The sequence below is a fragment of the Mesoplodon bidens genome (assembly GCF_964165515.1).
Source record: "Mesoplodon bidens genome assembly, contig: HAP1_SCAFFOLD_175, whole genome shotgun sequence".
NCBI lineage: Eukaryota > Metazoa > Chordata > Mammalia > Artiodactyla > Ziphiidae > Mesoplodon > Mesoplodon bidens.
This window is the reverse complement of record NW_027671412.1, coordinates 870,063-1,014,241: the sequence shown is the minus strand read 5'-3', so window position 1 is coordinate 1,014,241 and position 144,179 is coordinate 870,063.

The following is a 144,179-nucleotide window of genomic DNA, read 5'->3' as shown; positions in this document are numbered from 1 at the left end:
AAGGAGCATTTTGATGACTGTGGTTATGGAACATTGTGATGTCAGGGGTCATCGAACATTTTGATGATAAGTGCATGTAGCATTGTGATGACAGGAGTCATGGAATATTGTGATGAGAGGGGTGAAGGAATATTGTGATGAATACTGATGTAACATTGTGATATCAGTGGTGAGAGAGAATTTTGAGGAGAAGTGCATGGAGCATTTTAATCACAAGGTTTATGGAGCACTGTGATGACAAAATTGTGGAGCACTCTGATGACAAGTGCATGTTGTATTGTGGTGACATGTGTCATGGAGCATTGTGCTGACAAGCGCATGGAGCATTGTGATGACAACGGTCATGGAGCATTGTGCTGAGAAAGGCATAGAGCATTGTGATGACAATGGTCAAAGAGCATTGTGATGAAATATCATGGAGCATTGTGGTTAAAAAGGTCACAGAGACTGTTGATGACGAGGGCATGGACCATTGTGATGACAAAGGTCATGAAGCATTGTGATAACTGGAGTCACGGAGCATTGTGATGACAGGGGTAATGGAGCATTGTGATAAAAAGGGCATGGAGCATTGTGAAGACAAAGGCATGGAACATTGGTCTAATAAGTTTAATGTATTATTGCAATGACAGTTGAATTGGTGCATTCTGATGAAAAGGGCATGGAGCATTTTGATGACCAGGTCATGCAGTATTGTGAAGACAGGTGTCAGGGAGCATTGTGATGACATATGTAATGGCCCATTGTGATGACAATGGCATGGAGCATTGTGATGCCAAGTGTCATGGAGGATTCTGATGACAAAGGTAATGGAGCACTGTGATGACAATGCCTTGGAGGATTGTGATGACAAGGGTAAGGGAGCATTGTGCTGGCAAGTGCATGGAGCATTGTGATGACAAACTTGTGGAGTATTTTGATGAAAAGTGCATAGAGAATTGTAATGACAAGGTCATGTAGCATTTGGCTGACAAAGGCATGGAGCATTGTGATGACAGGTGTCACGGAGCACTGTGAATACAGGGGTCATGGAGCATTGGGATGACAAGTGCATGAATCATTGTGATGACAAGTGTCATAGAGCATTGGGATGAAAATGTTCATGGAGTATTGTGATGACAAGGGACATGGAGCGTTGTGATGACAGGGGTCATGGAGCATTGTAATGACAGGAGTCATGGAGCATTGTGATGAGAAGCTCATGGAGAATTTGGCTGAAAATGTTCATGGTGTATTGTGATAACAGGTGTCATGGAGCATTGTGATGACAAGGTACTGGAGCATGGTGATGAGAAGACCATGGAGCCTTTTGATGATATGTCTCATGGAACATTTTGATGAAAAGGGGCATGGAGCATTGTGATTACAGGGGTTGTGGAGCACTGTGATGACAAGGGCATGGAGCATTGGGATGAGAATGCCATGGAGCCTTGTCATCACAGGGTTCAAGGAGCATACTGACGACAAGTGTCAGGGAGCATTGTGATGACAAGGGTATTGAGCATTGTGGTGACAAAAGTCATGGAGCATTGTGATGAGAAGACCATGGATAATTGTGATGACGAGCGTCATGGGGCATTGTGATGATAAGTGTTATGGAAAATTTTGATCACAAGGATTTGGAGCATTGTGATGACAGAGGTCATGGAGCATTATGATTTCATTGTGATGACAATAGCATGAAGCATTATGATGGTGGGCATGGTGCATTGTGATGACAGGGTTCATGGAGCACTGAGATGAAAAGGGGCATGTATCATTGTGATTACAGGGGTCTTGGAGCATTGTGATGACAGGTGTAATGGAGCATTGTGATGGCAAGCTTTATGGAGCATTGTGATGACATGGGTCATGGAGCACTGCGCTGACAAGCCTATGGAACATTGTGATGACAAAGGTCATGGAGCATTGAGTTGACAAAGGGACGGAGCATTGTGATTACAAGTGTCACGCAGCATTGCGATGAAAAGTTCATGGAGCATTGTGGTGACAAAGTTCACAGAGCCTTGTGATGATGAGGGCATGGATCATTGTGATGACAGAGGTCATAAAGCCTTGAGATGACTGGAGTCATGGAGGATTGTGAGAACTGAGGTCATGGAGCATTGTGATGACAAGGGCATGGAGCTCTGTGATGACAGGGACATGGAGCATTTGTCTGACATGTTTCCTGGATAATTGTGTTGACAGTGGGTATGGCACATTGTGATGACAAGGTCATGGAGTATTGTGAAGACAGGTGTCAGGGATCATTGTGATGACATATTTCATGTTCCATTGTGATGACAATTTCATGGAGCATTGTGATGCCAAGTGTTTGGAGGATTGTGATGACAAATGTAATGGAACATTGTGATGACAAGGGCTTGGAGCATTGTGATGACAAGGGTCAAGGAGCATTGTGATGACAACGGCCATTGAGAATTTTGATGAAAAGTTCGAGAAGCATTCTGATGACACAGGCATGGAACTTGCTATGACAGGGGTCATGGGGCATTGCGATGACATGTGCATGGAGAATTGTGATGACAAATGCATGTAGCATTGTGATGAGGACTATCATGGAGCATTGTGATGACAAGGACGTCGAGAATTGTGATGAAAAGGGATAGGGAGCATTGTGATGACCAGGCCATGGACATTGTGATGGCAAGACAGTGGAGCATTGTGATGAGAAGACCATGGATAATTGTGATGACGAGCGTCATGGAGCACTGTAATGAAAAGGGCTATGGAGCATTGTGATGTCAGGGGACATGGAGCATTTTGATGAAAAGGATCATGGAGCATTTTGATGACAGGGGTTATGGAACATTGTGATGTCATAGGTCATCGAACATTGTGATGATCAGTGCATGTAGCATTGCGATGACAGGAGTCATGGAACATTGTGATGACAGTGGTGAGGGAGTATTGTAATGAATAGTGATGTAACATTGTCATATCAGTGGTGAGAGAGCATATTGATGAGAAGTGCATGCAGCATTGTGATGACAAGGTTAATGGAGCATTGTGATGACAAGATAGTGGAGCACTGTGATGACAAGCGCATGGTGCATTGTGATGACATGTCATGGAGCATTGTGCTGGCAAGCGCATGGGACATTGTGATGACAATGGTCATGGAGCATTGTGCTGAGAAAGACATAAAGTATTGTGATGACAAGTGTCAAAGAGCATTGTGATGAAAAGTTCATGGAGCATTGTGGTTAAAAAGGTCACAGAGACTGTTGATTACGAGGGCATCGACCATTTTGATGACAAAGGTCATGAAGCATTGGGATGACTGGACTCACGGAACATTGTGATGACATCGGTCATGAAGCATTGTGATAACAATTGCATGGAGCCTTGTGATGACAAGGGCATGGAGCATTAGTCTAATAAGTTTCATAGATTATTGCAATGATAGTTGGAATGGCGCATTGTGATGACAAGGGCATGGAACATTGTGAAGACCAGGTCATGAAGTATTGTGAAGACTGATGTCAGGGAGAATTGTGATGACATATGTAATGGCCCACTGTGATGACAATGGCATGGAGCATTGTGATGCCAAGTGTCATGGAGGATTCTGATGACAAAGGTAATGGAGCATTGTGATGACAATGGCTTGGAGCATTGTGATGAAAAGGGTCAGGGAGCATTGTGCTGACAAGTGCATGGAGAATTGGGATGACAAAGGTCATGGAGCATTGTGATGACAAGCTTGTGGAGTATTTGATTACAATGGCATGGAGCATTGTGATGAAAAATGCATGGGACATTGTGATTAAAAATGCATGGAGCCTTTTCGTGACAAGGTTCAAGGAGCATTCTTACGACAAGTGTCAGGGAGCATTGTGATGACAAAGGTCATGGAGCATTGTGATGAAAAGGGCATGGAGTATTGTGATGAGAGGCATCATGGAGCCTTGTGATGACAAGGGCATGGAGCATTAGTCTAATAAGTTTCATAGATTATTGCAATGATAGTTGGAATGGTGCATTGAGATGACTAGGGCATGGAGCATTGTGAAGACCAGGTCATGCAGTATTGTGAAGACTGATGTCAGGGAGCATTGTGATGACATATGTAATGGCCCATTGTGATGACAATGGCATGGAGCATTGTGATGCCAAGTGTCATGGAGGATTCTGATGACAAAGGTAATGGAGCATTGTGATGACAATGGCTTGGAGCATTGTGATGAAAAGGGTCAGGGAGCATTGTGCTGGCAAGTGCATGGAGAATTGGGATGACAAAGGTCATGGAGCATTGTGATGACAAGCTTGTGGAGTATTTTGATTACAATGGCATGGAGCATTGTGATGAATAATGCATGGGACATTGTGATTAAAAATGCATGGAGCCTTTTCGTGACAGGGTTCAAGGAGCATTCTTACGACAAGTGTCAGGGAGCATTGTGATGACAAAGGTCATGGAGCATTGTGATGAAAATGGCATGGAGTATTGTGATCAGAGGCATCATGGAGCGTTTTGATGACAAGTGTTATGGAACACTGTGACCAAAAGTGTTTGAGCATATTGATGACAGAGGTCATGGATCATTTAGATTTCAAGGAGCATGGAGCATTGTGATGACAAGGGCATGAAACAATGTGATCCCAAGATTCATGGAGGATTGTGATGACAATGGTAATGGAGTATTGTGATGACAAGTGCATAGAGCATTGTAATGACAAGATCATATAACATTTTGCTGACAAAGGCATGGAGCATTGTGATGACAGGTGTCATGGAGCACTGTGATGACAAGCGTCATGGAACATTATGAATACAGGGGTCATGGAACATTGGGATGACAAGGGCATGGATCATTGTGATGACAAATGTCATGGAGCATTGGGATGAAAATGTTCATGGAGAATTGTGATGACAAGGGACATGGAGCGTTGTGATGACAGGGGTCATGGAGCATTGTAATGACAGGGCTCATGGAGCATTGTGATGAGAAGTTCATGGAGCATTGGGCTGAAAATGTTCATGGATTATTGTTATGACAGGGTTCATGAAGCATTGTGATGACAAGGTACTGGAGCACTGTGATGAGAAGACCACGGAGCCTTTTTTTGATATGTCTCATTGAACATTGTGATGAAAAGGGGCATGGAGCATTGTGATTACAGGGGTTGTGGAGCACTGTGATGACAAGGGCATTGAGCATTGGGATGAGAATGCCATGTAGCCTTGTCATCACAGGGTTCAAGAAGCATACTGACGACAAGTGTCAGGGAGCATTGTGATGACAAGGGTATTGAGCATTGTGGTGACAAATGTCATGGAGCATTGTGATGAGAAGACCATGGATAATTGTGATGACGAGCGTCATGGGGCGTTGTAATGATAAGTGTTATGGAAAATTTTGATCACAAGGATTTAGAGCATTGTGATGACAGAGGTCATGGAGCATTATGATTTCATTGTGATGACAATAGCATGAAACATTATTATGGTGGGCATGGTGAATAGTGATGACAGGGTTCATGGAGCATTGAGATGAAAAGGGGCATGGAGCATTGTGATTACAGGAGTCTTGGAGCATTGTGATGACAGGTGTAATGGAGCATTGTGATTGCAAGGGCATGGAGCACTCTGATGAGAAGGCCATGGAGCATTCAGATGACATGCGTCATGGAGCTTTGTGACGACAGGGGCATGGAGCAGTGTGATGAGAGTGATTATGGAGCATTGTGATGACAGTGACATGGAGAATTGTGATGCCAAGGGTCATGTTTTTTTGTGATGACAAAGTCATGGAGCATTTTGATGACACAGGCGTTGTGCATTGTGATGAGAAGGGCAGGGAGCATTGTGATGACAGGGTCATGGAGCAATTGGATGAAAATGGTAATGGAACATTTTGATGACAGGGGTTATGGAACATTGTGATGTCAGGGGTCATGGAACATTTTCATGACAGGGGTTATGGACCATTGTGATGACAGGAGAGTGGGGGTATTGTGATGAAAATGAGGGAACATTATGATATCAGTGGTGAGAGAGCATTTTGATAAGACGTGCAAAGAGCATTGTGATGACAAGGTTTCTGGAGCATTGTGATTACATGGGTCATGGAGCACTGCGCTGACAAGCGCATGGAACATTGTGATGACAAGGGTCATGGAGCATTGAGTTGACAAAGGGACGGAGCATTGTGATAACAGTTGTCACGGAGCATTGTGATGAAAAGTTCATGGAGCATTGTGGTGACAAAGTTCACAGAGCCTTGTGATGTTGAGGGCATGGATCATTGTGATGACACAGGTCATGAAGCCTTGTGATGACTGGAGTCACGGTGCATGGTGAGAACTGGGTTCATGGAGCATTGTGATGACAAGGGCATGGAGCATTGTAATGACAGATGCATGGAGTATTTTGAAGACAGGTGTCAGGGAGCATTGTGAGGACATATTTCATGTTTCATTGTGATGAAAATGGCATGGAGTATTGTGATGCCAAGTGTTTTGGAGGATTGTGATGACAAAGCTAATGGAGCATTGTGATGACAAGGGCTTGGAGCATTGTGATGACAAGGGTCATGGAGCATTGTGATGACAACGGCCATTGAGTATTTTGATGAAAAGGTCGTGAAGCATTGTGATGACACAGGCATGGAGCTTGCTATGACAGGGGTCATGGGGAACTGCGATGAATTGTGTATGGAGAATTGTAATGACAAAAGCATGTAACATTGTGATGAGGACTGTCATGGAGCACTGTGATGACTAGGACGTGGAGAATTGTGATGACAAGGGACATGGAGCCTTGTGATGGCAAGACCGTGGAGCATTGTGATGAGAAGACCATGGATAATTGTGATGACGAGTGTCATGGAGCACTGTAATGACAAGGGCTAAGCAGCATTGTGATGTCAGGGGACATGGAGAATTTTGATGAAAAGGATCATGGAGCATTTTGATGACAGGTGTTATGGAACATTGTGATGTCATAGGTCATCGAACATCGTGATGATAAGTGCATGTAGCATTGTGATGACAGGAGTCATGGAACATTGTGATGACAGGGGTGATGGAGTATTGTGATGAATAGTGATGTAACATTGTGATATCAGTGTTGAGAGAGCATATTGATGAGAAGTGCATGCAGCATTGTGATGACAAGGTTAATGTAGCATTGTGATGACAAGATTTTGGAGCACTGTGATGGCAAGCGCATGGTGCATTGTGATGACGTGTCATGGAGCATTGTGCTTACAAGCGCATGGAGCATTGTGATAACAACGGTCATGGAGCATTGTGCTGAGAAAGGCATAGAGTATTGTGATGGCAAGGGTCAAAGAGCATTGTGATGAAAATTTCACGGAGCATTGATGTTAAAAAGATCACAGAGACTGTTGATGATTAGGGCATGGACCATTGTGTTGACAAAGGTCATGAAGAAATGTGATGACTGGAGTCAATGAGCATTGTGATGACATGGGTCATGGAGCATTGTGATAAAAAGGGCATGGAGCATTGTGATGACAAGGGCATGGAGCATTGGTCTAATAAGTTTCATGGATTATTGAAATGACAGTTGGAATGGCGCATTGTGATGACAAGGTCATGGAGCATTGTGAAGACCAGGTCATGCTGTATTGTGAAAACAGGTGTCAGGGAGCATTGTGATGACATATATAATGGCCCATTATGATGACAATGGCATGGAACATTGTGATGCCAAGTGTCATGGAAGATTCTCATGACAAAGGTAATGGAGCATTGTGATGACAATGGCTTGGAGCATTGTGATGACAAGGGTCAGGGAGCATTATGCTGGCAAGTGCATGGAGAATTGTGAAGCCACGGGTCATGGAGCATTTGTATGACAAGCTTGAGGAGTATTTTGATGACAATGGCATGGATTATTGTGATGAAAATAACATTGGGCATTGTGATGAAAATGGCATGGAGGCTTTTCGTGACAGGTTTCAAGGAGCATTCTGACGACAAGAGTGAGGGAGCATTGTGATGACAAGTGTATTGAGAATTTTCATGACAAAGGTCATGGAACATTGGGATGAAAAGAGCATGGAGTATAGTAATGACAGGCATCATGGAGCGTTGTGATGACAAGTGTTATGGAACATTGTGATCACAAGGTTTTGGAACATTGCTATGACAGAGGTCATGGATCATTTTGATTTCAAGGAGCAAGGAGCATTGTGATGCCAAAGAATGAAGCAATGCGATCCCAAGGTTCATGGAGGATTGTGATGACAATGGTAATAGAGTATTGTGATGACAAGCTCATAGAGCATTGTAATGACAAGGTCATGTAGCATTTGGCTGACAAAGACATGGAGCATTGTGATGACAGGTGTCATGGAGCACTGTCATGACAAGTGTCACAGAGCATAGTGAATACAGAGTTTACGGAGCATTGGGATGACTAGGGCATGGATCATTTTGATGACAATGTTCATGGAGTTTGGGCTGAATATATTCACGGAGTATTGTGATGACAGGGGTCTTGGAGCATTGTGATGACTAGGTAATGGGGCATTGTAATGACAAGAGTCCCGAATCATTGTGTTGTCACGTGTCATGGAGTGTTGTGATGACAGTGGTCATGGAGCATTGTGATGATATTGGTCATGGAGCATTGCGATGAGAAAGTCATGGAGCATTGGGCTGAAAATGTTCATGGAGTACTGTGATGACAGGGGTCATGGAGCATTGTGATGACAAGGGCATGGAGCTTTGTGATGACAGGGACATGGATAATTGTGATGACAAGGGTCATGGAGCATTCTGATGACAAGTTTGTTGAGTATTGTGCTGACAAATCATGTAACACTGTGATGAGAAGTGTCATGGAACACAGTGATACCAAGAACTTGGAGAATTGTGATGACCAGGGAATGGAGCATTGTGATGGCAAGACCGTGGAGCACTGTGATGAGAAGACCATGGATAATTGTGATGAAGAGAGTCATGGAGCACTGTAATGACAAGGGCTATGGAGCATTGTGATGTCAGGGGACATGGAAAATTTTGATGACAAGGGTCATAGAGCATTGTGATAAGAAGGTCATGGAGCATTGGGCTGAAAATATTCATGGAGTATTGTGATGACAGGGGTCATGGAACATTGTGATGACAACGAAATGTAGCACTGTGAATAGAAGACCACGGAGACTTGTGATGACAAGTCTCCTGTAGCATTCTGATTAAAAGGGGCATGGAACATTGTGATTACAGGAGTCTTGGAGCATTGCTATGACAAGGGCATGGAGCATTGTGAGGAGAAGGCCATGGAGCATTCTGATGACATGCGTCATGGAGCTTTGTGATGACAAGTGCATGGAGCACTGTGATTACAGGGATCTTGAAGAATTGTGATGAAAAGGGCATGGAGCCTTGTCATGACAGGGTTCAAGGAGCATACTGATGACAAGTGTCAGGGAGCATTGTGATGATAAGTGTATTGAGCATTGTGATGGCAAGGGTTATGGAGCATAGTGATGAGAAGACCATGGATAATTGTGATGATGAGCGTCACGGGGTGTTGTGATGATAAGTGTTATGGAACATTGTGATCAAAAGTGTTTGAATCATTGTGATGACAGAGGTCATGGAGCATTTTGACTTCATTGTGATGACAATAGCCTGAAGCATTATGATGATGGGCATGGTGCATTGTGATGACAGGGTTCATGGAGCATTGAGATGAAAAGGGACATGGAGGATTGTGATTACAAGTGTCTTGGAGCATTGTGATGACAAGGGCAAGGAGCATTGTGATGACAAGAGCATGGAACATTCTGATGACATGCGTCATGGATCTTTGTGATTACAAGGGCATGGAGAATTTTGATTACACGGGTCTTGGAGCATTGTGATGACAAGTGTCATGGAGCCTTGTGAATGACAAAGCCTTGGAACACTGTGATGGCAGGGGTCATGGAGCATTTTTATGACAAGGTTAATGGAGCATTGTGATGAGAAGGACATGGAGCATTGGTCTGAAATATTTCATGGATTATTGTGATGAGAGTGGGCATGGAGCATTTTGATGAGAAGGGAACGGAACACTGTGATACATGAGTCAAGGAGGATTGTAATGACAAGGTCATGGAGCACTGTGATGAGAAGGGCATCGAGCATTGTGATGACAAGTGTCATGGAGCTTTGTGATGACAATGACATGGAACATTTTATGCCAAGGGTCATGGAGCTCTGTGATGACAAAGGTCATGGAGCATTTTGATGACAAGGGTGTGGTGCATTGTGATGAGAAGGCCAGGGAGTATTTTGGTGACAATGTTATGCAGGAATTTGATGAAAATTGTAACTGAACATTTTGATGACACGGGTTATATAACATTGTGATGTCAGGTATCATGGAGCTTTGGGAAGAAAAGGATCATGGAGCATTTTTTTGACAGGTGTTATGGAACATTGTGACATCAGGGGTCATGGAATATTGTGATTATAAGGGGATGTAGAAATGTGATGACAGGGGTCATTGAATATTGTGATTACAGGGGTGAGGGAGTATTGTGACGACTAGTGATGGAACATTGTGATATCTCTGGTGAGAGAGCATGTTGATGAGAAATGCATGGAGCATTGCGATTACAAGGTTTATGGAGCATTGCAATGAAAAGTTTGTGGACCGTTGTGAGGAAAAGTGCGTGGCACTTTGTGATGACAAGGGTCATGGAATATTTTTCTGCCAAAGGCATGGAGCACGGTGATGACAGTGGTCGTGGGGCATTGTGATGAAAAGTTCATGGAGCATTGTGGTTACAAAGGTCACAGAGCCTTGTGATGATGCGGGCATGGACCATTGTGATGACAAACGTTATGTAGCATTGTGATGAATGGAGTCACGGAGCACTGTGATGACAGGGGTCATGGAGCATTGTGATGACTAGGACATGGAGCATTGTGATGACAGGGTCATGAAACTTTGGTCTGACAAGTTTCATAGATTATTGTGATGACAGTGGGCATGGTGCATTGTGATGACAAGGGCATGGAGCATTGTGATGAGAAGTTCATGGAGTATTGTGAAGACAGGTGTCATTGAGCACTGTGATGACATATGTCATGGTCCATTACAATCACAATGGCAGGGAGCATTGTGATGCCAAATGTAATGGAGGATTGTAATGACAAATATAATGGAGCATTGTGATGACTAGGGCTTTGAGCATTATGAAGAGAATGGCCATTGAGAATTTTCATGACAAGGGCAAGATGCATTGTGATGACAAGGTCCTGGAGCATTGTGATGAGAAAATCATGGATCCTTGTGATGACAAGTCTCATGGAGCATACTGATGAAGAGGGTCATGGAGCATTGTGATTACAGGGGTCTTGGAGCATTGTGATGAGAAGGGTCATGGAGCCTTGTTATGACAAGGCCATGGAACATCGTGATGGCACGGGTCAAGGAGCATTGTAATGACAGGTGTAATGGAGCATTATGATGGCATGGGCATGGATCATTGTGATGAGAAGGCCATGGAGCATTCTGATGACATGCGTCATGGAGTTTGTGATGACAAGTGCATGGAGCATTGTGATTACAGGGTCTTGGAGCATTGGGATGAAAAAGTAATGGATCATTTTGATGAAAACGGTATGGAGCCTTGTCATGACTGGGTTCAAGGAGCATACAGACAACAAGTGTCAGGGAGCATTTTGATGACAAGTGTATTGAGCATTGTGATGACAAAGGTCATGGAGCATTGTGATGAGAAGACATTGGATAATTGTGATGACGAGCGTCATGGGGCATTGTGAGGACAAGATTTATGGAATATTGGGATCACAAGGGTTTGGAGCGTTGTTATGACAGAGGTCATGAGGAATTTTGATTTCATTGTGATGACAATAGCATGAAGCATTTTGATGATTGGCATGGTGCAATCTGATGAGAGTGTTCATGGATCCTTGGGATGAAAAGGAGCAGGGAGCATTGTGATTACAGGGTTCTTGGAGCCTTGTGATTACAAGTCCATGGAACATCGTGAAGGCAGGGGTCATGGAGCATTGTGAGGAGAAGGGATGGAGCATTCTGATGACATGCGTCATGGAGCTTTCTGATGACACGGGCATGGAGCAATGTGATGCGAGCTTTCATGGAGCATTTTGATGACAATGACATGGAGCACTGTGATGCCAAGAGTCATGGATCTTTGTGTTGACAAACGTCATTGAGCATTTTGATGACAAGGGTTTTGTGCAATGTGATGAGAAGGGCAGGGAGCATTGTGATGACAGGGTCAAGGAGCAATATGATGAAAAGGGTCATGGAACATTTTGATGACAGGGGTTATGGAACATTGAGATGTCAGGTGTCATGGATCAATTTGATGAAAAGGGTCATGGAGCATTTTGATGACAGGGGTTATGGAACATTGTGATGTCAGGGGTCATCGAACATTGTGATAATAATTGCATGTGGCATTGTGATGACAGGAGTCATGGAACATTGAGATGACAGGGGTGAGGAAGTATTGTGATGAACAGTGATGTAACATTGTGATATCATTGTTCAGAGAGCATTTTTATGAGACGTGCATGGAACTTTGTGATGACAAGTTTTATGGAGCATTGTGATGACAAGATTGTTGAGCACTTTGTTGACAAGCAGATGGCACATTGTGATGACATGTGTCATGGAGCATTTTGCTGACAAGCGCATGGAGCACTGTGATGAAAAGGGTCATGGAACACTGTGCTGAGAAACGCATAGAGCATTGTGATGACAAGGGTCAAAGAGCATTGTGATGAAAAGTTCATGGAGCATTGTGGTTAAAAAGTCAGAGACTGTTGATGACAAGGGCATGGACAATTGTGATGACAAAGACATGAAGCATTGTGATGACAGGAGTCAAGGAGCATTGTGATGACAGGGGTCATGAAGCATTGTGATGAAAAGGGCATGGAGCATTGTGATGACCAGGTCATGCAGTATTGTGAAGACAGGTGTTAGAGAGCATTGTGATGACATATGTAATGGCCCATTGTGATGACAATGGCATGGAGCATTGTGATGACAAGGGTCAGGGAGCATTGTGCTGACAAGTGCATGGAGAATTGTGATGAAAACGATCATGGAGCATTCTGATGACAAGCTTGTGGAGTATTTTGATGACAATGGCATGGAGCACTGTGATGAAAATGGCAGGTGGCATTGTGATGAAAAAGGCATTTAGACTTTTCATGACAGGCTTCATGGAGCATTCTTACGACAACTGTCAGGGAGCATTGTGATGACAATTGTATAGGGAATTGTGATGACAAATGTCATGGAGCATTGTGATGCAAAGGGCATGGAGTATTGGTATGACAGGCATCATGGAACGTTGTGATGAAAAGTGTTATGGAACATTGTGATCAGAAGGGTTTGGAGCATTGTGATGACAGAGGTCATGGATCATTTTGATTTCAAGGAGCATGGAGCATTGTGATGACAAGGGCATGAAGCAATGTGATCCCAAATTTCATGGAGGATTGTGATGAAAATGGTAATGGAGTATTGTGATGACAAGCGAATAGAGCATTGTAATGACATGGTCATGTAGCATTTTTTTTGACAAAGGCATGGAGCATCGTGATGACAGGTGTCATGGAGCACTGTGATAACAAGCGTCACGGAGCATTGTGAATACTGGGGTCATGGAGTATTGGGATGACAAGGGCATGGATCATTGTGATGATAAGTGTCATGGAGCATTGGGCTGAAAATATTCATGGAGTATTGTGATGACAGGGGTCATGGAGCATTGTGATGACAGGGTTCATGGAGCATTGAGATGAAAATGGGAATGGAGAATTGTGATTACAGGGGTCTGGGAGCATTGTGATAACAAGGTCATGGAGCATTGTGATGAGAAGGCCATGGAACATTCAGATGACATGTGTCATGGAGTTTGTGATGATAAGGGCATGGAGCATTGTGATTACATGGGTCTTGGAGCATTGTGATGACAAGTTTCTTGGAGCCTTGTGATGACAAGGCCGTGGAACATTGTGATTGCAGGTGTCATTGAGCATTGTTATGACAGGTGTAATGGAGCATTGTGATGAGAAGGGCATGGAGCATTGAGATTACAAGGTTTATGGAGCATTGCAATGAACAATTTGTGGACCGTTGTGATGAAAAGCGTGTGGCACATTGTGATGACAAGGATCATGGATCATTTTTCTGACAAAGGCATGGAGCATTGTGATGACAAGGGTCACGGAGCACTGTGATGAAAAATTCATGGAACATTGTGGTTACAAAGGTAAAAGAGCCTTGTGATGACGTGGGCATGGACGATTGTGATGCCAAACGTTATGAAGCATTTTGATGACTGGAGTCACGGAGCATTGTGATGACAGGGGACATGGAGCATTTTGATGACAAGGAAATGGAGCATGGTGATGACAAGGTACTGGAGAATTGTGATGAGAAGACCTTGGAGACTTGAAATGACCAGTCTCATGGAGAATTCTGATGAAAAGGGGCATGGAGCATTGTGATTACAGGGGTCTTGGAGCATTGTGATGACAAGGTCATGGAGCATTGTGAGGAGAAGGCCATGGAGCATTCTGATGACATGTATCTTGGAGCTTTGTGATGAAAAGTGCATGGAGCATTTTGATTACAGGGGTCTTGGAGCATTGTGATGAAAAGGGCATGGAGCATTGTGATGAAAAATGCATGGAGCCTTGTCATAACAGGGTTCAATGAGCATACAGACAACAAGCGTCAAGGAGCATTTTGATGACAAGTGTATTGAGCATTGTGATGACAAAGGTCATGAAGCACTGTGATGAGAAGACCATGGATAATTGTGATGACGAGCGTCATGGGGCATTGTGAGGACAAGTGTTAGGGAATACTGTGATCACAAGTGTTTGGAGCATTGCTATGAGAGAGGTCATGGAGCATTTTGATTTCATTGTGATGAAAAAAGCATGAAGCATTATGATGATGGGCATGGTTCATTGTGATGACAGGGTTCATGGATCATTGAGATGAAAAGGGGCATGGAGCATTGTGATAACAGGGGTCTTGGAACATTGTGATGAGAAGGGTCATGGAGCCTTGTGATGAAAAATCCATGGAACATCGTGATGGCAGGTGTCATGGAGCATTGTGATGAGAAGGCCATTGGACATTCTGATGACATGCGTCACGGAGCGTTTTGATGAGAAGGGCATGGAGCAATGTGATGAGAGCGTTCCTGGAGCATTGTGATGACAACGACATGGAGCACTGTGATGCCAAGCGTCATGGATCTTTGTGATGACAAATGTCATGGAACATTTTGATGACAAGGGCGTTGTGCATTGTGATGAGAAGGGCAGGGAGCATTGTGATGAGAGGGTCATGGAGCAATTTGATGGAAAGTGTCATGGAACATTTTGATGACAGGGGTGATGGAAGATTGTGATGTCAGGGGTCATGGAGCATTTTGATGACAGGTGTTATGGAACATTGTGATTTCAGCGGTCACGAACATTGTGATGATAATCGCATGTAGCATTGTGATGACAGGAGTCATGGAACATTGTGATGACATGGGTGAGGGAGTATTGTGATGAAAAGTGATGTAACATTGTGATATCAGTGGTGAGAGAGCATTTTGATGAGAAGTGCATGGAGCATTGAGATGACAAGGTTTATGGAGCATTGTGATGACAAGTTTGTGGAGCACTGTGAAGACAAGCACATGGCACATTGTGATGACATGTGTCATGGAGCATTGTGATGAGAAGACCATAGATAATTGTGATGACGGGCGTCATGGGGCATTGTGATGACACGTGTTATGGAATATTGTGATCAAAAGGGTTTGGATCATGGTTATGCCCGAGGTCATGGAGCATTTTGATTTCATTGTGATGACAATAGCATGAAGCATTATGATGATGGGCATGGTGCACTGTGATGAGAGGGTCCTTGGATTATTGAGATGAAAAGGGACATGGATTATTGTGATTATAGAGGTCTTGGAGCATTGTGATGAGAAGGGTCATGGAGCCTTGTGATGACAAGACCATGGAACATCGTGATGTCAGGGGTCATGAAGCATTGTGATGACAGGGATAATGGAGCATTGTGATGGCAAGGGCAAGGAGCATTGTGATGAGAAGGCCATGGAGCATTCTGATGACATGCGTCATGGAGCTTTGTGACGACAAGGGCATTGAGCAATGTGATGAGAGCGTTTATGGAGCATTGTGATGACAATGACATGGAGCATTGTGATGTCAAGGGTCATGGATCTTTGTTATGACAAAATCATGGAGCATTTTGATGACAAGGGCATTGTGCATTGTGATGAGAAGGCCAGGGAGCATTGTGATGACAAGTGCATGAACCAATGTGATCCCAAGATTCATGGAGGATTGTGATGACAAAGGTAATGCAGTGTTGTGATGACAATCACATAGAGCATTGTAAAGACAATGTCATTTAGCATTTTGCTGACAAAGGCATGGACCATTGTGATGACAGGTGTCATGGACCATTGTGATGACTAGGGAATGGAGCATTGTGATGACAAGAGTCATGGATCATTGTGCTGTCAGGTGTCATGGAGTGTTTTCATAACAGTGATCATGGAGCATTGTGATGATATTGGTCATGGAGCATTGTTATGAGAAGGTAATGGAAGACTGGGCTGAAAATGTTCATGTAGTATTGTGATGATAGGGGTCATGGAGCTTTGTGATGACAAGGAAATGGAGCATTTTGATGACAATGTCCTGGAGCATTGTGATGAGAAGACCGTGGACACTTGTGATGACCAGTCTCCTGGAGAATTCTGATGAAAAGGTGCATGGAGCATTGTGATTACAGGGGTCCTGGAGCATTGTGATAACAAGGGCATGGAGCATTGTGATTAGAAAGCCATGGAGCATTCTGATGACATGCATCATGGAGCTTTGTGATGACAAGGGCATGGAGCATTTTGATTACAGGGATCTTGGAGCATTCTCATGAAAACTTCATGGATCACTGTGATGAAAAAGGCATGGAGCCTTGTTATGACAGGGTTCAAGGAGCATACTGATGACAACGGTCAGGGAGCATTGTGATGACAAGTGTATTGAGCATTGTGATGACAAAAGTCATGGAACATTGTGATGAGAAGGCCATGGATAATTGTGATGATGAGCGTCATGTGGTGTTGGGATGATAAGTGTTATGGAACATTGTGATCACAAGGTTTTTGAGCACTGTGATGACAGAGGTCATGGAGCATTTTGATGTCATTGTGATGACAATAGCCTGAAGCATTATGATGATGGGCATGGTGCACTGTGATGACAGGGTTCATGGTGCATTGAGATGAAAAGAGGCATGGAGCATTCTGATGAGAAGGCCAAGGAACATTCTGATTACATGCGTCATGGAGCTTTGTGATGACAAACTCATGGAGCATTGTGATTAAAGGGGTCTTGGAGCATTGTGATGACAGGTGTCATGGAGCAATGTGATGAGAAGTGCATGGAGCATTGGTCTGAAATATTTCATTTATTATTGTGATGAGAGAGGGCATGGAGCATTGTGATGACAGGGGCACTGAACACTGTGATACATGGGTCATGGAGGATTGTAATGACAAGGGCAAGGAGCATTGTGATTAGAAGGGCATCGAGCATTGTGATGAAAAGTGTCATAGAGCTTTGTGATGACAAGGGCATGGAGCAATGTGATGAGAGGGTTCATGGAGCATTGTGATGACAATGACATGGAGCATTGTGATGCAAAGTGTCATGGAGCTTTGTGATGACAAAAGTCATGGAGCATTTTGATGACAAGCGTGTGGTGCATTGTGATGAGTAGGGCAGGTAGCATTTTGATGACAGGGTCATGCAGCAATTTGATGAAAAGTGTAATGGAATATTTTGATGAATGGGGTTATAGAACATTGTGATATCAGGGGTCATGGAGCTTTGGGATGAATATGGTCATGGAGCATTTGGATGACAGGTGTTATGGAATATTGTGATGTCAAGGGTCATGGAACATTGTGATGATAAAGTAACGTAGCACTGTGATGACAGGAGTCATGGCACATTGTGTTTACAGGTGTGAGGGTGTATTGTGATGACTAGTGATGGAACATTGTGATATCTCTGGTGAGAGAGCAATTTGATGAGAAGTGCATGGAGCATTGTGATTACAAGGTTTATGGAGCATTGCAATGACAAGGTTGTGGAACGTTTTGATGAAAATCGTGTGACATATTGTGATGACAAGGGTCATGGAGCATTGTGATGAAAATTTCATGGAGCATTTTGGTTACAAATGTCAGAGAGCCTTGTGATGACGCGGGTATGGACATTTTTGATGACAAACGTTATGAATCATTGTGATGACTGGAGTCACGGAGCATAGTGATGACAGGGGTCATGGAGCATTGTGATGACAAGGGCATGGAGCATTTTGATGACAGGGGCATGGAACATTGGTCTGACAAGTTTCATAGATTATTGTGATGACAGTGGGAATGGTGCATTGTGCTGACAAGCGCATGGCGCATGTGATGAGAAGGTCATGGAGTAATGTGAAGACACTTGTCAGGGACCATTGTGATGATATATGTCATGGTCCATTGCGATGACAATGACATGGAGCATTGTGATGCCAAATGTAATGGAGGATTGTGATGACAAATATAATGGAGCATTGTGATGACTAGGGCTTGGAGCATTATGATGACAAGGGCCATTGAGAAGTTTGATGACAATGTCGTGAAGCATTGTGATGACAATGTCCTGGAGCACTGTGATGAGAAAACCATGAAGCCTTGTGATGACAAGTCTCATGGAGCATACTGATGAAAAGGAACTTGCAACATTGTGATTACAGGGGCCTTGGAACCTTGTGATGACAAGGGCATGGAGCATTGTGAAGAGAAGGCCAATGAGCATTCTGATGACATGTGTCATTGACCATTCTGATGACAAGGGCATGGAGCATTGTGATTACAGTGTTCTTGGAGCATTGTGATGAAAAGGGCATGGGTCATTGTGATGAAAATGGCATGGAGCCTTGTCATGACAGGGTTCAAGGAGCATACAGACAACAAGTTTCAGGGAGCATTTTGATGACAAGTGTATTGAGCATTGTGATGACAAAGGTCATGGGGAACTGTGATGAGAAGACCACGGATAATAGTGTTGACGAACGTCATTGGGCATTGTGATGACAAGTGTTATGGAATATTGTGATCACAATGGTTTGGAGCAATGTTATGACAGAGGTCATGGAGCATTTTGATTTCATTTTGATGACAATAGCATGAAGCATTATGATGATGGGCATGGTGTATTCTGATGAGAGGGTTCATGGATCATTGAGATGAAAAGGGGTATGAAGCATTGTGATTACAGGGTTCTTGGAGCATTGTGATGAGAAGGGTCATGGAGTCTTGTGATGACAAGGCCATGGAACATCGTGATGGCAGGGTTCATGGAGCATTTTTATGACAGGGATAAGGGAGAATTGTAATGGCAACTGCATGGAGCACTGTGATGAAATGTCCATGGAGTATTCTGATGGCATGAGTCATGGAGCTTTGTGATGACAAGGGCATGGAGCAATATGATGAGAGCGTTCATGGTGCGCTGTGATGACAATGACATGGAGCATTGTGATGCTAAGGGTCATGGATCTTTGTGATGACAATGTTCATGGACTATTTTCATAACAAGGGCATTGTACATTGTGATGAGAAGGGCAGGGAACATTGTAATGACAGGGTCATGGAGAAATTTGATGAAAAGGGTCATGGAATATTTTTTAACATCTTTTTTTAATTTTTTTTGCTTTATAACAAATTAAATCAGTTATACATATACATATGTTCCCATATCCCCTCCCTTTTGCATCTGCCTCTCACCCTCCCTATCCCACCCCTCCAGGCGGTCCCAAAGCACCGAGCTGATCTCCCTGTGCTATGTGGCTGCTTCCCACTAGCTATCTACCTTACGTTTGGTAGTGTACATGCCGCTGTTTCACTTTGTCACAGCTTACCCTTCACCCTCCCCATATCCTCAAGTCCATTCTCTAGTAGGTCTGTGTCTTTATTCCTGTCTTACCCCTATGTTCTTCATGACATTTTTTTTCTTAAATTCCATATATATGTGTCAGCATACAGTATTTGTCTTTCTCTTTCTGACTTACTTCACTCTGTATGACAGACTCTAGGTCCATCCACCTCATTACAAATAGGTCAATTTCATTTCTTTTTATGGCTGAGTAATATTCCATTGTATATATGTGCCACATCTTCTTTACCCATTCATCCGATGATGGACACTTAGGTTGTTTCTATCTCCGGGCTATTGTAAATAGGGCTGTTATGAACATTTTGGTACATGTCTCTTTTTGAATTATGGTTTTCTCAGGGTATATGCCCAGTAGTGGGATTGCTGGGTCATATGGTAGTTCTATTTGTAGTTTTTTAAGGAACCTCCATACCGTTCTCCATAGTGGCTGTACCAATTCACATTCCCACCAGCAGTACAACAGTGTTCCCTTTTTTCCACACCCTCTTCAGGATTTATTGTTTCTAGATTTTTTGATGATGGCCATTCTGACTGGTGTGAGATGATATCTCATTGTAGTTTTGATTTGCATTTTTCTGATGAGTAAAGATGTTGAGCATCCTTTCATGTGTTTGTTGGCAGTCTGTATATCTTCTGTGGAGAAATGTCTATTTAGGTCTTCTGCCCATTTTTGGATTGGGTTGTTTGTTTTTTTGTTATTGAGCTGCCCGAGCTGCTTATAAATTTTGGAGATTAATCCTTTGTCAGTTGCTTCATTTGCAAATATGTTCTCCCATTCTGAGGGTTGTATTTTCGTCTTGATTATGTTTTCCTTTGCTGTGCAAAAGCTTTTAAGTTTCATTAGGTCCCTTGTGTTTATTTTTGTCTTTATTTCCATTTCTCTAGGAGGTGGGTCAAAAAGGATCTTGCTGTGATTTATGTCATAGAGTGTTCTGCCTATGTTTTCCTCTAAGAGTTTGATAGTTTCTGGCCTTACATTTAGGTCTTTAATCCATTTTGAGCTTATTTTTGTGTATGGTGTTAGGGAGTGATCTAATCTCATATTTTTACATGTCCCTATCCAGTTTTCCCAGCACCACTTATTGAAGAGACTGTCTTTTCTCCACTGTACATTCCTGCCTCCTTTATCAAAGATAAGGTGAACATATGTCCACGGGTTTATCTCTGGGCTTTCTATCCTGTTCCATTGATCTATCTTTCTGTTTTTGTGCCAGTACCATACTGTCTTGATTACTGTAGCTTTGTAGTATAGTCTGAACTCAGGGAGCCTGATTCCTCCAGCTCCATTTTTCGTTCTCAAGATTGCTTTGGCTATTCGGGGTCTTTTGTGTTTCCATACAAATTGTGAATTTTTTTGCTCTAGTTATGTGAAAAATGGCAGTGGTAGTTTGATAGGGATTGCACTGAATCTGTCGATTGCTTTGGGTAGTAGAGTCATTTTCACAATGTTGATTCTTCCAATCCAAGAGCATGGTACATCTCTCCATCTATTTGTATCATCTTTAATTTCTTTCATCAGTGTCTTATAATTTTCTGCATATAGGTCTTTTGTCTCCTTAGGTAGGTTTATTCCTAGATATTTTATTCTTTTTGTTGCAATGGTAAATGGGAGTGCTTACTTGATTTCACTTTCAGATTTTTCATCATTAGTATATAGGAATGCCAGAGATTTCTGTGCATTAATTTTGTATCCGGCAACTTTACCAAATTCATTGATTAGCTCTAGTAGTTTTCTGGTAGCATCTTTAGGATTCTCTATGTATAGTATCATGCCATCTTCAAACAGTGACAGCTTTACTTCTTCTTTTCCGATTTGGATTCCTTTTATTTCCTTTTCTTCTCTGATTGCTGAGGCTAAAGCTTCCAAAACTATGTTGAATAAGAGTGGTGAGAGTGGGCAACCTTGTCTTGTTCCTGATCTTAGTGGAAATGGTTTCACTTTTTCACCATTGAAGACGATGCTGGCTGTGGGTTTGTCATATATGGCCTTTATTATGTTGAGGAAAGTTCCCTCTATGCCTACTTTCTGCAGGGTTTTTATCATAAATGGGTGTTGAATTTTGTCGAAAGCTTTCTCTGCATCTATTGAGATGATCATATGGTTTTTCTGCTTCAATTTGTTAATATGGTGTATCACGTCGATTGATTTGCTTATATTGAAGAATCCTTGCATTCCTGGAGTAAACCCCACTTGATCATGGTGTATGATCCTTGTAATGTGCTGTTGGATTCTGTTTGCTAGGATTTTGTTGAGGATTTTTGCATCTATGTTCATCAGTGATATTGGCCTGTAGTTTTCTTTCTTTGTGACATCCTTGCCTGGTTTAGGTATCAAGGTGATGGTGGTCTCGTAGAATGAGTTTGGGAGTGTTCCTCCCTCTGCTATATTTTGGAAGAGTTTGAGAAGGATAGGTGTTAGCTCTTCTCTTAATGCTTGATGGAATTCGCCTGAGAAGCCATCTGGTCCTGGGCTTTTGTTTGTTGGAAGATTTTTTATCACAGTTTCAATTTCAGTGCTTGTGATTGGTCTGTTCATATTTTCTATTTCTTCCTGATTCAGTCTTGGCAGGTTGTGCATTTCTAAGATTTTTTCCATTTCTTCCAGGTTGTCCATTTTTTTGGCATAGAGTTGCTTGTAGTAATCTCTCATGATCTTTTGTATTTCTGCAGTGTCAGTTGTTACTTCTCCTTTTTCATTTCTAATTCTATTGATTTGAGTCTTCTCCCTTTTTTTCTTGATGAGTCTGGCTAATGGTTTATCAATTTTGTTTATCTTCTCAAAGAACCAGCTTTTAGTTTTATTGATCTTTACTATCGTTTCCTTCATTTCTTTTTCATTTATTTCTGATCTGATTTTTTATTATTTCTTTCCTTCTGCTAACTTTGGGATGTTTTTGTTCTTCTTTCTCTAATTGCTTTAAGTGCAAGGTTAGGTTGTTTATTCGAGATGTTTCCTGTTTCTTAAGGTGGGATTGTATTGCTATAAACTTCCCTCTTAGAACTGCTTTTGCTGCATCCCATAGGTTTTGGGTCGTCGTGTCTCCATTGTCATTTGTTTCTAGATATTTTTTAATTCCCTCTTTGATTTCTTCAGGGATCACTTCGTTATTAAGTAGTGTATTGTTTAGCCTCCATGTGTTTGTATTTTTACAGCTCTTTTCCTGTAATTGATACCAAGTCTCATAGCATTGTGGTCGGAAAAGATACTTGATACAGTTTCAATTTTCTTAAATTTACCAAGGCTTGATTTGTGACCCAAGTTATGATCTATCCTGGAGAATATTCCATGAGCACTTGAGAAAAATGTGTATTCTGTTGTTTTTGGATGGAATATCCTATAAATATCAATTAAGTCCATCTTGTTTAATGTGTCATTTAAAGCTGGTGTTTCCTCATTTATTTTCATTTTGGATGATCTGTCCATTGGTGAAAGTGGGGTGTTAAAGTCCCATACTATGGTTCTGTTACTGTCAATTTCTCCTTTTATGGCTGTTAGTATTTACCTTATGTATTGAGCTGCTCCTATGTTGGGTGCATAAATATTTACAATTGTTATATCTTCTTCTTGGATTGATCCCTTGATCATTATGTAGTGTCCTTCTTTGTCTCTTCTAGTAGTCTTTATTTTAAAGTCTATTTTGTCTGATATGAGAATTGCTACTCCAGCTTTCTTTTGGTTTCCATTTGCATGGAATATCTTTTTCCATCCCTTTACTTTCAGTCTGTATGTGTCTCTAGGTCTGAAGTGGGTCTCTTGTAGACAGCATATATATGGGTCTCGTTTTTGTATCCATTCAGCCAATCTGTGTCTTTTGGTGGGAGCATTTAGTCCATTTACATTTAAGGTAATTATCGATATGTATGTTCCTATTCCCATTTTCTTAATTGTTTTGGGTTCGTTATTGTAGGTCTTTACCTTCTTTTGTGTTTCTTGCCTAGAGAAGTTCCTTTAGCATTTGTTGTAAAGCTGGTTTGGTGGTGCTGAACTCTCTCAGCTTTTGCTTGTCTGTAAACGTTTTAATTTCTCCATCAAATCTGAATGAGATCCTTGCTGGGTAGAGTAATCTTGGTTGCAGGTTTTTCTCTTTCATCACTTTAATTATGTCCTGCCACTCCCTTCTGGCTTGTAGAGTTTCTGCTGAGAGATCAGCTGCTATCCTGATGGGGATTCCCTTGTGTGTTATTTGTTGTTTTTACCTTGCTGCTTTTAATATGATTTCTTTGTGTTTACTTTTTGACAGTTTGATTAATATGTGTCTTGGCATATTTCTCCTTGCATTTATTCTATATGGGACTCTCTGTGCCTCCTGGACTTGATTAACTATTTCCTTTCCCATATTAGGGAAGTTTTCAACTATAATCTCTTCAAATATTTTCTCAGTCCCTTTCTTTTTCTCTTCTTCTTCTGGAACCCCTATAATTCGAATGTTGGTGTGTTTAATGTTGTCCCAGAGGTCTCTGAGACTGTCCTCTGTTTTTTTCATTCTTTTTTCTTTATTTTGCTCTGCAGCAGTTATTTCCACTATTTTATCTTCCACCTCACTTATCCGTTCTTCTGCCTCAGTTATTCTGCTATTGATCCCATCTAGAGTATTTTTTATTTCATTTATTGTATTTTTAATCGAAGCTTGATTCATGTTTAGTTCTTCTAGGTCCTTGTTAACTGTTTCTTGCATTTTGTCTATTCTATTTCCAAGATTTTGGATCTGGGAAATAGAATCTTGGATCATCTTTACCATCATTATTCTGAATTCTTTTTCAGGTAGACTGCCTATTACCTCTTCGTTTGTTAGGTCTGGTGGGTTTTTTATCTTGCTCCTTCTCCTGCTGTGTGTTTTTCTGTCTTCTCATTTTGCTTATGTTACAGTGTTTGGGGTCTCCTTTTTGCAGGCTGCAGGTTCGTAGTTCCCGTTGTTTTTGGTGTCTGTCCCCAGTGGCTAAGGTTGGTTTAGTGGGTGTAGGCTTCCTGGTGGAGGGTACTTGTGCCTGTGTTCTGGTGGATGAGGCTGGATCTTGTCTTTCTGGTGGGCAGGTCCACGTCTGGTTGTGTGTTTCGGGGTGTCTGCGGACTTTTTATGATTTTCGGCCACCTCGCTGCTAATGGGTGGCGTTGTGTTCCTGTCTTGCTAGTTGTTTGGCATAGGGTGTCCAGCACTGTAGCTTGCTGGTCGTTGAGTGAAGCTGGGTGCTGGTGTTGAGATGGAGATCTCTGGAAGATTTTCGCCGTTTGATATTATGTGGATATGGGAGGTCTCTTGTGGACCAGTGTCCTGAAGTTGGCTCTCCCACCTCAGAGGCACAGCACTGACTCCTGGCTCCTCAATTTGCTATGATTTGTTGTCTATTCATGTATTCCACAGATGCAGGGTACATCAAGTTGATTGTGGAGTTTTAATCCGCTGCTTCTGAGGCTGCTGGGAGAGGTTTCCCTTTCTCTTCTTTGTTCTCACAGCTCCTGGCTCTCAGGTTTGGATTTGGCCCCGCCTCTGCGTGTAGGTCGCCGGAGGGCGTCTGTTCTTCGCTCAGACAGGACAGGGTTAAAGGAGCAGCCTCTTCGGGGTCTCTGGCTCACTCAGACCGGGAGGGAAGGAGGGGCACGGAGTGCAGGGCGAGCCTGCAGCGGCAGAGGTCGGCGAGACGTTGCACCAGCCCGAGGTACGCCGTGCGTTCTCCCAGGGAAGCCGCCCCTGGATCCCCGGACCCCGGCAGTGGCGGGCTGCTGAGGCTCCCGGCAGGACGGTGTGGACAGAGACCTGCGCTCACAGACAGGCTTCTTGGCGGCGGCAGCAGCAACCCCAGTGTCCCACGCAGGTCACTGGGCTCCGTGCTTTCCGTCGTGACTCTCGCCTGTCTGTGGAGCCCCTTTAAATAGCGCTCTTAATCCCCTCGCACCGTGCACCAGGAAACCAAGAGGGAAGAAAAAGTCTCTTGCCTCTTCAGCAGCTCCAGAGTTTTCCCGGACTCCCTGCTGGCTAGCTGTGGCACATTAGCACCCTTCAGGCTGAGTTCTCGCCGCCAGCCCCAGTCCTCTCCCTGCGCTCTGACCAAAGCCTGAGCCTCAGCTTCCAGCGCCGCCTGCACTGGCGGGCGAGCAGACAAGACTCTTGGGCTGGTGAGTGCCGCTCGGCACTGATCCTCTGTGCGGGAATGTCTCCACTTTGCCCTACCAAGGTATGTGGGGAGTTTCTTGCCTTTTGGGAGGTCTGGGGTCTTCGGCCAGCATTCAATAGGTGTTCTGTAGGAGTTGTTCCACGTGTAGCTGTATTTCTGGTGTATCCGTGGAGAGGAAGGTGATCTCCACGTCTTACTCTTCCGCCATCTTACCCGGAAGTCGGTCATGGAATATTTTGATGACAGGGTTTATGGAACACTGTGATGTCAGCGGTCATGGAGCATTTTGATGAAAAGGGTCATGGAGCATTTTTATGACAGGGGTTAAGGAACATTGTGATGTCAGGGGTCATCGAACATTGTGATGATAAATGCATGTAGCATTGTGATGACAGGAGTCATGGAACATTGTTTTGACAGGGGTGAGGGAGAATTCTGATGAATAGTGATGTAACATTGTGATATCAGTGGTGAGAGAGAATTTTGATGAGAAATGCATGGAGCATTGTGAAGACAAGGGTTATGGAGCATTGTGATGACAAGATTGTGGAGCACTGTGATGACAGGTGCGTGGCGCATTGTGATGACATGTGTCATGGAGCACTGTGCTGACAAGCGCATGGAGCATTGTGATGAAAAGGGTCATGGAGCATTGTGCAGAGAAAGGCATAGAGCATTGTGATGACAAGGGTCAAAGAGTATTGTGATGAAAAGTTCATGGAGCATTGTGGTTAAAATGGTCACAGAGACTGTTGATGACGAGGGCATGGACCATTTTGTTAACAAAGGTCATGAAGCATTGTGATGAATGGAGTCACGGAGTATTTTGATAACAGGGGTCATGGAGCGTTGTGACAACAAGGGCATAGAGCACTGTGATGACAAGGGCATGGAGCATTGGTCTAATAAGTTTCATTGATTATTGCAATGACAGTTGTATTGGCGCAGTGTGATGACAAGGGCATGGAGCATTGTGATGAACAGGTCATGCAGTATTGTGAAGACAGGTGTCAGAGAGCATTGTGATGACATATGTAATGGCCCATTGTGATGACAATGGCATGGAGCATTGTGATTCCAAGTGTCATGGAGGATTCTGATGACAAAGTTAATGGACCATTGTGATGACAATGGCTTGGAGCATTGTAATGACAAGGGTCAGGGAGCATTGTGCTGACAAGTGCATGGAGAATTGTGATGACAAGGGTCATAGAGCATTCTGATGACAAGCTTGTGGAGCATTGTGATGACAATGGCATGGAGAATTGTGAAGAAAACGGCATGGGGCATTGTGATCGAAAAGGCATGAAGCCTTTTTGTGACAGGGTTCAAGGAGCATTCTGACGACAAGTGTCAGGGAGCATTGTGATGACAAGTGTATTGAGAATTGTGATGACAAAAGTCATTGAGCATTGTAATGAAAAGGCATGGAGTATAGTGATATCAGGCATCATGGAGTGTTGTCATGACAAGTGTTATGGAACATTGTGATCACAAGTGTTTGGAGCATTGTGAGGACAGACGTCATGGATCATTTTGATTTCAAGGAGCATGGAGCATTGGATGACAGGGGTCATGGAGCATTGTGATATCAGGGATCACGGAGCATTTTGATGCAAAGGGTCATGGAGCATTTTGATGACAGGGGTTATGGAACATTGTGATGTCAGTGGTCATCGAACATTGTGATGATAATTGCATGCAGCATTGTGATGACAGGAGTCATGGAACATTGTGGTGATAGGGGTGAGGGAATATTGTGATGAATAGTGATGTAACATTGTGATATCAGTGGTGAGAGAGCATTTTGATGAGAAGTGCATGGAACATTGTGATGACAAGGTTAATGGAGCGTTGTGATGACAAGACTGTGGTGCACTGTGATGACAAGCGCATGGTGCATTGTGAAGACATGTGTCATGGAGCATTGTGCTGAAAAGCGCATGGAACATTGTGATGACAAGGGTCATGGAGCATTGTGCTGAGAAAGGCATAGAGCATTGTGATTAAAAGGGTCAAAGAGCATTGTGATGAAAAGTTCATGGAGCATTGTGTTTTAAAAGGACACAGAGACTGTTGATGAGGAGGGCATGGACCATTGTGATGACAAAGGTCATGAAGCATTGTGAGGACTGGACACACGGAGCATTGTGATGACAGGGGTCATGGAGCATTGTGATAAGAAGGCTATGGAGCATTCTGATGAAATGGGCATGGAGCATTGGTCTAATAAGTTTCATGGATTATTGTGATGACAATTGGAATGGCGCATTGTGATTACAAGGGCATGGAGCATCGTGATGACCAGGTCATGCAGTATTGTGAAGACAGGTGTCAGGGAGCATTGTGATGACATATGTAATGGCCCATTGTGATGACAATGGCATAGAGCATTGTGATGCCAAGTGTCATGGAGGATTCTGAAATCAAAGGTAATGGAGCATTGTTATGACAATGGCTTGGAGCACTGTGATGACAAGGTTCAGGGAGCATTGTGCCCTCAACTGCATGGAGAATTGTGATGACAATGGCATGGCGCATTGTGATGAAAATGGCATCGGGCATTGTGATGGAAAAGGCATGGAGCCTTTACGTGACAGGGTTCAAGGAGCATTCTGACGACAAGTGTCAGGGAGCATTGTGATGACAAGTGTATAGAGAATTGTGATGACAAAGGTCATGGAGCATTGTGATGAAAAGGGCATGGAGTATTGTGATGACAGACATCAGGGTGAGTTGTGATGACAAGTGTTATGGAATATGGTGATCACAAGGGTTTGGAGCACTGCGATGACAGAGGTCATGGATCATTTTGATTTCAAGGAGCATGGAGCATTGTGATGACAAGGGCATGAAGCAATGTGACCCCAAGGTTCATGGAGGATTGTGATGACAATGGTAATGGAGTATTGTGATGGCAAGCACATAGAGCATTGTAATGACAAGGTCATGTAGCATTTTGCTTACAAAGGCATGGAGCGTTGTGATGACAGGTGTCATGGAGCACTGTGATGACAAGTGTCATGGAACATTGTGAATACAGGGGTCATGGAGCATTGCGATGACAAGGGCATGGATCATTGTGATGACAAGGGTCATGGAGCATTGGGCTGAAATGTTCATGGAGTATTGTGATGACAGGGGTCATGAAGTATTGTGATGACTAGGGAATGGAGCATTGTAATGCCAAGAGTCCCGTATCATTGTGTTGTCAGGTGTTAGGACGTGTTGCGATGACAGTGTCCATGGAGCATTGTGATGATATTGGTCATGGAAAATTGTGATGAGTAGGTCATGGATCATTGGGCTGAAAATGTTCATGGAGTATTGTGATGACAGGGGTCATGGAGCATTGTGATGACAAGGGAATGGAGCATGGTGATGACAAGGTCCTGGAGCACTGTGATGAGAAGTCCATGGAGACTTCTGATGACAAGTCTCCTGGAGCATTCTGATGAACAGGGACATGGAGCATTGTGATCACAGGAGTCTTTTAACACTGTGATGACTAGGGCATGGAGCATTGTGATTGGAAGGCCGTGGATCATTCTGATGACATGCATCATGGAATTTCGTGATGACAAGTGCATGGAGCATTGTTATTACAGGGATATTGGAGCATTGTGATGAAAAGGGCATGCACCATTGTGATGAAAAAGGCATGGAGCCTTGTCATGACAGGGTTCAAGGAGCATAATGATGACAAGTGTCAGGGAGCATTGTGATGACAAGTGTATTGATCATTGTGATGACAAAGAACATGGAGCATTGTGATGAGAGGACCATGGATAATTGTTATGATGAGCGTCATGGGGTATTGTGATGATAAGTGTTATGGAACATTGTGATCACAAGGGTTTGGAGCATTATGATGACAGAGGTCATGGAGCATTTTGATTTCATTGTGATGACAATAGCCTGAAGCATTATGATGATGGGCATGGTGCATTGTTATGAGAGGGTTCATGGAGCATTGACATGAAAAAGGGCATGGAGCATTGTGATTACATGGGTCTTGGAGCATTGTGATGACAAGGGCATGGCGTCTTGTGAGGAGTATTCCAAGGAACATTGTAATGACATGTGTCATGGAGCTTTGTGATGACAAGGTCATGGAGCATTGTGATGACAAGGGTCGTGGAGCATTGGGCTGAAAATGTTGATGGAGTATTGTGATGACAGGGTCATGAAACATTGTGATTACAGGGGTGAGGGAGTATTGGGATGACTAGTGATGGAACATTGTGATATCTCTGGTGATAGAGCATTTTGATGAGAAGTGCATGGACCATTGTGATTACTATGTTTATGGAGCATTTCAATGACAAGGATGTGGACCGTTGTGATGAAATGCGCGTGGCACATTGAGATGACAATGGTCATGGAGCATTGTTACGACAGAGACATGGAACTTTGTGATAACAAGGGCATGGAGCATTGTGATGACAAGGACATGGAGCATTGGTCCTATAAGTTTCATGGATTATACTGATGACATTTGGAAAGGCGCATTTTGATGACAAGAGCATGGAGCATTGTGATGACCAGGTCATGCAATATAGTGAAGGCAGTTGTCAGGGAGCATTGCAATGACATATGTAATGGCCCATTGTGATGACAATGGCATGGAACATTGTGATGCCAACTGTCATGGAGGATTCTGATGACAAAGGTAATGGAGCATTGTGATGACAATGGCTTGGAGCATTGTGATGACAAGGGTCCGGGAGCATTTTGCTGACAAGTGCATGGAGAATTGTGATGACAAGGGTCATGGAGCATTCTGATGACAATCTTGTGGTGTGTTTTGATGACAATGGCATGGAGCATTGTGATGAAAATGGCATGGGGCATTGTGATGAAAATGGCATGGGGCATTGTGTTGAAAAAGGCATGGAGAATTTTTGTGATAGGGTTCAAGGAGCATTCTGACGACAAGTGTCAGGGAGCATTGTGATGACAAGTGTATTGATAATTGTGATGACAAAGTTCATGGAGCACTGTGATGACAAGGGCATGGAGTATTGTGATGACAGGCAGCATGGAACATTGTGATGACAAGTGTTATGGAACATTGTGACCACAAGAGTTAGGAGAATTTTGATGACAGAGGTCATGGATCATTTTGATTTCAAGAAGCATGGAGCATTGTGATGACAAGGGCATGAAGCAATGTGATCCCAAGGTTCATGGAGGATTGTGATGAAAATAGTATTGGAGTATTGTGATGACAGGTGCATAGAGCATTGTAATGACAAGGTCATGTCGCATTTTGCTGACAAAAAAATTGAGCATTGTGATGACACGTGTCTTGGAGCACTGTGATGACAAGCGTCACGGAGCATTTTGAATACAGTAGTCACGGAGCATTTGGTTGAAAAGTGCATGGATCATTGTGATGACGAGGATCATGGAGCACTGGGCTGAAAATGTTCATGGAGTGTAGTGATGACAGGGGTCATGGAGCATTGTGATGACTAGGGATTGGAGCATTGTGATGAAAAGAGTCCTGGATCATTGTGTTGTCAGGTGTCATGGAGTGTTGTGATGACAGTGGTTATGGAGCATTGTGATGATATTGGCCATGGAGCATTGAGATGTGTAGGTCGTGGAACACTGGGCTGAAAATTTTCATGGATTATTGTGATGACAGGGGTCATGGAGCATTGTGATGACAAGGGAATGGAGCATGGTGATGACAAGGTCCTGGAGCATTGTGATGAGAAGATCATGGAGACCTGTTATGATAAGTCTCATGGAGCATTCTGATGAAAAGTGAATGGAGCATTGTGATTACTGTGGTCTTGGAGTATTGTGATGACAAGGGCATGGAGCATTGTGATGAGAAGGCCATAGAGCCTTCTGATGACATGCGTCATGGAGCTTTGTGATGACAAGTGCATGTAGCATTGTGATTAGAGGGGTCTTGGAGCATTGTGATGAAAAGGGCATGGATTATTGTGATGAAAAAGGCATGGAGCCATGTCATGACAGGGTTCAAGGAGCATACTGACGACAAGTGTCAGGGAGCATTGTGATTACAAGTGTATTGAGCATTGTGATGAAAAAGTTCATGGAGCATTGTGATGAGAAGACCATGGATAATTGTGATGATGAGCAACATGGGATGTTGTGATGACAAGTGTTATGGAACATTGTGATAACAAGTGTTTGGAGCATTATGATGAAACATGTCATGGAGCATTTTGATTTCATTGTAATGACAACAGCCTTAAACATTATGATGATAGGCATGGTGCATTGTAAGGACAGGGTTCATGGATCATTGAGATGAAAAGGGGCATGGAGCATTGTGATTACAGGTGTCTTGGAGCATTGTGATGACAAGGGCATGGAGCATTGTGATGAGAAGGCCATGGGACATTCTGATGACATGCATCATAGAGCCTTGTGATGACAAGGCCGTGGAACATTTTAATGGCAGGGGTCATGGAGCATTGTTTTGAGAGAGGTAATGGAGCATTGAGATGAGAAGGGCTTTGAGCATTGGTCTGAAATGTTTCATTGTTTATTGTTCGAGAGTGGGCATGGTGCTTTGTGATGACATTGGCATGGAACACTGTGATACATGGGTCATGGAGGATTGTAATGACAAGGGCATGGAGCATTGTGATGACAATGACATCGAGCATTGTGATGACAAGGACATGGAGCACTGTGATGCCAAGGGTCATAGAGCTTTGTGATGACAAATGTCATGGAGCATTTTTATGACAAGGGTGTGGTGCATTGTGATGAGAAGGCCAGGGAGCATTTTGATGACAGGGTCATGCAGCAATTTGATGAAAAGTGTAAAGGAATATTTTGATGACAGGGGTTATAGAACATTGTGATGCCAGGGGTCATGGAATATTGTGATTACAGGGTTGAGGGAGGATTGTGATGATTAGTGATGGAACATTGTGATGTCTCAGGTGAGAGAGCATTTGGATGAGAAGTGCATGGAGCATTTTGATTACAGGGTATATGGAGCATAGTGATGACAAGGTTGTCGATTATTTTGATGAAAAGCACGTGGCACATTGTGATGACAAGGGTCATGGATCATTGTTCTGAAAAAGGCATGGAGCATTGTGGTTACAAAGGTCACAGAGCCTTGTGATGACACCGACATGGACCGTTGTGATGACAAACGTTATGAAGCATTGTGATGACTGGAGTCATGGAGCATTGTGATGACAAGGGTCATGGAGTATTGTGATAACAAGGGCATGGAACATTGGTCTGACAATTTTCATAGATTATTGTGATGACACTGGACATGGTGCATTTTGTTGACAAGGGCATGGATCATTGTGATGAGAAAGTCATGGAGTATTGTGAAGACAAGTGTCAGGGAGGATTGTGATGACATATGTCATGGTCCATTGCGATGACAATGGCAAGGACCATTGTGATGCCAAATGTAATGGAGGATTGTGATGAGAAATATAATGGAGCATTGTGATTACTAGGGCTTGGAGCATTATGATGACAAGAGAAATTGAGAATTTTCATGACAAGGTCGTGAAGCAATGTGATGACAAGTTCCTGGAGCATTGTGATGAGAAATCCATGGGGCCTTGTGATGACAAGTCTCATGGAGCATACTGATGAAAAGGGGTATGGAGCATTCTGATTGCAGGGGTCTTGGAACATTGTGATAAGAAGGGCATGGAGCATTGTGATGACAAATGCAGGGAACATTGGTCTAATAAGTTTCATGGATTATTGCGACGATAATTGGAATGGCACATTGTATTTACAAGGTCATGGAGCATTGTGATGTACCGGTAATGCAGTATTGTGAAGACAGCTGTCAGGGAGCATTGTGATGACATATGTAATGGCCCATTGTGATGACACTGGCATGGAGCATTGTAATGCCAAATGTCATGGAGGACTCTGATGACAAAGGTAATGGAGCATTGTGATGATAATGTCTTGGAGCATTGTGATGACAAGTGTCAGGGAGCATTGTGCTGACAAGTGCATGGAGAATTGTGAGTACAAAGTTCATGGAGCATTCGGATGACAAGCTTGTGGAGTATTTTGATGACAATGGCATGGAGCATTGTGATGAAAAATGCATGGAGCCATTTTGTGACAGTGTTCAAGGAGCATTCTGAAGACAAGTGTCAGGGAGCATTGTGATAACAAGTGTATTGAGAATTCTGATGACAAAGGTCATGGAGCATTGTGATGAAAATGGCATGGAGTATTGTGATGACAGGCATCATGGATTGTTGTGATGACAAGTGTTATGGAACATTGTGATCAAAAGGGTTTGGAGCATTTTGATGACAGAGGTCATGGATCATTTTTATTTCAAGGAGCATGGAATATTGTGATTACAAGGGCATGAAGCATTGTGATCCCAAGGTTCATGGAGGATTGTGAGGACAATGGTAATAGAGTATTTTGATGACAAGCACATAGAGCTTTGTAATGACAAGGTCATATAGCATTTGCTGACAAAGGCATGGAGCATTGTGATCAAAGGTGTCATGGAGCTCTGTGAGGACAAGTGACAAGGAGCAATGTGAATACAGGGGTCATGGAGCATTGGGATGAGAATGGCATGGACCATTGTGATGACAAGTGTCATGGAGAATTGGGCTGAAAATGTTCATGGAGTATTGTGGTGACAGGGGTCATGGAGCATTGTGATGCCTAGGGAATGGAGCATTGTGATGACAAGTGTCTTGGATCATTGTGTTGTCAGGTGTCATGGAGTGTTGTGATGACAGAGGTCATGGAGCATTGTGATGATACTGGTCATGGAGCATTGTGATGAGAATGTCATGGAGCATTGGTCTGAAACTGTTCATGGATTATTGTGATGACAGGTGTCATGGAGCATTGTGATGACAAGGGAATGGAGCATGGTGATGAAAAGGTCCTGGAGCATTGTGATGAGATGACCATGGAGAACTGTGATGACAAGTCTCATGGAGCATTCTGATGAAAAGGGGCATGGAGCATTGTGATTACAGGTGCCTTGGAGCATTGTGATGACAAGGTCCTGGAGCATTGTGATGAGAAGTTCATGGAGACCTGTTATGACAAGTCTCATGGAGCATTCTGATGAAAAGGGAATGGAGCATTGTGATTACTGTGGTCTTGGAGCATTGTGATGACAAGGGCATGGAGCATTGTGATGAGAAGGCCATAGAGCCTTCTGATGACATGCGTCATGGAGCTTTGTGATGACAAGTGCATGTAGCATTGTGATTACAGGGGTCTTGGAGCATTGTGATGAAAAGGGCATGGATCATTGTGATGAAAAAGGCATGGAGCCATGTCATGACAGGTTTCAAGGAGCATACTGACGACAAGTGTCAGGGAGCATTGTGATTACAAGTGTATTGAGCATTGTGATGAAAAAGTTCATGGAGCATTGTGATGAGAAGACCATGGATAATTGTGATGATGAGCAACATGGGGTGTTGTGATGACAAGTGTTATGGAACATTGTGATAACAAGTGTTTGGAGCATTATGATGAAACATGTCATGGAGCATTTTGATTTCATTGTAATGACAACAGCCTTAAACATTATGATGATAGGCATGGTGCACTGTAAGGACAGGGTTCATGGATCATTGAGATGAAAAGGGGCAAGGAGCATTGTGATTACAGGGGTCTTGGAGCATTGTGATGACAAGGGCATGGAGCATTGTGATGAGAAGGCCATGGGACATTCTGATGACATGCATCATAGAGCCTTGTGATGACAAGGCCGTGGAACATTTTAATGGCAGGGGTCATGGAGCATTGTTTTGAGAGAGGTAATGGAGCATTGTGATGAGAAGGGCATTGAGCATTGGTCTGAAATGTTTCATTGTTTATTGTTCGAGAGTGTGCATGGTGCTTTGTGATGACATTGGCACGGAACACTGTGATACATGGGTCATGGAGGATTGTAATGACAAGGGCATGGAGCATTGTGATGACAATGACATCGAGCATTGTGATGACAAGGACATGGAGCACTGTGATGCCAAGGGTCATGAAGCTTTGTGATGACAAATGTCATGGAGCATTTTTAGGACAAGGTTGTGGTGCATTGTGATGAGAAGGCCAGGGAGCATTTTGATGACAGGGTCATGCAGCAATTTGATGAAAAATGTAAAGGAACATTTTGAAGACAGGGGTTATAGAACATTGTGATGCCAGGGGTCATGGAATATTGTGATTACAGGGTTGAGGGAGGATTGTGATGATTAGTGATGGAACATTGTGATGTCTCAGGTGAGAGAGCATTTGGATGAGAAGTGCATGGAGCATTGTGATTACAGGGTATATGGAGCATAGTGATGACAAGGTTGTTGATTATTGTGATGAAAAGCACGTGGCACATTGTGATGACAAGGGTCATGGATCATTGTTCTGAAAAAGGCATGGAGCATTGTGGTTACAAAGGTCACAGAGCCTTGTGATGACGCCGACATGGACCGTTGTGATGACAAACGTTATGAAGCATTGTGATGACTGGAGTCATGGAGCATTGTGATGACAGGAGTCATGGAGTATTGTGATAACAAGGGCATGGAACATTGGTCTGACAATTTTCATAGATTATTGTGATGACACTGGACATGGTGCATTTTGATGACAAGGGCATGGATCATTGTGATGAGAAAGTCATGGTGTATTGTGAAGACAGGTGTCAGGGAGGATTGTGATGACATATGTCATGGTCCATTGCGATGACAATGGCAAGGACCATTGTGATGCCAAATGTAATGGAGGATTGTGATGAGAAATATAATGGAACATTGTGATTACTAGGGCTTGGAGCATTATGATGACAAGAGAAATTGAGAATTTTCATGACAAGGTCGTGAAGCAATGTGATGACAAGTTCCTGGAGCATTGTGATGAGAAAACCATGGGGCCTTGTGATGACAAGTCTCATGGAGCATACTGATGAAAAGGGGTATGGAGCATTCTGATTGCAGGGGTCTTGGAACATTGTGATAAGAAGGGCATGGAGCATTGTGATGACAAATGCAGGGAACATTGGTCTAATAAGTTTCATGGATTATTGCGACGATAATTGGAATGGCACATTGTATTTACAAGGTCATGGAGCATTGTGATGTACCGGTAATGCAGTATTGTGAAGACAGCTGTCAGGGAGCATTGTGATGACATATGTAATGGCCCATTGTGATGACACTGGCATGGAGCATTGTAATGCCAAATGTCATGGAGGACTCTGATGACAAAGGTAATGGAGCATTGTGATGATAATGTCTTGGAGCATTGTGATGACAAGTGTCAGGGAGCATTGTGCTGACAAGTGCATGGAGAATTGTGAGTACAAAGTTCATGGAGCATTCGGATTACAAGCTTGTGGAGTATTTTGATGACAATGGCATGGAGCATTGTGATGAAAATGGCATGAGGCACTGTGATGAAAAATGCATGTAGCCATTTTGTGACAGGGTTCAAGGAGCATTCTGAAGACAAGTGTCAGGGAGCATTGTGATAACAAGTGTATTGAGAATTCTGATGACAAAGGTCATGGAGCATTGTGATGAAAACGGCATGGAGTATTGTGATGACAGGCATCATGGATTGTTGTGATGACAAGTGTTATGGAACATTGTGATCAAAAGGGTTTGGAGCATTGTGATGACAGAGGTCATGGATCAATTTTATTTCAAGGAGCATGGAATATTGTGATTACAAGGGCATGAAGCATTGTGATCCCAAGGTTCATGGAGGATTGTGAGGACAATGGTAATAGAGTATTTTGATGACAAGCACATAGAGCTTTGTAATGACAAGGTCATATAGCATTTGCTGACAAAGGCATGGAGCATTGTGATCAAAGGTGTCATGGAGCTCTGTGAGGACAAGTGACAAGGAGCAATGAGAATACAGGGGTCATGGAGCATTGGGATGAGAATGGCATGGACCATTGTGATGACAAGTGTCATGGAGAATTGGGCTGAAAATGTTCATGGAGTATTGTGATGACAGGGGTCATGGAGCATTGTGATGCCTAGGGAATGGAGCATTGTGATGACAAGGGTCTTGGATCATTGTGTTGTCAGGTGTCATGGAGTGTTGTGATGACAGAGGTCATTGAGCATTGTGATGATATTGGTCATGGAGCATTGTGATGAGAATGTCATGGAGCATTGGGCTGAAACTGTTCATGGATTATTGTGATGACAGGTGTCATGGAGCATTGTGATGACAAGGGAATGGAGCATGGTGATGAAAAGGTCCTGGAGCTTGTGATGAGATGACCATGGCGAACTGTGATGACAAGTCTCATGGAGCATTCTGATGAAAAGGGGCATGGAGCATTGTGATTACAGGTGTCTTGGAGCATTGTGATGACAAGGGCATGGAGCATTGTGAGGAGAAGGCCATGGAGCATTCTGATGACATGCGTCATGGAGCTTTGTGATGACAAGGGCATGGAGCATTGTGATTACAGGAGTCTTGGAGCATTGTGATGAAAAGGGCATGGAGCATTGTGATGAAAAAGGCATGGAGCCTTGTCATGACAGGGTTCAAGGAGCATAATGAGGACAAGTGTCAGCGAGCATTGTGTTGACAAGTTTATTGAGTATTGTGATGACAAAGATCATGGAGCATTGTGATGAGAAGACCATGGATAATTGTGATGATGAACGTCATGCGGTGTTGTGATGATAAGTGTTATGGAACATTGTGATCACAAGGGTTTGGAGCATTATGATGACAGAGGTCATGGAGAATTTTGATTTCATTTTAATGACAATAGCTTGAAGAATTATGATGTTGTTCATGGTGCATTGTGATGACAGGGTTCATGGAGCATTGAGATGCACAAGGGCAAGGACCATTGTGATTACAAGGGTCTTGGAGAATTGTGATGACAAGGGCATGGAGCATTGTGATGAGAAGGCCATGGAACCTTCTGATGGCATGTGTCATGTAGCTTTGTTATGACAAAATCAATTAGCATTTTGATGACAGGTGTCTTGGAGCATTGTGCTGACAAGGGACATTGAGCATTGTGATGACAAGGCCGTGGACCATTGTGATGGCTGGCGTCATGGAGCTTTGTTATGACAGAGGTAATGGATCATTGTGATGAGAAGGTCATTGAGCATTGGTCTGAAATATTTCATGGATTATTGTGATGAGAGTGGGCATGGAGCATTGTGATAACAAGGGCACAGAACACTGTGATACATGCGTAATGGAGGATTGTAACGACAAGGGCATGGAGCAATGTGATGAGAGGTTTCATTGAGCACTGTGATGACAAGGACATGGAACATTGTGAGGAGAAGGCCATGGAGCATTCTGATGACATGCATCATGGAGCTTTGTGATGACAAAGGCATGGAGCATTGTGGTTACAGGGGTCTTGGAGCATTGTGATGAAAAGGGCATGGAGCATTGTGATGAAAAAGGCATGGAGCCTTGTCATGACAGTGTTCAAGGAGCATACTGACGACAAGAGTCAGGGAGCATTGTGATGACAAGTGTATTGAGCATTGTGATGACAAAGATCATGGAGCATGGTGATGAGAAGACCATGGATAATTGTGATGATGATCGTCATGGGGTGTTGTGATGATAAGTGTTATGGAACATTGTGATCACAAGGGTTTGGAGGATTGTGATGACAGAGGTCATGGAGAATTTTTATATCATTCTAATGACAATAGCCTGAAGCATTATGATGATGGGCATGTTGTATTGTGATGACTGGGTTCATGGAGCATTGAGATGGAAAAGGGCATGGAGCATTGTGATTACAGGGGTCTTGGAGCACTGTGATGACAAGCGCATAGAGCATTGTAATGAGAAGGTGATGTAGAATTTTGCTGACAAAGGCCTGGAACATTGTGAAGACAGGTGTCATGGAGCTGTGTGATGACAAGTGTCATGGAGCATTGTGAATACAGGGGTCATGGAGCATTGGGATGACAAGGGCATGATTCATTGTGATGACAAGGGTCATGGAGTATAGGACTGAAAATGTTCATGGAGTATTGTGATGACAGGGGTAATGGAGCATTTTGATGACAGAGGTCATAGAGAATTTTGATTTCATTGTGCTGACAATAGCCGGAAGCATTATGATGATGGGCATGATGCACTGTGATGACAGGGATCATGGAGCATTGAGATGAAAAGGGGCATGGAGCATTGTGATTACAGGGGTCTTGGAGCACTGTGATGACAAGGGCATGGAGCATTTTGATGAGAACGCCATGGAACATTCTGATGACATGTGTCATGGAGCTTTGTGATGACAAAGGCAGCGAGCAATGTGATTACAGGGGTCTTGGAGCATTGTGATGACCAGTGTCAGGGAGCCTTTTAATAACAAGGCTGTGGAACATTGTGAGGGCAGGTGTCATGGAGCATTGTTATGACAGGTGTAATGGAGCATTGTGATGAGAATGTCATGGAGCATTGTGATTATATGGTTTCTGGGGCATTGCGATGACAAATTTGTGGACCGTTGTGATGAAAAGCGCGTGGCACGCGTGTCACATTGTGATGACAAGGGTCACGGAGCATTTTTCTGTCAAACGAATGGAGCATTGTGATGACAAGAGTCACGAAGCATTGTGATGAAAAGTTCATGGAGCATTGTGGTTACAAAGGTAACACAGCCTTGTGATAACGCGGGCATGGACCATTGTGATGACAAATGTTATGAAGCACTGTGATGACTGGATTCACAGAGCATTGTGATGACAGGGGTCATGGAGCTTTGGGATGACAATGGCATGGAGCTTTGTGATGAGAAGTCAATGGATAATTGTGATAAAGAGTGTCATGGGGCATTGGGATGACAAGTGTTACGGAATATTGTGATCACAAGGGTTTGGAGCATTGTTATGACAGAGGTCATGGAGCATTTTGATTTCACTGTGATGACAACAGCATGAAGCATTATGATGATGGGCATGGTGCACAGTAATGACAGGGTTCATGGAACATTGAAATGAAAAGGGGCATGGAGCATTGTGATTACATGGGTCTTGGAGCATTGTGATGAGAAGGGTCATGGAGCCTTGTTATGACAAGGCCATGGAACATCGTGATTTTAGGGGTCATGGAACATTGTTATGAGTGGGGTAATGGAGCATTGGAATGGCAAGGGCATGGAGCATTGTGATGAGAAGGCCATGGAACATTCTGATGACATGTGTCATGGACCTTTGTGATGACAAGGGCATGGAGCAATGTGATTTGAGAGTTCATGGAGCATTGTGATGACAATGACATGGATCATTGTGATGCCAAGTGTCATGGATGTTTGTGATGACAAAGGTCATGGAGCATTTGGATGACAAAGGCGTTGTGCATTGTGTTGAGTAGGGCAGGGAGCACTGTGATGACAGGGTCATGGAGCAATTTGATGAAATGAGTCATTGAACATTTTGTTGACAGTGTTTATGGAACATTGTGATGTCTGGGGTTATCGAACATTGTGATGATAAGTGCATGTAGCATTGTGATGACAGGAGTAATGGATCATTATGATGACAGGGGTGAGGGAGTATTGTGACGAATAGTGATGTAACATTGTGATATCAGTGGTGAGAGAACATTTTGATGAGAAGTTCATGGAGCATTGTGATGACAAGGTTTATGGAGCATTGTGATGACAAGATTGTGGAGCACTGTGATGACAAGCTCATGGTGCATTGTGATGACATATGTCATGGAGCATTGTGCTGACAAGCACATGGAGCATTGTGATGACAAGGGTCATGGAGCATTGTGCTGAGAAAGGCATGGAACATTGTGATGACAAGGGTCATGGAGAATTGTGCTGAGAAATGCATAGAGCATTGTGATGACAAGGGTCAAAGAGCATTGTGATGAAAAGTTCTTGGAGAATTGTGGTTAAAAATGTCACAGAGACTGTTGATGACGAGGGCGTGGACCATTGTGATGGCAAAGGTCATGAAGCATTGTGATGACTGGAGTCACCGAGCATTTTGATGACAGGGGTCATGGAGCCTTGTGATAAAAAGGGAATGCAGCATTGTGATGACAATGGCTTGGAGCATTGTGATGACAAGGCTCAGGGACTATTGTGCTGACAAGTGCTTGGAGAATTGTGATGACAAGGGTCATGGAGCATTCTGATGACAAGCTTGTGGAGTATTTTGATAACAATGGCATGGATCATTGTGAAGAAAACGGCATGGGGCATTGTGATGAATAAGTTTTGGAGCCTTTTCGTGACAGGGTTCAAGGAGCATTCTGATGAAAAGTGTCAGGGAGCATTGTAATGACGTGTATTTTGTATTGTGATGACAAATGTCTTGGAACATTGTGATGAAAAGGGCATAGAGTATTGTGATGACAGGCATCATGGAGCGTTGTGATGAAAAGTGTTCTGGAACATTGTGATCACATGGGTTTGGAGCATTGTGAAGACAGAGGCCATGGATCATTTTGATTTCAAGGAGCATAGAGCATTGTGATGACAAGGGAATGAAGCAATGTGATCCCAAGATTCATAGAGGATTGTGATGACAATGGTAATGGAGTATTGTGATGACAAGCGCATAGAGCATTGTAATGACAAGGTCATGTAGCATTTTGCTGACAAAGCCATGGAGCATTGTGAATACAGGTGTCATGGTGCATTGGGATGACAAGGGCATGGATCATTGTGATGACTAGTGTCAAGGAGCATTGGGCTGAAAATGTTCATGGAGTATTGTGATGACAGGGGTCATGGAGCATTGTGATGACTAGGGAATGGAGCAATGTGATGACAAGAGTTCCGGATCATTGTGTTGTCAGGTGTCATGGAGTGTTTTTATGACAGTGGTCATGGAGCATTGTGACGATATTCGTCATGGAGCATTGTCATGAGAAGGTCATGGAGCATTGGGCTGAAAATTTTCATGGAGTAGTGTGATGACAGGGTTCATGGAGCATTTTGATGTCAACGGAATGGAGCATGTTGAGGACAAGGTCCTGGACCATTGTGATTGATGACCATGAACACTTGTGATGACAAGTCTCATGGAGCATTCTGATGAAAAGGGCCATGGAGAATTGTGATTACAGAGTTTTTGGAACATTGTGATGAAAAGGGGACGTAGCATCGTGATGACAGGTGTCATGGAACATTGTGATTACAGGGGTCAGCGAGTATTATGATGACTAGTGATGGAACATTGTGATATCTCTAGTGAGAGAGTATTTTATTGAGATGTGCATGGAGCATTGTGATTACAAGGTTTATGGAGCATAACAATGAAAAATTTGTGGACTGTTGTGATGAAAAGCGCGTGGCACATTGTGATGACAAGGGACATGGAGCATTGTTCTGACAAAGGCATGGAGCATTGTGATGAAAAGGATCACGGAGCATTGTGATGAAAAGTTCATGAAGCATTGTGGTTACAAAGGTCTCAGAGATTTGTGATGATGCGGGCATGGACCATTGTGATGAAAAACGTTATGAAGCATTGTGATGACTGGAGTCACGGAGCATTGTGATGACAGTGGACATGGAGCATTGTGATGAGAAGGGCATGGAACATTGTGATGACAGGGGCATGGAGCATTACTCTGAAAAGTTTCATAGATTATTGTGATGACAGTTGGCATGGTGCATTGTGATGACAAGTGCATGGAGCATTGTGATGACAAGGGCATGGAGCATTGTGATGAGAAGGTCATGGAGTATTGTGAAGACAGGTGTCAGGGGCATTGTGATGACATATGTCATGGTTCATTCCGATGACAATAGCATGGAGCATTGTGATGCCAAATAAAATGGAGGATTGTCATGACAAATATAATGGAGCATTGTGATGACTAGGGCTTGAAGCATTATGATGACAAGGGCCATTGAGAATTTCCATGACAAGGTCGTGAAGCATTGTGATGACAATGTCCTGGAGCACTGTGATGAGAAATCCATGGAGCCTTGTGATGACAAATCTCATGGAGCATACTGATGAAAAGGGGCATGGAGCACTGTGATTACAGGGGTCTTGGAACATTGTGATGACAAGGGCATGGAGCATTGTGAGGAGAAGGTCAAGGAGCATTCTAATGATATGTGTCATGAGCTTTGTGATGACAAGGGCATGGAGAATTATGATTACAGGGGTCTTAGAGCATTGTGATGAAAAAGGCATGGATCATTGTGATGAAAAAGGCATGGAGCCTTGTCATGACAGGGTTCAAGGAACATACAGACAACAAGTGTCAGGAACATTTTGATGACAAGTGTATTGAGCATTGTGATGACAAAGGTCATGGAGCATTGTGATGAGAAGACTATGGATAACTGTGATGATGATCGTCATGGGGCATTGTGACGGCAAGAGTTACGGTATATTTTGATCACAAGGGTTTGGAACATTGTGAGGACAAGGTTCATGGATCATTTAGATGAAAAGGGGCATGGAGCATTGTGAAAACATGGGTCTTGGAGCATTGTGAATAGAAGGGTCATGGAGCCTTGTGATGACAAGGCCATGGAACATCGTGATGGCAGGGGTCATGGAGCATTCTTATGACAGGTGTAATGGAGCTCTGTGATGGGAAGGCCATGGAACATTCTGATGACATGTGTCATGGAACATTGTGCTGACAAGCGCATGACACATTGTGATGACAAATGTCATGGATCATTGTGCTGAGAAAGGCATAGAGTATTGTGTTGAAAAGGGTCAAAGAGCATTTTGATGAAAATTTCATTGAGTATTGTGGTTAAAAAGGTCACAGAGACTGTGGATGACAAGGGCATGGACCATTGTGATGACAAAGGTCATGAAGCATTTTGATAACTGGAGTCACGGAGCATTGTGGTGACACGGTTCATGGAGCATTGTGAGAACAAGGGCATGGAACATTGTGATGACAAAGGAATGGAGCATTGGTCTAATAAGTTTCATGGATTATTGCGATGACAGTTGGAATGGTGCACTGTGATGACAAGGGCATGGAACACTGTAATGACCAGGTCATGCAGTATTGTGAAGAGAGGAGTCAGGGAGCATTGTGATGACATATGTAATGACCCATTGTGATGAGAATGGCATGGAGCATTGTGATGCCAATTGTCATGGAGGATTCTGATGACAAACGTCATGGAGCATTGTGATGACAATGGCTTGGAGCATTGTGATGACAGTTGTCACGGAGCACTGTGATGACAAGCGTCACGGAGCATTGTGAATACGGGGGTCATGGAGCATTGGGATGACAAAGGCATGGTTCATTGTGATGACAAGTGTCATGGAGCATTGGGCTAAAATGTTCATGGAGTATTGTGATGACAGGGGTCATGGAGCATTGTAATGACAGATTTTCATGGAGCATTTTGATTTCATTGTGATGACAATAGCCTGAAACATTATGATGATGGGCAGGGTGCATTGTGATGGCAGGGTTCATGGAACATTTAGGGGAAAACGGGCATGGAGCATTGTGATTACAGGGGTCTTGAGCATTGTGATGACAAGTGTCATGGAGCCTTGTGAAGACAAGGCCGTGGATCATTGTGATGGCAGGGGTAATGGAGCATTGTTAAGACAGGGGTAATGGAGTATTGTGATGAGAAGGGCATGTAGCATTGGTCTGAAATATTTCATGGATTATTGTGATGAGTGCTGGCATGGAGCACTGTGATGCCAAGGGTCATGGAGATATGTGATGACAAGGGTCAAGGAGCATTTTGAAGTCAAGTGCGTGGTGCTTTGTGATGATAAGGGCAGGGAGCATTTTGATGCCAGGGTCACGGAGCAATATGATGAAATGTGTAATGGAATATTTTGCTGACAGGTGTTATAGATCATTGAGATGTCAGGGGTCCTGGAGCTTTGGGATGAAAAGGGTCATGGAGCATTTTGATGACAGGGGTCAAGAAATTTTGTGATGATAAGGGAATGTAGCATTGTGAAGACAGGGGTCATGGAACATTGTGATTACAGGGGTGAGGGAGTATTGTGATGACTAGTGATGGAACATTGTGATATCAGTGGTGAGAGAGCATTTTGATGAGAAGTGCATGGAGCATTGTGATTACAAGGTTTATGGAGCATTGCGATGACAAGGTTGTGGACCTTTGTTATGAAAACCGTGTGGCACATTGTGATGACAAGGGTCATGGAGCATTGTTTTGACAAAGGCATGGAGCATTGTGCTGACAAGGGTCACGGAGCATTGTGATGCAAAGTTCATGGAGCATTGTGGTTACAAAGTCACAGAGCCTTGTGATGACACGGGCATGGACCATTGTGATGACAAATGTTATGAAGCATTCTGATGACTGGAATCACGGAGCATTGTGATGACAAGGGTCATGGAGCATTGTGATGACCAGGTCATGGAGCATTGTGCTGACAAGCGCATGGAGCATTGTGATGACAAGGGTCATGGAGCATTGTGCTGAGAAAGGCATAGAGCATTGTGATGACAAGGGTCAAAGAGCATTGTGATGAAAAGTTCACGGAGCATTGTGGTTAAAAACGTAACAGAGACTGTTGATGATGACGACATGGACCATTGTGATGACAAAGGTCATGAAACATTGTGGTGATTGGAGTCACGGTGCATTGTGATGACAGGGGTCATGGAGCATTGTGATAACAAGGGCATGGAGCATAGTGATGACAAGGGTATGAAGCATTGGGCTGAAATTGTTAATGGAATATTGTGATGACAGACTTCATGGAGCATTGTGATGACAAGGGAATGGAGAATTGTGATGACAAGGTCCTGGAGCATTGTGATGACAAGACCATGGAGCCTTGTGATGACAAGTCTCATGGAGAATTCTGATGAAAAGGGGCATGGTGCAATGTGATTACAGGGGTCTTGGAACATTCTAATGACAAAGGCATGGAGCATTGTGAGGAGAAGCCCAAGGAGCATTCTGATGACATGTGTCATTGAGCTTAGTGATGAGAAAGGCATGGAGCATTGTGATTACAGGGGTCTTGGAGCATTGTGATTAAAGGGGCATGGATCTTTGTCATGAAAATGGCAAGGAGCCTTGTCATGTCAGGGTTCAAGGAGCATACAGACAACAAGTGTCAGGGAGCATTTTGATGACAAGTGTATTGAGCATTGTGATGAAAAAGGTCATGGAGCATTGTGATGAGAAGACCATGGATAATTGTGATGACGAGCCTCATGGGGCTTTGTGAGGACAAGTGTTATGGAATATTGTGATCACAAGGGTTTGGAGCATTGTTATGACAGAGGTCATGGAGAAATTTGATTTCATTGTGATGACAATAGCATGAAGCATTATGATGATGGGCATGGTGAATTGTGATGACAGGTTCATGGATCATTGAGATGAAAAGGTGCATGGAGCATTGGTATTAGAGGGGTCTTGGAGCCCTGTGATGAAAAGGCCATGGAACATCGTGATGGCCGGGGTCATGGAGCATTTTTATGACAGGTGTAATGGAGCATTGTGATGGCACGGGCATGGAGCATTGTGATGAGAAGGCCATGGATAATTGTGATGACAAGCGTCATGGGGCGTTGTGATGTAAAGTGTTATGGAACATTTTGATTACAAGGATATGGAGCATTGTGATGACAGAGGTCATGGAGCATTTTGCTTTCATTGTGATGATAGTAGAATGAAGCATTCTGATGATGGGCATGGTGCATTTTGATGGCAGGGTTCATGGAACATTGAGATGAAAAGGGGCATGGAGCATTGTGATTACAAGAGTCTTGGAGCATTGTGATGCCAAGGGCATGGAGCATCGTGAATGAGAAGGCCATGGAGCATTCTGATGACATGTGTCATGAAGCTTTTTCATGAGAAGGGCATGGAGCATTGTGATTACAGGGGTCTTGGTGCATTGTGATGACAAGGGTCATGGAGCCTTGTGATGGCAAGGCTGTGGATCATTGTGATGGCGGGGGTCATGGAGCATTGTTATGACAGGGATAATGGAGCATTGTGATGACAAGAGCATGCAGCATTGGTCTGAAATGTTTCATGGATTGTTGTGATGAGAGGGGGCAACGAGCATTGATATGACAAGGGCATGGAACACTGTGATACATGGGTCATGGAGGATTGTAATGACAAGCGCATGGAGCATTGTGAGAAGAATGGCATCGAGCATTGTGATGAAAATTATCATTGAGCCTGTGATGACAAGGGCATGGAACAATGTGATGAGATGGTTCATGGAGCATTGTGATAACAATGTCATGCAGCATTGTGATGCCTAAGGTCATAGAGCTTTGTGATGACAAAGGTCAGGGAGAATTTTGTTGCCAAGGCTGTGGTGCATTCTCTTGTGAAGGAGAGGGAGCATTGTGATGACAGGGTCATGGAGCAATTTGATGAAAAATGTCATGTAACATTTTGATGACAGGGGTTATGGACCATTGTGATGTCAGGGGTCATGGAACATTTTCATGACATGGGTTATGGACCATTGTGATGACAGGGTAGTGAGTGTATTGTGCTGACTAGTGAGGGAACATTTTGATATCAGTGGTGAGAGAGCATTTTGATAAGAAGTGCATGGGGCATTGTGATGACAATGTTTAAGGAGCATTGTGATGACAAGATTGTGGAGCATTGTGATGACAGACGCATGTCACATTGTGATGACATGGGTCATGGGGCATTGAGTTGACAAAGGGACGGAGGATTGTGATGAGAAGTGTCACGGAACATTGTGATGAAAAGTCCATGGAGCATTGTGGTGACAAATTTCACAGAGCCTTGTGATGATGAGGGCATGGACCACTGTGATGACACAGGTTATGAATCCTTGTGATGAGTGGATTCACGGAGCATTGTGATGACTGGGGTCATGGAGCATTGTGATGACAAGGGCAGGGAGCTTTGTGATGACAGGGGCATGGAGCATTGCTCTGACAAGTTTCATGGATAATTGTGTTGACAGTGGGCATGGCATATTGTGATAACAAGGGCATGGAGCATTGTGATTACAAGGTCATGGATTATTGTGAAGACATGTGTCAGGGAGCATAGTGATGACATATTTCATTGTCCATTGTGATGACAATGGCATGGAGCATTGTGATGCCAAGTGTTATGGAGAATTGTGATGACAAAGGTAATGGAGCCTTGTGATGACAAGTGCTTGGAGCATTGTGATGACAAGGTTCATGGAGCATTGTGATGACAAGGGCATGGATCATTTTGATGACAATGGCCATTGAGAATTTTGATGAAAATTTCGTGAAGCATTGTGATGACAAAGGCATGGAGCTTGCTATGACAGGGTAAAGAGGGCATTGCAATGACAAGTGCGTGGAGAATTGTGATGACAAGAGCATGTAACATTCTGATGAGAATTGTCATGGAGCACTGTGATGACAAGGATGTGGAGAATTGTGATGACAAGGGACATGAGCATTGTCATTACCAGGACATGGAGCATTGTGATGGCAAGACCGTGGAGCACTGTGATGACACCATGGATACTTGTGGTGACGAGCATCATGGAGCACTGTAATGACAAGGGACAATGAGCAATGTGATGACAGGTGTCATGGAGCACTGTGATGAGAGGGGTCATGGATCATTGTGATGACAAGGGTCATGCAGCATTTTGATGACAAGGGCGAGGAGCATTGTGATGAGAAGACCATGGATAATTGTGATGACAAGCGTCATGGAGCAGTGTAATGACAAGGTGTATGGAGCATTGTGATGAGAGGGATTATGGAGCATTGTGATGGCAAGGGTCATGGAGCTTTCTGATGACAAGCTTGTGGAGTATTGTGATGACAACGGCATGGAGCATTGTGAAGAAAAGGGCATGGAGCATTGTGATAACAAGGGCATGGAGCATTGTGATGACAAGGGTCATGGAGCATTGTGCTGAGAAAGGCATAGAGCATTGTGATAACAAGGGTCAAAGTGCATTGTGATGAAAAGTTCATGGAGCATTGTGGTTACAAATGTCACAGAGACTGTTCATGATGAGCGCATGTACAATTGTGATGACAAAGGTCATGAAGAATTGTGATGACTGGAACAAGGAGCATTGTCATGACATGGGTCATGGAGCATTGTGATAACAAGGGCATGGAGCATTGTGATGACAAGGGCATGGGACTTTGTTCTAATAAGTTTCATAGATTATTGTGATGACAGTTGGAATGGTGCATTGTGATGACAAGGTAATGGAGCATTGTGATGACCAGGTCATACAGTATTTTGAACAGAGGTGTCAAGGAGCATTGTGATGACATATGTAATGGCCCATTGTGATGACAATGGCATGGAGCATTGTGATTCCACGTGTCATGGAGGATTCTGATGACAAAGGTAATGGAGCATTGTGATGACAATGGCTTGGAACATTGTGATGACAAGGGTCAGGGAGCATTGTGCTGACAAGTGCATGGAGAATTGTGATGACAAGTGTCATGGAGCATTCTGATGACAAGCTTGTGGAGTATTTTGATGACAATGGCATGGAGCATTGTGATGAATAAGGCATGGAGCCATTTTGTGACATGGATAAAGCAGCATTCTGACGACAAGTGTCAGGAAGCATTTTGATTACAAGTGTATTGAGAATTGTGATGACAAAGGTCATGGAGCTTTGTGATAAAAAGGGCATGGAGTATTGTGATGACAGGCATCATGGAGCGTTGTGATGACAAGTGTTATGGAACATTGTGATCACAAGGTTTTGGAGCATTGTGATGACAGAGGTCATGGATCATTTTGATTTCAAGGAGCATGGAGCATTGTGATGACAAGGGCATGAAGCAATGTGATCCCAAGGTTCATGGAGGATTGTGATGACAATGGTAATGGAGTATTGTGATGAGAAGCGCATAGAGCTTTGTAATGACAAGGTCATGTAGCATTTTGCTGACAAAGGCATGGAGCATTGTGATGACAGGTGTCATGGAGCACTGTGATGACAAGCGTCACGGAGCATTGTGAATACAGGGGTCATGGAGCATTGGGATGACAAGGGCATGGAGCATTGTGAGGAGAAGACCAAGGAGCATTCTAATGATATGCGTCATTGAGCTTTGTGATGACAATGGCATGGAGAATTATGATTACAGGGGTCTTAGAGCATTGTGATGAAAAAGGCATGGATCATTGTAAAGAAAAAGGCATGGAACCTTGTCATGACAGGGTTCAAGGAGCGTACAGACAACAAGTGTCAGGGAGCATTTTGATGACAAGTGTATTGAGCATTGTGATGACAAAGGTCATGGAGCATTGTGATGAGAAGACCATGGATAATTGTGATGACGAGCGTCATGGGGAATTGTGATGACAAGAGTTATGGAATATTGTGATCACAAGGGCTTGGAACATTGTGATGACATGGTTCATGGATCATTTAGATTAAAAGGGGCATGGAGCATTGTGATAACATGGGTTTTGGAGCATTGTGAGGAGGAGGGACATGGGGCCTTGTGAAGACAAGGCCATGGAACATCGTAATGGCATGGGTCATGGATCATTCTTATGACAGATGTAATGGAGCACTGTGTTGAGAAGGCCATGGAGTACTCTGATGGCATGTGTCATGGAGCTTTGTGATGAGAAGGACATGGAGTAATGTGATGAGAGTATTCATGGAGCACTGTGATGACAATGACATGGAGCCTTGTGATGCCAAGGGTCATGGTTCTTTGTGATGACAAATGTCATAGAGCATTTTGATGACAAAGGCGTTGTGCATTGTGATGAGAAGGTCAGGGAGCATTGTGATCACAAGGTCATGGAGCAATTTGATGAAAAGTGTCATGGAACATTTTGATGACAGTGGATATAGAACATTGTGATGTCAGGGGTCATGGATCATTTTGATGAAAAGGGTTTTGGAGCATTTTGATGACAGTGGTTATGGAACATTGTGATGTCAGCGGTCATCGAACATTGTGATGATAAGTGCATGTACCATTATGATGACAGGAGTCACGGAACATTGTGACGACAGTGGTGAGGGAGTATTGTGATGAATAGTGATGTAACATTGTGATATGTTTGGTGAGAGAGCATTTTGATGAGAAGTGCGTTGAGAATTGTGATGACAATGTGTATGGAGCATTGTGATGACAAGATTGTGGAGCACTGTGATGACAAGCACATGGCGCATTGTGATGACATGTGTCATGGAGCATTGTGCTGACAAGCGCAGGGAGCATTGTGATGACAAGGGTCATGGAGCATTGTGCTGAGAAAGGCATAGAGCATTGTGATGACAAGAGTCAAAGAACATTGTGATGAAAATTTCATGGAGCATTGTGGTTAAAAACGTCACAGAGACTGTTGATGACGAGGGCATGGACCACTGTGATGACAAAGGTCATGAAGCATTGTGATGACTGGAGTCACGGAGCACTGTGGTGACAGGGGTCATTGAGCATTGTGATAACAAGGGCATGGAGCATTCTGATGACAAGGTCATGGAGCATTGTGATGACAAGTGCATGGAGCATTGTGATGAGAAAGTCATGGAGTATTGTGAAGACAGGTGTAAGGGAGCATTGTGATGACATATGTCATTGTCCATTGTGATGACAATGGCAGGGAGCATTGTGATGCCAAATGTAATGGAGGATTGTCATGCAAATATAATGGAGCATTGTGATGACTAGGGCTTGAAGCATTATGATACAAAGGCCATTGAGAATGTTCAGGACAAGGTCGTGAAGCATTGTGATGACAAGGTCCTGGAGCATTGAGATGAGAAATCCATGGAGCCTTGTGATGACAAATCTCATGGAGCATACTGATGAAAAGGGGAATGGAGCATTGTGATTATAGGGGTCTTGGAACATTGTGATGACAAGGGCATGGAGCATTGTGAGGAGAAGGCCAAGCAGCATTCTAATGATATGCGTCATTGAGCTTTGTGATGACAAGGGCATGGAGAATTATGATTACAGGGGTCTTAGAGCATTGTGATGAAAAAGACATGGATCATTGTGATGAAAAAGGCATGGAGCCTTGTCATGACAGGGTTCAAGGAGCATACAGACAACAAGTGTCAGGGAACATTTTGGTGACAAGTGTATTGAGCATTATGATGAAAAAGTTCATGGAGCATTGTGATGAGAAGACCATGGATAACTGTCATGAGGAGCATCATGGGGCATTGTGATGACAAGTGTTATGGAATATTGTGATCACAAGGGTTTGGAGCACTGTTATGACAGAGGTCATGGAGCATTTTGCTTTCATTGTGATGACAATAGCCTGAAGCATTATGATGATGGGCATGGTGCATTGTGATGACAGGGTTCATGGAGCATTGAGATTAAAAGGGGGATGGATAATTGTGATTACAGGGGTCTTGGAGCATTTTGATGACAAGGGCATCGTGCATTTTGATGAGAAGGCCATGGAACATTCTGATGACATGTGTCATGGAGATATGCGATGACAAGTTCATGGAGCATTGTGATTACAAGGGTCTTGGAGCATTGTAATGAGAAGTGTCATCGAGCCTTGTGATGACAAGGCCATGGAGCATTTTGATGGCAGGGTTCATGGAGCATTGTTATTACAGGTGTAATGGAAAATTGTGATGAAAAGGGCATGGATCATTGTGATTACAAGGTTTATGGAGCCATGTGATTACAAATTTGCGGACCATTGTAATGAAAAGCGTGTGGCACATTGTGATGACAAGGGTCATGGAGCATTTTTCTCACAAAGGCATGGAGCATTTTGCTGAGAAATGCATAGAGCATTGTGATGACAAGGGTCAAAGAGCGTTGTGATGAAAAGTTCATGGAGCATTGTGGTGAAAAATGTCACAGAGACTGTTAATGAGGAGGGCATGGACCATTGTGATGACAAAGGTCATGAAGCATTGTGATGACTGGAGTCAAGGAGCATTGTGATGACAGGGTTCATGGAGCATTGTGATAACAAGGGCATGTAGCATTGTGATGACAATGGCATGGGGCATTGTGACGAGAAAGTCATGGAATATTGTGAAGACAGGTGTCAGGGAGCGTTTTGATGAAAAGAGTCCCGGATCATTTTGTTGTCAGGGTTCATGGAGCGTTGTGATGACAGTGGTCATGGAGCATAGTGATGACAGGGGTCATGGAGCATTGTGATGAGAAGGTCATGGAGCATTGGGATGAAAACGTTCATGAAGTATTGTGATGTCAGGGGTCATGGAGCACTGTGATGACAAGGTACTGGAGCATTGTGATGTGAAGACGATGGAGCCTTTTGATGACAAGTCTCATGGAGCATTCTTATGAAAAGGGGCATGGAACATTGTGATTACAGGGGTCTTGGATCATTGTGATGACAAGGTCATGGAGCATTGTGATTACAGGAGTCTTGGAGCACTGTGATGAACAGGGCATGGATCATTGTGATGAAAAAGGCATGGAGCCTTGTCATGACAGGGTTCAAGGAGCATACTGATGACAAGTGTCAGGGAGCATTGTGATGACAAGGGTATTGAGCATTGTGATGACAGTGGTCATAGAGCATTGTGATGAGAAGTCCATGGATAATTGTGATGACCAGCGTCATGGGGCGTTGTGTTGACAAGTGTTATGGAACATTGTGATCACAAGGGTTTGGAGCATTGTTATGATAGAGGTCATGGAGAATTTTGATTTCATTGTGATGACAATAGCATGAAGCATTATGATGATGGGCATGGTGCATTGTTATGACAGGGTTCATGGAGCATTGAGATGAAAAGGGGCATGGAGCATTTGATTACAGGGGTCGTGGAGCCTTGTGATGACAAGGCCGTGGAACATTGTGATGGCAGGGATCATGGAGCATTGTTATGACAGGGGTAATGGAGCATTGTGATGACAAGGGCACGGAACACAGTGATACATGTGTCAAGGAGGAATGAAATGACACGGTCATGGAGCATTGGTCTGAAAAGTTTCATGGATTATTGTGACGAGAGTGGGCATGGAACATTGTGATGACTAGGGCACGGAACACAGTGATACATGTGTCATGGAGGACTGCAATGACAAGGGCATGGAGCATTGTGATTAGAAGGGCATCGAGCATTGTGATGACAAGCGTCATGGAGCTCTGTGATGACAATGGCATGGAGCAATGTGATTCCAAGGGTCATGGAGCTTTGTGATGACATAGGCCATGGAGCATTTTAATGACAAGGGTGTGGTGCATTGTGATGAGAAGTGCAGGGAGCATTGTGATGACAGGGTCATGGAGCAATTGGATAAAAAGGGTCATGGAACATTTTGATGACAGTGTTTATGGAACATTGTGATATCAGGGGTCATGGAGCATTGTGATAAAAGGGTCATGGATCATTGTGATGACTGGGGTTATGGAACATTGTGATGTCATGTGTATGGAGCATTGTGATGATAAGGGCATGTAGCATTGTTGTGAATAGGGTCATGGTTCATTGTGATGACGGGGTGAGGGAGTATTGTGATGATTAGTGATGGAACATTGTGATATCAGTGGTGAGAGAGCATTTTGATGAGAAGTGCATGGAGCATTCTGATGACAAGGTTTATGGAGCATTGTGATGACAACGATGTGGAGCATCGTGATGACAAGCGCATGGAGCATTGTGATGCCATGGGTCATGGAGTATTGTGCTGACAAAGGCTTGGAGTATTGTGATGACAAGTGTCACCGAGCATTGTGATGAAATATTCATGGAGCATTGTGGTGACAATTGTCACAGAGCCTCGTCATGACGAGGGCATGGACCATTGGGATGACAATGGTCAAGAAGCATTGTGATGACTGGAGTCACGGAGCATTGTGATGACAGGGGTCATAGAGCATTGTGATGAAAGGGCATGGAGCATTGTGAGGAGAAGGTCATGGAGTATTGTGAAGACAGGTGTCAGGAAGCATTGTGATGACATATGTCATCGTCCATTGTGATGACAATGGAATGGAGCATTGTGATGCCAAGTGTCAAGAAGCGTTGTGATGACAAGGGTCGTGGAGCATTGTGATGAGAAGGGCCATTGAGAATTTTGATGACAAGTTCATGAAGCATATTAATGACAAGCACATTGATCTTGCTACAACAGGGGTCATGGAGCATTGCGATGAGAAGTTCATGGAGAATAGTGATGACAAAGGTCATGGAGCATTCTGATGACAAGCTTATGGAGTATTTTGATGACAGTGGCATGTAGCATTGTGAAGAAAACGGCATGGGGCATTCTGATGAAAAAGGCATGGAGCCTTTTCATGACAGGGTTCAAGGAGCATTCTGACGAATAGTTTCAGGGAGCATTGTGATGACAAGTATATTGAGAACTATGATGACAAATGTCATGGAGCACTGTGATGAAAAGGGCATGGATTATTGTGATGACACGCATCATGGAGCGTTGTGATGACAAGTGTTATGGTACATTGTGATCACAAGGGTTTGGAGCATTGTGATGACAGAGGTTTTAGCTCATTTCGATTTCAAGGAGCATGGAGCATTGTGATGACAAAGGCATGAAGCAATGTGATGCCAAGGTTCATGGAGGATTGTGATGGCAATGGTAATGGAGTATTGTGATGACAAGGGCATAGAGCATTGTAAAGACAAGGTCATGTAGCATTTTGCTGACAAAGGCATGGAGCATTGTGATGACATGTGTCATGGAGCACTGTGATGACAAGCGTCACGGAGCATTTTGAATACAGGGGTCATGGAGCATTGGGATGACAAGGGCATGCATCATTGTGATGAGAAGTTTCATGGAGCATTGGTCTGAAAATGTTCATGGAGTATTGTGATGACAGGGGTCATGGAGTATTGTGATGAAAAGGGAAAGGAGCACTGTGATGACAACGTCCTGGAGCACTGTGATATGAAGACCATGGAACCTTGTGATGACTAGTCTCATGGAGCATTCTGATGAAAAGGAGCAGGGATCATTGTGATCACAGTAGTCTTGGAGCATTGTGATGACAAGGGCATGGAATATTATGATGAGAAGGCCATGTAGCATTCTGATGACATGCGTCATGTAGCTTTCTGATGACAAGTGCAAGGAACATTCTGAACACAGGGGTCTTGGAGCATTGTGTTGAAAAGGGCATGGGTCATTGTGATGAAAAAGGCATGGAGCCTTTTTATGAAAGTGTTCAAGGTGCATAGTGATGGCAATAGTCAGGGAGCATTGTGACAACAAGTGTATTGAGCATTGTGATGACAAAAATCATGGTGCATTGTGATGAGAAGACCATGGATAATTGTGATGACCAGCGTCATGGGGCATTGTGATGACAAGTGTTTTGGAACATTGTGATCACAAGGGTTTGGAGCACTGTGATAACAGAGGTCATGGAGCATTTTGATTTCATTGTGATGACAATAGCATGAAGCATTATGATGATGGGCATGGTGCATTGTGATGACAGCGTTCATGGAGCATTGTGATGAAAAGAGGCATGGAGCATTGCTCTGAAAATTTTCATGGATTATTGTGATAAGAGTGGGCATGGCACATTGTGACAACAAGGGCATGGAGCACTGTGATGACAAGGTCATGGATTATTGTGAAGAAAGGTGTCAGGGAACATTGTGATGAAATATGTCATGTTCCAGTTTGATGACAATATCATGGAGCATTGTGATGCCAAGTGTCATGGAGGATTGTTGTAACAAAATAAAGGAGCACTGTGATGACAAGGGCATGGAGCATTGTGATATCAAGGGCCATTGATAATTTTATTGTCCAGGTCGTGAAACATTCTGATGACAAGCACATGGAGCTTCCTTTGTCAGGCGTCATTGAGCATCGCGATGACAAGTGCATGGAGTATTGTGATGACAAGTGCATATAACATTGTGATGTGAAGTGCCATGGAGAATTGTAATGACATGGACGTGGAGAATTGTGAGGACAAGGGACATTAAGCTTTGAGATGACAAGGCATGGAGCATGGTGATGGCAAAACCGTGGAGCATTGTGATGAGAATACCTTGGGTAATTGTGATGTTGAGGATCATGGAGCACTGTAAGCACAAGGGACATGAAGCATTGTGATGACAGGTGTCAGGGAGCATTGTGATAAGAGGGGTTATGTAGCATTGTGATGACAAGGGCATGAAGCATTGTGATGACAAGTGCATGGAGCATTGTGATGATAAGTGCATGAAGCATTGCAATGACAAGTGCATGGATAATTGTGATGACAAGAGCATGTAACATTGTGATGAGAAGTGTCATGTAGCACTGTGATGACAAGGACGTGGAGAATTGTGATGACATGGGACATGGAGCATTGTGATAACCAGGGCATGGAGCATTGTGATGACAGGGGTCATGGAGCATTATTATGACAAGGGCCATGGGGCATTCTGACAAAAGATATCACTTATGAAGGGAATGTAATCATGGCTACATATGAACTGAATTAGGGAAGAGAAGAGATTCTCAGATTTAGAAAAAAACTCTTATGCTTGCTTAAGGGGAAAGAGAGGTGGGGAAATGCAGAAAACAAAAGTTTGATATTAGAACAGGAACCGTTCCATAATCCAAAAACAGAAGAGACAAGCCCTACTCCTTCCTCAGTGAACGGAACTCAACATCCCAATTCCCCACAGAGAAATATATCTGACTAGTAAGAGTTTTAAAACCTATGTATTGATATGTCTCCGTAAGGGAACCAAGCGTGTCTAGAACAACATAAACATGGCAGTGAGAATCAGCTGAAACCCTCTATAAAAATGAATTTCAAAACAAAACATAAAAACAGTAAAATTCTTACACAATTCCTTCAGGGGTTCTGATGAAACCTGGAATGACCCTATCTACAATGACAGCTGGATGTGGCATAAGGCTGATCACTTGAGACTGAGAGGATTGGTGAGATTGGGTGAAAAAATGCAGACCCTTTAAAGCAATAATGCCTGCCACCCATTCCATTGTTCCCAACTCTCCAGGTAGAAAGAAATATCACTACAGTTATAACATGTATGGGAATGTAGAGACTGGAAACACTCTGATGGTGAAAGGTTTCTAAAACTCTACTACTTTTTTCTCTCCTTGTGCTCCAGTTTGACATTCCAAATGCTTTACTATCAATCTCCCAACTTGGAGAGTCAGCCACTATAACTTCCTAATTCGCACAGTGGACAAATTGTGCAGAGGATATAAGGGAAGAGGGAGAACCAATGAGAGAGTAGCTGTAGGTATTTGGACGGCAACATGTCACTCTAATTTCGCGTCACGAAGAGGAATTAACCAAAGTCTCAGCCTGCCCCGCCAGAACAAGTATAGGTTCTGAAGCAAAATTGTGGATTTACGGTCAGCTCACAAAAACGCGAGTTGAAAAATGGAGCTCAGGGCCACAGCAATTCACTAACCTGCAGAGTTACAAAGGACTACTCTCTTCCAAAAATCTGTTGAGGGAAAGCCACGAGGCGGAATTGAAAATGAGGCAGAATGGCATGAAACAGATTTCAAGAGGTACATTGGAATCACCTTTAAACACAGGAAAAGCATCACAACTTTGAAATTATGGAAACAGCCATAAAGAGGGTAAGGGTTTTCACGTGAATATATTCAGGAGAAAACGCATATGCACTTTTTGGCCAAGCAAGAAACCAGGCAATGCAAATCTGCACTACAAAGAAGTAACAGTTCCCACCTGTCAAAAGGGACATCCGCAAAATGTGTAAAAACCAGAAAGGCAAGACAGGCCCTGGAGAACAGGTAACACTGTTATGCTGATGGGCGGGAGGTAAATTGCCAACTGCGTCTCTCAAGGAATGCATTCTGTTCCCTAAAACAGGTAAACAACAGAGCTACAGAGCCAAGGGCACTTCGAGTCAAGGGAATATACCTTGGGAAAACTGAAAATCAATAAGACAGATCCACACCAAAATTCAGGGCTTCACTGATTACAAGAACCTCAACTTGGGTACACTTTAAATATCCCAGGAAAGAAAAACAAAAATGGTTCAAGAAATTGTGGTACTTACGTATGATGGAATATTCCTCAGCCATGAAATTAATGTCATAAGGCCAGTGGCAGCAAAATGAGTGGATTCAGATACGATAATTCTAAGTGAAATAAGTCACACAGAAAAATAAACTTATCATAAGGTATCACTTATGAAGATCCTGTAAACATGGCTACACATGAACTGAGCTAGGAAAGAGAAGAGAGTCTCATATTTATAAAACACCCTTATGCCTGCTTAAGGGGGAAGGAGAGGTGGGGTGTTGCATAAAACCAGAGTTTGATATTAGTACAGGTACCGTTCCAAAAACCAAATATGGAATAGACAAGACGTACACCTTCCTCAGTGAAAGGGACTCAAAACCCCATATTCAGCGCAGAGTAATATATCTTAATAGTAAGAATCTTAAAACCTATGTATTTATATGTCTCCATAAGGAAATCAAGTGTTTCTAGACTGGCATAAACATGGCAGTGAGAATCAGCTCAAACCCAATATAAAAAGGAATTTCAAAAACAAAACAAAAAAACAGTGATATTCTTTACAAATCCTTCCGGGTCTCTGATGAAACCTGGAATGACCCTATCTACAATGACAGCTAGAAATGGCATAAGGCTGGACACTTGGGGCTGAGAGGATTGGTGAGATTGGGTGAAAAATGCAGACCCTTTAAGGCAATAATGCATTGCCCCCATTCCATGGGTCCCAACTCTGCAGGTTGAAGGGAATATTACAACAGCTATAACATGTACGGGAAACCTAGAGAATGGAAACACGGTGAATACGAAAGGTTTCTAAACCTCACCGAATAGTCTGTATCCTGGTGATCTGGTTTGACTTTCCAACTGCTTTACTATAAATCTCCCAACTTGGAGAGACAGACCTTTTAACCTCCTGGTTCTAACAGGTTGCCGAATTGGCAGAGGATGAAAGGGAAGAGGGAGAACCAATGAGAGAGTAGCCATGAGGCATTTGGACGGGCACATGTCACTCTAATTTCCCGGCCGGAAGAAGAATTAACCAAAGTCTCAGCCACCCACCGGACACCAGTGTAGGTGCTGAACCAAAATTTGGACTTATATTCAGCTCACAAATAACATATTGAAAAATGGAGCTCAGGGGCACAGCAATTCGCCAACTAGCAGAGTAGTAAAGGACATATCTCGTCCAAAAATCTGTTGAGGCAAGGCTACAAGGTGGACTTGAAAGGGAGGCAGAATAGCAGGAAACAGATTTCAAGAGGTACGTTGGAATAATGTTGAAAGCACAGGAAGAGGGTCTCATCATTGACAATGATGCTCCTGGCCAAAAACTGCCTATGCGTTTTCTCCTGAATATATTCAGGAGAAGATGCATATGCCCTTTTTGGCCAAGCAAGCAAGCGGGCAATGCAAATCTGCACTACACAGAAATATCACTTCCCACCATTCAAAAGGGACATCCACAAAATGTGTAAAAACCAGAAATGCAAGACAGGCCCTGGAGAACAGGGAGCCTTGTTATGCTGGTGGGCGGGATGTAAATTGCCAAATGCCTCTCTGGAGGAGTGCATTTTGTTCCCTAAAACAATTAAACAACAGAGCCACAGAGCCAAGGGAGCTTCCAGTGTAGGGAATATACCTTGGGAAAACTGAAAATCAATAAGACACAGGCACCACAAAATTTACAGCTGCACCGGTTACAAGAACCTCAACTTGTGTCCACCTTAAATTTCCCAGGAATGATAAAAATCGTTCAAAAATGTGTAGTACTTATGTCCAATGGATTATCCCTCAACCATGAAATCAATGTCATAAGACCAGTAGCAGCAAAATGATTGGATTTAGGTACGATGATTCTAACTGAAATAAATCACACAGAAAAAGAAACATATCATAAGATATCATTTAGGAACATCTTGTAAATATGGGTACACTTAAACTGAGTTAAGGAAGAGAACATAGTCTCACAGTTAGAAAACTCTCTTATGCCTGCTTAAGGGGGAAGGAGAGGTGGGGTGATGCATAAAATCAGAGTTTGATATAAGCACAGGTACCATTCCAAAAACCAACTCTGGAATAGACAAGAGCTAGACCTTCCTCAGTGAAAGGGACTCAAAATCCCATATTTCCCGCAAGGGAATATATCTGACTAGTAAGAATCTTAAAACCTATGCATTGATATGTCTGTGTAAGGGAATCAAGTGTGTCTAGACTGGCATAAACATGGCAGCGAGAATCATTTCAAACCCACTATAAAAAGGAATTTCAAAAACAGAACAAAAAAACAGGGAAATTTTTTACAATTCCTTCAGTGTCTCTGATGAAACCTGGAATGACCCTGTCTACAATGACATCTGGATGTGGCATAAAGCTGGACACTTGGGACTGAGAGTATTGGTGAGATTGGGTGAGCAAATGCAGACCCTTTAAAGCAATAATGCATGGCACCCATTCCATGAGTCCCAACTCTCCAGATTGAAGGGAATATTACTACAGCTATAACATGTAAGGGAAACCTAGAGAATGGACACACTGTGAATACGAAAGGTTTCTAAACATCAACGAATAATCCCTCTCCTTGTGCTCCAGTTTGACTTTCCAACTGCTCTACTATCAATCTCCCAACTTGGAGAGACAGCCCCTTTAACCTACTGTTTCGAATAGGTTGCAAGTTTGGCAGAGGGTGAAAGGGAAGAGGGAGGACCAATGAGAGAGTAGCTGTTAGGCATTTGGACGGGCACATGTCATTCTAATTTCCCGGCAGGAAAAAGAATTAACCAAAGTCTCAACCACGCACCAGGAACAAGTATAGGTCCTGAACCAAAATTTTGGACTTGCGTTCAGCTCACAAAAAACGAGTTGAAAAATGGAGCTCTGGGGCACAGCAATTCACAAACTGGAGGAATAATAAAGGACAACTATCGTCCAAAAATCTGTTGAGGGAAGGCAACTAGGCGGTCTTGAAAGCGAGGCAGAGTAGCAGGAAATAGATTTCAAGAGGTACGTTGGAATCGCCTGTAAAGCACAGGTAGAGGGGCACAGGTTCGAAAATGATGCACTTGGCAAAAAAGAGCGTATGCGTTTTCTCCTGAATATATTCAGGAGAAAAGGCATACGCCCTTTTTGGCCAAGCAAGTAAGCGGGCAATGCAAATCTGCACTATAAAGAAGTATCACTTCCCAAGGGTCAAAAGGGACATCCACAAAATGTGTAAAAACCAGAAAGACAAGACAGGCCCTGGAGAAAAGGGAGCCTTGTTATGCTGATGGGCGGGATGTAAATTGCCAACTGCCTCATTGGAGTCGTGCACTGTGTTCCCTAAAACAAGTAAACAACGGAGCTACAGAGCAAAGGGCATTTCCAGTCTATGGAATATACCATGGGAAAAGTGAAAATCAATAAGACAGAGCCACCCCCAAATTTAGGGCTGCACTGCTTACAAGAATCTCAACTTGGGTACAACTTAAATATCCCAGGAAATATAAAAATGGTTCCAAAAATTGTGCTACTTACGTACGACTGAATATCCCTCAGCCATGAAATCAATGTCATAAGGCCAGTAGCAGCAAAGTGAGTGGTTTCAGGTACGATGTTTCTAAGTGAAATAAGTCACACAGAAAAAGAAACTTATCATAAGATATCACTTATGAAGATCCTGTAAACATGGCTACACATGAAAGGAGTTAGGAAAGAGAACAGAGTCTCACATTTAGAAAACACTGTTTTGCCTGCTTAAGGGGGAAGGAGAGGTGGGGTGAAGCAAAAAACCAGAGTTTGATATAAGCACAGGTACCGTTCCAAAAACCAACTATGGAATAGACAAGACCTACGCCTTCCTCAGTGAAAGCGACTCAATACCCCATATTTCACACAGAGGAATATATCTGACTAGTAATAATCTTAAAACCTATGTATTGATATGTCTCCATAAGGGAATCAAGTGTGTCTAGAGTGGCATAAACATGGCAGCGAAAATCAGCCCAAACCCACTATAAAAAGGAATTTCATAACCAAAACAAAAAACAGGGAAATTCTTTAAAATTTCTTCAGGGTCTCTGACGAAAGCTGGAATGACCCTATATACAATGATAGCCGGATGTGGCATAAGGCTGGACACTTGGGACTGAGTGGAATGGTGAGATAGGGTGAACAAATGCAGAACCTTTAAAGCAATAATGCATGGCACCCATTCCATGGGTCCCAACTCTCCAGGTTGAAGGGAATATTACTTAAGATATAACATGTACGGGAAACCTAGAGAATGGACACACTGTGAATACGAAAGGTTTCTAAAACTCAACGAATAGTCCCTCTCCTGGTGCTCCGCTTTGACTTTCCAACTGCTTTACTATCAATCTCCCAACTTGGAGAGACAGACACTTTTACCTCCTGGTTCCCACAGGTTGCCAATATGGCAGAGGATGGAAGGGAAGAGGGAGAACAAATGAGAGAGTTGTTGTTTGGCATTTGGACGGGCATATGCCACTCTAATTTCCCGGCAGGAAGAATAATTAACCTAAGTGTCAGCCACCCACCGGGAACCAGTATAGGTCCTGAACCAAAATTTTGGATTTGCATTCAGCTCACAAAAAACGAGTTGAAAAGTGGAGCTCAGGGGCACAGCAATTCACAAACTAGCAGAGTAATAAAGGACAACTCTCATCCAAAAATCTGTTGACGGAAGGCAACGAGGCAGACTTGAAAGCGAGGCAGAATAGCACGAAACAGATTTCAAGAGCTACGTAGGAATCCCCCGTAAAGCACTGGAAGAGGGGAACAGCTTCAACAATGATGCACTTGGACAAAAGGGCATATGCATTTTCTCCTGAATATATTCAGGAGAAAACACATATGCCGTTTTTGGCCAAGCAAGCAAGCAGGCAATGCAAATCTGCACTACAAAGAAGTATCTCTTCCCACTGGTCAAAAGGGACACCCACAAAATGTATAAAAACCAGAAAGGCAAGACAGGCCCTGGAGAACAGGGAGGCATGTTATGCTTATGGGCAGGATGTAAATTGCCAACTGCCTCACTGGAGGAGTGCACTGTGTTCCCTAAAACAAGTAAAAAACAGAGCTACAGAGTCAAGGGCACTTCCAGTCTAGGGAATATACCTTGGCAAAACTGTAAATCAATAAGATAGAGCCACCCCCAAATTTAGAGCTGCACTGCTCACAAGAATCTCAACTTGGTTCCACCTTAAATATCCCAGGAAATATAAAAATGATTCAAAAATTTGTGGTATTTACGTACGATGGAATATCCCTAAGCCATGAAATCAATGTCATAAGACCAGTAGCAGCAAAATGAGTGGATTCAGGTACGATGATTCTAAGTGAAATAAGTCACACAGAAAAAGAAACTTATCATAAGATATCACTTATGAAGATCCTGTAAACATGGCTACACATGAAGTGAGTTAGGAAAGAGAACAGAGTCTCACATTTAGAAAACACTGTTACGCCAGGTTAAGGGGGAAAGAGAGGTGGGGAGATGCATAAAAACAGAGTTTGATATAAGCACAGGTACCGTTCCAAAAACCAACTATGGAATAGACAAGACCTACACCTTCCTCAGTGAAAGGTACCCAAAACCCCATATTTCCCGCAGAGGAATATATTTGACTAGTAAGAATATTAAAACCTATGTACTGATATGTCTGTGTAAGGAATCAAGTGTGTCTTCTCTGTCATAAACATGGCAGCGAGAATCAGATCAACCCCACTATAAAAACAAATTTCAAAAACAAAACAAAAAAACGGGGAAATTCTTTACAATTCCTTCAGGGTCTCTGACGAAACCTGGAATGACCCTCTCTACAATGACAGCTGGATAAGGCATAAGGCGGTACACTTGGGACTGAGAGGATTGGTGAGATTAGGTAAGGAAATGCAGACCCTTTAAAGCAATAATGCATGGCACCCATTCCTTGGGTCCCAAATCTCCAGGTTGAAGGGAATATTACTACAGCTATATCATGTACGGGAACCTGAGAGAAAGGAGACACTGTTAATACGAAATGTTTCTAAAACTCAAAGAATAATCCCTCTCCTGGTGCTCTTGTTGGACTTTCCAACTCCTTTACTATCAATCTCCCAAATTAGAGAGACAGCCCCTATAACCTCCTGGTTCGCACAGGTTGCCAATTTGGCAGAGGATGGAAGGGAAAAGGGAGAACCAATGAGAGAGTAGCTGTTGGGCATTTGGACGGGCACATGTCACTCTAATTTCCCGGCAGGGAGAAGAATTAACCAAAGTCTCAGCCACCAACTGGGAACCAGTATACGTCCTGAACCAAAATTTTGGACTTGCGTTCCGCTCACAAAAAATGAGTTGAAAAATGGATCTCAGTGGCACAGCAATTCACAATCTAGCAGAGTAATAAAGGACAACTATCGTCCAAAAATCTGTTGCGGGAAGGCAACGAGGCGGACTTGAAAGCGAGGCAGAATAGCAGGAAACAGATTTCAAGAGGTACATAGGAATCGCCTGTAAAGCACAGGAAGACGGGCACATCTTCGATAGTGATGCACTTGGCCAAAAAGGGCATATGCGTTTTCTCCTGAATATATTCAACCATGCTTTTTCGCCAAGCATGCAATCGGGTAATGCAAATCTGCACTACAAACAAGTATCACTTCCCACCGGTCAAAAGGGAAATCCACAAAATGTGTAAAAACCAGAAAAGCAAGACAGGCCCTGGAGAACAGGGAGCCTTGTTATGCTGATGGGCGGGATGTAAATTGCCAACTGCCTCACTGGAGGAGTGCAGTGTGTTCCCTAAAACAAGTAAACAACAGAGCTACAGAGCCAAGAGCACTTCCAGTCTAGGGAGTATACCTTGGGAAAACTGAAAATCAATAAGACAGAGCCACCCCCAAATTTAGGGCTGCACTGCTTACAAGAACCTCAACTTGGGTCCACCTTAAATACACAGGAAATATAAAAATGGTTCAAGTAATTGTGGTACTTACATACAATGGAATATCCCTCAGCCCTGAAATCAATGTCATAAGATCAGTAGCAGCAAAATGTGTGGATTCAGGTACGATGATTCTTAGTGAAATATGTCACACAGAAAAGGAAACTTATCATAAGATATCACTTATGAAGCTCCTGTAAACATGGCTACACATGAACTGAGTTAGGAAAGAGAACAGAGTCTCACATTTAGAAAACACTCTTATGCCTGCTTAAGGGGGAAGGAGAGGTGGGTTGATGCATAAAACCAGAGTTTGATATAAGCACAGGTACCGTTCCAAAAACCAACTACAGAATAGACAACACCTAGTCCTTCCTCAGTGAAAGGGACTCAAAACCAATATTTCCGGCAGAGGAATATATCTGACTAGTAAGGATCTTAAAACCTATGTACTGATATGTCTGTGTAAGCGAATTAAGTGTGTCTAGACTGGCATAAACATGGCAGCGAGAATCAGCTCAAACACACTATAAAAAGTAATTTCAAAAACAAAACAAAAAAACAGGGAAATTCTTTACCATTCCTTCAGGGTCTCTGATGATACTTGTAATGACCCTATCTACAATGACAGCTGGATGTGGCATAAGGCTGGACACTTGGGACTGAGAGGATTGGTGACATTGACTGAGCAAATGCAGACGCTTTAAAGCAATAATGCATGGCACCCATTCCATGGGTCCCAACTCTCCAGCTTGAAGGGAATATTACTACAGCTATAACATGTATGGGAAACCTAGAGAATGGTCACACTGTGAATACGAAAGGTTTGTAAAGCTCAGTGAATTGTCCCTCACCTGGTGCCCCCTTTTGACTTTCCAACTGCTTTACTATCAATCACCCAACTTGGAGAGACAGCCCCTTTAAACTCCTGGTTATCACAGGTTGCCAATTTGGTAGAGGATGGTAGGGAAGAGAGAGAACCAATGAGAGAGTAGCTGTTAGGCATTTGGACAGGCACATGTCACTCTAATTTCCAGGCAGAAAGAAGAATTAACCAAAGTCTCAGCCACCCACCGGGAACCAGTATAGGTCCTGAACCAAAATTTTGGACTTGCGTTCAGCTCACAAAAACGAGTTGAACAATGGAGCTCAGGGCCACAGCAATTCACAAACTAGCAGAGTAATAAAGGACAACTATCATCCAAAAATCTGTTGAGGGAAGGCAACAAGGCAGACTTGAAAGCGAGGCAGCATAGCAGGAAACAGATTTTAAGATGTAAGTTGGAATCACCTGTAAAGCACCAGAAGAGGGGCACAACTTCAACAATGATGCACTTGGCCAAAAAGGGTGTATGTGTTTTCTCCTGAATATATACAGGAGAAAACACATACGCCCTTTATGGCCAAGCAATCAAGCGGGCAATGCGAATCTGCACTACAAAGAACTATCACTTCCCAGAGTTCAAAAGGGACCTCCACAAAATGTGTAAAAACCAGAAAGGCAAGAGAGGCCCTGGAGAACAGGGAGCCTTGTTATGCTGATGGGCGGGATGTACATTGCCAATGGCCTCTCTGGAGGAGTGTATTGTGTTCCCTAAATCAAGTAAACAACAGAGCTACAGATTCAACGGCGATTCCAGTCTAGGGAATATACCTTGGGAAAACTGAAAATGAATAAGACAGAGGCACCCCAAAATTTAGGGCTGCACTGCTTACAAGAACCTCAACTTTGGTACACCTTAAATATCCCAGGAAATATAAAAATGGTTTTAAAAATTTTGGTACTTAGGTACGATGGAATGTCCCTCAGCCATGATATCAATGTCATAAGACCAGTAGCAGCAAAATAAGTGGTTTCAGATACGATGATTCTAAGTGAAATAAGTCACACAGAAAAAGAAACTTATCATAAGATAACAATTATGAAGATCCTGTAAACATGGCTACACTTAAACTGAGTTAGGAAAGAGAACAGAGTCTCACATTTAGAAAACACTCTTATGCCTGCTTAAGGGGGATGGAAAGGTGGGGTGATGCATAAAACCAGTGTTTGATATAAGCACAGGTACCGTTCCAAAAACCAACAATGGAATAGACAAGGCCTACACCTTCCTCAGTGAAAGGGACTCAAAACCCCATATTTCCCGCAGAGGAATATATGTCACTAGTAAGAATCTTAAAACCTACGTATTGATATGTCTGCGTAAGGGAATCAAGAAAGTCTAGAGTGGCATAAACCTGGCAGCGAGAATCAGCTCAAACTCACTATAAAAAGTAATTTCAAAAACAAAAGAAAAAAAAAACAGGGAAATTCTTTACAATTCCTTCAGGGTCTCTGATGAAACCTGGAATGTCCCTATCTACAATGACAGCTGGATATGGCATAAGGCTGGACACTTGGGACTGAGAGGATTGGTGAGATAGGGTGAGCAAATTTAGACCCTTTAAAGCAATAATTCATGGCACCCATTCCATGTGTCCCAACTCTCCAACTAGAAGGGAATGTTACTACAGCTATAACATGTAAGGGAAACCTAGAGAATGGACACACTGTGAATACGAAAGGTTTCTAAAACTCAACGAATATTCCCTCTCCTGGAGCTCCGGTTTGAATTTCCGACTGCTTTACTATCAATCACCCAAATTGGAGAGACAGCCCCTTTAACCTCATGTTCGCACAGGTTGCCAATTTGGCAGAGGTTGAAAGGGAAGAGGGAGAACCAATGAGTGAGTAGCTGTTAGGCATTTGGACTGGCACATGTCACTCTAATTTCCTGGCAGGAAGAAGAATTAACCAAAGCCTCAGCCACCCACTGGGAACCAGTATAGGTTCTGAAGCAACATTTTGGACTTGCGTTCAGCTGAAAAAAACGAGTTGAAAAATGGAGCTCCGGGGCACAGCAATTCAAAAACTAGCAGAGTAATAACGGACAACTATCGTCCAAAAATCTGTTGAGGGAAGGCAACGAGGCGGAATAGAAAGCAAGGCAGAATAGCAGGAAACAGATTTCAAGATGTAATTTGGAATCGCCTGTAAAGCACAGGAAGAGGGGCACAACTTCGACAATGATGCACTTCGCCAAAAAGGGCGTATGCGTTTTCTCCTGAATATATTCAGGAGAAAACACATACGCCCCTTTTGGACAAGCAAGCAAGCGGTAATGCAAATCTGCACTGCTAAGAAGTATCACTTCCGACCGGTCAAAAGGGACCTCCACAAATGTGTAAAAACCAGAAAGGCAAGACAGGCCCTGGAGAACAGGGAGCCTTGTTATGCTGATGGGCGGGATGTAAATTGCCAACTGCCTCACTGGAGGTGTGCATTGTGTTCCCTAAAACAAGTAAACAACAGAGCTACCGAGCAAAGGGCGCTTCCAGTCTAGGGAATGTACATTGGGAAAACTGAAAATCAGTAAGACAGAACCACCCCAAAATTTAGGGCTGCACTGCTTACAAAAACCTCAACTTGGGTACACCTTAAATATCCCAGGAAATATAAAAATGGTTCAAAAAATTGTGATTCTTAAGTATGATGGAATATCCCTCAGCCATGAAATCAATGTCATAAGACCAGTAGCAGCAAAATGAGTGGATTCAGGTACGATGATTCTAAGAGAAATAAGTCACACAAAAAAAGAAACTTATCATAAGTTATCACTTATGAAGATCATGTAAACATGGCTACACTTGAACTGAGTTAGGAAAGAGAACAGAGTCTCACATTTAGAAAACAATCTTATGCCTGCTTAAGGGTGATGGAGAGGTGGGGTGATGCATACAACCAGAGTTTGATATAAGCACAGGTACCACTTCAAAAACCAACTATGGAATAGACAAGACCTACACCTTCCTCAGTGAAAGGGACTCAAAACCCCATATTTCCCGCACAGGAATATATCTGACTAGTAAGAATCTTAAAACCTATATATTGATATGTCTGCATAAGGGAATCAAGTGTGTCTAGAGTGGCATAAACCTGACATCGAGAATCAGCTCAAACTACTATAAAAAGGAATTTCAAAAAAAAAAAACAGGGAAATTATTTACAATTCCTTCAGGGTCTCTGATGAACCCTGGAATGACCCTATCTACAATGACAGCTGGATGTGGCATAAGGCTGGACACTTGAGACTGAGATGATTGGTGAGATTGGGTTAGCAAATGCAGACCCTTTAAAGCAATAATTCATGGCACCCATTCCATGGGTCCCAACTCTCCAGCTTGAAGGGAATATTACTACAACTATAACATGTACGGGAAACCTAGAGAAAGGACACACTGTGAATACGAATGGTTTCTAAATCTCAATGTATAGTCCCTACCCTGGAGCTCCTGTTTGACTTTCCAACTGCTTTACTACCAATCACCCGACTTGGAGAGACAGCCACTTTAACCTCCTGTTCGTACAGGTTGCCAATTTGGCAGAGGTTGAAAGGGAAGAGGGAGAACCAATGAGAGAGTAGCTGTTAGGCATTTGGACGGGCATATTTCACTCTAATTTCCCAGCAGGAAGAACAATTAACCAAAGTCTCAGCCACCCACTGGGAACCAGTATAGTTTCTGAACCAAAATTTTGGACTTGCGTTCAGCTCAAAAAAACGAGTTGAAAAATGGAGCTCAGGGGCACAGCAATTCACAAACTGGCAGAGTAATAAAGGACAACTATCATCCAAAAATCTGTTGAGGGAAGGCAACGAGGCGGACTTGAAAACGAGGCAGAATAGCAGGAAACAGATTTTAAGACGTAAGTTGGAATCGGCTGTAAAGCACAGGAAGAGGGGCACAACTTCGACAATGATGCACTTGGCCAAAAAGGGCGTATGCGTTTTCTCCTGAATATATTCAGGAGAAAACGCATACGCCCTTTTTGGCCAAGCAATCAAGCAGGCAATGCAAATCTGCACTACAAAGAATTATCACTCCCCACCGGTCAAAAGGGACCTCCACAAAATGTGTAAAAACCAGAAAGGCAAGACAGGCCCTGGAGAACAGGGAGCCTTGTTATGCTGATGGGCGGGATGTAAATTGCCAACTGCCCCTCTGGAGGAGTGCATTGTGTTCCCTAAAACAAGTAAACAAGAGAGCTACAGAGCCAAGGGCACTTCCAGTCTAGTGAATATACCTTGGGAAAACTGAAAATCAATAAGACAGAGCCACCCCAAAATTTAGGGCTGCACTGCTTACAAGAACCTCAACTTGGGTACAACTTAAATATCCCAGGAAATATAAAAATGGTTCAAAAAATTGTGCTACTTAACTACGATGGAATATCCCTCAGCCATGAAATCAATGTCATAAGAACAGTAGCAGCAAAATGAGTGGATTCAGGTACGAAGATTGTAAGTGAAATAAGTCACACAGAAAAAGAAACTTATCATAAGATATAACTTATGAAGATCCTGTAAACATGGCTACACTTGAACTGAGTTAGGGAAGAGAACAGAGTCTCACATTTAGAAAACACTCTTATGCCTGCTTAAGGGTGTTGGAGAGGTGGGGTGATGCATACACCCAGAGTTTGATATAAGCACAGGTACCACTTCAAAAACCAACAATGAAATAGACAAGACCTACACCTTCCTCAGTGAAAGGGACTCAAAACCCCATATTTCCCGCACAGGAATATATCTGACTAGTAAGAATCTTAAAACCTATGTATTGATATGTCTGCGTAAGTGAATCAAGTGTGTCTAGAGTGGCATAAACTTGGCAGCGAGAATCAGCTCAAACCAACTATAAAAAGGAATTTCAAAAACAAAAGAAAAAAACAGGGAAATTCTTTACAATTCCTTCAGGGTCTCTGATGAACCCTGGAATGACCCTATCTACAATGACAGCTGGATGTGGCATAAGGCTGGACACTTGGGTCTGAGAGGATTGGTGAGATTGGGTGAGCAAATACAGACCCTTTAAAACAGTAATTCATGGTACCCATTCCATGGGTCCCAACTCTCCAGCTTGAAGGGAATATTACTACAGCTATAACATGTACGGGAACCCTAGAGAAAGGACACACTGTGAATACGAAAGGTTTCTAAAACTCAACGAATAGTCCCTCTCCTGGAGCTCCGGTTTGACTTTCCAACTGCTTTACTATCAATCACCCGACTTGGAGAGACAGCCCCTTTAAACACCTGTTCGCAAAGGTTGCCAATTTGGCAGAGGTTGAAAGGGAAGAGGGAGAACCAATGAGAGAGTAGCTGTTAGGCATATGGACAGGCACAAGTCACTCTAATTTCCCGGCAGGAAGAACAACTAACCAAAGACTCAGCCACCCACAGGGAACCAGTATAGTTTCTGAACCAAAATTTTGGTCTTGCGTTCAGCTAAAAAAAAACGAGTTGAATAATGGAGCTCAGGGGCACAGCAATTCAAAAACTGGCAGAGTAAAAAAGGACAACTATCATCCAAAAATCTGTTGAGTTAAGGCAACGAGGAGGACTTGAAAGCGAGGCAGAATAGCAGGAAACAGATTTTAAGACGTAAGTTGGAATCGCCTGTAAAGCACAGGAAGAGGGGCACAACTTCGACAATGATGCACTTGGCCAAAAAGGGCGTATGCGATTTCTCCTGAATATATTCAGGAGAAAACGTATATGGCCGTTTTGGCCAAGCAAGCAAGCGGGTAATGCAAATCTGCACTGCAAAGAAGTATCACTTCCGACCGGTCAAAACGGACCTCCAGAAAATGTGTAAAAACCAGAAAGGCAAGACAGGCCCTGGAGAACAGGGAGACTTGTTATGCTGATGGGCGAGATGTATATTGCCAACTGCCTAACTGAAGGTGTGCATTGCGTTCCCTAAAACAAGTAAACAACAGAGCTACAGAGACAAGCGCGCTTCCAGTCTAGGGAATGTACCTTGGGAAAACTGAAATCAATAAGACAGAACCACCCCAAAATTTAGGGATGCACTGCTTACAAAAACCTCAACTTAGGTACACCTTAAATATCACAGGAAATATAAAAATGGTTCAAAAAATTGTGGTTCTGAAGTATGATGGAATATCCCTCAGCCATGTAATCAATGTCATAAGACCAGTAGCAGCAAACTGAGTGGATTCAGGTACGATGATTCTAAGTGAAATAAGTCACACAGAAAAAGAAACTTATCATAAGTTATCACTTATGAAGATCATGTAAACATGGCTACACTTGAACTGAGTTAGGAAAGAGAACAGAGTCTTACATTTAGAAAACACTCTTATGCCTGCTTAAGGGGGATGGAGAGGTGGGGTGATGCATACAACCAGAGTTTGATATAAGCACAGGTACTGCTTCAAAAACCAACTATGGAATAGACAAGACCTAAACTTTCCTCAGTGAAAGGGACTCAGAACCCCATATTTCCCGCAGAGGAATATATCTGACTAGTAAGAATCTTAAAACCTATGTATTGATATGTCTGCGTAAGGGAATCAAGTGTGTCTAGAGTGGCATAAACCTGGCAGCGAGAATCATCTCAAACCCACTATAAAAAGGAATTTCAAAAACAAAACAAAAAAAAAAACAGGGAAATTCTTTACAATTCCTTAAGGGTCTCTGATGAAACCTGGAATGACCCTATCTACAATGACAGCTGGATGTGGCATAAGGCTGGACACTTGGGACTGAGAGTATTCGTGAGATTGGGTGAGCAAATGCAGACCCTTTAAAGCAATAATGCATGGCACCCATTCCATGGTTCCCAACTCTCCAGCTTGAAGGGAATATTACTACAGCTATAACATGTACGGGAAACCTAGAGAAAGGACACACTGTGAATACGAAAGGTTTCTAAAACTCAACGAATAGTCCCTCTCCTGTAGCTCCGGTTTGACTTTCCAACTGCCTTACTATCAATCTCCCAACTTAGGAGAGTTAGCCCCTATAACCTCCTGGTTCGCAAAGTTTGCTAATTGTGCAGAGGATGAAAGGGAAGAGGGAGAACCAATTAGAGAGTAGATGTAAGCATTTGGACGGGCACATGTCACTCTAAATTCCCGTCAGGAAGAAGAATTAACCAAAGCCTCAGCCACCCGTAGGGAACAGTATAGCCACCCCTGGAACCAGTATAGGTCCTGAAGCAAAATTGTGGATTTGCAGTCAGCTCCCAAAAATGGGATTTGAAAATTGGAGCTCAGGGGCACAGCAATTCACAAACCTGCAGAGTTATAAAGAACTACTCTCTTCCAAAAATCTGTTGAGAGAAGGCAATGAAGCAGACTTTAAAATGAGGCAGAATTGCACAAAACATATTGCATGAGGTAAATTGGAATCACTTTTAAAGCACATGAAAAGCATCACAACTTCGACAGTGATGCACTTGGCCAAAAACGGTGTATGGCTTTTCACCTGAATATATTCAGGAGAAAACGCATACACCCTTCATGGCCAATCAAGCAAGCGTGCAATGCAAATCCACACTACAAAGAATTGTCACTACCCAGCGGTCAAAACGGACATCCGAAAATCTGTAAAAACCAGAAAGGCAAGAGAGACATGACAAGGACATGAAGCAATGTGATCCCAAGGGTCATAGAGGATTGTGATGACAAGCTCTTGGAGCATTGTGATGACAAGATTATGTAGCAGTTTGCTGACAAAGGCATGGAGCATTGTGATGACAATGTTCATGGAACACTGTGATGACAAGCGTCACGGAACATTGTGATTAAAGGTGTCATGGAGCAGTGGGATGACAAGGGCATGGAACATTTTGATGACAAGAGTCCCGGATCATTGTGTTGTCCGGGTTCATGGAGCGTTGTGATGACAGTGGTCATGGAGCATTGTGATGAGAAGACCATGGAGCCTTGTGATGACAAGTCTCATGGAGCATTCTGATGAAAAGGGGCATAGAGCATTGTGATTACAGGGGTCGTGGAGCATTGTGATGACACGGGCATGGAGCATGGGATGAGAAGGCCAGGGAGCGTTCTGATGACATGCATCACAGAGCTTTGTGATGACAAGGGCATGGAACATTGGGATTACAGGGAGCTTGGAGCGCTGTGAGGAAAAGGGCATGGAACATTGTGATGAAAAAGGCATGGAGCCTTGTCATAACAGGGTTCATGGAGGATACTGATGACAAGGGTCAGGGAGCACTGTGATAACAAGTGTATTGAGCATTGTGATGACAAGGTTCATGGAGCATTGTGATGAGAAGACCATGGATAACTGAGATGACGAGCGTCATGGGGCATTGTGATGATAAGTGTTATGGAACATTTTGATCACAAGGATTTGAGGCATTGTGATGACAGAGGTCATCGAGCATTTTGATTTCATTTTGATGACAATAGCATGAAGCATTATAATGGTGGGCATGGTGCATTTTGATGCCAGTGTTCATGGAGCATTGAGATGAAAAGGGGCATGGAGCATTGTGATTACAAGGGTCTTGGAGCATTGTTATGACAAGGGCATGGAGCATACTGAATGAGAAGTCCATGGAGCATTCTGTTGACATGCGTCATGAAGCTTTGTGATGACAAGTGCATGGAGCATTGTGATTACAGGGGCCTTGGAGCATTGTGTTGACAAGGGTCTTGGAGAATTGTGATGACAAAGGTCACGGAGCATTTTGATGACAAGGCTGTTGTGCATTCTGTTGTGAAGGGCAGGGAGCACTGTGATGACAGGGTCATGGAGCAATTTGATGAAAAATGTCATGGAACATTTTCATGACAGGGGTTATGGAACATTGTGATATCAGGGGTCATGGAACATTTTCATGACAGGGGTTATGGACCACTGTGATGACAGGGTAGTGGGTGTATTTTGATGACTAGTGAGGGAACATTTTGATATCATTGGTGAGAGAGCATATTGATAAGAAGTGCATGGAGCATTGTGATGATAAGGTTTATGGAGCATTGTGATGACAATGTTGTGGAGCATTGTGATGTCAAGTGCATGGTGCATTGTGATGACATGGGTCAGGGAGCACTGCGCTGACAAGCGCATGGAACATTGTGATGACAAGGGTCATGGAGCATTGAGTTGACAAAGGGACGGAGCATTGTGATGACAAATGTCCAGGAGCATTGTGATGAAACGTTCATGGAGCATTGTGGTGACAAAGTTCACAGAGCCTTGTGATGATGAGGGCATGGATCATTGTGATGACACAGGTCATGAAGCCTTGTGATGACTGGAGTCAAGGAGCATTATGATGACTGGGGTCATGGAGCAATTTGATGACAAGGGCATGGAGCATTGTGATGACAGGGGCATAGAGCACTGGTCTGACAAGTTTCATGGATAATTGTGTTGACATTGGGCAAGGCACATTGTGATAACAAGGGCATGGAGCATTGTGATGACAAGGTCATGGAGTATTGTGAAGACATGTGTCAGGGAGCATGGTGATGACATATTTCATGGTCAATTGTGATGGCAATGGCATGGAGCATTGTGATGCCAAGTGTTATGGAGGATTGTGATGACAAAGGTAATGGAGCATTGTGATGACAAGGGTTTGGAACATTGTGATGATAAGGGTAATGGAGCATTGTGATGAGAAGGGCATGGAGCATTGTGATGACAACGGCCATTGAGAATTTTGATGAAAAGTTCGTGAAGCATTGTGATGACAAAGGCATACAGCTTGCTATGACAGGGTTCATGGGGCATTGCGATGACAAGTGCATGGAGAATTGTGATGACAAGAGCATGTAACAGTGTGATGTGAACTGTCATGGAGCACTTTGATGACAAGGATGTAGAGAACTGTGATGACAATGGACATGGGCATTGTGATTACCAGGACATGGAGCACTGAGATGGCAAGACCATGGAGCACTGTGATGAGAAGACCGTGGATAATTGTGGTGACGAGCATCATGGAACTCTGTAATGACAAGGGACATGGAGAATTGTGATGACATGTGTCATGGAGCATTGTGATGACAGGGGTCATGGAGCATTTTGATGACAAGGGCGTGGAGCATTTTGATTACTATGGCATGGAACATTGTGGTGAAAAGGGCATGGAGCATTGTGATGAAAAAGACATGGAGCCTTTTCATGACAGGGATAAAGGAGCATTCTAACGACAAGGGTCAGGGAGCATTGCAATGACAAGTGTATTGAAAATTGTGATGACAAAGTTCATGGAGCATTGTGACGACAAGGACAAGAAGTATTGTGATGACTGGCTTCAGGGAGCGTTTTGATGACAACTGTTAAGGAACATTGTGATTACAAGTGTTTGGAGCATTGTGAGTACAGAGGTCTTGGATCATTTTGATTTCAAGGAGCATGGAGCATTTTGATGACAAGGGCATGAAGCAATGTGATCCCAAGGTTCATGGAGGATTGTGATGACAATGGTAATGGAGTATTGTGATGACAAGCGCATAGAGCATTGTAATGACATGGTCATGTAGCATTTTGCTGACAAAGGCATGGAGCATTGTGATGACAGGTGTCATGGAGCACTGTGATGACAAGCGTCACAGTTCAGTGTGAATACAGAGGTCATGGAGCATTGGGATGACTAGGGAATTGATCATTTTGATTACAAGGGTCATGGAATTTGGGCTGAATATATTCATGGAGTATTGTGATGACAGGGGTCATGGAGCATTGTGATGACTAGGTAATGGGGCATTGTGATGACAAGAGTCCCGGATCATTGTGTTGTCAGGTGTCATGGAGTGTTGTCATGACAGCGGTCATGGAGCATTGTGATGATATTGGTCATGGAGCATTGCGATGAGAAAGTCATGGAGCATTGGGCTGAAAATATTCATGGAGTATTGTGATGACAGGGGTCATGGAGCATTGTGATGACAAGGGCATGGAGCTTTGTGATGACAGGGGCATGGATAATTGTGATGACAAGGGTCATGGAGCATTCTGATGACAAGCTTGTGTAGTATTTTGCTGAAACAGCATGTAACACTGGGATAAGAAGTGTCATGGAACATAGTGATGGCAAGAACTTGGAGAATTGTGATGACCAGGGCATGGAGCATTGTGTTGGCAAGACCGTGGAGCATTGTGATGAGAAGACCATGGATAATTGTGATGAAGATCGTCATGGAGCACTGTAATGACAAGGGGTATGGAGCATTGTGATGTCACGGGACATGGAGCATTTTGATGAAAAGGGTCATGGAGCATTTTGATGACAGGGCTAATGGTACATTGTGATGTCATAGGTCATCAAACATTGTGATGATAAGTGCATGTAGCATTGTGATGACAGGAGTCATGGAACATTGTGATAACAGGGGTGAGGGAATATTGTGGTGAATAGTGATGTAACATTGTGATATCAGTGGTGAGAGAGCATATTGATGAGAAGTGCATGGAGTATTGTGATGACAAGGTTAACGGAGCATTGTGATGAAATGATTGTGGAGCACTGTGATGACTAGCGCATGGAGCATAGTGATGACAACGGTCATGGAGCATTGTGCTGAGAAAGGCATAGAGTATTGTGATGACAAGGTTCAAAGAGCATTGTGATGAAAATTTCATGGAGCATTGAGGTTAAAAAGTTCACAGAGACTGTTGATGACGAGGGCATGGACCATTGTGATGACAAAAGTCATGAAGCATTGAGATTATTGGAGTCAAGGAGCATTGTGATGACAAGGGCCATGGAGCATTGTTATAACAAGGGCATGGAGCATTGTGATGACAAATGCACGGAGCATTGATCTAATAACTTTCATGGATGATTGCAATGACAGTTGGAATGGTGCATTGTGATGACAAGGGCATGGAGCATTGTGAAGAACAGGTCATGCGGTATTGTGAAGACTGGTGTCAGGGAGCATTTTGATGACATATGGAATGGCCCATTGTGATGACAATGGCATGGAGGATTCTGATGACAAAGGTAATGGAGCATTGTGATGAAAATGGCTTGGAGAATTGTGATGACAAGGGTCAGGGAGCATTGTGATGACAAGTGCATGGAGAATTGTGATGACAAACATCATGGAGCATTCTGATGGCAAGCTTGTGGAGTATATTGATGATAATGGCATAGAGCATTGTGATGAAAACGGCATGGGACATTGTGATGAAAAAGGCTTGGAGCCTTTTCTGGACAGGGTTCAAGGAGCATTCTGACGACAAGTGTCAGGGAGCATTGTGATGACAAGTGTATTGAGAATTGTGATGACAATGGTCATGGAGCGTTGTGATGAAAAGGGCATAGTGTATTGTGATGACAGGCATCATGGAGCATTGTGATGACAAGTGTTATGGAACACTGTGATCACAAGGGTTTGGAGCATTGTGATGAGTGAGGTCATGGATCATTTTGATTTCAAGGAGCAAGGAGCATTGTGATGACAAGGACATGAAACAATGTGATCCCAAGGTTCATGGAGGATTGTGAGGACAATGGTTATGGAGTATTGTGATGACAAGTGCATAGAGCATTGTAATGACAAAGTCATGTAGCATTTTGCTGACAAAGGCATGGAGCATTGTGATGACAGGTGTCAAGGAGCACTCTGATGACAAGGGTCACAGAGCATTGTGAATACAGGGGTCATGGATCATTGGGATGACAAGGGTCATGGAGAATTGGGATGAAAATGTTCATGGAGTATTGTGATGAAAAGGGACATGGAACGTTGTGATGACAGGGATCATGGAGCATTGTAATTAAAGGGGTCATGGAGCATTGTGATGAGAAGGTCATGGAGCATTGGCCTGAAAATTATCATGGAATATTGTGATGACAGGTGTCATGGAGCATTGTGATGACAAGGTATTGGAGCATTGTGATTAGAAGACCATGGAGCCTTGTGATGATATGTCTCATGGAAAATTCTGATGAAAAGGGGCATGGAGCAATGTGATTACAGGGGTGGTGGAGCACTGTGATGACAAGGGCATGGATCATTGGGATGAGAAAGACATGGAGCCTTGTCATCACAGAGTTCAAGTTGCATACTGACGACAAGAGTCAGGGAGCATTGTGATGACAAGGGTATTGAGCATTGTGGTGACAAAAGTCATGGAGCATTGTGATGAGAAGACCATGTATAATACTGATGAAGAGCATCATGGGGCGTTGTGATGATAAGTTTTATGGAACATTTTGATCACAAGGATTTGGAGCATTGTGATGACAAAGGTCATGAAGCGTTTTGATGACAAGCGTGTTGTGCATTGTGATGAGAAGGGCTGGGAGCATTGTGATGACAGGTTCATGGAGCAATTTGATGAAAAGAGTCATGGAACATTTTGATGACAAGGGTTATGGAACTTTGTGATGTCAGGGATCATGGAACATTTTCATGACAGGGGTTATGGACCATTGTGATGACAGGGTAGTGGGTGTATGGTGATGCCTAGTGAGGGAACATTTTGATATCAGTGGTGAGAGAGCATTTTGATAAGACGTGCAAGGAGCATTGTGATGACAAGGTTTATGGAGCATTGTGATGACATGGGTCATGGAGCACTGCGCTGAGAAGGGCATGGAACATTGTGATGACAAGGGTCATGGAGCATTGAGTTGACAAAGGGATGGAGCATTGTGATAACAAGTGTCACGGAGCATTGTGATGAAAAGTTCATGGAGCATTGTGGTGACAAAGTTCACAGAGCCTTGTGATGATGAGGACATGGATCATTATGATGACACAGGTCATGAAGCATTGTGATGACTGGAGTCACGGAGCATTGTGATGACAAGGGCATGGAGCATTGTGATGACAGGGGCATGGAGCATTTGTCTGACAAGTTTCATGGATAATTGTGTTGACAGTGGGCATGGCACATTGTGATGACTAGGTCATGCAGTACTGTGAAGACAGGTGTCAGGGAGCATTGTGATGACCTATTTCATGTTCCAATGTGATGACAATGGCATGGAGCATTGTGATGCCAAGTGTTTTGGAGGATTGTGATGACAAAGGTAATGGAGCATTGTGATGACAAGGGCTTGGAGCATTGTGATGACAAGGGTCATGGAACATTGTGATGACAACGGCCATTGAGAATTTTGATGAAAAGGTCGTGAAGCATTGTGATGACAAAGGCATGGAGCTTGCTATGACAGGGGTCATGGGTCATTGCGATGACATGTGCATGGAGAATTGAGATGGCAAGACCGTGGAGCATTGTGAAGAGAAGAGCATGGATAATTGTAATGACGAGCGTCATCGAGCACTGTAATGACAATGGCTAAGGAGCATTGTGATGTCAGGGGACATGGAGCATTTTGATGAAAAAGGTCATGCAGCATTTTGATGACAGGGGTTATGGAACATTGTGATGTCATAGGTCATCGAACATTGTGATGATAAGTGCATGTAGCATTGTGATGACAGGAGACATGGAACATTGTGATGACAGGGCTGAGGGAGTATTGTGATGAATAGTGATTTAACATTGTGATATCTGTGGTGAGAGATCATATTGATGAGAACTGCATGGAGCATTGTGATGACAATGTTAATGGAGCATTGTGATGACAAGATTGTGGAGCACTGTAATGACAAGCGCATGGTGCATTGTGATGACATGTCATTGAGCATTGTGCTGACAAGCGCATGGAGCATTGTGATAACAACGGTCATGGAGCATTGTGCCGAGAAAGGCATAGAGGATTGTGATGACAAGGGTCAAAGAGCATTGTGATGAAAATTTCATGGAGCATTGAGGTTAAAAAGGACACAGAGACTGTTGATGACGAGGGCATGGACCATTGTGATGACAAAGGTCATGAAGCATTGAGATGACGGGAGTCACGGAGCATTGTGATGACATGGGTCATGTAGCACAGTGATAACAAGGGCATGGAGCACTGTGATGACAAGGGCACGGAGCATTGGTCTAATAAGTTTCATGGATTATTGCAATGACAGTTGGAATGGTGCATTTTGATTACAAGGGCATGGAGCATTGTGAAGACCAGGTCATGCAGTATTGTGAAGACTGGTGTCAGGGAGCATTGTGATGACATATGTAATGGCCCATTGTGATGACAATGGCATGGAGCATTGTGATGCCAAGTGTCATGGAGGATTCTGATGACAAAGGTAATGGAGCATTGTGATGACAATGGCTTGGAGCATTGTGCTGACAAGTGCATGGAGCATTGTGATGACAAAGGTCATGGAGCATTCTGATGACAAGCTTGTGGAGTATTTTGATGACAATGGCATGGAGCATTGTGAAGAAAATGGCGTGGGGCATTGTGATGTAAAAGGCATGGAGCCTTTTCGTGACAGGGTTCAAGGTGCATTCTGATGACAAGTGTCAGGGAGCAATGTGATGACAAGTGTACTGAGAATTGTGATGCCAAAGTTCATGGAGCATTGTTATGAAAAGTGCTTGGAGTATTGTGATGACAGGCATCATGGAGCGTTGTGATGACAAGGGTTATGGAACATTGTGATCACAAGGTTTTGGGGCATTGTGATGGCAGAGGTCATGGATCATTTTGATGTCAAGGAATATGGAGCATTGTGATGACAAGGGCATGAAACAATGTGATCCCAAGGTTCATGGAGGATTGTGATGACAATGGTAAAGGAGTATTGTGATGGCAAGTGCCTAGAGCATTGTAATGACAAGGTCATGTAGCATTTTGCTGACAAAGGCATGGAGCATTGTGATGACAGGTGTCATGGAGCACTGTGATGACAAGCGTCACGGAGCACTGTGAATACAAGGATCATGGAGCATTGGGATGACAAGGGCATGGATCACTGTGATGACAAGGGTCATGGAGCATTGGGATGAAAGTGTCCATGGATTATTGTGATGATAAGGGACATGGAGCATTGTGATGACACGTGTCATGAAGCATTGTAATGACAGGGGTCATGGAGCTTTGTGATGAGAAGGTCAGGAAGCATTGGGCTGAAAATGTTCATGGATTATTGTGATGACAGGTGTCATGGAGCATTGTGAATACAAGGTACTGGAGCATTGTGATGAGAAGACCATGGAGCCTTGTGATGATATGTCTCATGGAACATTCTGATGAAAAGGGGCATGGAGCATTGTGATTACAGGGGTCGTGGAGCACTGTGATGACAAGGGCATGGAGCATTGGGATGAGAAGGCCATGGAGCATTGTCATCACAGGGTTCAAGGAGCATACTGACAACAAGTGTCAGGGAGCATTGTGATGACAAGCGTATTGAGCACTGTGGTGACAGATGGCATGGATCTTTGCGATGAGAATACCATGGATAATTGTGATGACGAGCATCATGGGGCATTGTGATGATAAGTGTTATGGAATATTTTGATCACAAGGATTTGGAGCATTGTGATGAGAGAGGTCATTGAATATTAAGATTTCATTGTGATGACAATAGCATGAAGCATTATGATGGTGGGCATGGAGCATTGTGATTACAGTGGTCTTGGAGCATTGCGATGACAGGTGTGATGGAGCATTGTGAAGGCAAGGGCATGGAGCACTGTGATGAGAAGGCCATGGAGCATTCTGAAGACATGGGTCATGGAGCTTTGTGACGACAAGGGAATGGAGCAATGTGATGAGAGCGATCAGGGAGCATTGTGATGACAATGACATGGAACATTGTTATGCCTAGGTCATGGATCTTTGTGATGACAAAGTCATGGAGCATTTTGATAACAAGTGCGTTGTGCATTGTGATGCGAAGGTCAGGGAGCATTGTGATGACAGCGTCATTAAGCAATTTGTTGAAAAGGGTCATGGAACATTTTGTTGACAGGGGTTATGGAACATTGTGATGTCATGGGTTATGGAACATTTTCATGACAGGGATTATGGACCATTGTGATGACAGGGGAGTGGGTGTATTGTGATGACTAGTGAGGGAACATTTTGATATCCGTGGTGAGAGAGCATTTTGATAAGACGTGCAAGGAGCATTGTGATGACAAGTTTTATGGAGCATTGTGATGACATGGGTCATGGAGCACTGCGCTGACAAGCGCATGGAACACTGTGATGACAAGGGTCAAGGAGCATTGAGTTGACAAAGGGACGGAGCATTTTGATAACAAGTGTCACGGAGCATTGTGATGAAAAGTTCATGGAGCATTGTGGTGACAAAGTTCATAGAGCCTTGTGATGATGAGGGCATGGATCATTGTGATGACACAGGTCATGAAGCCTTGTGATGACTTGAGTCACAGAGCATTGTGAGAACTGGGGTCATGGAGCATTGTGATGACAAGGCCATGGAGAATTGTGATGACACGGGTATGGAGCATTGGTCTGACAAATTTCATGGATAATTGTGTTGACAGTGGACATGGCACATTGTGATGACAAGGTCATGCAGTATTGTGAAGACAGGTGTCAGGGAGCATTGTGATGACATATTTCATATTCCATTGTGATGACAATGGCATGGAGCATTGTGATGACAAGGGCCATTGAGAATTTTGATGAAAAGGTCGTGAAGCATTGTGATGACAAAGGCATGGAGCTTGCTTTGACAGGGGTCATGGGACATTGCGATGACATGTGCAAGGCGAATTGTGATGACAAATGCATGAAATATTGTGATGAGAACTGTCATGGAGCATTGTGATGACAAGGACGGGGAGAATTGTGAGGACAAGGGACATGGAGCATTGTGATGACCAGGGCATGGAGCATTGTGATGGCTAGACCGTGGAGCATTGTGATGAGAAGACCATGGATAATTGTGATGACGAGCGACATGGAGCACTGTATTGACAAGGGCTATAGAGCATTGTGATGTAAGGGGACTTGGAGCATTTTGATGAAAAACGTCATGGTACATTTTGATGACAGGGATTATGGAACATTGTGATATCATGGGTCATGGAACATTTTCATGACAGGGGTTATGGACCATTGTGATGACAGGGGAGTGGGTGTATTGTGATGACTAGTGAGGGAACATTTTGATATCAGTGGTGAAAGAGCACTTTGATAAGACGTGCTAGGAGCATTGTGATGACAAGGTTTATGGAGCATTGTGATGACATGGGTCATGGAGCACTGCGCTGACAAGCGCATGGAACATTGTGATGACAAGGCTCATGGAGCATTGAGTTGACAAAGGGACGGAGCATTGTGATAACAATTGTCATGGAGCATTGTGATGAAAAGTTTATGGAGCATTGTGGTGACAAAGTTCATAGAGCCTTGTGATGATGAGGACATGGATCATTGTGACGACACAGGTCATGAAGCCTTGTGATGACTGGAGTCACGGAGCATTGTGAGAACTGAGGTCATGGAGCATTCTGATGACAACGGCATGGGCATTGTGATGAAAGGGGCATGGAGCATTTTGATGACAGGGGTTACGGAACATTGTGATGTCATAGGTCATCGAACATTGTTATGAAAAGTTCATGTAGCATTGTGATGACAGAAGTCATGGAACATTGCAATGACAGGGGTGAGGGAGTATTGTGATGAATAGTGATGTAACATTGTGATATCAGTGGTGAGAGATCATATTGATGAGAAATGCATGGAGCATTGTGATGACAATGTTAATGGAGCATTGTAATGACAAGATTGTGGAGCACTGTGATGACAAGCGCATGGAGCATTGTGATGACAACGTTCATGGAGCATTGTGCTGAGAAAGGCATAGAGTATTGTGAAGACAAGGGTCAAAGAGCATTGTGATGAAAATTTCTTGGAGCATTGAGGTTAAAAAGGACACAGACTGTTGATGACGAAGGCATGGACCATTGTGATGACAAAGGTTATGAAGCATTGAGATGACTGGAGTCACGGACCATTGTGATGACATGGGTCATGGAGCACTGTTATAACAAGGGCATGGAGCATTGTAATGACAAGGTCATGTAGCATTTTGCTGACAAAGGCATGGAGCATTGTGATGACAGGTGTCATGGAGCACTGTGATAACAAGCGTCACGGAGCACTGTGAATACAGGGGTCATGGAGCATTGGGATGACAAGGGCATGGATCATTTTGATGAGAAGGTCATGGAGTATTGAGAAGACAGGTGTCAGGGAGAATTGTGATGACATATGTCATGGTCCATTGCGATGACAATGGCAGGGAGCATTGTGATGCAAATGAAATGGAGGATTGTGATGACAAATATAATGGAGAATTGTGATGACTAGGTCTTGGAGCATTATGATGACAAGGGTCATTGAGAATTTTCATGACATGGTCGAGAAGCATTGTGATGACAAGGTCCTGGAGCATTGTGATTAAAAATCTATGGAGCCTTGTGATGACAAATCTCATGGAGCATACTGATGAAAAGGGCATGAAGCATTGTGATTACAGGGGTCTTGGAGCACTGTGATGACAAGGGCATGGAGCATTTTGATGAGAAGGCCATGGAACACTCTGATGACATGTGTCATGGAGCATTGTGATGACAAGGGCATGGAGCATTTTGATTACAAGGGCTTTGTGCATTGTGATGAGAAGGGCTGGGAGCATTGTGATGACAGGTTCATGGAGCAATTTGATGAAAAGTGTCCTGAAGCATTTTGAGGACAGGGGTTATGGAACATTGTGATGTAAGGGGTCATCAAACATTGTGATGATAAGTGCATGTGGCATTGTGATGACAGGAGTCATGGAACATTGTGATGACAGGGGTGAGGGAGCATTGTGACGAATAGTGATGGAACATTGTGATATCATTGGTGAGACAGCATTTTGTTGAGAAGTGCATGGAGCATTTTGATGACAAGGTTTAAGGAGCAATGTGATGATAAGATTGTGGAGCACTCTGATGACAAGTGCATGGTGCATAGTGATGACATGTGTCTTGGAGCATTGTCCTGACCAGCACAAGGAGCACTGTGATGACAAGATTAATGAAGCATTGTGCTTAGAAAGGCATAGAGCATTGTGATGACAAGGGTCAAAGAGCATTGTAATGAAAAGTTCATGGAGCATTGTGGCTACAAAGGTCACAGAGTCTGTTGATGATGAGGGCATGGACCATTGTGATGACAAAGGTCCTGAACCATTGTGATGACTGGAGTCACGAAGCATTGTGATGACAGGGGTCATGGAGCATTCTGATAACAAGGATATGGAGCATTGTGATGACAAGGACAAGGAGCATTGGTCTAAAAATTTTCATGGATTATTGCGATGACAGTTGGAATGGCCCATTGTGATGACAATGGCATGGAGCATTGTGATGAGTAGGTCATGCAGTATTGTGAAGACAGGTGTCCGGGAGCATTGTAATGACATATGTAATGGCCCATTGTGATGACAATGGCATGGAGCATTGTGATGCCAAGTGACATGGAGGATTCTTATGACAAAGGTAATGGAGCACTGTGATGAGAATGGCTTGGAGCATTGTGATGACAAGGGTCAGGGAGCATTGTGGTGACAAGTGCATGGAGAATTGTGATGACAAGGGTTATGGAGCATTCTGATGACAAGTTTGTGGAGTATTTTGATGACAATGGCATGGAGCATTGTGATGAAAACGGCATGGGGCATTGTGATGAAAAAGGCATGGAGCCTTTTCGTGACAGGATTCAAGGAGCATTGTGACAAGTGTCAGGGAGCATTGTGATGACAAGTGTATTGAGAATTGTGATGACAAAGGTCATGGACCATTGTGATGAAAACGGCATGGATTATTGTGATGACAGGCATCATGGAGCGTTGTGATGACAAGCGTTATGTAACATTGTGATCACAATGGTTTGGAGCATTGTCATGACAGAGGTCATGGATCATTTTGATTTCAAGGAGCATGGAACATTGTGATGACTAGGACATGAAACAATGTGATCCCACGGTTCATGGATGATTTTGATGACAATGGTAATGGAGTATTGTGATGACAAGTGCTTAGAGCATTGTAATGACAAGGTCATGTAGCATTTTCCTGACAAAGGCATGGAGCATTGTGATGACAAGCATCACGGAGCATTGTGAATATAGGGATCATGGATCATTGGGATGACAAGGGCATGGATCATTGTGATGACAATGGTCATGGAGCATAGGGCTGAAAATGTTCATGGATTATTGTGATGAGAGGGTTCTTGGAGCATTGTGATGTCTAGGGAAGGAACATTGTGATGAAAAGAGTCTCGGTTCATTGTGTTGTCAGGTGTCATGGAGATTTGTGATGGCAGTGGTCATGGAGCATTGTGATGATATTGGTCATGGAGCATTGTGATTAGAAGGTCATGGAGTTTTGGGCTGAAAATATTCATGGAGTATTGTGAAGACAGGGGTCATGGAGCATTGTGATGACAAGGGAATGGAGCATAGTGCTGACAAGGTCCTGGAGCATTGTGAGGAGTAGACCATGGAGACTTGTGATGACAAGTCTCATGGAGCATCCTGATGAAATGGGGCATGGAGCATTGTGATTACAGGGGTCTTGGAGCATTGTGATAACAAGGGCTTGGATCATTGTGAGGAAAAGGCCATGGAGCACTCTGCTGACAGGCGTCATAGAGCTTTGTGATGACAAGGACATGGAGCATTGTGATTAAAGGCGTCTTGGAGCATTGTGATGAAAAAGGCATGGAGCCTTTCCATGAGAGGGTTCAAGGAGCATACAGGCAACAAGTGTCAGGGAACATTGTGATGACAAGTGTATTGAGCATTGTGATGAGAAGACCATGGATAATCGTGATGATGAGCGTCAGGGCTGTTGTGTTGATAAGTGTTATGGAACATTGTGATCACAAGGGTTTTGAGCATTATGATGACAGAGGTCATTGAGCATTTTGATTTCATTGTGATGACAATAGCCTGAAGCATTATCATGATGGGCATGGTGCATTGTGATGACAGGGTTCATGGAGCATTGAGATAAATAGGGGCAGGGAGCATTGTGATTACAGGGGTTTTGGAGCATTGTGATGAAAAGGGCATGGAACATTGTGATGACTGGGGTGAGGGAGTATTGTGACGAATCGTGATGTAACATTGTGATATCAGTGGTGAGAGAGCATTTTGATGAGAAGTACATTTAACATTGTGAAGACAAAGTTTATGGAGCATTGTGATGACAAGATTGTGGAGAACTGTGATGACAAGTGCATGGCACATTGTGATGACATGGGTAATGGAGCATTGTTCTGACAAAGGCAGGGAGCATTGTGATGACAAGCGCATGGCACATTGTGATGACATGGGTAATGGAGCATTGTTCTGAGAAAGGCATGGAGCATTGTGATGACAAGGGTCATGGAGCATTGTGATGAAAAGTTCATGGAGTATTGTTGTCACAAATGTCACAGAGCCTTGTGATGATGCGTGCTTGGACCACTGTGATGACTAACGTTATGAAGCATTGTGATGAATGGTGTCACGGAGCATTGTGATGACTTGGGTCATGGAGCATTTTTATTTCATTGTGATGAAAATAGTATGAAGCATTATGATTATGTGCTAGATGCATTGTGATGACAGGGTTCATGGAAAATTTTGATGACAAGAGCATGGAGCATTTTGATGAGAAGTCCATGGAACATTCTGATGACATGTGTCATGGAGCTTTGTGATGACAAGGGCATGGAGCATTGTGATTACAGGGGTCTTGGAGCATTGTGATGTCAAGTGTCATGGAGCCTTGTGATGACAAGGCCGTGGAACATAGTGATGGCATGGGTCATGGAGCATTCTTATGACAGGTGTAATGGAGCATTGTGATGAGAAGGGCATGGAGCATTGTGATTACAAGATTTATGAAGAATTGCCATGACAAATTTGTGGAACGTTGTGATGAAAAGTGTGTGGCACATTGTAATGACAAGGGTCATGGAGCATTTTTCTGACAAAGGCATGGAGCATTGTGATGACAAGTGTCACAGAGCATTGTGATGAAAAGTTCATGGAGCATAGTGGTTACAAAGGTCACAGAGCCTTGTGATGATGCGGGTATGGACCACTGTGATGACAAATGTTATGAATCATTGTGATGCCTGGAGTCACGGAACATTGTGATGAAAGGGGTCATGGAGCATTGTGATGACAAGGGCAAGGAACATTGTGATGTCAGGAGCATCGAGCATTGGTCTGACAAGTTTCAAAGATTATTGTGATGACAGTGGACTTGGTGCATTGTGATGAAAAGGGCATGGATCATTGTGATGAGTAGGTCATGGATTATTGTGAAGACAGGTGTCAGGGAGCATTGTGATGACATATGTCATGGTCCATTGCGATGACAATTGCAGGGAGCATTGTGATGCTAAACGTAATGGAGGATTGTGATGACAAATATAATGGAGCATTGTGATGAATAGGGCTTGGAGCATTATGATGACAATGGCCATTGAATATTTTCATAACAAGTTCGTGAAGCATTGTGATGACGAGGTCCTGGAGTATTGTGATGAGAAAACCATGGAGCCTTGTGATGACAAATCTCATGGAGCATACTGATGAAAAGGGGCATGGAGCATTGTCATTACAGGGGTCTTGGAGCACTGTAATGAAAAGGGCATGGAACATTTTGATGAGAAGGCCATGGGACATTCCGATGACATGTGTCATGGAGGTTTGTGATGACAAAGACATGGAGCATTGTGATTACAGTGGTCTTGGAGCATTGTTATGACAAGTGTCATGGAGCCTTGTGATGATAAGGCCGTGGAACATTGTGATGGCAGTTGTCAGGGAGCATTGTGATTACAGGGGTCTTGGAGCATTGTGATGAAAAGGGCATGGATCATTGTGATGAAAAAGGCATGGAGCCTTGTCATGACAGGGTACATGGAGCATACAGACCACAAGTGTCAGGGAGCATTTTGATGACAAGTGTATTGAGCATTGTGATGACAATGGTCATGGAGCATTGTGATGAGAAGACCATGGATAATTGTGATGACGAGAGTCATGGGACATTGTGATGACAAGTGTTATGGAATATTGTGATCACAAGGGTTTGGAGCATTGTTATAACAGAGGTCATGAAGCATTTTGATTTCATTGTGATGACAATAGCATGAAGCATTATGATGATGGGCATGGTGCATTGTGATGACAGGGTTCATGGATCATTGAGATGAAAAGGGGCATGGAGAATTGTGATTACAGCGGTCTTGGATCACTGTGATGAGAAGGGTCATGGAGCCTTGTGATGACAAGGCTATGGAACATCGTGATGTCAGGAGTCATGGAGCATTTTTATGACAGGGGTAATGGAGCCTTGTGATGGCAAGGGCGTGGTGCATTGTGAGGAGAAGGCCATGGAGCATTCTGATGACATGTGTCATGGAGCTTTGTGATGAGAAGGGCATGGAGCAATGTGATGAGAGCGTTCATAGAGCATCGTGATGACAATGACATGGAGCACTGTGATCCCAAAAGTCATGGATCTTTGTGATGACAAAGGTCATGGAGCATTTTGATGACAAGTGTGTTGTGCATTGTGATGAGAAGGGCAGGGATCATTGTGATGTCAGGGTTCATGGAGAATTTTGATGAAACGGGTCATGGAGCATTTTGATGATGGGTTATGGAACATTGTGATGACAGGGGTCATCGAACATTGTGATGATAATGCATGTAGCATTGTGATGACAGGAGTCATGGAACACCGTGATGAGAGGTTTCAGTGAGTATTGTGACGAATACTGATGTAATATTGTGATATCAATGGTGAGAGAGCATTTTGATGAGAAGTGCATGGAGCATTGTGATGACAAGCTTTATGGAGCATTGTGATGACAAGATTGTGGAGCACTGTGATGACAAGCGAATGGTGCATTGTGATGATATGTGTCGTGCAGCATTGTGCTGACAAGCGCATGGAGCATTGTGATGACATGGGTTAAAGAGCATTATGATGAAATGTTCTTGGAGCATTGTGGTTAAAAAGGTCACAGAGACTGTTGATGATGAGGACATGGACTTTTGTGATGACCAAGGTCATGAAGCACTTTGATGACTGGTGTCACGGAGCATTATGATGACAGGGGACATGGAGCATTGTGACAACAAGGGCATGGAGCATTGTGATGACAAGGGCATGGAGCATTGGTCTAATAAGTTTCATGGATTATTGCGATGACAGTTGGAATGGCGCATTGTGATGACAAGGGCATGAAGCATTGTGATAACCAGGTCATGCAGTATTGTGAAGACAGGTGTCAGGGAGTATTGTGATGACATATGTAATGGCACATTGTGATGACAATGGCAGTTAGCATTGTGATACCAAGTGTCATGGAGGATTCTGATGACAAATGTAATGGAGCATTGTGATGAAAATGGCTGGGAGCATTGGGATGACAAGGGTCAGGGAGCATTGTGCTGACAAGTGCATGGATAATTGTGATGACAGTGGTCATGGAGCATTCTGATGACAAGCTTGTGGAGTATTTTGATGAAAATGGCATGGAGCATTGTGATGAAAATGGCATGGGTCATTGTGAGGAAAATGGCATGGAGCCTTTTCATGACAGGGTACAAGAAGCATTCTGACGACAAGTGTCAGGGAGCATTGTGATGACAATTGTATTTAGAATTGTGATGACAAAGATCATGGAGCATTGTGATGAAAAGGGCATGGAGAATTGTGATGAGAGGCATCATGGAGCATTGTGATGACAAGTGTTATGGAACTTTGTGATCACAAGGGTTTGGAGCATTGTGATGAGAGAGGTCATGGATCATTTTGATTTCAAGGAGCATGGAGCATTCTGATGACAAGAGCATGAAGCAATGTGATCCCAAGTTTCATGGAGGATTGTGATGACAATGGTAATGGAGTATTGTGATGACAAGCGCATAGAGCATTGTAATGAGAAGGTCATGTAGCATTTTGCTGACAAAGGCATGGAGCATTGGGATGAGAGGTGTCAAGGAGCACTGTGATGACAAGCGTCTTGAAGCATTGTGAATACAGGGGTCATGGAGCATTGTGATGACAAGCGCATGGAGTATTGTGATGTCAGGGCCATGGAGCATTGGTCGGATAAGTTTCATAGATTATTGTGATGACAGTGGACATGGTGCATGTGATGACAAGGGCATGGATCATTGTGATTAGAAGGTCATGGAGTATTGTGAAGACAGTTGTAAGTGAGCATTGTGATGACATATGACATGATCCATTGCAAAGACAATGGCAGGGAGCATTGTGATAATTGGAGTCACGGAGCATTGTGTTGACAGGGGTCATGGAGCATTGTGATAACAAGGACATGGAGCATTTTGATGACAAGGGCATGGAGCATTGGTCTAATATGTTTCATGGATTATTGCAATGACAGTTGGAATGGCGCATTGTGATGACAAGAGCATGGATCATTGTGATGCCAAGTGTCATGGAGGATTCTGATGACAAAGATAATGGAGCATTTTGATGACAATGACTTGGGTCATTGTGATGACAAGGGTCAGGGAGCATTCTGATGACAAGCTTGTGAAGTATTTTGATGACAATGGCATGGAGCATTGTGACGAAAATGGCATGGGGCACTGTGATGAAAAAGGCATGGAGCATTTTCGAGAGAGGGTTCAAGGAGTATTCTGACGACAAGTGTCAGGTAGCATTGTGATGACAAGTGTATTGAGAATTGCGATGACAAAGGTCATGGAGCATTGTGATGAGAAGACCATGGATAATTTTGATGACGAGCGTCAAGGGGCATTGTGATGACAAGTGTTATGGAATATTGTGATCACAAGGGTATGGAGCATTGTTATGACAGAGGTCATGGAGCATTTTGATTTCATTGTGATGACAATAGCATGAAGCATTATGATGATGGGCATGGTGCATTTTGATGACAGGGTTCATGGATCATTGAGATCAAAAGGGGCATGGAGCATTGTGATTACAGTGGTCTTGGAGAATTGTGATGAAAAGGGAATGGAGTACTTTGATGAAAGGCATCATGGAGCGTTGTGATGACAAGTGTTAAGGAACACTGTGGTCACAAGTGTTTGGAGCATTGTGATGAAAGAGGTCATGGATCATTTTGCTTTCAAGGAGCATGGAGCATTGTGATGTCAAGGGCATAGTGTATTGTGATGACAGGCATCATGGAGCGTTGTGATGACAAGTGTTATGGAACTTTGTGATCACAAGTGTTTGGACCACTGTGGTGACAGAGGTCATGGATCATTTTGATTTCAAGGAGCATGGAGCATTGTGATGTCAAGGGCATGAAGCAATGTTATCCCAAGTTTCATGGAGGATTGTGATGACAGTGGTAATGGAGTATTGTGATGACAAGCGCATAGAGCATTGTCATGACAAGGTCATGTAGCATTTTGCTGACAAAGTCATGGAGCATTGTGATGACAGGTGGCATGGAGCACTGTGATGACAAGCATCACGGAGCCTTGTGAATAAAGGGGTTATGGAGCATTGGAATGACAAGGGCATGGATCATTTTGATGACAAGGGTCATGGAGCATTGGGCTGAAAATGTTCATGGAGTATTGTGATGACAAGGGTCATGGAGCATTGTGATGACAGAGGTCATGGAGAATTTTGATTTCATTGTGCTGACAATAGCCTGAAGCATTATGATGATGGCCATGATGCATTGTGATGACAGGGTTCATGGAGCATTGAGATGAAAAGGGGCATGGAACATTGTGATTACAGGGGTCTGGGAGCATTGCGATGACAAGGACATGGAGCATTTTGATGAGAAGGCCATGGAACATTATGATGACATGTGACACGGAGATTTGTGATGACAAGGTCATGGAGCATTGTGATTAAAGGGGTCTTGGAGCATTGTGATGGCATGTGTCATGGAGCCTTGTGATGACAAGGCCGTGGAACATTGTGATGGCAGGGGTCATGGAGCATTGATATGAAAGGGGTAATGGAGCATTGTGATGAGAAGGGCATGGAGCATTGTGATTAAAAGGTTTATGGAGCATTGCCATGAAAACTTTGTGGACCGTTATGATGCAAAGCGCGTGACACATTGTGATGACAAGGGTGATGGAGCATTTTTTTGACAAAGGCATGGAGCATTGTGATGACAAGGGTAACGGAGAATTGTGATGAAGAGTTCATGGAGCATTGTGGTTACAAAGGTCACAGAGCCTTGTGATGTCACGGGCATGGATCACTGTGATGACAAATGTTATGAAGCATTGTGATGCCTGGATTCACGGAGCATTGTGATGACAGGGGTCATGGAGAATTGTGATGACAAGCGCATGGAGTATTGTGATGTCAGGGGCATGGATAATTGGTCTGACAAGTTCCATAGATTATTGTGATGACAGTGGACATGGTGCATTTTGATAAAAAGGGCATGGATCATTTTGATGAGAAGGTCATGGAGTATTGTGAAGACAGGTGTCAGGGAGCATTGTGATGAAATATATCATGATCCATTGTGATGACAATGGCAGGGAGCATTGTGATGCCAAATGAAATGGAGGATTGTGATGACAAATATAATGGAGCATTGCGATGACTAGGGCTTGGAGCATTATGATGACAAGGGCCATTGAGAATTTTCATGACAATGTCGTGAAACATTGTGATGACAAGGTGCTGGAACGCTGTGATGAGAAAACCATGGAGCCTTGTGATGACAAATCTCATGGAGCATACTGATGAAAAGCAGATGGAGCATTGTGATTACAGGGTTCTAGGAGAACTGTGATGACACGGGCATGGAGCATTTTGCTGAGAAGGCGATGGAACATTCTGATGACATGTGTCATGGAGCTTTGTGGTGACAAGTTCATGGAGCATTGTGATTACAGGGATATTGGAGCTTTGTGATGACAAGTGTCATGGAGACTTGTGATGACAAGGCCATGGAATATTGTGTTGGCAGGGATGATGGATCATTGTTATGATACTGGTAATGGAGCATTGTGATGAGAAGGGCAGGGAGCATTGTGATTACAAGATATATGTAGCATAGCGATGACATATTTGTGGACTGTTGTGATGAAAAGTGCGTGGCACATTGTGATGACAAGGGTCATGGAGCCTTTTTCTGACAAAGGCATGGAGCATTGTGATGACAAGGGTTAAGGAGCACTGTGATGAAAAGTTCATGGAGCATTGTGGTTACAAATGTCACAGATCCTTGTGATGATGCGGGCATGGACCATTGTGATGACAAAAGTTATGAAGCATTGTGATTACTGGAGTCACGGAGCATTGTGATGACAGGGGCCATGGAGCATTGTGATGACAAGTGCATGGAGCATTGTGATGACAGGGGCATGGAGCACACTGATGAGTAGTTCATGGAGTATTTTGAAGAAAGTTGTCAGGGAGCATTGTGATGACATATGTCATAGTCCATTGCAATGACAATTGCAGGGAGCATTGTGATGCCAAATATATTGGAAGATTGTGATGACAAATATAAGGGAGCATTATGATGACTAGGTCTTGGAGCATTATGAGGACAAGGGCCATTGAGAATTTTCATGAGAAGGTCATGAAGCATTGTGATGACAATGTCCTGGAGCATTGAGATGAGAAATCCATGGAGCCTTGTGATGACAAATCTCATGGAGCATAGTGATGAAAAGGGAAATGGACCATTGTGATTACAGGGCTCTTGGAACATTGTGATGACATGGGCATGGTGCATTGTGAGGAGAAGTCCAAGGAGCATTCTAATGACATGCGTCATTGAGCTTTGTGATGACAAGGGCATGGAGCATTGTGATTACAGGGGTCTTGTAGCATTGTGATGAAAAGGGCATGGATCATTGTGATGGAAAAGGCATGGAGCCTTGTCATGACAGGTTTCAAGGAGCATACAGACAACAGGTCTCAGGGAGCATTTTGATGACATGTGTATTGAGCATTGTGATGACAAAGGTCATGGAGCATTGTTATGAGAAGACCATGGATAATTGTGATGACGAGCGTCAAGGGGCATTGTGATGACAAGTGTTATGGAATATTGTGATCACAAGGGTATGGAGCATTGTTATGACAGAGGTCATGGAGCGTTTTGATTTCATTGTGATGACAATAGCATGAAGCATTATGATGATGGGCATGGTGCATTGTGATGACAGTGTTCATGGATCATTGAGATGAAAAGGGGCATGGAGCATTGTGATTACCGGGTTCTTGGAGCATTGTGATGAAAATGGTCATGGAGCCTTGTGATGACAAGGCCATGGACCATCGTGATGGCAGGGGTCATGGAGCATTGTTATGACAGGTGTAATGGAGCATTGTGATGGCAAGGGCGTGGAGCACTGTGATGAGATGGCCATGGAAAATACTGATGACATGTGTCATGGAGCTTTGTGATGACAAGGGCATAGAGCAATGTGATGAGAGCGTTCATGGAGCATCGTGATGACAATGACATGGAGCATTGTGATGCAAAGTGTCATTGATATTTGTGATGACAAAGGTCATGGAGCATTTTGATGACAAGTGTGTTGTGCATTGTGTTGAGAAGGGCAGGGAGCATTGTAATGACAGGGACATGGAGCAATTTGATGAAAAGGGTCATGGAACATTTTGATGACGGGTTATGGAACATTGTGATGTCAGGGATCATCAAACATTCTGATGATAATGCATGTAGCATTGTGATGACAGGTGTCATGGAACACTGTGATGAGAGGGGTGAGGGAGTATTGTGACGAATAGTGATGTAATATTGTGATATCAGTGGTGAGAGAGCACATTGATGAGAAGTGCTTGGATCATTGTGATGACAAGCTTTATGGAGCATGGTGATGACAAGATTGTGGAGCACTGTGATGACAAGCGAATGGTGCATTGTGATGACATGTGTCGTGCAGCATTGTGCTGACAAGGACATGGAGCATTGTGATAAAAAGGGTCAAAGAGCATTGTGATGAAAGTTTCATGGCGCACTGTGTTTAAAAAGGTCACAGAGACTGTTGATAACGAGGGCATGGACCACTGTGATGACAAAGTTCAAGAAGCATTGTGATGACTGGTGTCACGGAGCATTGTGATGACAGGGGTCGTGGAGCATGGTGATAACAAGGGCATGGAGCATTGTGATGACAAGGGCATGGAGCATTGGTCTAATAAACTTCATGGATTATTGCGAGGAGAGTTGGAATGGTGCATTGTGATGACAAGGGCATGGAGCATTGTGATGACCACGTCATGCAGTATTGTGAAGACAGGTGTCAGGGAGCATTGTGATGACATATGTAATGGCCCATTGTGATGACAATGGCATGGAGCATTGTGATGCCAAGTGTCATGGAGGATTCTGATGACAAAGCAAATGGAGCACTGTGATGACAATGGCTTGGAGCATTGTGATGACAAGTGACAGGGAGCATTGTGCTGACAAGTGCATGGAGAATTGTGATGACAACGGTCATGGAGCATTCTGATGACAAGCTTGTGGAGTATTTTGATGAGAATGGCATGGAGCATTGTGATGAAAATGGCATGGGGCATTGTGATGAAAAATGCATGGAGCCGTTTCGTGACAGGGTTCAAGGAGCATTCTGACGACAAGTGTCAGGGAGCATTGTGATGACGAGTGTATTTAGAATTGTGATGACAAAGATCATGGAGCACTGTGATGAAAAGGGCATGGTGTATTTTGATGACAGGCATCATGGAGCGTTGTGATGACAAGTGTTATAGAACATTGTGATCACAAGGGTTTGGAGCATTGTGATGACAGAGGTCATGGATCATTTTGATTTAAAGGTGCATGGAGCATTGTGATGACAAGAGCATGAAGCAATGTGATCCCAAGATTCATGGAGGATTGTGATGAGAATGGTAATGGAGTATTGCGATGACAAGTGCATAGAGCATTGTAATGACAATGTCATGTAGCATTTTGCTGACAAAGGCATGGAGCATTCTGATGACAGGTGTCATGGAGCACTGTGATGAGAAGCGTCACGGAGCATTGTGAATAAAGGGGTCAAGGAGCATTGGGATGAAAAGGGCATGGATCATTGTGATGAGAAGGGTCATGGAGCATTGGGCTGAAAATGTTCATGGAGTATTGTGATGACAGGGGTCATGGAGCATTGAGATGGCAGAGGTCATGGAGAATTTTGATTTCATTTTGCTGACAATAGCCTGTAGCATTATGATGATGGGCACGATGAATTGTGATGACAGGTATCATGGAGCATTGAGGTGAAAAGGGGCATGGAGCATTGTGATTACAGGGGTCTTGGAGCATTGTGATGAAAAGGGCATGGAGCATTTTGATGAGAAGGTCATGGACAATTCTTGAGACGTGTCATGGAGATTTGTGATGACAAGGGCATGGAGTGCTGTGATTACAGGGGCCATGGAGCATTGTGATGACAAGGGCATGGAGCATTGTGATGACAGGGGCATGGAGCACACTGATGAGTAGTTCATGGAGTATTTTGAAGAAAGTTGTCAGGGAGCATTGTGATGACATATGTCATAGTCCATTGCAATGACAATTGAGGGAGCATTGTGATGCCAAATGTATTGGAAGATTGTGATGACAAATATAAGGGAGCATTATGATGACTAGGTCTTGGAGCATTATGAGGACAAGGGCCATTGAGAATTTTCATGAGAAGGTCATGAAGCATTGTGATGACAATGTCCTGGAGCATTGTGATGAGAAATCCATGGAGCCTTGTGATGACAAATCTCATGGAGCATAGTGATGAAAAGGGACATGGACCATTGTGATTACAGGGCTCTTGGAACATTGTGATGACATGGGCATGGTGCATTGTGAGGAGAAGTCCAAGGAGCATTCTAATGACATGCGTCATTGAGCTTTGTGATGACAAGGGCATGGAGCATTGTGATTACAGGGGTCTTGTAGCATTGTGATGAAAAGGGCATGGATCATTGTGATGGAAAAGGCATGGAGCCTTGTCATGACAGGTTTCAAGGAGCATACAGACAACAGGCCTCAGGGAGCATTTTGATGACAAGTGTATTGAGCATTGTGATGACAAAGGTCATGGAGCATTGTTATGAGAAGACCATGGATAACTGTGATGACGAGCGTCAAGGGGCATTGTGATGACAAGTGTTATGGAATATTGTGATCACAAGGGTATGGAGCATTGTTATGACAGAGGTCATGGAGCGTTTTGATTTCATTGTGATGACAATAGCATGAAGCATTATGATGATGGGCATGGTGCATTGTGATGACAGTGTTCATGGATCATTGAGATGAAAAGGGGCATGGAGCATTGTGATTACCGGGTTCTTGGAGCATTGTGATGAAAATGGTCATGGAGCCTTGTGATGACAAGGCCATGGACCATCGTGATGGCAGGGGTCATGAAGCATTGTTATGACAGGTGTGATGGAGCATTGTGATGGCAAGGGCTTGGAGCACTGTGATGAGAAGGCCATGGAGCATTCTGATGACATGTGTCATGGAGCTTTGTGATGACAAGGGCATAGAGCAATGTGATGAGAGCGTTCATGGAGCATCGTGATGACAATGACACTGAGCATTGTGATGCACAGTGTCATTGATATTTGTGATGACAAATGTCATGGAGCATTTTGATGACAAGTGTGTTGTGCATTGTGTTGAGAAGGGCAGGGAGCATTGTAATGACAGGGACATGGAGCAATTTGATGAAAAGGGTCATGGAACATTTTGATGACGGGTTATGGAACATTGTGATGTCAGGGATCATCGAACATTCTCATGATAATGCATGTAGCATTGTGATGACAGGAGTCATGGAACACTGTGATGAGAGGGGTGAGGGAGTATTGTGATGAATAGTGATGTAATATTGTGATATCAGTGGGGAGAGAGCATTTTGATGAGAAGTGCATGGATCATTGTGATGACAAGCTTTATGGAGCATGGTGATGACAAGATTGTGGAGCACTGTGATGACAAGCGAATGCTGCATTGTGATGACATGTGTCATGCAGCATTGTGCTGACAAGCACATGGAACATTGTGATAAAAAGGGTCAAAGAGCATTGTGATGAAAATTTCATGGAGCACTGTGTTTAAAAAGGTCACAGAGACTGTTGATAACGAGGGCATGGACCACTGTGATGACAAAGTTCAAGAAGCATTGTGATGACTGGTGTCACGGAGCATTGTGATGACAGGGGTCATGGAGCATTGTGATAACAAGGGCATGGAGCATTGTGATGACAAGGGCATGGAGCATTGTTCTAATAAGCTTCATGGATTATTGCGATGACAGTTGGAATGGCCCATTGTGATGACAAGGGCATGGAGCATTGTGATGACCACGTCATGCAGTATTGTGAAGACAGGTGTCAGGGAGCATTGTGATGACATATGTAATGGCCCATTGTGATGACAATGGCATGGAGCATTGTGATGCCAAGTGTCATGGCGGATTCTGATGACAAAGCAAATGGAGCACTGTGATGACAATGGCTTGGAGCATTGTGATGACAAGGGTCAGGGAGCATTGTGCTGACAAGTGCATGGAGAATTGTGATGACAAGGGTCATGGAGCATTCTGATGATAAGCTTGTGGAGTATTTTGATGAGAATGGCATGGAGCATTGTGATGAAAATGGCATGGCGCATTGTGATGAAAAATGCATGGAGACGTTTTGTGACAGGGTTCAAGGAGCATTCTGACGACAAGTGTCAGGGAGCATTGTGATGACAAGTGTATTTAGAATTGTGATGACAAAGATCATGGAGCACTGTGATGAAAAGGGCATGGTGTATTTTGATGACAGGCATCATGGAGCATTGTGATGACAAGTGTTATAGAACTTTGTGATCACAAGGATTTGGAGCATTGTGATGACAGAGGTCATGGATCATTGTGATTTAAAGGTGCATGGAGCATTGTGATGACAAGAGCATGAAGCAATGTGATCCCAAGATTCATGGAGGATTGTGATGAGAATGGTAATGGAGTATTGCGATGACAAGCGCATAGAGCATTGTAATGACCATGTCATGTAGCATTTTGCTGACAAAGGCATGGAGCATTCTGATGACAGGTGTCATGGAGCACTGTGATGACAAGCGTCACGGAGCATTGTGAATAAAGGGGTCATGGAGCATTGGGATGAAAAGAGCATGGATCATTGTGATGAGAAGGGTCATGGAGCATTGGGCTGAAAATGTTCATGGAGCATTGTGATGACAGGGGTCATGGAGCATTGAGATGGCAGAGGTAATGGAGAAATTTGATTTCATTTTGCTGACAATAGCCTGAAGCATTTCGATGATGGGCACGATGCATTGTGATGACAGGTATCATGGAGCATTGAGATGAAAAGGGGCATGGAGCATTGTGATTACAGGGGTCTTGGAGCATTGTGATGAAAAGGGCATGGAGCATTTTGATGAGAAGGTCATGGACCATTCTTAAGACGTGTCATGGAGATTTGTGATGACAAGGGCATGGAGTGCTGTGATTACAGGTGTCTTGGAGCATTTTGATGACAAGTGTCATGGAGCCTTGTGATAACAAGGCCGTGGAACATTGTGAGGGCAGGGGTCATGGAGCATTGTTATGACAGGGGTAATGGTGCATTGTGATGAGAAGGGCATGGAGCATTGTGATTACAAGGTATATGGACCATTGCAATGACAAATTTGTGGACCGTTGTAATGAAAAGTGCGTGGCACATTGTAATGACAAGGGTCATGGAGCATTTTTCTGACAAATGCTTAGAGCATTGTGAGGACAAGTGTCACGGAGCATTTTGATGGAAATTTCATGCAGCATTGTGGTTACAAAGGTCACATCGCCTTGTGATGACGCGGGCAAGGATTACTGTGATGACAAATGTTATGAAGCATTTTGATGCCTGGAGTCACCGAGCATTGTGATGACAGGGGTCATGGAGCATTGTGATGACAAGGGCATGGAGCATTGTGATGACAGGGGCATGGAGCATTGGTCTGACATGTTTCATAGATTATTGTGATGATAGTGGACATGTTGAATTTTGATGACTAGGGCATGGAGCTTTGTGATGAGAAGGTCATGGAGTACTGTGAAGACAGGTGTCGGGGAGCATTGTGAGGACATACGTCATGGTCCATTGCGATGACAATGACAGGGAGCATTGTGATGCCAAATGTAATGGAGGATTGTGCTGACAAATATAATGGAGCTTTGTGATGACTAGGCCTTGGAGCATTATGATGACAAGGGCCATTGAGAATTTTCATGGCAATGTCGTGAAGCATTGTGATGACAACGTCCTGGAGCATTCTGATGAGAAAACCATGGAGCCTTTTGATGACAAGTCTCATGGAGCATTCTGATGAAAAGGGGCATGGACCATTGTGATTACAGGGGTCTAGGAGCACTGTGATGACAAGGGCATGGATCATTTTGATGAGAAGGACATGGAACATTCTGATGACATGTGTCATGGAGCTTTGTGGTGACAAGGGCATGGAGCATTGTGATTACAGGGATCTTGAGCATTGTGATGACAAGTGTCATGGAGCCTTGTGATGACAAGGCCGTGGAACATTGTAATGGCAGGGATCATGGATCATTGTTATGATAGGGGTAATGGCGCTTTGTGATGAGAAGGGCAAGGAGCATTGTGATTACAAGGTTTATGGGGCATTGTGATGACAAATTTGTGAACCGTTGTGATGAAATGCGCGTGGCACATTGTGATGACAAGGGTCATGGAGCATTTTTCTGACAAAGGCAAGGAACATTGTGATGACAAGGGTCACGGAGCATTGTGATGAAACGTTCAAGGAGCATTGTGGTTACAAACGTCACAGATCCTTGTGATGATGCGGGCACGGACCATTGTGATGACAGGAGTCACGGAGCATTGTGATGACAGGGGTCATGGAGCATTGTGATGACAAGGGCACGGAGCATTGTGATGAGAATTTCATGGTGTATTTTGAAGAAAGTTGTCAGGGAGCCTTGTGATGACATATGGCATGGTCCATTGCGATGAGAATGGCAGGGTGCATTGTGATGCCAAATGTAATGGAGGATTGTGATGACAAATATAATGGAGCATTGTGATGACTAGGGCTTGGCGCATTATGAGGACAAGGGCCATTGAGAACTTTCATGACAAGGTCATGAAGCATTGTGATGACATGGTCCTGGAGCACTGTGATGAGAAAACCATGGAGCCTGTGATGACAAATCTCATGGAGCATACTGATGAAAAGGAATATGAACCATTGTGATTACAGGGGTTTTCGAACACTGTGATGACATGGGCATGTAGCATTGTGAGGAGAAGTCCAAGGAGCATTCTAATGACATGTGTCATAGAGCATTGTCATGAGAAGCACATGGAGCATTGTGATGACAAAGGTCATGGAGCATTGTGCTGAGAAAGGCATAGAGCATTGTGATGACAAAGGTCAAAGAGCAATGTGATGAAAAGTTCATGGAGCATTTTGGTTAAAAAGTCACAGAGACTGTTGATGATGAGGGCATGGACCATTGTGATGACAAAGTTCATTAAACACTGTGATAATTGGAGTCACGGAGCATTGTGATGATAGGGGTCATGGAGCATTGTTATAACAAGGGCATGAAGCACTGTGATGACAAGGGAATGGAGCATTGGTCTAAAATGTTTCATGGATTATTGTGATGACAGTTGGAATGGCGCATTGTGATGACAAGGGCATGGAGCATTGTGATGACCAGGTCATGCAGTATTGTGAAGACAGGTGTCAGGGAGCATTGTGATGACATATGTAATGGCCCATTTTGATGACAATGGCATGGAGCATTGTGATGCCAAGTGTCATGGAGGATTCTGATGACAAAGGTAATGGAGCATTTTGATGACAATGGCTTGGGGCATTGTGATGACAATGGTCCGGGAGCATTTTGCTGACAAGTGCATGGAGAATTGTGATGACAATTGTCATGGAGCATTCTGATGACAAGCTTGTGGTGTATTTTGATGACAATGGCATGGATTATTGTGATGGAAACGGCATGGGGCATTGTGATGAAAAAGGCATGGAGCCTTTCTGTGACAGGGTTCAAGGAGCATTCTGACGACAAGTGTCAGGGAGCATTGTGATGACAAGTGTATTGAGGATTGTGATGACAAAGGTCATGGAGCACTGTGATGAAAAGGACATGGAGTATTGTGATGATAGGCATCATGGAGCGTTGTGATGACAAGTGTTATGGAACTTTGTGATGACAAGGGTTTGGAGCTTTGTGATGACCGAGGTCATGGATCATTTTGATTTCAAGGAGCATGGAACATTGTGATGACAAGGGCATGAAGCAATGTGATCCCAAGGTTCATGGAGGATTGTGATGACAATTGTAATGGAGTATTGTGATGAAAAGCGCATAGAACATTGTAATGACAAGGTCATGTAGCATTTTGCTGACAAAGGCATGGAGCATTGCCATGACAGGTGTCATGGAGCACTGTGATGACAACCATCACGGAGCATTGTGAATACAGTGGTCATGGAGCATTGGGATGACAAGGGCATGGATCACTGTGATGAAAAGCGTAATGGAGCATTGGGCTGAAAATGTTCATGGATTATTGTGATGACAGGGGTCATGGAGCATTGTGATGAGAGAGGTCATGGAGAATTTTGATTTCATTGCGCTGACAATAGCCGGAAGCTTTATGATGATGGGCATGATGCATTGTGATGACAGGGTTCATGGAGCATTGAGATGAAAAGGGGCATGGAACATTTTGATTACAGTGTTCTTGGAGCATTTTGATGACAAGGGCATGGAGCATTTTTATGAGAAGGCCATGGGACATTCTGTTGACATGTGTCATGGAGCTTTGTGATGACAAGGGCATGGAGCAGTGGGATTACAGGGGTCTTGGAGCATTGTGATGACAAGTGTCATGGAGCCTTGTGATGACAAGACCGTGGAACATTGTGATGGCAAGGGTCATGGAGCATTGTTATGACAGGGGTAATGGAGCACTGTGATGGCAAGGGCATGGAGCATTGTGATGAGAAGGCCATGGAGCATTCTGATGACATGTGTCATGGAGCATTGTGATGAGAAATGCATGGAGCATTGTGATTACAAGTTTTATGGAGCATTGCCAGGACAAATTTGTGGACTGTTGTGATGAAAAGCGCGTGGAACATTGTGATGACAAAGGTCATGGAAAATTTTTATGACAAAGGCATGGAGCATTTTGATGAGAAGGGTCAAGGAGCAATGTGATGGAAATTTCATGGAGCATTGTGTTTACAAATGTCACAGAGCCTTGTGATGACGCGGGCATGGACAATTGTGATGACAAATGTTATGAAGCATTGTGATGTCTGGAGTCATGGTGCATTGTGATGACAGGGGTCATGGAGCAATGTGATGACAAGGGCATGGAGCATTGTGATGTCAGGGGCATGGAGCATTGGTCTGAAAAGTTTCATAGAATATTGTGATGACAGTGGGCATGGTGCACTGTGCTGACAAGGGCATGAATCATTGTGATGAGAAGGTCATGGAGTATTGTGAAGACAGGTGTCAGGGAGCATTGTGATGACATATGTCATGGTCCATTGCGATGACAATGGCAGGGAGCATTGTGATGCAAATGAAATGGAGGATTGTGATGACAAATATAATGGAGAATTGTGATGACTAGGTCTTGGAGCATTATGATGACAAGGGTCATTGAGAATTTTCATGACATGGTCGAGAAGCATTGTGATGACAAGGTCCTGGAGCATTGTGATTAAAAAACTATGGAGCCTTGTGATGACAAATCTCATGGAGCATACTGATGAAAAGGGCTTGAAGCATTGTGATTACAGGGGTCTTGGAGCACTGTGATGACAAGGGCATGGAACATTTTTATGAGAAGGCCATGGAACATCTTGATGACATGTGTCATGGAGCTTTGTGATGACAAGGGCATGGAACATTGTGATTACAGGGGTCTTGGAGCATTGTGATGACAAGTGTCATGGAGTCTTGTGATGACAAGGCCATGGAACATTGTGATGGCCGGGGTCATAGAGCATTGTTATGAGAGGGGTAATGGAGCATTGTGATGTGAAGGACAAGGAGCATTGTGATTAAAAGGTTTATGGAGCATTGCGATGATAAATTTGTGGACCGTTGTGATGAAAAGTGTTTGGCACCTTGTGATGAAAAGGGTCATGGAGCATTTTTCTGAAAAAGGCATGGAGCATTGTGATGACAAGTGTTACGGAGCATTGTGATGAAAAGTTCATGGAACATTGTGATTACAAAAGTCACAGAGCCTTGTGATGACGCGGGCATGGACCACTGTGATGACAAATGTTATGAAGCATTTTGATGCCTGGAGTCACGGAGCATTGTGATGACATATGTCATGGTCCATTGCGATTACAATGGCAGGGTGCATTGTGATGCCAAATGAAATGGAGGATTGTGATGACAAATATAATGGAGCATTGTGATGACTAGGGCTTGGAGGATTAGGATGACAAGGGCCATTGAGAATTTCCATGACAAGGTCGTGAAGCATTGTGATGAAAAAAACATGGAGCCTTGTGATGACAAGTCTCATGGAGCATACTAATGAAAAGAGGCATGAAGCATTGTGATTACAGGGGTCTTGGAACACTGTGATGACAAGGGCATGGAACGTTGTGAGGAGAAGGCCAAGGATCATTCTAATGACATGCGTCCTTGAGCTTTCTGATGACAAGGGCATGTAGCATTGGGATTAGAGTTGTCTTGGAGCACTGTGATGAAAAGGGCATGGATCATTGCGAGGAAAATGTCATGGAGCCTTTTCATGAAAAGGTTCAAGGAGCATACAGACAACAAGTGTCAGGGAGCATTTTGATGACAAGTGTATTGAGCATTGTGATGACAAAAGTCATGGAACTCTGTGATGAGAAGACCATGGATAAATGTGATGACGAGCGTTATGGGGCATTGTGATGAAAAGTGTTATGGAATATTGTGATCACAAGGGTTTGGAGCATTGTTATGACAGATGTCATGGAGCATTTTGATTTCATTGTGATGACAATAGCATGAAGCATTATGATGATGGGCCTGGTGCATTGTGATGACAGGGTTCATGGATCATTGAGATGAAAAGTGGCATGGAGCATTGTGATTACAGGGGTCTTGGAGCATTGTGATGACAAGGGTCATGGAGCCTTGTGATGACAAGGCCGTGGAACATCGTGATGGCAGGGGTCATGGAGCATTGTTATGACAGTGGTAATGGAGCACTGTGATGGCAAGGGCATGGAGCATTGTGATGAGAAGGCCATGGAGCACTCTGATGACATGTGTCATGGAGCTTTGTGATGACAAGGGCATGGAGCAATGTGATGAGAGCGTTCATGGAACACTGTGATGACAATGACATGGAGCATTGTGATGCCAAGGGTCATGGATCTTTGTGATGACAAAGGTCATGGAGCATTTTGATTACAAGGGCTTTGTGCATTGTGATGAGAAGGGCTGGGAGCATTGTGATGACAGGTTCATGGAGCAATTTGATGAAAAGTGTCCTGAAGCATTTTGATGACAGGGGTTATGGAACATTGTGATGTAAGGGCTCATCAAACATTGTGATGATAAGTGCATGTAGCACTGTGATGACAGGAGTCATGGAACATTGTGATGACGGGTGAGGGAGCATTGTGACGAATAGTGATGGAACATTGTGATATCATTGGTGAGACAGCATTTTGTTGAGAAGTGCATGGAACATTTTGATGACAAGGTTTATGGAGCAATGTGATGATAAGATTGTGGAGCACATTTATGACAAGTGCATGGTGCATTGTGATGACATGTGTATTGGAGCATTGTCCTGACCAGCACAAGGAGCACTGTGATGACAAGATTAATGAAGCACTGTGCTTAGAAAGGCATAGAGCATTGTGATGACAAGGGTCAAAGAGCATTGTAATGAAAAGTTCATGGAGCATTGTGGTTACAAAGGTCACAGAGTCTGTTGATGACGAGGGCATGGACCATTGTGATGACAAAGTTCCTGAAACATTGTGATGACTGGAGTCACGAAGCATTGTGATGACAGGGGTCATGGAGCATTCTGATAACAAGGACATGGAGCATTGTGATGACAAGGGCATGGAGCATTGGTCTAATAATTTTCATGGATTATTGCGATGACAGTTGGAATGGCACATTGTGATGACAAGGGCATGGAGCATTGTGATGACTAGGTCATGCAGTATTGTGAAGACAGGTGTCAGGGAGCATTGTAATGACATATGTAATGTCCCGTTGTGAAGACAATGACATGGAGCATTGTGATGCCAAGTGTCATGGAGGATTCTTATGACAAAGGTAATGGAGCACTGTGATGAGAATGGCTTGGAGCATTGTGATGACAAGGGTCAGGGAGCATTGTGCTGACAAGTGCATGGAGAATTGTGATGACAAGGGTTATGGAGCATTCTGATGACAAGCTTGTGGAGTATTTTGATGACAATGGCATGGAGCATTGTGATGAAAACGGCATGGGGCATTGTGATGAAAAAGGCATGGAGCCTTTTCGTGACAGGGTTCAAGGAGCATTGTGACAAATGTCAGGCAGCATTGGGATGACAAGTGTATTGAGAATTGTGATGACAAAGGGCATGGACCATTGTGATGAAAACGGCATGGAATATTGTGATGACAGGCATCATGGAGCGTTGTGATGACAAGTGTTATGGAACATTGTGATCACAAGGGTTTGGAGCATTGTGATGACAGAGGTCATGGATCATTTTGATTTCAAGGAGCATGGAACATTGTGATGACTAGGACATGAAACAATGTGATCCCACGGTTCCTGGATGATTGTGATGACAATGGTAATGGAGTATTGTGAGGACAAGCGCATAGAGCATTGTAATGACAAGGTCATGTAGCAGTTTGCTGACAAAGGCATGGAGCATTGTGATGACAAGCATCACGGAGCATTGTGAATATAGGGGTCATGGATCATTGGGATGACAAGGGCATGGATCATCGTGATGACAAGGGTCATGGAGCATAGGGCTGAAAATGTTCATGGATTATTGTGATGAGAGGGGTCTTGGAGCATTGTGATGTCTAGGGAAAGGAACATTGTGATGAAAAGAGTCTCAGATCATTGTGTTGTCAGGTGTCATGGAGATTTGTGATGACAGTGGTCATGGAGCATTGTGATGATATTGGTCATGGAGCATTGTGATGAGAAGGTCATGGAGCATTGGGCTGAAAATATTCATGGAGTATTGTGAAGACAGGGGTCATGGAGCATTTTGATGACAAGGGAATGGAGCATAGTGCTGACAAGGTCCTGGAGCATTGTGATGAGAAGAACATGGAGACTTGTGATGACAAGTCTCATGGAGCATTCTGATGAAATGGGGCATGGAGCATTGTGATTACAGGGGTCTTGGAGCATTGAGATAACAAGGGCTTGGAGCATTGTGAGGAAAAGGCCACGGAGCAATCTGCTGACAGGCGTCTTAGAGCTTTGTGATGACTAGGACATGGAGCATTGTGATTAAATGGGTCTTGGAGCATTGTGATGAAAAAGGCATGGAGCCTTTCCATGACAGGGTACAAGGAGCATACAGACAACAAGTGTCAGGGAACATTGTGATGACAAGTGTATTGAGCATTGTGATGAGAAGACCATGGATAATCGTGATGATGAGCGTCAGGGCTTTTGTGTTGATAAGTGTTATGGAACATTGTGATCACAAGGGTTTTGAGCATTATGATGACAGAGGTCATTAAGCATTTTGATTTCATTGTGATGACAATAGCCTGAAGCATTTTTGTGATGGGCATGGTGCATTGTTATGACAGGTTTCATGGAGCATTGAGATAAATAGGGGCAGGGAGCATTGTGATTACAGGGGTTTGGAGCATTGTGATGAAAAGGGCATGGAGCATTGTGATTACCAGGGTCTTGGAGCATTGTGATGGCAAGGGTCATGGAGCCTTGTGATGACAAGGCAGTGGATCATTGTGAAGGCAGTGGTCATGGGGCATTGTTATGACAGATGTAATGGAGCATTGTGATGAGATTTTCATGGAGCCTTGTGATGACAAGGCCATGGAACATCGTGATGGCAGAGGTCATGGTGCATTGTCATGACAGGGGTAATGGAGCATTGTGATGGCAAGGGCATGGAGCATTGTGATGAGAAGGGCATCTAGCATTGTGATGACAAGTGTCATGGAGCTTTGTGATGACAAAGGCATGGAGCAATGTGATGAGAGGGTTCATGGAGAATTGTGATGAAAATGACATGGAGCATTGTGATGCCAAGTGTCATGGAGCTTTGTGATGACAAAGGTCATGGAGCATTTTGATGACAAGGGTGTGGTGCATTGTGATGAGAAAGGCAGGGAGCATTTTGCTGACAGGGTCATGCAACAATTTGATGAAATGTGTAATGGAACATTTTGATGAGAGTGGTTATAGAACATTGTGATGTCAGGAGTCATGGAGCTTTGGGATAAGAAGGGTCATAGAGCATATTGATGACAGGGGTTATGGATCATTGTGATGTCAGGTGTAATGGAACATTGTGATGATAAGGACATGTAGCATTGTGATGACAAGGATCATGGAACATTGTGATTAGAGGGTTGAGGGAGTATTGTGATGACTAGTGGTGTAACATTGTGATATCTCTTGTGAGAGAGCATTTGGATGAGAAGTGCATGGAGCATTGTGATTACAAGGTTTATGGAGCTTAGTGATGACAATGTCGTGGACCGTTGTGATGAAAAGTGCATGGCACATTGTGATGACAAGAGTCATGTAGCATTGTTCTGACAAAGGCATGGAGTATTGTGATGACAAGGGTCACGGAGCATTGTGATGAAAAGTTCATGGAACATTGTGGTTACAAAGGTCACAGAGCCTTGTGATGACGCGGGCATGGACCACTGTGATGACAAATGTTATGAAGCATTGTGATGCCTGAAGTCACGGGGCATTGTGATGACATATGTCATGGTCCATTGCGATTACAATGGCAGGGTGCATTGTGATGCCAAATGAAATGGAGGATTGTGATGACAAATATAATGGAGCATTGTGATGACTAGGGCTTGGAGGATTAGGATGACAAGGGCCATTGAGAATTTCCATGACAAGGTCGTGAAGCATTGTGATGAAAAAAACATGGAGCCTTGTGATGACAAGTCTCATGGAGCATACTGATGAAAAGAGGCATGGAGCATTGTGATTACAGGGGTCTTGGAACACTGTGATGACAAGGGCATGGAACGTTGTGAGGAGAAGGCCAAGGATCATTCTAATGACATGCGTCCTTGAGCTTTCTGATGACAAGGGCATGTAGCATTGGGATTAGAGTTGTCTTGGAGCACTGTGATGAAAAGGGCATGGATCATTGCGAGGAAAATGTCATGGAGCCTTTTCATGAAAAGGTTCAAGGAGCATACAGACAACAAGTGTCAGGGAGCATTTTGATGACAACTGTATTGAGCATTGTGATGACAAAAGTCATGGAGTATTGTGATGAGAAGACCATGGATAATTGTGATGACGAGCGTTATGGGGCATTGTGATGAAAAGTGTTATGGAATATTGTGATCACAAGGGTTTGGAGAATTGTTATGACAGATGTCATGGAGCATTTTGATTTCATTGTGATGACAATAGCATGAAGCATTATGATGATGGGCCTGGTGCATTGTGATGACAGTGTTCATGGATCATTGAGATGAAAAGGGGCATGGAGCATTGTGATTACAGGGGTCTTGGAGCATTGTGATGACAAGGGTCATGGAGCCTTGTGATGACAAGGCCGTGGAACATCGTGATGGCAGGGGTCATGGAGCATTGTTATGACAGGGGTAATGGAGCACTGTGATGGCAAGGGCATGGAGCATTGTGATGAGAAGGCCATGGAGCACTCTGATGACATGTGTCATGGAGCTTTGTGATGACAAGGGCATGGAGCAATGTGATGAGAGCGTTCATGGAAAACTGTGATGACAATGACATGGAGCACTGTGATGCCAAGGGTCATGGATCTTTGTGATGACAAAGGTCATGGAGCATTTTGATTACAAGGGCTTTGTGCATTGTGATGAGAAGGGCTGGGAGCATTGTGATGACAGGTTCATGGAGCAATTTGATGAAAAGTGTCCTGAAGCATTTTGATGACAGGGGTTATGGAACATTGTGATGTAAGGGGTCATCAAACATTGTGATGATAAGTGCATGTAGCACTGTGATGACAGGAGTCATGGAAGATTGTGATGACAGGGGTGAGGGAGCATTGTGACAAATAGTGATGGAACATTGTGATATCATTGGTGAGACAGCATTTTGTTGAGAAGTGCATGGAACATTTTGATGACAAGGTTTATGGAGCAATGTGATGATAAGATTGTGGAGCACTCTGATGACAAGTGCATGGTGCATTGTGATGACATGTGTCTTGGAGCATTGTCCTGACCAGCACAAGGAGCACTGTGATGACAAGAGTAATGAAGCATTGTGCTTAGAAAGGCATAGAGCATTGTGATGACAAGGGTCAAAGAGCATTGTAATGAAAAGTTCATGGAGCCTTGTGGTTACAAAGGTCACAGAGTCTGTTGATGACGAGGGCATGGACCATTGTGATGACAAAGGTCCTGAACCATTGTGATGACTGGAGTCACGGAGCATTGTGATGAGAGGGGTCATGGAGCATTCTGATAACAAGGACATGGAGCATTGTGATGACAAGGGCATGGAGCATTGGTCTAATAATTTTCATGGATTATTGCGATGACAGTTGGAATGGCACATTGTGATGACAAGGGCATGGAGCATTGTGATGACTAGGTCATGCAGTATTGTGAAGACAGGTGTCAGGGAGCATTGTAATGACATATGTAATGGCCCATTGTGATGACAATGGCATGGAGCATTGTGATGTCAAGTGTCATGGAGGATTCTGATGACAAAGGTAATGGAGCACTGTGATGAGAATGGCTTGGAGCATTGTGATGACAAGGGTCAGGGAGCATTGTGCTGACAAGTGCATGGAGAATTGTGATGACAAGGGTTATGGAGCATTCTGATGACAAGCTTGTGGAGTATTTTGATGACAATGGCATGGAGCATTGTGATGAAAACGGCATGGGGCATTGTGATGAAAAAGGCATGGAGCCTTTTCGTGACAGGGTTCAAGGAGCATTGTGACAAGTGTCAGGGAGCATTGTGATGACAAGTGTATTGAGAATTGTGATGAAAAACGTCATGGATCATTGTGATGAAAACGGCATCGATTATTGTGATGACAGGCATCATGGAGCGTTGTGATGACAAGTGTTATGGAACATTGTGATCACAAGGGTTTGGAGCATTGTGATGACAGAGGTCATGGATCATTTTGATTTCAAGGAGCATGGAACATTGTGATGACTAGCACATGAAACAATGTGATCCCACGGTTCATGGATGATTGTGATGACAATGGAAATGGAGTATTGTGATGACAAGCGCATAGAGCATTGTAATGACAAGGTCATGTAGCATTTTGCTGACAAAGGCATGGAGCATTGTGATGACAAGCATCACGGAGCATTGTGAATATATGGGTCATGGATCATTGGGATGACAAGGGCATGGATCATCGTGATTGCAAGGGTCATGGAGCATAGGGCTGAAAATGTTCATGGATTATTTTGATGAGAGGGGTCTTGGAGCATTGTGATGTCTAGGGAAAGGAACATTGTGATGAAAAGAGTCTCAGATCATTGTGTTGTCAGGTGTCATGGAGATTTGTGATGACAGTGGTCATGGAGCATTGTGATGATATTGGTCATGGAGCACTGTGATGAGAAGGTCATGGAGCATTGGGTTGAAAATATTCATGGAGTATTGTGAAGACAGGGGTCATGGAGCATTGTGATGACAAGGGAATGGAGCATAGTGCTGACAAGGTCCTGGAGCATTGTGATGAGAAGAACATGGAGACTTGTGATGACAAGTCTCATGGAGCATTCTGATGAAATGGGGCATGGAGCATTGTGATTACAGGGGTCTTGGAGCATTGTGATAACAAGGGCTTGGAGCATTGTGAGGAAAAGGCCATGGAGCAATCTGCTGACAGGCGTCATAGAGCTTTGTGATGACAAGGACATGGAGCATTGTGATTAAATGGGTCTTGGAGCATTGTGATGAAAAAGGCATGGAGCCTTTCCATGAGAGGGTTCAAGGAGCATACAGACAACAAGTGTCAGGGAACATTGTGATGACAAGTGTATTGAGCATTGTGATGAGAAGACCATGGATAATCGTGATGATGAGCGTCAGGGCTGTTGTGTTGATAAGTGTTATGGAACATTGTGATCACAAGGTTTTTGAGCATTATGATGACAGAGGTCATTGTGCATTTTGATTTCATTGTGATGACAATAGCCTGACGCATTATCATGATGGGCATGGTGCATTGTGATGACAGGGTTCATGGATCATTGAGATTAATAGGGGCAGGGAGCATTATGATTACAGGGGTTTTGGAGCATTGTGATGAAAAGGGCATGGAGCATTGTGATTACCAGGGTCTTGGAGCATTGTGATGGCAAGGGTCATGGAGCCTTGTGATGACAAGGCAGTGGATCATTGTGAAGGCAGCGGTCATGGGGCATTGTTATGACAGAGGTAATGGAGCATTGTGATGAGAAGGGTCATGGAGCCTTGTGATGACAAGGCCATGGAACATCGTGATGGCAGAGGTCATGGAGCACTGTCATGACAGGGGTAATGGAGCATTGTGATGGCAAGGGCATGGAGCATTGTGATGAGAAGGGCATCTAGCATTGTGATGACAAGTGTCATGGAGCTTTGTGATGACAAAGGCATGGAGGAATGTGATGAGAGGGTTCATGGAGAATTGTGATGAAAATGACATGGAGCATTGTGATGCCAAGTGTCATGGAGCTTTGTGATGACAAAGGTCATGGAGCATTTTGATGACAAGGGTGTGGTGCATTGTGATGAGAAAGGCAGGGAGCATTTTGCTGACAGGGTCATGCAACAATTTGATGAAATGTGTAATGGAACATTTTGATGAGAGTGGTTATAGAACATTGTGATGTCAGGAGTCATGGAGCTTTGGGATAAGAAGGGTCATAGAGCATTTTGATGACAGTGGTTATGGATCATTGTGATGTCAGGTGTAATGGAACATTGTGATGATAAGGGCATGTAGCATTTGGATGACAAGGATCATGGAACACTGTGATAAGAGGGGTGAGGGAGTATTGTGATGACTAGTGGTGTAACATTGTGATATCTCTGGTGAGAGAGCATTTGGATGAGAAGTGCATGGAGCATTGTGATTAGAAGGTTTATGGAGCTTAGCCATGTCAATGTCGTGGACCGTTGTGATGAAAAGTGCATGGCACATTTTGATGACAAGAGTCATGTAGCATTGTTCTGACAAAGGCATGGAGCATTGTGATGACAAGGGTCACGGAGCATTGTGATGAAAAGTTCATGGAACATTGTGGTTACAAAGGTCACAGAGTCTTGTGATGACGCGGGCATGGACCACTGTGATGACAAATGTTGTGAAGCATTGTGATGCCTGGAGTCACGGAGCATTGTGATGACATATGTCATGGTCCATTGCGAGTACAATGGCAGGGTGCATTGTGATGCCAAATGAAATGGAGGATTGTGATGACAAATATAATGGAGCATTGTGATGACTAGGGCTTGGAGGATTAGGATGACAAGGGCCATTGAGAATTTCCATGACAAGGTCGTGAAGCATTGTGATGAAAAAACCATGGAGCCTTGTGATGACAAGTCTCATGGAGCATACTGATGAAAAGAGGCATGGAGCATTGTGATTACAGGGGTCTTGGAACACTGTGATGACAAGGGCATGGAACATTGTGAGGAGAAGGCCAAGGATCATTCTAATGACATGTGTCCTTGAGCTTTCTGATGACAAGGGCATGTAGCATTGGGATTAGAGTTGTCTTGGAGCACTGTGATGAAAAGGGCATGGATCATTGCGAGGAAAATGTCATGGAGCCTTTTCATGAAAAGGTTCAAGGAGCATACAGACAACAAGTGTCAGGGAGCATTTTGATGACAACTGTATTGAGCATTGTGATGACAAAAGTCATGGAGCCTTGTGATGAGAAGACCATGGATAATTGTGATGACGAGCGTTATGGGGCATTGTGATGAAAAGTGTTATGGAATATTGTGATCACAAGGGTTTGGAGCATTGTTATGACAGATGTCATGGAGCATTTTGATTTCACTGTGATGACAATAGCATGAAGCATTATGATGATGGGCCTGGTGCATTGTGATGTCAGGGTTCATGGATCATTGAGATGAAAAGGGGCATGGAGCATTGTGATTACAGGGGTCTTGGAGCATTGTGATGACAAGGGTCATGGAGCCTTGTGATGACAAGGCCGTGGAACATCGTGATGGCAGGGTTCATGGAGCATTGTTATGACAGTGGTAATGGAGCACTGTGATGGCAAGGGCATGGAGCATTTTGATGAGAAGGCCATGGAGCACTCTGATGACAAGACATGGAGAATTGTGATGCCAAGTTTCATGGATCTTTGTGATGACAAAAGTCATGGAGCATTTTGATTACAAGTGCTTTGTGCATTGTGATGAGAAGGGCTGGGAGCATTGTGATGACAGGTTCATGGAGCAATTTGATGAAAAGTGTCCTGAAGCATTTTGATGACAGTGGTTATGGAACATTGTGATTTCAAGGAGCATGGAACATTGTGATGACTAGGACATGAAACAATGGGATCCCACGGTTCATGGATGATTGTGAGGACAATGGTAATGGAGTATTGTGATGACAAGCGCATAGAGCATGGTAATGACAAGGTCATGTAGCAGTTTGCTGACAAAGGCATGGAGCATTGTGATGACAAGCATCACGGAGCATTGTGAATATAGGGGTCATGGATCATTGGGATGACAAGGGCATGGATCATCGTGATGACAAGGGTCATGGAGCATAGGGCTGAAAATGTTCATGGATTATTGTGATGAGAGGGGTCTTGGAGCATTGTGATGTCTAGGGAAAGGAACATTGTGATGAAAAGAGTCTCAGATCATTGTGTTGTCTGGTGTCATGGAGATTTGTGATGACAGTGGTCATGGAGCATTGTGATGATATTGGTCATGGAGCATTGTGATGAGAAGGTCATGGAGCATTGGGCTGAAAATATTCATGGAGTATTGTGAAGACAGGGGTCATGGAGCATTGTGATGACAAGGGAATGGAGCATAGTGCTGACAAGGTCCTGGAGCATTGTGATGAGAAGAACATGGAGACTTGTGATGACAAGTCTCATGGAGCATTCTGATGAAATGGGGCATGGAGCATTGTGATTACAGTGGTCTTGGAGCATTGTGATAACAAGGGCTTGGAGCATTGTGAGGAAAAGGCCATGGAGCAATCTGCTGACAGGCGTCATAGAGCTTTGTGATGACAAGGACATGGAGCATTGTGATTAAAGGGGTCTTGGAGCATTGTGATGAAAAAGGCATGGAGCCTTTCCATGAGAGTGTACAAGGAGCATACAGACAACAAGTGTCAGGGAACATTGTGATGACAAGTGTATTGAGCATTGTGATGAGAAGACCATGGATAATCGTGATGATGAGCGTCAGGGCTGTTGTGTTGATAAGTGTTATGGAACATTGTGATCACAAGGGTTTTGAGCATTATGATGACAGAGGTCATTGAGCATTTTGATTTCATTGTGATGACAATAGCCTGAAGCATTATCGTGATGGGCATGGTGCATTGTGATGACAGGGTTCATGGAGCATTGAGATAAATAGGGGCAGGGAGCATTGTGATTACAGGGGTTTTGGAGCATTGTGATGAAAAGGGCATGGAGCATTGTGATTACCAGGGTCTTGGAGCATTGTGATGGCAAGGGTCATGGAGCCTTGTGATGACAAGGCAGTGGATCATTGTGAAGGCAGTGGTCATGGGGCATTGTTATGATAGAGGTAATGGAGCATTGTGATGAGAAGGGTCATGGAGCCTTGTGATGACAAGGCCATGGAACATCGTGATGGCAGAGGTCATGGAGCATTGTCATGACAGGGGTAATGGAGCATTGTGATGGCAAGGGCATGGAGCATTGTGATGAGAAGGGCATCTAGCATTGTGATGACAAGTGTCATGGAGCTTTGTGATGACAAAGGCATGGAGCAATGTGATGAGAGGGTTCATGGAGAATTGTGATGAAAATGACATGGAGCATTGTGATGCCAAGGGTCATGGAGCAGTGTGATGACAAAGGTCATGGAGCATTTTGATGACAATGGTGTGGTGCATTGTGATGAGAAAGGCAGGGAGCATTTTGATGACAGGGTCATGCAACAATTTGATGAAATGTGTAACGGAACATTTTGATGAGAGAGGTTATAGAACATTGTGATGTCAGGGGTCATGGAGCTTTGGGATAAGAAGTGTCATAGAGCATTTTGATGACAGGGGTTATGGATCATTGTGATGTCAGGTGTAATGGAACATTGTGATGATAAGGGCATGTAGGATTGTGATGACAAGGATCATGGAACATTGTGATTAGAGGGGTGAGGGAGTATTGTGATGACTAGTGGTGTAACATTGTGATATCTCTGGTGAGAGAGCATTTGGATGAGAAGTGCATGGAGCATTGTGATTAGAAGGTTTATGGAGCTTAGCGATGACAATGTCGTGGACCGTTGTGATGAAAAGTGCATGGCACATTGTGATGACAAGAGTCATGTAGCATTGTTCTGACAAAGGCATGGAACATTGTGATGACAAGGGTCACGGAGCATTGTGATGAAAAGTTCATGGAACATTGTGGTTACAAAGGTCACAGAGCCTTGTGATGACGCGGGCATGGACCACTGTGATGATAAATGTTATGAAGCATTGTGATGCCTGGAGTCACGGAGCATTGTGATGACATATGTCATGGTCCATTGCGATTACAATGGCAGGGTGCATTGTGATGCCAAATGAAATGGAGGATTGTGATGACAAATATAATGGAGCATTGTGATGACTAGGGCTTGGAGGATTAGGATGACAAGGGCCATTGAGAATTTCCATGACAAGGTCATGAAGCATTGTGATGAAAAAAACATGGAGCCTTGTGATGACAAGTCTCATGGAGCATTCTAATGAAAATGGGCATGGAGCATTGTGATTACATGGGTCTTGGAGCACTGTGATGAAAAGGGCAAGGATCATTGCGAGGAAAATGTCATGGAGCCTTTTCATGTAAAGGTTCAAGGAGCATACAGACAACAAGTGTCAGGGAGCATTTTGATGACAAGTGTATTGAGCATTGTGATGACAAAAGTCATGGAGCATTGTGATGAGAAGACCATGGATAATTGTGATGACGAGCGTTATGGGGCATTGTGATGAAAAGTGTTATGGAATATTGTGATCACAAGGGTTTGGAGCATTGTTATGACAGATGTCATGGAGCATTTTGATTTCATTGTGATGACAATAGCATGAAGCATTATGATGATGGGCCTGGTGCATTGTGATGACAGGGTTCATGGATCATTGAGATGAAAAGGGGCATGGAGCATTGTGATTACAGGGGTCTTGGAGCATTGTGATGACAAGGGTCATGGAGCCTTGTGATGACAAGGCCGTGAAACATCGTGATGGCAGGGGTCATGGAGCATTGTTATGACAGGTGTAATGGAGCACTGTGATGGCAAGGGCATGGAGCATTGTGATGAGAAGGCCATGGAGCACTCTGATGACCTGTGTCATGGAGCTTTGTGATGACAAGGGCATGGAGCAATGTGATGAGAGCATTCATGGAACACTGTGATGACAATGACATGGAGCATTGTGATGCCAAGGGTCATGGATCTTTGTGATGACAAAGGTCATGGAGCATTTTGATTACAAGGGCTTTGTGCATTGTGATGAGAAGGGCTGGGAGCATTGTGATGACAGGTTCATGGAGCAATTTGATGAAAAGTGTCCTGAAGCATTTTGATGACAGGGGTTATGGAACATTGTGATTTCAAGGAGAATGGAACTTTGTGATGACTAGCACATGAAACAATGGGATCCCACGGTTCATGGATGATTGTGATGACAATGGTAAAGGAGTATTATGATGACAAGCGCATAGAGCATTGTAATGACAAGGACATGTAGCAGTTTGCTGACAAAGGCATGGAGCATTGTGATGACAAGCATCACGGAGCATTGTGAATATAGGGGTCATGGATCATTGGGATGACAAGGGCATGGATCATCGTGATGACAAGGGTCATGGAGCATAGGGCTGAAAATGTTCATGTATTATTGTGATGAGAGTGGTCTTGGAGCATTGTGATGTCAAGAGAAAGGAACGTTGTGATGAAAAGAGTCTCAGATCATTGTGTTGTCAGGTGTCATGGAGATTTGTGATGACAGTGGTCATGGAACATTGTGATGATATTGGTCATGGAGCATTGTGATGAGAAGGTCATGGAGCATTGGGCTGAAAATATTCATGGAGTATTGTGAAGACAGGGGTCATGGAGCATTGTGATGACAAGGGAATGGAGCATAGTGCTGACAAGGTCCTGGAGCATTGTGATGAGAAGAACATGGAGACTTGTGATGACAAGTCTCATGGAGCATTCTGATGAAATGGGGCATGGAGCATTGTGATTACAGGGGTCTTGGAGCATTGTGATGAAAAAGGCATGGAGCCTTTCCATGAGAGGGTTCAAGGAGCATACAGACATCAAGTGTCAGGGAACATTGTGATGACAAGTGTATTGAGCATTGTGATGAGAAGACCATGGATAATCGTGATGATGAGCGTCAGGGCTGTTGTGTTGAAAAGTGTTATGGAACATTGTGATCACAAGGGTTTTGAGCATTATGATGACAGAGGTCATTGAGCATTTTGATTTCATTGTGATGACAATAGCCTGAAGCATTATCATGATGGGCATGGTGCATTGTGATGACAGGGTTCATGGAGCATTGAGATAAATAGGGGCAGGGAGCATTGTGATTACAGGGGTTTTGGAGCATTGTGATGAAAAGGGCATGGAGCATTGTGATTACCAGGGTCTTGGAGCATTGTGATGGCAAGGGTCATGGAGCCTTGTGATGACAAGGCAGTGGATCATTGTGAAGGCAGGGGTCATGGGGCATTGTTATGACTGAGGTAATGGAGCATTGTGATGAGAAGGGTCATGGAGCCTTGTGATGACAAGGCCATGGAACATCGTGATGGCAGAGGTCATGGAGCATTGTCATGACAGGGGTAATGGAGCATTGTGATGGCAAGGGCATGGAACATTGTGATGAGAAGAGCATCTAGCAGTGTGATGACAAGTGTCATGGAGCTTTGTGATGACAAAGGCATGGAGCAATGTGATGAGAGGGTTCATGGAGAATTGTGATGAAAATGACATGGAGCATTGTGATGCTAAGTGTCATTGAGCTTTGTGATGACAAAGGTCATGGAGCATTTTGATGACAAGGGTGTGGTGCATTGTGATGAGAAAGGCAGGGAGCATTTTGATGACAGGGTCATGCAACAATTTGATGAAATGTGTAATGGAACATTTTGATGAGAGGGGTTATAGAACATTGTGATGTCAGGGGTCATGGAGCTTTGGGATAAGAAGGGTCATAGAGCATTTTGATGACAGGGGTTATGGATCATTGTGATGTCAGGTGTAATGGAACATTGTGATGATAAGGGCATGTAGCATTGTGATGACAAGGATCATGGAACATTGTGATTAGAGGGGTGAGGGAGTATTGTGATGACTACTGGTGTAACATTGTGATATCTCTGGTGAGAGAGCATTTGGATGAGAAGTGCATGGAGCATTGTGATTACAAGGTTTATGGAGCTTGGCGATGACAATGTCGTGGACCGTTGTGATGAAAATTGCATGGCACATTGTGATGACAAGAGTCATGTAGCATTGTTCTGACAAAGGCATGGAGCATTTTGATGACAAGGGTCACGGAGCATTGTGATGAAAAGTTCATGGAGCATTGTGGTTACAAAGGTCACAGAGCCTTGTGATGATGCGGGCGTGGACCACTGTGATGACAAACGTTATGAAGCATTGTGACGAATGGAGTCACGGAGCATTGTGATGACAGGGGTCCTGGAGCATTGTGATGACAAGGGCATGGAGCATTGTGATGACAGGGGCATGGAGCATTGGTCTGACAAGTTTCAGAGATTATTGTGATGACAGTGGACATGCTGCATTGTGATGGCAAGGGAAAGGAGCACAGTTATGAGAAGGTCTTGGAGTATTGTAAAGAGAAGTGTCAGGGAGCATTGTGATGACATATGTCATGGTCCATTGCGCTGACAATGGCAGGGAACATTGTGATGCCAAATGCAATAGAGGATTGTAATGACAAATATAGTGGAGCATTGTGATGACAAGGCCAGGAGCATTATGATGACAAGGGCCATTGAGAATTTTCATGACAAGGTCGTGAAGCATTGTGATGACAATGTCCTGGAGCATTGTGATGAGAAAACCATGGAGCCTTGTGATGACAAACCTCATGGAGCATACTGATGAAAAAGGGCATGGGCCACTGTGATTACAGGGGTCTTGGATCATTGTGATGACAAGGGCATGGAGCACTGTGAGGAGAAGGCCAAGGAGCATTCTAATGACATGCGTCCTTGAGCTTTGTGATGACAAGGTCATGGAGCACTGTGATTACAGGGGTCTTGGAGCATTGTAATGAAAACTGCATGGATCATTGTGATGAGAAAAGCATGGAGCCTTGTCATGACAGGGTTCAAGGAGCATTCTGACGACAAGTGTCAGGGCGCATTGTGATGCCATGTGTATTGTGAGTTGTGATGACAAAGTTCATGGAGCATTGTGATGAAAAGGGCATGGAGTATTGTGATGACAGGTTCATGGAGCAATATGATGAAAAGGATCATGGAACATTTTGATGACAGGGGTTATGGAACATTGTGATGTCAGGGGTCATGGAGCATTTTGATGAAAGTTCATGGAGCATTTTGATGACAGGGGTTATGGAACATTGTGATGACAGGTGTCATCGAATATTGTGATGATAAGTGCATGTAGAATTGTGATGACAGGAGTCATGGAACATTGTGATGTCTGGGGTGAGGGAGTATTGTGACGAATCGTGATGTAACATTGTGATATCAGTGGTGAGAGAGCATTTTGATGAGAAGTACATTTAAGTTTGTGAAGACAATGTTTATGGAGCATTGTGATGACAAGATTGTGGAGAACTGTGATGACAAGTGCATGACACTTTGTGATAACATGGGTAATGGAGCATTGTTCTGACAAAGGCAGGGAGCATTGTGATGACAAGCGCATGGCACATTGTGATGACATGGGTAATGGAGCATTGTTCTGAGAAAGGCATGGAGCATTGTGATGACAAGGGTCATGGAGCATTGTGATGAAAAGTTCATGGAGTATTGTTGTCACAAATGTCACAGAGCCTTGTGATGATGCGTGCTTGGACCACTGTGATGAATAACGTTATGAAGCATTGTGATGAATGGTGTCACGGAGCATTGTGATGACTTGGGTCATGGAGCATTTTTATTTCATTGTGATGAAAATAGCCTGAAGCATTATGATTATGTGCTAGATGCATTGTGATGACAGGGTTCATGGAGCATTTTGATGACAAGAGCATGGAGCATTTTGATGAGAAGTCCATGGAACATTCTGATGACATGTGTCATGGAGCTTTGTGATGACAAGGGCATGGAGCATTGTGATTACAGGTGTCTTGGGGCATTGTGATGTCAAGTGTCATGGAGCCTTGTGATGACAAGGCCGTGGAACATAGTGATGGCATGGGTCATGGAGCATTCTTATGACAGGTGTAATGGAGCAGTGTGATGAGAAGACCATGGATAATTGTGATGACGAGAGTCATGGGACATTGTGATGACTAGTGTTATGGAATATTGTGATCACAAGGGTTTGGAGCATTGTTATAACAGAGGTCATGAAGCATTTTGATTTCATTGTGATGACAATAGCATGAAGCATTATGATGATGGGCTTGGTGCATTGTGATGACAGGGTTCATGGATCATTGAGATGAAAAGGGGCATGGAGCATTGTGATTACAGCGGTCTTGGATCATTGTGATGAGAAGGGTCATGGAGCCTTGTGATGACAGGGCTATGGAACATCGTGATGTCAGGAGTCATGGAGCATTTTTATGACAGGGGTAATGGAGCATTGTGATGGCAAGGGCGTGGTGCATTGTGAGGAGAAGGCCATGGAGAATTCTGATGACATGTGTCATGGAGCTTTGTGATGAGAAGGGCATGGAGCAATGTGATGAGAGCGTTCATAGAGCATCGTGATGACAATGACATGGAGCACTGTGATCCCAAAAGTCATGGATCTTTGTGATGACAAAGGTCATGGAGCATTTTGATGACAAGTGTGTTGTGCATTGTGATGAGAAGGGCAGGGAGCATTTTGATGACAGGTTCATGGAGCAATTTGATGAAAAGTGTCATGGAGCATTTTGATGACAGGGGTGATGGAACATTGTGTTGTCAGGGGTCATCGAATATTGTGATGATAATGCATGTAGCATGTTGATGACAGGAGTTACGGAAAACTGTGATGCCTGGGGTGAGGGAGTATTGTGACGAATAGTGATGTAACATTGTGATATCAATGGTGAGAGAGCATTTTGATGAGAAGTGCATGGAGCATTGTGATGACAAGGTTTATGGAGCATTGTGATGACAAGATTGTGGAGCACTGTGATGACAAGCGAATCGTGCATTGTGATGACATGTGTCGTAGAGCATTGTGCTGACAAGCGCATGGAACTTTGTGATGACAAGGGTCATGGAGAATTGTGCTGAGAAAGCATAGAGCATTGTTATGACAAGGGACAAAGAGCATTGTGATGAAAATTTCACGGAGCATTGTGGTTAAAAATATCACAGAGACTGTTGATGACGTGGGCATGGACCATTGTGATGACAAGGGTCATGGAGCATAGGGCTGAAAATGTTCATGGCGTACTGTGATGCCAGGGGTCATGGAGCATTGTGATGACAGAGGTCATGGAGTATTTTGATTTCATTGTGCTGACAATAGCCTGAAGCATTATGATGATGGGCATGATGCATTGTGATGACAGGGATCATGGAGCATTGAGATGAAAAGTGGCATGCAGCATTGTGGTTACAGGGGTCTTGGAGCATTGTGATGACAAGGGCATGGAGCATTTTCATGAGAAGTTCATGGAACATTCCGATGACATGTGTCATGGAGCTTGGTGATGACAAGGGCATGGAGCATTGTGTTTACGGGGGACTTGGAGCATTGTGATTAAAAGGGCATGGATCACTGTGATGAAAAATGCATGGAGCCTTACCATGACAGGGTTCAAGGAGCATACTGACGACAAGTGTCAGGGAGCATTGTGATGACAAGTGTATTGAGAATTGTGATGACAAAGGTCATGGAGCATTGTAATGAGAAGACCATGGATAATTGTGATGATGAGCATCATGGGGTTTTGTGATGATAAGTGTTATAGAACATTGTGATCACAAGGGTTTGGAGCATTGTTATGACAGACGTCATGAAGCATTTTGAATTCATTGTGATGAAAATAGCCTGAAGCATTATGATGATGTGCATGGTGCATTGTGATGACAGTGTTCATGGGTCATTGAGATGAAAATGGGCATGTAGCCTTGTGACTACAGGGGTCTTAGAGCATTGTGATGAGAAGGGTCATGGAGCATTGTGATGACAAGACCATGGAACAACGTGATGGCAGGAATCATGGAACATTGTTATGACAGGTGTAATGGAGCATTCTGATAGCAAGGGCATGGAACATTGTGATTGGATGGCCATGTAGCATTCTGATGACATGTGTCATGGAGCTTTGTGCTGACAAGGGCATGGAGCTATGTGATGAGAGCGTTCATGGAGCATCGTAATGACAATGACATGGAGCATTGTTATGCCAAGGGTCATGGATCTTTGTGATGACAAAGGTCTTGGAGCATGTTGATGACAAGGGTGTTGTGCATTGTGATGAGAAGGGCAGGGATCATTGTGATGTCAGGGTTCATGGAGAATTTTGATGAAACGGGTCATGGAGCATTTTGATGATGGGTTATGGAACATTGTGATGACAGGGGTCATCGAACATTGTGATGATAATGCATGTAGCATTGTGATGACAGGAGTCATGGAACACTGTGATGAGAGGTTTCAGGGAGTATTGTGACGAATACTGATGTAATATTTTGATATCAGTGGTGAGAGAGCATTTTGATGAGAAGTGCATGGAGCATTGTGATGACAAGCTTTATGGAGGATTGTGATGACAAGATTGTGGAGCACTGTGATGACAAGCGAATGGTGCATTGTGATGATATGTGTCGTGCAGCATTGTGCTGACAAGCACATGGAGCATTGTGATGACATGGGTTAAAGAGCATTATGATGAAATGTTCTTGGAGCATTGTGGTTAAAAAGGTCACAGAGACTGTTGATGATGAGGACATGGACTTTTGTGATGACCAAGGTCATGAAGCACATTGATGACTGGTGTCATGGAGCATTATGATGACAGGGGACATGGAGCATTGTGACAACAAGGGCATGGAGCATTGTGATGACAAGGGCATGGAGCATTTGTCTAATAAGTTTCATGGATTATTGTGATGACAGTTGGAATGGCGCATTGTGATGACAAGGGCATGAAGCATTGTGATAACCAGGTCATGCAGTATTGTGAAGACAGGTGTCAGGGAGTATTGTGATGACATATGTAATGGCACATTGTGATGACAATGGCAGTTAGCATTGTGATACCAAGTGTCATGGAGGATTCTGATGACAAATGTAATGGAGCATTGTGATGAAAATGGCTTGGAGCATTGGGATGACAAGGGTCAGGGAGCATTGTGCTGACAAGTGCATGGATAATTGTGATGACAGTGGTCATGGAGCATTCTGATGACAAGCTTGTGGAGTATTTTGATGAAAATGGCATGGAGCATTGTGATGAAAATGGCATGGGGCATTGTGAGGAAAATGGCATGGAGCCTTTTCATGACAGGGTACAAGAAGCATTCTGACGACAAGTGTCAGGGAGCATTGTGATGACAATTGTATTTAGAATTGTGATGACAAAGATCATGGAGCATTGTGATGAAAAGGGCATGGAGAATTGTGATGAGAGGCATCATGGAGCATTGTGATGACAAGTGTTATGGAACTTTGTGATCACAAGGGTTTGGAGCATTGTGATGACAGAGGTCATGGATCATTTTGATTTCAAGGAACATGGAACATTCTGATGACAAGAGCATGAAGCAATGTGATCCCAAGTTTCATGGAGGATTGTGATGACAATGGTAATGGAGTATTGTGATGACAAGCGCATAGAGTATTGTAATGAGAAGGTCATGTAGCATTTTGCTGACAAAGGCATGGAGCATTGGGATGAGAGGTGTCAAGGAGCACTGTGATGACAAGCGTCTTGAAGCATTGTGAATACAGGGGTCATGGAGCATTGTGATGACAAGCGCATGGAGTATTGTGATGTCAGGGCCATGGAGCATTGGTCGGATAAGTTTCATAGATTATTGTGATGACAGTGGACATGGTGCATGTGATGACAAGGGCATGGATCATTGTGATTAGAAGGTCATGGAGTATTGTGAAGACAGTTGTAAGTGAGCATTGTGATGACATATGACATGATCCATTGCAAAGACAATGGCAGGGAGCATTGTGATAATTGGAGTCACGGAGCATTGTGTTGACAGGGGTCATGGAGCATTGTGATAACAAGGACATGGAGCATTTTGATGACAAGAGCATGGAGCATTGGTCTAATATGTTTCATGGATTATTGCAATGACAGTTGGAATGGCGCATTGTGATGACAAGAGCATGGATCATTGTGATGCCAAGTGTCATGGAGGATTCTGATGACAAAGATAATGGAGCATTTTGATGACAATGACTTGGGTCATTGTGATGACAAGGGTCAGGGAGCATTCTGATGACAAGCTTGTGATGTATTTTGATGACAATGGCATGGCGCATTGTGATGAAAACGGCATGGGGCACTGTGATGAAAAAGTCATGGAGCATTTTCGAGAGAGGGTTCAAGGAGTATTCTGACGACAAGTGTCAGGTAGCATTGTGATGACAAGTGTATTGAGAATTGCGATGACAAAGGTCATGGAGCATTGTGATGAGAAGACCATGGATAATTTTGATGACGAGCGTCAAGGGGCATTGTGATGACAAGTGTTATGGAATATTGTGATCACAAGGGTATGGAGCATTGTTATGACAGAGGTCATGGAGCATTTTGATTTCATTGTGATGACAATAGCATGAAGCATTATGATGATGGGCATGGTGCATTTTGATGACAGGGTTCATGGATCATTGAGATCAAAAGGGGCATGGAGCATTGTGATTACAGTGGTCTTGGAGCATTGTGATGAAAAGGGCATGGAGTACTTTGATGAAAGGCATCATGGAGCGTTGTGATGACAAGTGTTAAGGAACACTGTGATCACAAGTGTTTGGAGCATTGTGATGAAAGAGGTCATGGATCATTTTGCTTTCAAGGAGCATGGAGCATTGTGATGTCAAGGGCATAGTGTATTGTGATGACAGGCATCATGGAGCGTTGTGATGACAAGTGTTATGGAACTTTGTGATCACAAGGGTTTGGACCACTGTGATGACAGAGGTCATGGATCATTTTGATTTCAAGGAGCATGGAGCATTGTGATGTCAAGGGCATGAAGCAATGTTATCCCAAGTTTCATGGAGGATTGTGATGACAGTGGTAATGGAGTATTGTGATGACAAGCGCATAGAGCATTGTCATGACAAGGTCATGTAGCATTTTGCTGACAAAGTCATGGAGCATTGTGATGACAGGTGGCATGGAGCACTGTGATGACAAGCGTCACGGAGCCTTGTGAATAAAGCGGTTATGGAGCATTGGAATGACAAGGGCATGGATCATTTTGATGACAAGGGTCATGGAGCATTGGGCTGAAAATGTTCATGGAGTATTGTGATGACAGGGGTCATGGAGCATTGTGATGACAGAGGTCATGGAGAATTTTGATTTCATTGTGCTGACAATAGCCGGAAGCATTATGATGATGGCCATGATGCATTGTGATGACAGGGTTCATGGAGCATTGAGATGAAAAGGGGCATGGAACATTGTGATTACAGGGGTCTGGGAGCATTGCGATGACAAGGGCATGGAGCATTTTGGTGAGAAGGCCATGGAATATTATGATGACATGTGACACAGAGATTTGTGATGACAAGTCATGGAGCATTGTGATTAAAGGGGTCTTGGAGCATTGTGATGGCATGTGTCATGGAGCCTTGTGATGACAAGGCCGTGGAACATTGTGATGGCAGGGGTCATGGAGCATTGATATGAAAGGGGTAATGGAGCATTGTGATGAGAAGGGAATGGAGCATTGTGATTAAAAGGTTTATGGAGCATTGCCATGAAAACTTTGTGGACCGTTATGATGCAAAGAGCGTGGCACATTGTAATGACAAGGGTGATGGAGCATTTTTTTTGACAAAGGCATGGAGCATTGTGATGACAAGGGTAACGGAGAATTGTGATGAAGAGTTCATGGAGCATTGTGGTTACAAAGGTCACAGAGCCTTGTGATGTCACGGGCATGGATCACTGTGATGACAATTGTTATGAAGCATTGTGATGCCTGGATTCACGGAGCATTGTGATGACAGGGGTCATGGAGCATTGTGATGACAAGCACATGGAGTATTGTGATGTCAGGGGCATGGATAATTGGTCTGACAAGTTCCATAGATTATTGTGATGACAGTGGACATGGTGCATTTTGATAAAAAGGGCATGGATCATTTTGATGAGAAGGTCATGGAGTATTGTGAAGACAGGTGTCAGGGAGCATTGTGATGAAATATATCATGATCCATTGTGATGACAATGGCAGGGAGCATTGTGATGCCAAATGAAATGGAGGATTGTGATGACAAATATAATGGAGCATTGCGATGACTAGGGCTTGGAGCATTATGATGACAAGGGCCATTGAGAATTTTCATGACAATGTCGTGAAACATTGTGATGACAAGGTGCTGGAACGCTGTGATGAGAAAACCATGGAGCCTTCTGATGACAAATCTCATGGAGCATACTGATGAAAAGCAGATGGAGCATTGTGATTACAGGGTTCTTGGAGCACTGTGATGACACGGGCATGGAGCATTTTGATGCGAAGGCGATGGAACATTCTGCTGACATGTGTCATGGAGCTTTGTGGTGACAAGTTCATGGAGCATTGTGATTACAGTGATCTTGGAGCTTTGTGATGACAAGTGTCATGGAGACTTGTGATGACAAGGCCATGGAACATTGTGATGGCAGGGATGATGGATCATTGTTATGATACTGGTAATGGAGCATTGTGATGAGAAGGGCAGGGAGCATTGTGATTACAAGGTATATGTAGCATAGCGATGACATATTTGTGCACTGTTGTGATGAAAAGTGCGTGGCACATTGTGATGACAAGGGTCATGGAGCCTTTTTCTGACAAAGGCATGGAGCATTGTGATGACAAGGGTTAAAGAGCACTGTGATGAAAAGTTCATGGAACATTGTGGTTACAAATGTCACAGATCCTTGTCATGATGCGGGCATGGACCATTGTGATGACAAAAGTTATGAAGCATTGTGATTACTGGAGTCACGGAGCATTGTGATGACAGGGGCCATGGAGCATTGTGATGACAAGGGCATGGAGCATTGTGATGACAGGGGCATGGAGCACACTGATGAGTAGTTCATGGAGTATTTTGAAGAAAGTTGTCAGGGAGCATTGTGATGACATATGTCATAGTCCATTGAAATGACAATTGCAGGGAGCATTGTGATGCCAAATGTATTGGAAGATTGTGATGACAAATATAAGGGAGCATTATGATGACTAGGTCTTGGAGCATTATGAGGACAAGGGCCATTGAGAATTTTCATGAGAAGGTCATGAAGCATTGTGATGACAATGTCCTGGAGCATTGTGATGAGAAATCCATGGAGCCTTGTGATGACAAATCTCATGGAGCATAGTGATGAAAAGGGACATGGACCATTGTGATTACAGGGCTCTTGGAACATTGTGATGACATGGGCATGGTGCATTGTGAGGAGAAGTCCAAGGAGCATTCTAATGACATGCGTCATTGAGCTTTGTGATGACAAGGGCATGGAGCATTGTGATTACAGGGGTCTTGTAGCATTGTGATGAAAAGGGCATGGATCATTGTGATGGAAAAGGCATGGAGCCTTGTCATGACAGGTTTCAAGGAGCATACAGACAACAGGTCTCCGGGAGCATTTTGATGACAAGTGTATTGAGCATTGTGATGACAAAGGTCATGGAGCATTGTTATGAGAAGACCATGGATAATTGTGATGACGAGCGTCAAGGGGCATTGTGATGACAAGTGTTATGGAATATTGTGATCACAAGGGTATGGAGCATTGTTATGACAGAGGTCATGGAGCGTTTTGATTTCATTGTGATGACAATAGCCTGAAGCATTATGATGATGGGCATGGTGCATTGTGATGACAGTGTTCATGGATCATTGAGATGAAAAGGGGCATGGAGCATTGTGATTACCGGGTTCTTGAGCATTGTGATGAAAATTGTCATGGAGCCCTGTGATGACAAGGCCATGGACCATCGTGATGGCAGGGGTCATGGAGCATTGTTATGACAGGTGTAATGGAGCATTGTGATGGCAAGGGCATGGAGCACTGTGATGAGATGGCCATGGAAAATACTGATGACATGTGTCATGGAGCTTTGTGATGACAAGGTCATAGAGCAATGTGATGAGAGCGTTCATGGAGCATCGTGATGACAATGACATGGAGCATTGTGATGCAAAGTGTCATTGATATTTGTGATGACAAAGGTCATGGAGCATTTTGATGACAAGTGTGTTGTGCATTGTGTTGAGAAGGGCAGGGAGCATTGGAATGACAGGGACATGGAGCAATTTGATGAAAAGGGTCATGGAACATTTTGATGACGTGTTATGGAACATTGTGATGTCAGGGATCATCGAACATTCTGATGATAATGCATGTAGCATTGTGATGACAGGAGTCATGGAACACTGTGATGAGAGGGGTGAGGGAGTATTGTGACGAATAGTGATGTAATATTGTGATATCAGTGGTGAGAGAGCACTTTGATGAGAAGTGCTTGGATCATTGTGATGACAAGCTTTATGGAGCATGGTGATGACAAGATTGTGGAGCACTGTGATGACAAGCGAATGGTGCATTTTGATGACATGTGTCGTGCAGCATTGTGCTGACAAGCATATGGAGCATTGTGATAAAAAGGGTCAAAGAGCATTGTGATGAAAGTTTCATGGCGCACTGTGTTTAAAAAGGTCACAGAGACTGTTGATAACGAGGGCATGGACCACTGTGATGACAAAGTTCAAGAAGCCTTGTGATGACTGGTGTCACGGAGCATTGTGATGACAGGGGTCGTGGAGCATGGTGATAACAAGGGCATGGAGCATTGTGATGACAAGGGCATGGAGCATTGGTCTAATAAGCTTCATGGATTATTGCGAGGAGAGTTGGAATGGCGCATTGTGATGACAAGGGCATGGAGCATTGTGATGACCACGTCATGCAGTATTGTGAAGACAGGTGTCAGGGAGCATTGTGATGACATATGTAATGGCCCATTGTGATGACAATGGCATGGAGCATTGTGATGCCAAGTGTCATGGAGGATTCTGATGACAAATCAAATGGAGCACTGTGATGACAATGGCTTGGAGCATTGTGATGACAAGTGACAGGGAGCATTGTGCTGACAAGTGCATGGAGAATTGTGATGACAACGGTCATGGAGCATTCTGATGACAAGCTTGTGGAGTATTTTGATGAGAATGGCATGGAGCATTGTGATGAAAATGGCATGGGGCATTGTGATGAAAAATGCATGGAGCCGTTTCGTGACAGGGTTCAAGGAGCATTCTGACGACAAGTGTCAGGGAGCATTGTGATGACGAGTGTATTTAGAATTGTGATGACAAAGATCATGGAGCACTGTGATGAAAAGGGCATGGTGTATTTTGATGACAGGCATCATGGAGCGTTGTGATGACAAGTGTTATAGAACATTGTGATCACAAGGGTTTGGAGCATTGTGATGACAGAGGTCATGGATCATTTTGATTTAAAGGTGCATGGAGCATTGTGATGACAAGAGCATGAAGCAATGTGATCCCAAGATTCATGGAGGATTGTGATGAGAATGGTAATGGAGTATTGCGATGACAAGCGCATAGAGCATTGTAATGACAATGTCATGTAGCATTTTGCTGACAAAGGCATGGAGCATTCTGAGGACAGGTCTCATGGAGCACTGTGATGACAAGCGTCACGGAGCATTGTGAATAAAGGGGTCATGGAGCATTGGGATGAAAAGGGCATGGATCATTGTGATGAGAAGGGTCATGGAGCATTGGGCTGAAAATGTTCATGGAGTATTGTGATGACAGGGGTCATGGAGCATTGAGATGGCAGAGGTCATGGAGAATTTTGATTTCATTTTGCTGACAATAGCCTGAAGCATTATGATGATGGGCACGATGAATTGTGATGACAGGTATCATGGAGCATTGAGGTGAAAAGGGGCATGGAGCATTGTGATTACAGGGGTCTTGGAGCATTGTGATGAAAAGGGCATGGAGCATTTTGATGAGAAGGTCATGGACCATTCTTGAGACGTGTCATGGAGATTTGTGATGACAAGGGCATGGAGTGCTGTGATTACAGGGGCCATGGAGCATTGTGATGACAAGGGCATGGAGCATTGTGATGACAGGGGCATGGAGCACACTGATGAGTAGTTCATGGAGTATTTTGAAGAAAGTAGTCAGGGAGCATTGTGATGACATATGTCATAGTCCATTGCAATGACAATTGAGGGAGCATTGTGATGCCAAATGTATTGGAAGATTGTGATGACAAATATAAGGGAGCATTATGATGACTAGGTCTTGGAGCATTATGAGGACAAGGGCCATTGAGAATTTTCATGAGAAGGTCATGAAGCATTGTGATGACAATGTCCTGGAGCACTGTGATGAGAAATCCATGGAGCCTTGTGATGACAAATCTCATGGAGCATAGTGATGAAAAGGGACATGGACCATTGTGATTACAGGGCTCTTGGAACATTGTGATGACATGGGCATGGTGCATTGTGAGGAGAAGTCCAAGGAGCATTCTAATGACATGCGTCATTGAGCTTTGTGATGACAAGGGCATGGAGCATTGTGATTACAGGGGTCTTGTAGCATTGTGATGAAAAGGGCATGGATCATTGTGATGGAAAAGGCATGGAGCCTTGTCATGACAGGTTTCAAGGAGCATACAGACAACAGGTCTCAGGGAGCATTTTGATGACAAGTGTATTGAGCATTGTGATGACAAAGGTCATGGAGCATTGTTATGAGAAGACCATGGATAATTGTGATGACGAGCGTCAAGGGGCATTGTGATGACAAGTGTTATGGAATATTGTGATCACAAGGGTATGGAGCATTGTTATGACAGAGGTCATGGAGCGTTTTGATTTCATTGTGATGACAATAGCATGAAGCATTATGATGATGGGCATGGTGCATTGTGATGACAGTGTTCATGGATCATTGAGATGAAAAGGGGCATGGAGCATTGTGATTACCGGGTTATTGGAGCATTGTGATGAAAATGGTCATGGAGCCTTGTGATGACAAGGCCATGGACCATCGTGATGCCAGGGGTCATGGAGCATTGTTATGACAGGTGTAATTGAGTATTGTGATGGCAAGGGCGTGGAGCACTGTGATGAGATGGCCATGGAATATACTGATGACATGTGTCATGGAGCTTTGTGATGACAAGGTCATAGAGCAATGTGATGAGAGCGTTCATGGAGCATCGTGATGACAATGACACTGAGCATTGTGATGCAAAGTGTCATTGATATTTGTGATGACAAAGGTCATGGAGCATTTTGATGACAAGTGTGTTGTGCATTGTGTTGAGAAGGGCAGGGAGCATTGGAATGACAGGGACATGGAGCAATTTGATGAAAAGGGTCATGGAACATTTTGATAACGGGTTATGGAACATTGTGATGTCAGGGATCATCGAACATTCTGATGATAATGCATGTAGCATTGTGATGACAGGAGTCATGGAACACTGTGATGAGAGGTGTGAGGGAGTATTGTGACGAATAGTGATGTAATATTGTGATATCAGTGGTGAGAGAGCATTTTGATGAGAAGTGCATGGATCATTGTGATGACAAGCTTTATGGAGCATGGTGATGACAAGATTGTGGAGCACTGTGATGACAAGCGAATGGTGCATTGTGATGACATGTGTCGTGCAGCATTGTGCTGACAAGCACATGGAGCATTGTGTTAAAAAGGGTCAAAGAGCATTGTGATGAAAATTTCATGGAGCACTGTGTTTAAAAAGGTCACAGAGACTGTTGATAACGAGGGCATGGACCACTGTGATGACAAAGTTCAAGAAGCATTGTGATGACTGGTGTCACGGAGCATTGTGATGACAGCGGTCATGGAGCATTGTGATAACAAGGGCATGGAGCATTGTGATGACAAGGGCATGGAGCATTGGTCTAATAAGCTTCATGGATTATTGTGATGACAGTTGGAATGGCGCATTGTGATGACAAGGGCATGGAGCATTGTGATGACCAGGTCATGCAGTATTGTGAAGACAGGTGTCAGGGAGCATTGTGATGACATATGTAATGGCCCATTGTGATGACAATGGCATGGAGCATTGTGATGCCAAGTGTCATGGAGGATTCTGATGACAAAGCAAATGGAGCACTGTGATGACAATGGCTTGGAGCATTGTGATGACAAGGGACAGGGAGCATTGTGCTGACAAGTGCATGGAGAATTGTGATGACAACGGTCATGGAGCATTCTGATGATAAGCTTGTGGAGTATTTTGATGAGAATGGCATGGAGCATTGTGATGAAAATGGCATGGGGCATTGTGATGAAAAATGCATGGAGCCGTTTCGTGACAGTGTTCAAGGAGCATTCTGACGACAAGTGTCAGGGAGCATTGTGATGACAAGTGTATTTAGAATTGTGATGACAAAGATCATGGAGCACTGTGATGAAAAGGGCATGGTGTATTTTGATGACAGGCATCATGGAGCATTGTGATGACAAGTGTTATAGAACTTTGTGATCACAAGTGTTTGGAGCATTGTGATGAGAGAGGTCATGGATCATTTTGATTTAAAGGTGCATGGAGCATTGTGATGACAAGAGCATGAAGCAATGTGATCCCAAGATTCATGGAGGATTGTGATGAGAATGGTAATGGAGTATTGTGATGACAAGCGCATAGAGCATTGTAATGACCATGTCATGTAGCATTTTGCTGACAAAGGCATGGAGCATTCTGATGATAGGTGTCATGGAGCACTGTGATGACAAGCGTCACGGAGCATTGTGAAAAAGGGGCCATGGAGCATTGGGATGAAAAGGGCATGGATCATTGTGATGAGAAGGGTCATGGAGCATTGGGCTGAAAATGTTCATGGAGTATTGTGATGACAGGGGTCATGGAGCATTGAGATGGCAGAGGTAATGGAGAAATTTGATTTCATTTTGCTGACAATAGCCTGAAGCATTTCGATGATGGGCACGATGCATTGTGATGACAGGTATCATGGAGCATTGAGATGAAAAGGGGCATGGAGCATTGTGATTACAGGGGTCTTGGAGCATTGTGATGAAAAGGGCATGGAGCATTTTGATGAGAAGGTTATGGACCATTCTTAAGACGTGTCATGGAGATTTGTGATGACAAGGGCATGGAGTGCTGTGATTACAGGTGTCTTGGAGCATTTTGATGACAAGTGTCATGGAGCCTTGTGATAACAAGGCCGTGGAACATTGTGAGGGCAGGGGTCATGGAGCATTGTTATGACAGGGGTAATGGTGCATTGTGATGAGAAGGGCATGGAGCATTGTGATTACAAGGTATATGGACCATTGCAATGACAAATTTGTGGACCGTTGTAATGAAAAGTGCGTGGCACATTGTAATAACAAGGGTCATGGAGCATTTTTCTGACAAATGCTTGGAGCATTGTGAGGACAAGTGTCACGGAGCATTTTGATGAAAATTTCATGCAGCATTGTGGTTACAAAGGTCACATCGCCTTGTGATGACGCGGGCAAGGATTACTGTGATGACAAATGTTATGAAGCATTTTGATGCCTGGAGTCACCGAGCATTGTGATGACAGGGGTCATGGAGCATTGTGATGACAAGGGCATGGAGCATTGTGATGACAGGGGCATGGAGCATTGGTCTGACATGTTTCATAGATTATTGTGATGATAGTGGACATGTTGAATTTTGATGACTAGGGCATGGAGCTTTGTGATGAGAAGGTCATGGAGTACTGTGAAGACAGGTGTCGGGGAGCATTGTGAGGACATACGTCATGGTCCATTGCGATGACAATGACAGGGAGCATTGTGATGCCAAATGTAATGGAGGATTGTGCTGACAAATATAATGGAGCTTTGTGATGACTAGGCCTTGGAGCATTATGATGACAAGGGCCATTGAGAATTTTCATGGCAATGTCGTGAAGCATTGTGATGACAACGTCCTGGAGCATTCTGATGAGAAAACCATGGAGCCTTTTGATGACAAGTCTCATGGAGCATTCTGATGAAAAGGGGCATGGAGCATTGTGAATACATGGGTCTAGGAGCACTGTGATGACAAGGGCATGGATCATTTTGATGAGAAGGACATGGAACATTCTGATGACATGTGTCATGGAGCTTTGTGGTGACAAGGGCATGGAGCATTGTGATTACAGGGATCTTGAGCATTGTGATGACAAGTGTCATGGAGCCTTGTGATGACAAGGCCGTGGAACATTGTAATGGCAGGGATCATGGATCATTGTTATGATAGGGGTAATGGCGCATTGTGATGAGAAGGGCAAGGAGCATTGTGATTACAAGGTTTATGGGGCATTGTGATGACAAATTTGTGAACCGTTGTGATGAAATGTGTGTGGCACATTGTGATGACAAGGGTCATGGAGCATTTTTCTGACAAAGGCAAGGAACATTGTGATGACAAGGGTCACGGAGCATTGTGATGAAACGTTCAAGGAGCATTGTGGTTACAAATGTCACAGATCCTTGTGATGATGCGGGCACGGACCATTGTGATGACAGGAGTCACGGAGCATTGTGATGACAGGGGTCATGGAGCATTGTGATGACAAGGGCACGGAGCATTGTGATGAGAATTTCATGGAGTATTTTGAAGAAAGTTGTCAGGGAGCCTTGTGATGACATATGGCATGGTCCATTGCGATGAGAATGGCAGGGTGCATTGTGATGCCAAATGTAATGGAGGATTGTGATGACAAATATAATGGAGCATTGTGATGACTAGGGCTTGGCGCATTATGAGGACAAGGGCCATTGAGAACTTTCATGACAAGGTCATGAAGCATTGTGATGACATGGTCCTGGAGCACTGTCATGAGAAAACCATGGAGCCTGTGATGACAAATCTCATGGAGCATACTGATGAAAAGGAACATGAACCACGGTGATTACAGGGGGTTTCGAACACTGTGATGACATGGGCATGTAGCATTGTGAGGAGAAGGCCAAGGAGCATTCTAATGACATGTGTCATAGAGCACTGTCATGACAAGCACATGGAGCATTGTGATGACAAAGGTCATGGAGCATTGTGCTGAGAAAGGCATAGAGCATTGTGATGACAAAGGTCAAAGAGCAATGTGATGAAAAGTTCATGGAGCATTTTGGTTAAAAAGTCACAGAGACTGTTGATGATGAGGGCATGGACCATTGTGATGACAAAGTTCATTAAACACTGTGATAATTGGAGTCACGGAGCATTGTGATGATAGGGGTCATGGAGCATTGTTATAACAAGGGCATGAAGCACTGTGATGACAAGGGAATGGAGCATTGGTCTAAAATGTTTCATGGATTATTGTGATGACAGTTGGAATGGCGCATTGTGATGACAAGGGCATGGAGCATTCTGATGACCAGGTCATGCAGTATTGTGAAGACAGGTGTCAGGGAGCATTGTGATGACATATGTAATGGCCCATTTTGATGACAATGGCATGGAGCATTGTGATGCCAAGTGTCATGGAGGATTCTGATGACAAAGGTAATGGAGCATTTTGATGACAATGGCTTGGGGCATTGTGATGACAATGGTCCGGGAGCATTTTGCTGACAAGTGCATGGAGAATTGTGATGACAATTGTCATGGAGCATTCTGATGACAAGCTTGTGTTGTATTTTGATGACAATGGCATGGATTATTGTGATGGAAACGGCATGGGGCATTGTGATGAAAAAGGCATGGAGCCTTTCCGTGACAGGGTTCAAGGAGCATTCTGACGACAAGTGTCAGGGAGCATTGTGATGACAAGTGTATTGAGGATTGTGATGACAAAGGTCATGGAGCACTGTGATGAAAAGGTCATGGAGTATTGTGATGAAAGGCATCATGGAGCATTGTGATGACAAGTGTTATGGAACTTTGTGATGACAAGGGTTTGGAGCTTTGTGATGACCGAGGTCATGGATCATTTTGATTTCAAGGAGCATGGAACATTGTGATGACAAGGGCATGAAGCAATGTGATCCCAAGGTTCATGGAGGATTGTGATGACAATTGTAATGGAGTATTGTGATGAAAAGCGCATAGAACATTGTAATGACAAGGTCATGTAGCATTTTGCTGACAACGGCATGGAGCATTGCCATGACAGGTGTCATGGAGCACTGTGATGACAACCATCACGGAGCATTGTGAATACAGTGGTCATGGAGCATTGGGATGACAAGGGCATGGATCACTGTGATGAAAAGCGTAATGGAGCATTGGGCTGAAAATGTTCATGGATTATTGTGATGACAGGGGTCATGGAGCATTGTGATGAGAGAGGTCATGGAGAATTTTGATTTCATTGCGCTGACAATAGCCGGAAGCTTTATGATGATGGGCATGATGCATTGTGATGACAGGGTTCATGGAGCATTGAGATGAAAAGGGGCATGGAACATTGTGATTACAGTGTTCTTGGAGCATTGTGATGACAAGGGCATGGAGCATTTTTATGAGAAGGCCATGGGACATTCTGTTGACATGTGTCATGGAGCTTTGTGATGACAAGGGCATGGAGCAGTGGGATTACAGGGGTCTTGGAGCATTGTGATGACAAGTGTCATGGAGCCTTGTGATGACAAGACCGTGGAACATTGTGATGGCAAGGGTCATGGAGCATTGTTATGACAGGGGTAATGGAGCACTGTGATGGCAAGGGCATGGAGCATTGTGATGAGAAGGCCATGGAGCATTCTGATGACATGTGTCATGGAGCATTGTGATGAGAAATGCATGGAGCATTGTGATTACAAGTTTTATGGAGCATTGCCAGGACAAATTTGTGGACTGTTGTGATGAAAAGCGCGTGGAACATTGTGATGACAAAGGTCATGGAAAATTTTTATGACAAAGGCATGGAGCATTTTGATGAGAAGGGTCAAGGAGCAATGTGATGGAAATTTCATAGAGCATTGTGTTTACAAATGTCACAGAGCCTTGTGATGACGCGGGCATGGACAATTATGATGACAAATGTTATGAAGCATTGTGATGTCTGGAGTCATGGTGCATTGTGATGACAGGGGTCATGGAGCAATGTGATGACAAGGGCATGGAGCATTGTGATGTCAGGGGCATGGAGCATTGGTCTGAAAAGTTTCATAGAATATTGTGATGACAGTAGGCATGGTGCACTGTGCTGACAAGGGCATGAATCATTGTGATGAGAAGGTCATGGAGTATTGTGAAGACAGGTGTCAGGGAGCATTGTGATGACATATGTCATGGTCCATTGCGATGACAATGGCAGGGAGCATTGTGATGCAAATGAAATGGAGGATTGTGATGACAAATATAATGGAGAATTGTGATGACTAGGTCTTGGAGCATGATGATGACAAGGGTCATTGAGAATTTTCATGACATGGTCGAGAAGCATTGTGATGACAAGGTCCTGGAGCATTGTGATTAAAAAACTATGGAGCCTTGTGATGACAAATCTCATGGAGCATACTGATGAAAAGGGCTTGAAGCATTGTGATTACAGGGGTCTTGGAGCACTGTGATGACAAGGGCATGGAACATTTTGATGAGAAGGCCATGGAACATCCTGATGACATGTGCAATGGAGCTTTGTGATGACAAGGGCATGGAACATTGTGATTACAGGGGTCTTGGAGCATTGTGATGACAAGTGTCATGGAGTCTTGTGATGACAAGGCCATGGAACATTGTGATGGCCGGGGTCATAGAGCATTGTTATGAGAGGGGTAATGGAGCATTGTGATGTGAAGGACAAGGAGCATTGTGATTAAAAGGTTTATGGAGCATTGCGATGATAAATTTGTGGACCGTTGTGATGAAAAGTGTTTGGCACCTTGTGATGACAAGGGTCATGGAGCATTTTTCTGAAAAAGGCATGGAGCATTGTGATGACAAGTGTTACGGAGCATTGTGATGAAAAGTTCATGGAACATTGTGATTACAAAAGACACAGAGTCTTGTGATGATGCGGGCATGGACCACTGTGATGACAAATGTTATGAAGCATTTTGATGCCTGGAGTCACGTAGCATTGTGATGACATATGTCATGGTCCATTGCGATTACAATGGCAGGGTGCATTGTGATGCCAAATGAAATGGAGGATTGTGATGACAAATATAATGGAGCATTGTGATGACTAGGGCTTGGAGGATTAGGATGACAAGGGCCATTGAGAATTTCCATGACAAGGTCGTGAAGCATTGTGATGAAAAAAACATGGAGCCTTGTGATGACAAGTCTCATGGAGCATACTGATGAAAAGAGGCATGGAGCATTGTGATTACAGGGGTCTTGGAACACTGTGATGACAAGGGCATGGAACGTTGTGAGGAGAAGGCCAAGGATCATTCTAATGACATGCGTCCTTGAGCTTTCTGATGACAAGGGCATGTAGCATTGGGATTAGAGTTGTCTTGGAGCACTGTGATGAAAAGGGCATGGATCATTGCGAGGAAAATGTCATGGAGCCTTTTCATGAAAAGGTTCAAGGAGCATACAGACAACAAGTGTCAGGGAGCATTTTGATGACA